General features: G+C 38.3%; 2 protein-coding genes across 6 annotated transcripts; both read left to right on the plus strand.

The window, feature by feature from the left end:
- Nucleotides 1–22,925: 22,925 nt before the first annotated feature.
- Nucleotides 22,926–119,604, plus strand: ACSL4 (acyl-CoA synthetase long chain family member 4). 5 transcript variants are annotated; one of them, XM_028523301.2, is made up of 16 exons: nucleotides 22,930–23,118; nucleotides 63,730–63,782; nucleotides 81,292–81,531; nucleotides 81,786–81,963; nucleotides 84,071–84,180; nucleotides 84,302–84,440; nucleotides 90,172–90,322; nucleotides 90,482–90,605; nucleotides 93,781–93,852; nucleotides 97,600–97,739; nucleotides 98,534–98,706; nucleotides 101,070–101,144; nucleotides 102,690–102,881; nucleotides 104,375–104,489; nucleotides 108,710–108,867; nucleotides 116,750–118,974. In XM_028523301.2, exons 3-16 carry the CDS (start codon nucleotides 81,304–81,306, stop codon nucleotides 116,905–116,907), a joined length of 2,013 nt encoding a protein of 670 aa, XP_028379102.1. In that variant the 5' UTR covers nucleotides 22,930–23,118; nucleotides 63,730–63,782; nucleotides 81,292–81,303; the 3' UTR covers nucleotides 116,908–118,974. The 5 variants fall into 5 exon arrangements, with proteins under 5 accessions (XP_028379100.1, XP_028379102.1, XP_028379099.1 ...); XM_028523298.1 differs by having other exon boundaries at nucleotides 22,952–23,118; nucleotides 81,001–81,531; nucleotides 116,750–119,604; XM_036016537.1 differs by having other exon boundaries at nucleotides 22,992–23,118; nucleotides 81,295–81,531; nucleotides 116,750–118,893.
- Nucleotides 119,605–131,357: 11,753 nt separating this feature from the next.
- Nucleotides 131,358–131,916, plus strand: KCNE5 (potassium voltage-gated channel subfamily E regulatory subunit 5). The gene has a single exon (XM_028523406.2). It carries the CDS (start codon nucleotides 131,436–131,438, stop codon nucleotides 131,754–131,756), a length of 321 nt encoding a protein of 106 aa, XP_028379207.2. The 5' UTR covers nucleotides 131,358–131,435; the 3' UTR covers nucleotides 131,757–131,916.
- The last annotated feature ends 12,263 nt before the right edge of the window (nucleotides 131,917–144,179 follow it).

Below are 144,179 nucleotides of genomic sequence, written 5' to 3' on the forward strand. Positions count from 1 at the left end.
AGTTGCCATGGCCCCATTCTATTGATGGCATTTAGGGCTTCCATATTCCAAAATACCATGTGTGATCTTAATGTTCCTCCCCACATTTTTGCAAAATCACCCAATGATCATGCCCAATGGAAACATCTTGTTGCTTAATATTTCACTCTAATTCCTTGAATTCATGGTTGTGAGGTAGTGTATTAGGAAGAATTTTGCCAGCCAGAGGAGCAATAGGAATATGCTCTTTCATTCTTCCATTCAACAGCTATTTATTGTGTGCCTCTTATGTGCCAGGCTATGTTCTATGTGCTAAGGATACAGCAGTGCAACAAAACATACCAGAATCCCCTGTTCTCAGGGAGTTTACATTCTTGCTGGGAAGGAAATGGACAAATACAGGATGTCAAGTGGTTATAACTGCTGTGAAGAATAATGAAGTTAAGAGGAGGGATGGAGGAGGGGGAGAGAGAGAGAGAATGAATAAATGTTAAGGGTATGTACTACTTTAGGTAAAGTAGTTAAATAGGGTAGTTAGGGAAGACTTCTGTATCCACCCAGGGCTGAATGAAGTGAGGGATGTAAGAGAGAGTTGCATTCTGAGTAGCAGGAATGCATGGCCTTGGGGCAAGATAGTGCTTGGGTTAGTTATTCTGGGGACAGCAAGGAGGCTTTTGCTAAAAGGCTTAAAGGAAAGTGAGGGAAAAGGGGGAGTGGTATAAGCTAAAGTCAAAGAGATAGAAAGTAGATAATGTTAGAGCTCATATGATGATAAAAAATTGACCTTGGTTTTGCATTTGTTCTAGAGTTTCTTTTTGTAAACTGGACAATTGATTAATATAGTAATGCTTTACTTAGATATTTTGATATTTAGTCACAGTAGTAGAAGGAGCCATACCTAAGTATCTCAGAAGCCTTTATTTCCAAAGGAAACATAACTTGGAAAAAAGACAACATTAATATAGTGTAACAGCACTGTGTCTTACACAAGGCAGACTAGTTCTCAGTGGATGGCTTACTTTTTGGAATGATAATGTCTTACATTTTGAAAATGCTTTCAGATCTATGATCTCTGTTGGGAATAAGGAAATTAAGAACTAAATTTCCTCTAATAGACAAGAACCGCATTGTAGCTAAAAGGAAATGATAAGGGAAACACAGGGCAGTTAAGCAAACATCCTGTGTCTAGCAGACGCTCTCCCCTGAGTAGGCTAGATAAGCAGTGCTTTGTAGTTTTTAATGAGAAAATAGAAAACTAGCTAGCTAGAGCCAGGAGATTACTAGGTTAATGAACAAACAGCCTGCCTTCCCGCCTTATGCAAAAATGCTTGGTTTGAAATTCCCGCGCGCGCGGTCTCTGTAAGCGAATTGCTAACTGCCACGTCTGCCTCTGTATAACACTTGCTTGCCCGTCCCTATATAAGAAAGTAGTTGTACGTGCTTGCACACAGCTCTTGTTTGCAGCTCCTTGTGGGCACTGTGTCGCTGGACACTTTGAGAGTTCGCCCCTGCACAGGTTAAACTTGGCCAATAAAATAACATCTTTGAACCCCTGAAAGTCTCCGATATTGGTTCTCGCATGTGCTGGATGCTACAATCTCATCAGACTCTCATAACAACCCTGAGACAGGGAGGATGGCTGGTATTTACTGATATAGAAATAAAGGCAGTTGATATGGTTTACACCAAGAATATCCAACATGAGTCAGTACCAGAAATGGAAACTCCTAACTCTGAACATATCACCCCCTCATGCCTGCAAAAGTATAATTAAGTAATCTTCAGACTCAGAGGTCAAAACATTGAATCAACTGAATTACTAGCTTCTTCCCTTCCAGCTCTCAAGGACATAAAAATATGCACTACGAAATTGAGTAATGGAGTGGGAAAACACCTCTCTCTCTCCCCCCCCCCCCATACCAGGGTCATTTACCAGAAGCCTATGTACTTTGGAAGCATAGCTGTACTTTCACAGAATGGCTGAGCATGTAGAACCCCACTTCTCTGAACATCACAACAGTACAGGGACCATGCTTTTCCTGCCCTGACAGGAACCAATCTGGAAGAGTATAGAAGTTCTCTCTGGGTCCCATGTGTCTACAAATAAGGCTCAATATTTTACCAAGGTAAAATTCTGCCACCATGTACTCAATTTAACAGTATATTTACTAGCATATTACTAATAATGTTTGGTAAAAAAGTTAAAGTACAGCCTCATAAAAATGGCACAATCCCCTTCAACAAATGGAATATTGATTTGAAAAGGGGGGATTTAGTTTTTGAACATTATCAAGTAATTGAGTGGCAAAGCAAAAGAAGAATTTAGGATTTCTGAATTCCAGAAGTAGAGAGATAATCCATGTACTGTCACAGCTACTTTTCATTGCAAATATTCACTTTTTCTGAAGCCCAGTTGTCTCCAATCTCACTCCTAGACAAGCTCGCACACATTCACAGCTCAATTACCACTTGCATGCAGATAAGTTTCCCAGTTTATATTTCCAATTCAGACCTCTGATTGGACCTTCAGATCAGTACATGTATTTATTCATTTTATTTTATTTTTAAAAAGATTTTATTTATTTATCCTTAGACAGAGGGGAAGGGAGGGAGAAAGAGGAGAGAAACATCAATGTGTGGCCTCCTCTCATACCCCCACCACTAGGGACCTGGCTGGCAACCCAGGCATGTGCCCCGACTAGGAATTGAACTGGTGACCCTGTGGTTCACTGGCCAGCACTCAATCTACTAAGCCACACCAGCCAGGGCCAGATCAGTAGATTTAAATGCCTCCTGGACCTCTCCTCAAGAATATCCCAAAGGCCTCTCAAACTCAACGTTGCTACTGAAATTTGGTCCTCTCCTCACCTTCCCTATCTCTAGATTGTCCTACCATTTTATCCAATTATACTTAGGGAACATTTGATGACTCCCCATGCCCCCCCACACTTTGAACTCTGGTTTTTGTGGGGTTTTATGATATAATTTTGCTTATTTTAGTTCCTAAAAATATCTCCAAAATCTATCCACTTCTTTCCACCACCACTGCCACCATCCTACCATGGCTTCTTTCCTGGACTACTGCAATAACTCCTAATCTACTCACATTCACTCTAGATCCCCTTTAATCTGTTCCCTTGATTGCAGCCAGAATGATCTTTGAATAAGAAACTCCACATTATCCTCATGCTTAAAAGCTTTATGGTTTCCCATCACTCTTACAATAAAAACAAAATTCCTTAACATACCCTACAAGGACCTGCATGATCTGGCACATCATTTTTTCTCTAGACTCATTTCAACTCCTCTGTACTACAACCACGTTTGTCTTTAAGGCCTTCATCTTACCAGGCTCCCTCCCACTACGGGGCCTTGGCATATTTCGATTTCTTTGTTTGATTCATTTGTTGTTCATTTTTTGTCTCTTAACCATCCTTCAGATCTCATTTTGAGTAACAACCTCAAGGTGGCTTTCCTTAACCCCCTGAGTAGGTCAACTCCAACTGTTACAAGGTGTCATAGCACTGTGTACTATCCTCTGCAGCACTTATCAGTTTCTTTTGAAATTTGATAATGTGATTACTTCATTATTGTTTGTCTCCCCACTAGGTTGTTAGTTCCTTGAGAGCAAGAATTTAGCATGTCTAAATGTGTCTGGCGCCTAGTAGACACTTAATACATACTTGCTGAATGAATGAGTACTTTGGGTCTTCAAGTACTTTGGGTCAGTGACTCTTTCCCTGGACAAAATAAATTAAAAAAATAATAAATACTAGATCTTTTTGATTTTTTACATTCCTTAAGCTACTAAATGGATTCCACAGCCATGCCCAAGTTCAAATAGTTGCCTATGTTTTATAATAGTACATTCAAGGATGGTAAAAATAGACCTAGTTACGCCTCCCCTAAATTTAAATACCAGTGAAGTGAAAGGAATAGAGTTCTGCAACTGGAATTTCTGGTGTAACCATTGAAGAGAATACCACCTCATTAGTACCTTTAGAACAATTTAATTTTTAAATGATTTATCCATTGAAGTTTTTCCCCCTTTTAAATACACTTATTTTTAAAGTAATTTTAGGTTCATAGCAAAACTGAGCAGAAAATACCTGAGAGTTCTCATATACTCCATGACCCAACATACCTGCTACACCTCCCACTATCAACATCTTGAGCCAAAGTGGTACATTTGTTACAATTGATGAAACTACATTGACATATCATAATCACCCAAAGTCCATAGTTTACATTAGGTTCACTCTTGGTGTTGTACATTCTATGGGTTTTGACAAATGTATAATGATATGCATTCACCATTACAGTATCTTACAAAGTATTTTCACTGCCCTAAAAATACTCTGTGCGTCATTTATTCATCCCTCCTTCCCCCCTGCCCTTGGAAACCACTGACCTTTCAACTATGTCCACAGTTTTACTTTTCCCAGAATATAGTTGGAATCATATAGTAAGTAGCCTTTTCATTGGCTTCTTTCACTTGGTAATATGCATTTGAGATTCTTCCATATTGTCTAATACCTTGAGAGCTCATTTCTTTTTATTATTGAATAAACTCTATTGTGTGGGTGTGCCACCATTTTTGATTTTGTTTTTAGATTTTATTTATTTATTTTTAGAGAGGGGAAGGGAAGGAGAAAGAGTAGGAGAGGTACATCAATGTGTGGTTGCCTCTTGCATTCCCCCAACCAGGGAACCTGGCCCACAACCCAGGTATGTGCCCTGACTGGGAATCAAACCAGTGACCTTTTGGTCAGTCCACAGGCCAGTGCTCAATCCACTGAACCACAGCAGCTGGGCATATTTTGTTTGTAATATTAGTAATTCGTGTTATCTCTCTTTATTTCTTAGTTAGCCTAGCAAGAGGCTTATCAATTTTATCAATCTTTTCAAAGAAACAACTTTTAGTTTAGAGATTTTTCTCTATTGATTTCTGTTCTAATTTGTATTGTTTTCTTCTTTATGTTTGCTTTGGGTTTATTTTACTAGTTAGTTGTGGAATATTCTATTGACATATCCTCAAGCTCAGTGATTATTTTCTTATCTATGTGCAGTCTACCACTGAGTCAATCAAAGGCATTTTTCATTTCTGTTACAATGCTTGTGATATCTGCCATCTCTTTTTTTATTCCTTTTTAGAATTTCCATGTCTCTGCTTACATTATCTATCTGTTCTTGCATGTTTACTTTTCATCAGAGCCTTAGCATATTAATCATAGTCGTTTTACATTAATTGGTCATAATTCCAACATCCCTGTCATATGTGTCTCATTCTGATGCTTATTCTGTCTCTTCAAACTATATATTTTTTGCAATTTAGTACGCCTCAATTTTTGTTGTTGTTGAAAGCCAGACAAGATGTACTAAATGGAAATATCTCTAATAAATAGGTCTTTCATGATGTGCTAATAAGGTGTAAGGGAAGGAAAAGTGTTTTATAGTCTTATGATTAGGTCTCAGTCTTTTAATGAGCAGGTGCCCCTAGGCTACAAACGTCAGCAGTGTTTCTCAGTTCTCCTCCCCCCACCTTAGGTAGGACAGGATAGCTGGAGGGGGCTGGAGTTGGGTATTTCCCTTCCCCCATGTGGAAGACTAGAGGGAATGGAAGTTGGGGTTTTCCCTTCCCCCAGAATTGCACAAAGCAAGCTGAAATTGAGAATTTTCCTTCCACTAGGTGAGGCCCTGGTAAAATAGGTTCTTTTGAAGGCAGTTCCTGTGAAGAAAAATGTTTTTTCCCCCTTCTCCTGCCAGAAGCCTGAAGGGATTTTCCATTTTTCTTCATCTTAAGGATCTGGTAGAGATCCAGGAGGTAAAACTCATACAAGTAAGTGCAGGTTACCTGCTGGAGTTTTAACTCACAGATTTATTTACACTGAGCCTCCAATAATTCATCATTTACAATTCAGTTTTCCTACCCCAGTATTGGCTTCTGTGGAAATTTCTACTTTGGGTTTCTGCTTGTGGCTCTCTGAATCTGCCTCTCTATCTCTTCAATTGTGAGAGCAGCATTTCGCTCTGTGACCTCACTCCTTTGTGAATCTAAGAAGAGTTGATGATTTTTCATTGTATCAGCTTTTCACTTTTGTTAAGAATGGAGTGACAACTTCCAAGCTCCTTACAGGCTGGATAGGAAACCAGATATACTGAAAATACTATCTCTGCTTAGATTAAAAAGTTAAAAACAAAAGAAAGTAATGTGATCTGTGTTAAAGAGTAAATTGCTGCCTTGGCCGGAGTGGCTCAGTTGGTTGGGCATCATCCCCCACAAATCAAAAGGTGGCAGGTTTGATTCCCAGTGAGGGAATATGCCCAGTTTGTGGGTTCAGTCCCTAGTTGGGGTGCATGCAGGAGGCAACCAATCAATGTTTCTTTCTCACATTGATTTTTATTTCCCAATCTTTGTCCTTTTTTCCCCTCTCTATGGAATCAATAAAAAGACAGAAATTTAAAAAGTTAAATTGCTTACTCAAGTATTGACAGGCTAGAAAGGTAGGCTCTTTATTGTATATTAACTCTACAATTAATCCAATAGTTATTATTCTACCTAGGCAAAGGTTAAGTTTTACATAAGAAAAGGTCTTCAACCTCAATGCATGAAGAATTAATGGTTCACTTTCAGAAGACAAGTACTATACCTCAAGCCATTGTTTCTTATGTTTACTTTTCTCCATATCTACATCATCATACCTCCTCTTGTACTATTAAAAGATGACATTGTTGGTAGAGTCCTTGTCTTCCATGTATGGAAGAATGACCGAAGAGTCTCATAAATGATGCAGTCCTCTCGACACTTATGTGTGTAAGAACATCCAGCTGCCATTTCTGTGGTCTTTCAAGGTTTATATCTTAAAAGGTCTATCTCAATTGGCATTCTGTCTTTTCCCAACTTCCTTCCAATTTTCCTCAGTATGACTGTTCTGTTCTCATCAGACCAGTCTCCAGATACTCTCTGCCATCCCATGTTCATTGTCAGTTTTGGACCTCACTCATATTTGTTTCTTCTTCCAATGAAACATTCTTCTGTCCTTCCTACTCTCCTTCAGTGTCCAGCCAACTCAAATCTCTGTGAAACTCTCTACTTCCCTGGCATTTTTGGACTTCTTTTGACACTTCCAGTTACCACCAAAGCATTTTGCTCATCTTTTTTTGTTTTATAGTTTTCTTTGATTTATGTGCTAAAATCTTGTCTGTAAAATAAAATTTCTATCTTATGTCTCTCCCTGACCAGTGCGGCTCAGTTGGTTGGAGTGTCATCCCATAAACTGAAAGTTTGCAGGTTTGATTCCTGGTCAGGCCATATAGAGGAGGCAGCTGATCAATGTTTCTCTCTCACATTGATGATTCCTTCCCTCTCTATCTCCCTTCCTTCCCCTCTAAAACCAACAAGCATGCCCTCAGGTGAGGATTACAAAAATTATATCTTATGTCTCTTTCACATCCCCCACAGCACCTAGTACAGTGGAAGATGCATTGCAGCTTCTGTGTGTTCATGACTTGCTTGATTGCTCCCATGTTGGTGTCTTTATTGCTATGAATATCTAAAATTCTATAGTAATGGGAACACCCTCAGACCTTTGATTTACTTAGATTTTATGGCATTTTTCTTGGGGAGAGGGACTACATGTCTATAGTTACCCAACTTTCATTTGCTATGTGGAAACTGTTGGTGTGTGCACCATATCTAGTATAATTCTAGTTACCTTCATTCTAAAATATCTATTTTTGTTATCTAGGGTTTTCATTTGATTTTATAGATGATGGTATAGTTATTAAAAAAAACAAAACCATAGACCCAACTCTGAACATCTTTAGATTTATCTAAAGATTGATTTGCTTTAACACTCTTTCTATTTACTTAATCTCCTGAGACATTGATTTTATAATTTTGGCATTCTGCTTTGTCTAGATAGGATTTGTCAGTAGTTTTTAGTTGTCTATCTCCATAAATATCTTGGCATGTCATGTAATATTTCTATGATACAATTTAGTATATGACCTTAGTGGTATTTGTATGTATTGTCTTGATCCTTTACATGTCATCTTGAAAATATTTTCCCTGGTACACACTGAAGGGGCACTTGGATCTTCTGTGAGTTACATGTTAATTGTGTGCCCCAAAGACTACTTTTCAAGTTCCTTGTTGGGTCATTAGTCCCAGCTGCCAGAGATACAAATGAACCTATCTTCTTTTATATCCTTAGTGATAGAGAATTATCAGGATGCTAATATCAATTATATAACTCACTGTTTTATTATGAAATCTTAAATGGATCTCATATGAATTTTATCAATAAGACATGTGGAAAAGGTCCAGGAAAAACTGTGCTAAATCTTTTCTTAGTTGATAATATAGTCTAGAAATCTTGGTGTTCACTAATGTTTTTTGTATCTGTCACAATGCAAAGAGCATGAATGCCTATTACTTCATGTTGACTAAATGGTTCAAAGAAAATGAGACAAAGAATAAAATAATGTTATATTTATCCAAGAGTTACAACAGTCTGGATTTTCAGCCAAGCAATGGTTTAAAGAGACTAACTTTCATAAAAGGATCATTGGTCATTGAAAAAAGCGAGTAGCTCCCAGTGGAAAGTGTTTGTAAAAGGATATTTAGATGTTACCAAGGGGGATGAAAGATAAAGCTAAATGAGTCTTCTGATGTCCTTGCTGACTTAAGCGACTATCTGAGGAAGACTAGTCCTAGGGAATTTACAGAGGATGAGAGGTGTGGCCTGTTACTATGATGTTAGATAAAATAGCTCCAAGGACTCTCATGGAAACTGCAATAGAATTCCTTTAGATTTAGGAGGGAAATGATGGCTTAGGCTTAGAGCAGTATTCTTGTACAATGGAAGTTAGTTTAAGAAATTCAAGTTCTTATTAGAACTGAGGCCTAGACAGCAAGAATTATGTGACACAAATATCCTGGACTTTTGTGGATGGTGAAATGAGACCTCATGAACACTGTTATCCAAATTTCATCAGCCCCAAGGCCCTACCTGCTCACAGAAGAATGTCACCCTTTCCAAAGACTCTCCAGGGACTCCTCAGCAAGGGGAATATGCTTGGAACAAGCTCATTCATGTGTTTATAATCCAGACTACTAGTCCAGGCACCTCATTACTGTCTCTGTTGCTGATTCCCTTTGTGCAAATAGCACTGAGCTTCTAGTTTTTAAGGTACTGAGAACTGGACCCCTCACTCAACTGTATTTTAATTTTGCTACTTGGGCCCTAAACAGCATTGTTTGTGCCCATAATCATAGAAGACCCTTCATGAAAATGGTTCCTTCAGCTTTTGGCTCTCTGTTCCTCAATCTACCTTGAATCCAAAGGGCTAGCCAGAGCACCAACACTCTACTTTCCCCTTCACTCTTTCCAGCATTCTTTCTCTTCTTTTGTGTGCTCTAGCAAAAAATAACAAACAAAAACCCAATGCATCACTCCTTCTTCCACCCAAAGGCTGCACTCATAGAGACTTATGCTAATAGGTCAAGGAAGGAATTGAAGAAAGCATCACCTGATTTCTTTCAGACACAAGTTCTAGCACATGCTTTGGACCAGCCAAGATACTGTTACGCATATAACAAAAACATAGGCTATATTTCTATTAGGGCCTGGATGGGAATAGGAATAGCATATCAGAGGAAGGAAACTGGTTTAAAAGGAACCAGCACTTTAAAAAGAGAATTGAACCTTGAAAGTCAATGATTCCCTTTTTTTGTTCTTTCTTGCTGTTATGCTCCATTTTTTTCAGTTTTAATTTCAACATTGAGTCAAGCTGTTTTGTTTCTTAATTTTTACATCAAGAATATGACAGAAATTAATTAGTATGCATGGTTGAACAACCACTAGTTAAGACAATTTATGATGTTGAGTTTGGCAGGCCTTTTTGCCTTATATCAATTCTATTTTATATCCAAGCTGAAGCTTGCTGTTCTATAAGTCAGTGCAGTATCTTTCCAGGCAAAGCAGTTTTAATATGAAGACAATATCACTCTCAAACTATAGTTACTTCAACAGTGAAGAAATACAGGTAACCATTTTTAATTAGTCATCTCACTATGAAGATTTTCAAACTATAAAAAAGAAACAAATAATTGCACTATTGTCCCATGTCTTGAAGGAGAAGAATTTAGGACTTCATTTGTTAGATATTGTTACCTATGAGAAAAATGACAATAAACCCCACTTCAACTGGTATGCTGTGAATTTCCAGACAAAAGTGAAGAGGAGGAAAGTTCTGGAAGCTGTGTGTGAAGACTCAGGAGATCTTAACAACATAAGAAAAATTCTTATGTATCAAGAATTGTTGACCACATAGAGAAGAACTTGGAGTAGCTAAAATATTATAAAGGTTGTGAAGTGCTACGAGGGAGGCAAATGGTTAGATTGACCTAGAGGAGTGGTTTTCCATCAAGGGAGATTTTGCCCCCTAGGGGATGTCTGGTAATGTCTACAGTTATTATTTTAAAAAATAAACTTTTAAATTTTCATATAGTTTTAGAGTAACAGAAAAGTTGCAGACATGGTACAGAGACTTCTGAATATCTCTACTTAGTTTCTCCTATTATTAATATCCCACAGTAATATGATACATTGTTACAACTAAAGAAACAATTTGATACTTTATTATTAACTGAAGTTCATGTTTTATTTAGATTTCTTTACTTCTTACCTAACATCTTTTTTTTTATTGTTTCAGGACCCCATCAATGAAACCATATTGCATGTAGTTGTCACATCTCCTTACGCTTGAATGTGATAGTTTCTCAGACTTTCCTTGCTTTTTAAAGCTTTAAAAAATGTATTTATTTTATGAGAAAGGGGATGGGAGGGAGAATGGGAGGAAGAGAAACATAGATGTAAGAGAGAAACATCAATGGGTTGTCTCTCATATGCATCCTGACCAGGGACTGAACAGGCAACCCCAGCATGTGTCCTGACCAGGAATTGAACTGGTAACCCTTCACCTTGCAGGATGACGTCCAACCAACTGAGCCACACTGGTCAGGGCTTTTTGCTTTTTATGACCTTGACAATGTTGAGGAATACAGGTCAGGTATTTTATAGAATGTCCCTCAATTGAGATTCATCTGATGTTATTCCCATAATTAGACTGGGGTTCTGTGTTTTGTTTTCTTTTTTAAGATTTTATTTATTTATTTTTAGAGAGGGAAGGGAGGGAGAAAGAGAGACAGAGAGAAACATCAATGTGCGGTTGCTGGGGGCCATGGCCTGCAACCCAGGCATGGGCCCTGACTGGGAATCAAACCTGCAACACTTTGGTTCTCAGCCCGCGCTCAATCCACTGAGCTACGCCAGCCAGGGTGGGATTCTGTGTTTTTAAGGGGAAGGACAATAGTGATGAAATGCCATTCTTATCATATCTAGGGCTATCAACATGAGTTATCATTGACAGTGTTAATCTTGACCACCTGTCCAAGATAGAGTTTGTGAAGATTTTTCCACTGTAAAGCTATTCCCCTCCCCCAACACATTCAACACTCTAATCTTTGGAAGCAAGTCACTATGTGCAGCCCTCACTTGCATGGTGACTAGCTCATCACCCCCTCCATCTCCTTGGGGCGGGGGCAGTGTCTATAGAAAATTACTGGAATTCTGTATGGGAGATTTGTCTCTTCTCCCACATTTATTTATTCATCATTTATTTATATTCAAATGGACTCCAGGATACTTATTGCAGACATTTTACATTTTGTAAGGGATCTGGGTTAGGCACTTATGACATTTAGTGGCAAAGACCAGGGATGCTTGGCCTGTAATGCACAGGGCAGATTCTCACAACAGAAGTTATCTGGCCCCAAATGTCAATAGCACCAAAGCTGAGAAAACCTGCTCTAGAGCCTTTGATGTTCTATTCTGTTAGGGGCTGCATATGGAAATGCAGCTCTAATTTTTATAATTGAAGTCAGTAAATAAAAGTTGTGTTTTCAGATAAGTTTGTTGGAATGCATAAAATGAATAATTGTTTTGGTTTTATCTAGACATAAAATAAGATGTTTAGTCTCTCTAAGGATCTGTATAGACAAAATGAGCTGGGAAGTTGGGGCAGTCTGACTATACTCAGACTATTCAAATCCAGTGATATTCTTCACCTACCTCTCTGACATTAAAGAAAAGAAATGGTTCAACATGTACACATTTGTACTCTGCATTGAATACATTTACTGAATATTTACTTAGCACCAGTGTATGAGTTTCAGGAATCAAGCTTTGAAATGAGCTTGGAGGTGTGAAAGATGAGATTTTACAAAAATGCCATTTCCATCAAAGTTGGCCTCCTCTATATGGCACCTTTTCACTTCCTTGCCTTGAACTAAAACAGTGGCACTGAACCAAAGTCAATTTTGTATTCCCCCCAGGACACTTGACAATATCGGAAGCTGTTTGGTGATAGGCGTCACAACCTTGGGAGAGGAGTGTTACCGGTATCTAGTGGGTAGAGACCAGGGTTGCTGTCAAACATGCTACAATTCACAAGACAGCTCCCCAAATAAAATAATTATCCAGCCACAAATGCCAACAGTGATGAGTTTGAGAAACTGTGAACTAAAAGAAAAGAGAATAATCTTCCAGGTTGATCAAATTAATTTCTCACAACCACAGAGAGTTATAGTTGTCTTCCTATGTCCCCATTTAAATAGCATGCACGTGCACACATGTGTGTTAGTGTATGTGATTAACCCCCTTTTGACCACATTATTGTTGGGGTTGAAAGATATTCAAGAGCATAAGTATACTTGAGTAAAATCAGACTCCTTAACCTAGCCTATAAAATCCTGAAAACCAGGGTCTCCCCCACTTTCTGTCTTCTTTCCAGTCCCCTCTGCCCTTGGCTGTATTGATTCATCCAGCTGTACAAGGCCCAAGCTCTGACTGGCTTTGTGACCTTTGCACTTGGTGATCCTTCTGCCTGGGCCACTGTTCTCATCTCAGCTCAAATATCAACTCTTCAGCAAAACATTTCCTAACACCCTATTTAAAGCACATATTCATATAAAACATACTCTTGATCTCATAGTTTTCTGTTGTCCATGGCACTTACCACTTTCTGAAGTTATCTTATGTGATTGTCTTCTACGTTAGAATACATGCTCCTTAGGAGCAAGGACCATGTCTCTCTAGTTCAGTTTCTACCTGTGTGCCATACACCCAGTCTAGCACAGAACCACAGTTAAATAAATATTTGTTGAATGTCTGAATGGATGGATGAATGACTTCAGAGTAAAGCTTTAATTTTTTTTTAATTTAGAATTTGGTAATTCTAAATTTTCAGGAATTTCTTTGTGCTTTATAAGCCTAAGAAAAAATAAAGTAACATTTTAAAATATGAAATACTTCAAAAGAATCATTTATAGCTTGAATGCTTCATCACTTAGTAACACACTACATGGTATATACATTTTGTTAGATCATAAATTGGTTATATGTGTTACATTGCATGTAAATAAAAAATTTATTCACATAATTATACATTTATATTGAATTTTAAAATGTTGCAATTTTATTTCTAGATTTTTCCCATTTAATAGAAGCAGAGAACCCCTTGGGGACAGATAAAAAAAACATCAATACTGAAGCTGAAGGTTTTAGGAGTTAAGGTCTTATGCAGATGTAGAAAACATTCACTCCTAGAAAATAAGTCATGGGTCTTCCTGGGCCCAACCCTTGAGAATCTCACATTTTCTCCAACACTGGAAAGTTGCTTTCTGATACTTTCGTGCAGACCTTGAATATTTGCCGATATAGTTAAATGAAATAACAGGAATATCATAAAAGTGCAAATAGGAAATAAGGAAGGCAGTGGCAGATGGGGCAAGGTGACGCTGAACTCTGTGTATTCACTGGGTAAGAAGGAGGCTGCAACCTGGAGTGGACTTTTGTAGAGTAGATCGAGCATGTGAAGATAATCGACAAATGTATTGGAAAAGTTTGCTTTTTCTCTCAAATTAAATAAAAAGAAGAAATCATTGTTCCTCTCAAAGTTTCTACTTGCCTTCTTAAACATGTTCCAAATAAAATGAACAGACCATATTTTCCTGTTTTCCTTAGATATTCCTGAATTTTTTTCCTAGAAATTTAGAGTACTTTAATAAGCATGGTTATGGTAATTTTACTTATGATTAAATCGCCAAACCTCTGGGAAATTGATATGATATAGGCAATGTGACAAAGTAGGATGAGTTTTGAGCTGAGGGCCAGGAGATCTGCGTTCCAGTCACCAGTTCTGAAATAACAAGTTTCGTAACCTTGGGTAAATTCCCTAACTTGGAGCCCCTGTTTACTCATTTGTAAGTAAATGAATGATTGGATTCTAGATTAACTTTAAAATCCTTTACAGCTTTAAATTTCTAGTTGAGAAATTCATGTGTTATATACTTTAAATTTCAAAGGCCAGTAAACTCTTTCTTTGTTTGCATGTATAGAAATTAAAACTGTTGCCTCAGTTTAAACCTGTGACAACAGAATAAGTTAAAAAGGGGAAAAAATGGGCCAGGGACACTGGCTTCCAAGTTCTGAGGCTATGTTCCTCTTTGTGCACTGGCCAAGTGCCTAGGTACACTTGTATGTGTGATATCTGCCCTCTGCCCTGAGGTTTTTTAATCTACATTTTGCAATGTGTGTCCTATATGTTTGTTTATCAAATGGAGTACAACTAGCTCATTCATACAGGACACAGCATGATACCCCAGTCAGTTGCTAAAATGCTTCTCATCTCCTGAACATTTCCAGTCTTAAATTTTACAACTCCTCTGATTCCAAATGAGGACACTTTGGCTTTCACTTAATAATGAATTTTATTTTCTTAAGGAGGATACTGGGTTTTGAAAACCTCCCCATTCACTTGTAGGAAAACTTGTAATAAATGGTAAAGTAATTCTGCTTTGCCCCCATGGGGGTTTCCCTCCAGGCCTTCTAACACAGGACCCAGGGAGCTCTCATTGCCAAAAGACTACAGTTGGCAACTACAGTCCCTGGTGAAGAGTTAAGAGCTTAAGATCTATTGTATCTGAGAAAGATGTTACATTTAGGTACAGCATAGCGTGAGTTTGTTGATGATTTTGGAATTAAAATACAAAGCCTCAGATGAAAGTAGCTGACACAGTCTTTGCGTTGGAATTTATTCCCAATTTTGGAGGTTTTTCAAAAGTTTAAAAACTGTAGCAGATAAAGGTTATGTCAAAATTTATTATTACAGAAGTTTATTACAGAACTGGTCTGATATGCATCATTTAAAGATCTGTTTTTCATATTTTTGTATAACCTTGGCTTTCCCTGAGAGGTTCACTTTGCATCAGTGCTTTCCTTGGGTTTCCATATTTAGTCGTTCTCTCAGCCTTAGGTCAGCTTGTTTATTTTTAAAAAATCAGCAGCTTCTGCAAAATGCTGGGAAACAAGGTAGAGTAGGGGTGTGGGAGAGGGAGGTGATTGCAGCTGAAGGAATTTTTAAGGTAGTGTGTTCTGTTCAATTAAACTCTCTCCAGATTTTTTTTCCCCAGTAGAATGTTAAAATATTGTACTCCTGTTACAAAATTACCCAAACTCAAATCTTAAACAAAAGAAACAACTTAGCTACCCTGAATTAAACATGATTTTGTGTTGGTGACTTACTTCAAGAATTGTTTACTTTAAAATAAACTTTGTGATTCTACAGCAGAGGAGTACATGCACTTGCTTTCTTATTGGGGCCAATTTATCAATGGGCCAATTTATCAATTACCACAGATTAATTGTTGGCAATTTCTTTTGAAAGTCAGAGGAAAAAGTGTTTTGGTGATATGAGTCAATTACCTTCTAATGTATCATTTGATTCACCAAGTCTACATGTAAGAGTTATTTTAAGAAACTAATTTGAGAGAAACACAAATTTCTAATCAAGAATGTTTATAACAGCATCATTTATAGTATGGTATAAATTTCAGAACTATCCTAAATGTCCCACAAACAATAGGAGACTGGTTAATAAATTATGTGGCACCTATATACTAGAATATTATACATCCCAAAACACATTTTTTGAAGAATTTTAATGGAGGAGAGCTCATGTTAAATATCAAGGGGAAAAAACACATGATAATATATATATATATATATATATATATATATATATATATATATAAAATGGTTCCAATTTTGGGAAACATATGCATAAGAAGAAACTAGTAAAAATACATCAAAATATTAATAGTGGCTCTCCAAGGGCAGCAGATGTGGATTTTAAAAGAATTCTTTGGTAGTTTTGGTGTTTTCCATATTTTTATGTAATAGTTATTACTTTTAGAAAAAGATATTAAAGTTCTCAAAGACTTTAATAAAATAAATTAAACAATGAGACAGAATTTTTTGTCTATTGGGTTGGCAAGATTTTTAAAGATTATTAATCTTTAATGTTTTCAAGAATATGAGGAAAATGGCACTAATACTCTAAGTAGGAATGTAAATTAGTTTGGCCCTTTTAAAAGACAATTTGACTATATTTTTAAAAATGTAAAATGTACATATTCTTTAAAAAAAGATTTTATTTATTTACTTTTAGAGGGAGGAGGAGGGAGAAGAAGAGGGAGAGAAACATTGATCTGCTGCCTCTCTCACATTCCCAACTAGGGACCTGGCCTACAACCCAGGCACGTGCCCTGACTGAGGATCGAAGCACTGACCTTTCGGTTCACAGGCCAGCACTCACTCCACTGAACCACACCAGTCAGGGCAAAATGCACATATTCTTTGATCCAGCATCATTTCTACTTGTAGGGGTCCTCTATATAACTGTTTGAGCAAATTCACCTATGCATAGGGATACTAGTGGGAATATTTTGAAAAATTAGGGAAAAATCCTGAATGTTCATCAGTAAGGATATGACTAATATATATGGTATATCCATACTATGAATACTGTGTAACAGTAAAAAGAAGTATGAAATACAATTTTTTAGATATCTACATATGAACATAATTACATGAAATGATGTTTCTGATATATTGAGTAAAAGCAATTTATAGAGCAATATGTATAATATATTCTCTTTTTGTGAATAAAATAAGTATATGTGCCTGTATACATGCATGACAATTGGAAAGATTGTTCACAGTTATCTCTGTGGAATGGGATCAGAGATTCTTTTACTTTATGTATTTACAATTCAACAAAGGAAGCAAACATGTACTTCTTTTGTAATAAAAATTAATAAAGAGATAATCAGCTCTGACTGGTGTGGCTCAGTGGTTGATTGCCGGCCTGCAAATCAAAGGGTCACAAGTTCGATTCCTGGTCTAGAACACATGCCTGGGTTGTGGGCCAGGTCCCCAGTAGGGAGGCAGTAAGAGGGAACCACACATTGATGTTTCTCTCCTTCTCTTTCTCCCTCCCTTCCCCTCTCTGAAAATAAATAAATAAAATCTCTTAAAAAAGAGACAATCAGTGGAAAAGTAAGACTTACTATGTGAAAAATAGCTTTGTGAATAGCCTTTAAGGAATATATTAGTCCATGTACAGTGATGAACAGTTATAAAGAGTTTAGAGACCTTCACATAGAGCCTACTTTGCACCATGGCTCCATAAAGAGAGAGAATAGTTACAGGGAGGAAGTTATTCATAAGCTGATCTAGATTGTCACACCTAAATTTTGCCCAGTGACAACAAAATCATAAGTTTATGACTTCATAAACACCGTTGAAAATAAGTTGCAGAAAGTTGACGTTAGCCACCAGTCCTGAAAGCTACCTGTATAGATGATATGGATTACATACATATCATAGCCAAGAGTGATTTTCCAAATCTATGAGTTTACCTTCAAGGTATTTGCTTTAAATGTCTTTTCATAGGAGGGTTCCCCCTGCATATATAGAAGTAGGATGTTCCCAAATGAGACTTTGCTTCTCTTCTAGATGGATTTATATGATGAGGTGGACATCTGAAACATCACTTACTCAGCTCTGAAATAATAGCATCTACATATAGGGTTATTGTAAGGGTAAAATGAAGTAATATATGTAAAGTGTTTGGGACAATGCCTGGTGCATAGTAAGTACTCAACCACTGGTAGCCATTATTATTCGAACACATCACTAAAGATTTGCCATTTGAATAACAATAACTTGGCCTGCACTAGGTGCCATAGATGGTCTAAGTGAAGGAGACAGATTACAGCATTTAGTCTGAAGAAGGATTGCTTTGAATAAATGTTCAAAGGTTAATGCACAGTGAATATCTAGGTATAATGATGGGGTTTGTCCATTTCATTGAAGGCATTATCAAAGAGTGTATTTAAAGGATTGAAGATAATGGAGATTAGCTTGGAGATCACAGAGTGATTCAATAAATGCAAATGAAGGTGGTGGTTGTAGACCACTCCTTTAGGAATTTAGCCCTTAGCTTTAAAGAATGGCATTCAATAAACAGGAGAATTTGGAGAGAGACTTGTATGGTATAGTAGAATTTTGGTTCTAGCTTCCCTTTTTTCTCATCTGTAAAATGAGAAGACTGGACTTGGTAATCAGCAGCCACTATTTACTACACACTTGCCATAAGACAGGCATTTTATGAGCATGATTTAATTTAATCCTCCTTCAGAAGAGCCTTATGTATGAGGTAACATCATTATCCCCAATTTACAGATGACGAAGCTGAGGCTCTGAAGAAGTTATGTGATGTGGTCTAGGGTGGTCCAAGTTCAAAGCCCATATGGTTCCTATCCTGCTACTCTGCCCCTACATGGCTTCCCAACTCTAACAGTTAATGATTCAGAATAAGGGACATTTTTGAATTTTGTTATTTTTTGACTTGCTTTTAAATAATGGGAGATAAAATAGAATCTTCTTATATGTGAAACAGAAAGAAAAATAAAAAGAAATTTAAGGTGAGTTACCATATTGATGAGCTTTCCCCCTAACCTAGGCTAGAATAACTACAGAAAGTGGGTGAAAATATACCAAAGGTGACTTTCTTGAAGACTTGACTGCCACAGCCCAGACTTTCTTTTGCCTCTGGCCTTATGGATAATGTCTATATTTTGTGCTTTTTTTATTTTGGGAAGGTTGGTAAAACACTTTGCAAGGTTACTGCAGAGGATTTTATTTAGAGAGGATGGGAGTTTGATTTTTTGAAAAATTGAATTCATTAGGATGACATTGGTGAATAAAACTCAATAACACATCATCTGCACCCTGCATTGTGTGCTCACTGTCCAAAGTCAAGTCTCTTTCACTTTTACAAAGACAAAGAGCAAGTTAGTGAGAGACACTGAAATTAAGGTCCATTAAAACCCTGCTAGGATTTTGAGTTGAACTGCATTGACTTTATAGATTAATTTCAGAAGAACTGACTCTTTCTTAAAAATTTTTAAAAGATTCTATTTATTTATTTTTAGAGAGGGAAGGGAGGGAGCTAGAGAGAGAGAAACATCAATGTGCAGTTGCTGGGGGTTATGGCCTTCAACCCAGGCATGTACCCTGGCTGGGAATTGAACCTGCAACACTTTGGTTCACAGCCTGCGCTCAATCCACTGAGCCCATAGTGGGCTGGCTAGTCCAGCCAGGACTAGAAGAACTGACTCTTTACAATACTCTGTCTTCCCATCCAGAAGTATTAGATGTTTTTCCATTTGTTTTGGTTTTCTGATTAATTAAAAAAACTGCAAAATGTACTGGAATAAAAGGAAATGGTTATTTGAAAACATGAAAGAATCATTTCTTAAAAAAAGAACATTTAGAACTAGTATGCTTTTGAGCACTTTTTAAAGGAGTAGCTTGGGTTATTATTTATGCTCACAGTGAGATCATCTTCTGTCTAGGTTTCTGATTTCATCAGTTGTTTCAGACATGCCATGGAAGACAATATTTGGTCTGGTTATTGGGTCTGAAAAAAATAAAGTCTTATTAATGACAAAACATAACTGTACTGTGCAGATATTATTATAAAGTTCTGCTGCTTATAAATTCCGCCACAGGAGGAAATTATTATTTTACAAACCTGTGAAATATGTTTAACTTGCAAAAGTTTGTTCCCCAGTCAATGAAGAACTGTTGTTTTCTGCCCTTCCATAAATAACTAATGCCAGGCTATCTATTTCAGCTTCTTATTACAGGAGAGTAAAATGGGCAAGTCCTAAATATCAGTACCTGCTAACAGAGCTGTTCAGTTCAATTCTGCTTGGCTTCAAACAGTTTAATTTTCATGTGTTCAATGCTTTTTATGTTGTATTTTGAATCTGTCAATTGTACTGTAGAATTTCCTAACTCTTTTCAATTTCCATGTTTTTCTCTTCTGTTTCTAATTGTATTGGTGATTCTGGGAAGGACTTGTTATACAAGAAGCATGATGTAGTGGCAAGCACCCTGGTCTAGGAGTAATCAGAACTGTGGTTCGAAATCCAAGCTCTACTACTAGTTAGTTGTGTGACTAGCCAAGTCATTTGAACTGCATCTGGTTCTCCATCTGTAAAATAAGGATAATAATCCTGTCTTCCTAACTAGTAAACAATGGTGCAAATGTTCTCTCTAAAATGTCAGACAGCTGGCAGGGGGAATGTTTTGCTCTTGGGTAGTAGTTCTGGAGGATTTCTGATGATAAGAAATTAAACAGGGTTTGTTTTGATCCCCCAAAAAATGAAAAAGGAAAAGCCAGAAATAGTGTGGATACACTGTAGAGGAAAAGGTGACCCATGGTAGGCAATAAAAAGGCAGAACTGTCAGTATTAATGAATAGCTTAAGACTCCGGGGTGTCAAACTCATTTTCAACAGGGGCCACATCAGCCTCGCAGTTGCCTTCAAAGGGCCGAATGTAATTTCCACTCCTTAACTGTTAAGGAGTAGTTACATTTATACAGTCCTAAAATTATGTCAGCCCTTTGAAGGCAACCATGAGGCTGATGTGGCCCCCGGTGAAAATGAGTTTGACACCCCTGGCTTAATGATAAAATCTTGAAAATTTGAGTAGTTTCTTGGTCTGATAATTATATCTATATTTTACACACGTGCATGTACATAGGTATGCACAAATACATACAAACAAAAATTGAGACAGTATTCAGAGGAAATTACACGATTGAAAAAGTGTGGGCTAAGTGACTGATAGTAAGGAAAATTGAGAAAAGTACTCTTTCATTACAAGTTCTTTTTCATCTTGGTCCAACAAATTGATGTGTTACACTGGGTCTGTAATGTGTCTGTGTTTTAATGCCACAATTGGGCACTAAGTGTGTTGAGGGCAAGGATCATTTCTTTGATTTCACTTGTATTAACCTGACTATAGATGACAGTGCTCTCTGTACAGTGCCTTCACTCAACTTCATCAGTAATAGGCTCTGCAAGTGTAAGCAAAAATGAGGTATAAAGGCTAATTGATATAAACAAGACTTAAGTTCCCATGCACCTCACCATTATAATGAAATGACATTGAATGAACCACATTATTCCAGAACCGAGGTACATTATAGGTACTCAGTGAATTACATAGCTGACAAATTATTACTTATTTTTGGTATTACAGCAAGATCTTATAAAATCAACATGAAATTAAAATTGCTTGAATTCCTGAACTTTCTAGGTCAATGGAAAAATGGAGTTAGAGGACTGCCATAACAATAATTATAGGCATGCTATATATAAGTGGGTGGGCCTGTTGGAAAACAGATGAGTTATCCCACTTCAGAGTAGTAATACAAAAGCTGTAAGTCTATGTTCTCTAATTGTGAGCCTCCAACCACCTGTAGTGTTACCTGGAATGCTTATTAAAAATTAAAATTTCTCAGCTCCACTCAGATCTGAATTACAATACTTGGAGGTTGTTGCTCCAGGCACCCATATTTTAACCAGCACCCCAAATGATTCAGATGCAAACTAAAGTTTTAGAAGGGCTCTAACCTGTAATCTGAGGCGGCGAGACACACACGCACATCGTTACCTCGTAATATGAAACCGAAAAATAGCAAGTGAAATGAAATGTCCATTACTAGCAGGAAGAGGAAGCTAGTCCTCCATATGCATCAGGGCTCCGTAATACTGGCGCTTTATTGTTATTATTGTTGTTTTATTATTATTGATATATTCTTGGCAATTTGTCATGGCTCATTTGCAATTATGGCCTGTCCGTTTGGCAGTTTGGAGACAGTTTGCCGGAATTTTATTTGTAATAGCCATTTCTTTAATCTCTTGGGAACAGCATTTGTAGGACTAACTCATAAGCAACGATCTGGTCCAGTGAGATGTTACAGCTCTACGGTGGCTTTTCCTTATCAGTTGTGCATTGTCTTGCCATTACACCATCGTGTATATGGAAGGCATAAAGTAAAGACCCTACATCCTTGTGGTATCTCATTAGCGGGAGGGAGTGGGGGTCTTAATGAAGTCAGAGGTGAGGTAAAGGAAGATAGGGACATTTAGCTCAGGCTTGGAGGCGAAAGGTGTTTTTAATCAGATCGGTAATATCTGTCTCCAAAGGACCGGGATGAAAGTCAAAAAAGAATTAATCTTTAAATGGCAGCTGGAAGATGACCGGAGGGGAACTTTAACCCTGGGAAGCCAACACAGGTGTGGGAGTGGGCGGATTTCGCACCTCGCTGAAATCCGATAGGCGTAGACTTTAAAAACACACTGGATTAGGTGGCCAGCCAGCCCAGCAAAAGCCGCTCAGAAGCCGGAGCTAGACCTTGGGATTTAGTCGGGAAGGCGCCCTTAGCCTACGCGGCCCCGCCGCACCACCCCTTCCTCAGTGCTTCAGCGGGCTGGGCCCCGCCTTTTCGGCTGACGTCCTAGGCGAGCGCAGGCGTGAGCGTGGGTGGGCCGAGCCGCAGGCCGCAGGCGATTCGGCAGGCCCAGCCACACCACCTAACGTCTACATTCTGCCCGCCCTCCGGGCGCATCTTTTCCGGCCTCGCGCCGCGCCGTTCCTAACCCCGCCTCCGCAGGTCCCTCGAGTGCGCGTGCTGCTGCGGGGTTTTTTTTTTTTTTTTTCCTCTCTCTCTCTCTCTCTTTTTCCTTTTTTTTTTTTTTTTGGTCTCTGGCTTCTCCAGCGTGCCCGTACTCGCCCCAGCGCTAGCGGACACGCGGCTCCCTTCCACCAGCTTTCTGAGGGCCAGACGCTGGCCGGCTACAACGCCTCGGGTGAGTAACCCTCGCTGGTGAGGCTGCGGCACCGGCGCCCCTGTCCTGTCGCATTCCGGGTCCCAGCTCCAGCGGCGCCACTGTTCCACACCTGAGTCCAGAGGTGTTTCGGAGAACGTTCCCGTTCCCGGAATTGGCTCCCTTTCTTCTCGAGCCCAATCTATCCGCCCTCCTCCTCCGGCGCCGGGGAGATCCCCGAGATCTCTGTATCTTCCCCTTTACTCAAGTCTGGGGTTCTCGAGACCCTGGCCTGTCTCTTCTGCCACTTACCACCCCTAGAGAGCCAGAATCATCTTTCCGATCAGGGTACTACTACCTTTTGCAGTGACCGTTTCCAAAAGAGCATATCAAGAGCCTGTCCGGCTTCCCAATGACCTTTAGGGCGACCCTACACCTCAGCTCCATTTTGTGCGCTCTGGCTTGCTCAGTATCCGAGGGTAAGCAGGTCCCTTACTCTAGAAGCATCCGCCCTTCGAATGTGAGGGATGCCCTGACTTTCGATATCCTCTCAGCTTCCGTATCTTTACGTATGTTAGAAAACAACTGAATTTTAACAGAATCATGGTCTTATTTTTTCCTATTCTATCGCTATCCCTGTCTCGGTGGGTGCTATATATTTAGCATTACCTTTATTCACTTCCTCTTCCTCTCATTTCAGTCCCTTACAGAAAACTGTCGCTGATGTCTATAGCCATTAGAAAAAATCGAGGAGAATATGATTCATTCCCTAAACCCCATTAAGGGGTTACATATTTTAAATAAAACGTCATTTCTCCTCCTCACTCCAGCATCTCCTTCAAAGGCATGTTTTTCACCCTCTTGTAATGAATTTGCTCTTTCACCTTAAAACAGTCGTCACTGCGGTGAGATGCAGAATAAGGGCAAAATGGCAATTAAATTAACCCCTTTGAGAAAGTAAGCAGTCTCCTTTATCGTTTAATCAACCATTTTCCAGTAGTTTCTGTCACTTGACTGTTTCTTTTGCCTCAGATAGTTTTAAGTGTTCTTGATGCATAAACCTTCATGCAACTGGAGATTCAATTACAGTACTGTGGATGAGCATTTCGAGGTTTTAATAGTGAAGGCCTCCTCCCTGAATTGTAAAATAGCTCATGTTTTGCTTTGAAGTTGCTCAAGTGTAAGATATGACTCCTGTAAGAATTAACATGCTATCTGCCATTTAGGTGGAGGATGAAACATTAAACTGTTAGTATACTTGCACTATAGAATAAAGTACTTTATTGTTCTGGTGTGAGAAGTAATTTGACACCTAAAAGTCCACAGAAGATGTAATGCAACAGTGAAAAGGTTGAGCAAATTCAGGTTTTTCTTCCCCTAAAAATCCCTTTAAAAAAAGTAGTCATTTATATTAAGATGTTTGTTTTCGGTAGGAGTGGGATGGGTGAAGAAAGGGAAGTGTTGCCCAATTCAGTGAGAAATGAATTGGGACGCTGGAGACGCTCAGGTTCATTTCTAGCTCTAGATAATTGTATAATCTTCAACAAATCATTTTAGCTCTCTTTTTGCATCTGTAAAAGCGTCTTGATGGTTGGCAGGATGATCCATAAGTCCCCCAGTTTGAAATCAATCTACTGATGCAGTTCGCATAAAAGCTGTGCCGTATATAATTAGCTATACCAGTTGTTTAGAGTGTTTTTTTTCAAAGATCTCTATATACTAGTTCCAACTTATATATACACAATTCTTTTTTAAAAAGACTTTTATTTACTTATTTTTAGACAGAGGTGATAGGAGGGAGAAAAACATCAATGTGTGGGTGCCTCTAGCGCGCCCCCTACTGGGGACCTGGTCTGCTACCCAGGCATGTGCCCAGACTCAAATCCAACCGGTGACCCTTGGGTTCACAGGCTGGCACTCAGTCCACCGAGCCACACCAGCCAGGGCTATATACATAATTCTTAATTCATCCTTATGAAATGATTATATTCTATGTGCAAATCTTTAAATTAGGAAGCATTTTACAAAATTCAAGTATTGCTATTTCTGTTTGCAAGTTAAATGTGTGCATACCATAATTTTAAAAATGTTCACAGGCCCTGGCTGGTGTGGCTCAGTGGATTGAGTGCCAGCCTGTGACCCAAAAGGTCACCAGTTCAATTCCCAGTCAGGGCACATGCCTGGGTTGCCGGCCAGGACCCCAGTGGGAGAGGCAACCACACATTGATATTTCTCTCCCTCTCTTTCTCCCTTCCCCCTCTCTAAAAATAAGTAAATAAATTAAAAAAAAAATGTTCATGGCTTTTAGGCATTTGTAAGGGAATGTATACGTACTGCCTTGTAACTGTAATTGACGAAGATCTATAAAAGAATATGCAGGCATCTCATTAATTTATTTATTCATTCAATTAATTTATCTTGTTCCTTCATTTGTCAATTTTTTTTGGCCAGGCCACCAGGATATGATGGGTAAGACAAGCCCCACTGTATGTTTTAGCCTGGTATGTTACTGATAGTGGCGGGAGTTGTAGAGGGATAGATGCATGGACAGTTTATTTTTACTAACAACAACAACTGTCAAATCATGGACATAAAGTCCTGACAGTATTGAACTCTACAGGGTAGGAGGTGAGTGACTATTTTAATTGTACTCTCTGCCTGGCATTCCTTTTTTGTTGTTGTTCCTTACCTTTGAATTGCTGAGACTTTAGCAAAAATAAAACATTTTTTCCCACTCCTAACTCTTAGTCTTATATACTCTTTTTCTTTTTCTTTTTTAGAAGTAATTTATTTTTTATTTTATTTATTCATTTACTTATTTTATTTAAAAGATTTTATTTACTTATTTTTAGAGAGAGGAAAAGGGAAGGAGAAAGAGAGGGAATGAAACATCAATGTGTGGTTGCCTCTGGTGACCCCCTACTGGGGTCCTGGCCTGCAACCCAGGCATGTGCCCTGACTGGGAATTGAACCCATGACCTCTTGGGTCACAGGCTGGCACTCAGTCCACTGAGCCACACCAGCCAGAGCATTATTTATTTATTTATTTATTTATTTATTTATTTATTTATTGTTTAAGCTGTTACAGTTGTTCCCATTTTTCTCCCCTTCCCCTCCATCTATACTCTTTTTCTTTGTCTTTTAACTCTTTATTTTCAGATAGTTGTAGATCCTTAAACAGTTGTCAAGAAATCATATACTTTATCTAATTTTCCCCAAATGTAGCATCTTGCATAACTGTGGAATTGTAATGTTATATATCCACCTGATTCAGAGATCATCAGTTTTACATACACTAATTTGTATGTGTGTGTGTGTTTAGTTGTATGCATTGTTATCACATGGTTAAATTCATGTAACCACTACCACAGTCAAGATACAGAATTGTTCCATCACCATTTTGTAGCTGCAGCCATCTCCCTTCCTCACTCCTTTCCTGACCCTTGGTAACCACTAATCTGTTTTCCATGCCTATACTTTTGCCAGTTCAAGAATGCTATATAAATGGCATCATATAGTATGCAACTTTTTGAGGTTGGCTTTTTTTTTTTTCACTCAGCGTAATTCCCCGAAGATTCATGCAGGGAATGTATCTTGTATTGATAGTTCCTTTTTATTGTTGAGTCACAGTCCACGGTGTGGATGCACTAGTTTTTTTTAAACATTCACCCTTTGAAGGACATCTGGCTATTTCCTGTTTTTGTTTTTAAATCTATTATAAATAAAGCTCCTGTGAACAGTCCTGTACTTTTTATTATGTGAACATACATTTCCGTTTCTTTGGGATAGATGCCCAAGTACAAATGCTTAGTTGTATGTTACTTGCATGTTTAGTTTTATGAAGAACTGCCAAACTGTTTGCCAGAGTAGCTTACCATTTTACATTCCCACCAGCAACATCTGAATTATGAATGCTCCTTATCCTGGCCAGCATTTGGCAGCATTACTGTTCTTTATTTTAGCTATTCTGATTGGTGTCTAGTGATATCTTGTTGTAGTTTTAATTTGCATTTCCCCGATGGCTAATGATGTTGAACATCTTTTCACATGCTCATTTGCCATCTCTGTATCCTCTTTAATAAAAATGTATGATCATATCTTTTGTACATTTTCTAGTTGGATTTTTCTTTTACTGTTGAGTTCTGAGAGGTCTTTATATATTCTAAATACTAGTCCTTTGTTGGATGTGTGGTTTGCAACTATATTCTCCCAGTCTGTAGCTGGTCTTTTCATCCTCCCTCTTCACAGTGATTTTCACAGAACAAAAGTCTTTAATTTTGATAAGTCCCAGTTTATTAATTTTTTTTCTTTATCTATCAGTCTTTGGTGCCAAGGGGTTTTATGTACCTTTGTTATTTAGTTTATTCCTTGCTGTTCTGTAATCCAGTATTTCTGTAAGCAATGTGGACGGACATTTTTTTCTTTCGCAGTTCTGGAGTTCAAATGTATCCTGTGAACAAGTGGTCTTGATGGCTTAGAGTGTGAATACATGCTCACACATGCTTTTGCTATATTAAAATGCCTGCTATCCTTTTGTGTCTTCCAAACATAATTTCTCCCTTACTAGGCTGTCAAGTAAAATGTTAAAATTAATATTTTAAAATTAAATAGGCACATGATGTGCCAAGGGATTTTGGTTTCACTTTCTAAATTAAAAATATTTTGGCAAAACTGTATAGGTTTTTTTAATCAAAGTTTCTGGTAAATAATCTGAAGAAAAATTTTGTGTTCTCGCTTAAATGTACGTTGGAAGCTTACTTCTGCATTTGAGTAGTGAAGTTGTGAATAATGACCATGTACTTAGTTGGCTTTTTATACTCACTATCCATTATCAGAATAATGAGTAAAAGACTGTTGAATTTGTATGTCTAGATTGTATATTTTCCTTTTATAGTAGCTACTTAATGTTCATTTTAGGTATCCTTAAAATAAACATTAGCTTTAAGGGGAATTGCAACTTTATATTTTGCAAAATGTATGTGCTCATAATTATGAGAACAAAAGGTTAGTGATTAACTTTGAGAATATTTGTTTCTATAATGTGGTACTGACATGACTACTTGTCCCTTCAGAATAACCATATTTGCTTAAAATAAGTGTACAGCTAAGGTGGTAGATTGCTGTTTGAAAAAGATCAATCATTGGTTTAATGCAAGGACCAGCAAAATTCTGCCCACTGCCTGCTTTTTTTTTTAAACCACTTTCCGTTGCAACACATCCACAGAATTTCACTTATTCATTTATGCATTGTCTGGCTGCATCCAAAATACAATGTCAGAATTCAAACAGAGAACTTATGGCCCTAAAAGCTTATTTAATCCCTGGTCCACTACAGAAAAAGTTTGCCTAGGGACAAATCAGCCTTATAAATCATTGAGCCTTTATGTTATAAAGGAAATTTAATGAAGTGTACTGCAACTTTTAGTACATTTCAGTTATATTTCCATGGAAAATAGTTGTTGGGAAGAGTGTATTCATTTTCTTTACTAAGTCCACAAGGCACTGTTGTCTAGGAGCAGCATTAAGGAATGAGTGGAGAGGGTTGAGTTCACTGTTTCACTGGGAAAGTAAATTTACAGGCATGACAACTAGTGAGACTCAGAAAGAGGTGTATGTGGCCCTGATGTCCTTTGGTGATTCTGTTGTTGCCAGAGTAGTAAAGAGAAGCCCAAGAATAGCAGTGCTGTTATACCTGCCCCCAAAACCGCTCTGTGATTTTTAAGTACATAGTAGTTTAAGCCTATCAAGCTGGGCTTAGACTGTTGGTTTGTTATATTTTTATGCAGCTTTCCTTTGTAAGTTCAAAGTTGACACTTTAGTAGTTCTTTTAAATGCCTATGTATGATGTTGAAAATGGAAATTGAGTTAGGACATTTGGCTATACGTTTGGAAAGAAATTGATTCCCACCTCACATCATACAAAACATAAATTGAGGATATATTTTTAAAAACATCTGGAAAGCATAAGACAACTATAACAAAATTTAAAAGGTAAATAACAGACTGGGGGAAATAGCTTCTACATATGCAGTGGAATATTTAATTGACTTCCACTTAACTGACTCACCACATTAAATGATGCTTTTTATTTCCTTTGTAAAATAAACTGTGCAGTGAACACTTGCTGTTTAGTAAGCTGGTTTATGCCAGTATGCTTGTGTACCCATCAGCAGAACAGATGTTTTTATCACTGAACATATATATGCGGTTCTTTTTGTTTTTGTAAGTATGTAATTTATTTTCATATTTTGTAACATGATAAAATATAAGTGGAGGAATTGAAGTTCTTACTGAAAATTTACGGATTGAATGATGAGATGTCTGGGATTTGCTTTAAATGATATGAGAGATGGTGGAGATGTGGAGTATGTAGAGATATAAAAAAATCAAATGCAGCACATGTAGACAATTTTTGAAGCTGGGTGATAGTTATATTAGGTTCATGTTTTAATACAAAACAAATTGAGTGTATTGGAATGGGTTTGTGAAAGCAAGTTATTAATGCCCAATTGGAGTAAGATAATAAAAGATTCATATAAAATAAATATAAAAATCTAAAAGGGTTCTTCACTCACTTCCTTCGAAGTGTCTTAAGTTCTTTGAAGTTCTGTATTGTCTAAGAATCCTGTTTAAATTTCTTTACACTCAGTGGGTCTGGAGTAAAGAAAAAGGTTTTGGCCTCTTGGCCCTATATCAGGCATTTGATGAATGAGTGTTCATTTTACTACTGATAAAAATGAAATGTTTGTCATACACATTTTTTATGATTATTCACCTTAATTGACCTTTTCAATTAACTAGTCAACTGTTCCAAATAACATTAGATTAAAAGTCTTCTACTTTATATTCATGATATATAAAGAGCCCCTACAAATTAATCAATAAGAGAAAAGGTACTCATTAGGAAAAAAATTAAAATGATGAATAAAAAAGAAATGATGCTCAAATTCACTCTAGTAATTAGAGAAAGTAAAACCATTGTTAAAGAGCAAAATTCAACCCAGTGAATTTGAGGCTCTGAAGGACTTTATCAAGCAATTTATGAATCAGGCAGCATCCCTTCTAGCAACTAGCATGGTATTCCGAGAGGTTGCACAATATAGAAGGTATTTATAAGAAGAAGGGTGTGGCAGGAGTGTTATTAATAAAATAAAATAGACGATTATTTTTAGGCCAGATCATGTTCTTTTTTGGGGACAGAAGGGAATGACAGATTTTATCATACAGATTACCTCACTGGTATTAATCAGGAAATTTCAGACTGATTGGTTTGAATTTCCACTCCTGTAGTGATGGTTAGATTACTTAGGTTAGTTTTCAAGTTTTGGTTTGGTGATGGGACTAAGCAAAAGTGACTCCATTTTGGCTCCTGTTTCCTTTTTTAAACCCCATTTTCACCAAATATGTTGGCAAAAACTATAATATCCACTTTTAGAAAGAACTGGGCAGTGTCATAAATTGTTAATGAGACTGCAGATTGTTTGTGATAAAGAATACAAAATCCTCTTTTTTAAGTGTACATGTATTTTGACCAGCAATTTTGTTAGGAACCTATTCTAGGGAAATATCTGCACATGTGTATAAAGGTATATGGAAGAAGGCTTCTGGTCAAGATGGTGATGTAGGCAGACATGGCTCACCTTTTTGCACAACCACATCAAAATTACAACTAAAATATAGAACATCCATCACTCAGGAATGTCAGAAATCGAGGTGGATGGAAGTCTGACAACTACAGAATGAAAGAAAACACATCCATCTGGACTGGTAGGAAGGGCACAGATGTGGAATGGACTGGTCCAACACCCACAGGGTTAAAAATTCAGGTGGGATATCTTGTCAGCGAGGAGTCCCAAACCCACATAAGGCCCCCTGGCCCAGGATTCCTTCCCAGGAAGATAAGTTCCCACAACTTGTGGCTGCAAAAACCAGGCAGAGTTTGAGTCAGTAGAAGAAACTGCTGGAAACCCAGGAAGTTGCTGGTAAAGAATCCACACACGGACTCGCCTACTCAGACTCCCTCCCTTTGAGCTCCAGCAATGGGTAGCAGCTTGAAAGGAACCAGTGGCATATAGGGAGAAATTGCAGTGTCTGGCATCAAGTTGAGCAGAGGCCATTGTCCCTTTGTTAAACCCTCCCCTCACAGAGCCAGCAGGCTGGTGCCATGTCTGAGACTCCCATCAACCTGGCTAACACTGTTTGACCCACCTCGGAGATCCCCAGAGACTGTCCCACCAAACTTATGGTCCACCCAAGCTGCTTTTCCATAAGAATGGCTGGTCTTGGCTCCTAAATCCTATCAAACAACAGCTGGCTTCAGTGAGCCCTAGTGGCAGCCTGATTAGATTCACAGCTTGGCTTTGCCTGGGAGTTTCTAAGCCAGGGGTGTCAAACTCATTTTCACCTGGGGGGGGGAACCACATCAGCCTTGCAGTTACCTTCAAAAGACTGAATGTAATTTCAATCCCTTAACAGTTAAGGAGTAGTTATGTTTATATAGTCTTAAAATTATTTCAGCCTTTTGAAGGCAACCGTGAGGCTGATGTGGTGCCCCCAGTGAAAATGAGTTTTGACACCCTTTCTCTAAGCCCAGCTCAAGTAGCAGCTATCTCAGATTGCTTTATAGTTCAGGCAAGGTGGCCCCTGGCAGAACACAGGTGCGGGCTGATCTTGGCCTGCACCACCTGAGAAACCCCAGGGCCAGTGCATCCAGTGGACATCTATAGACCATGTTAGAACACCACTGCCCTGCCCCTGCACAGCTGATCCTCCCCAGAGGGCTGAGGTTGGTGGTCAGTGGTAATAGCCAATCCTTGCAGCTGACTAGCCTAGGTAAATTTCTCCCCTTGATTTGCCAACAGCAACTAAGGCTCAACTACAAGGGCAGGGTATGTTCAGTCTACATGAAGGGCTCACCTCGAGTACCCACCTTGTGTGATAGGGGAGGCTGTGCCACTGGACCCTACAGGACACCTACTACATTAGGCCACAGTACCAAGACATGGAGTCAGAGAAGCTTTACCTAATACAAAGAAACATGCCCAAATGAAAGAACAGATCAAAACTCCAGAAAAGGAACTAGAAAAATGGAGATAAGCCATCTATCAGATGCAGAGTTCAAAATACTGGTTATAAGGATGCTCAGGAACTTAGTGAGAACCTCAGCAGCATACACAAGATCCAGCCAGAAACTGAGGACACACTAATTGAAATAAAGAACAATGTACAGGGAAACAACAGTACAGTGGATGAAGCCATGAACCAAATCCATGATTGGAACATAAGGAATCAAAACAACAGCCAACCAGAACAACAAGAAGAAAAAAGAGTCCCCCCAAATGAGGGTAGTGTAAACAGCCTCTGGGGCAACTTCAAGCTTTACAACATTGGCATCAGAGGGGTGCCAGAAGGAGAAGAGAAAGAGCAAGAAATTGGAAATCTATGTGAAAAAATAGTGAAAGAAAACTTCCCTAATTTGGTGAAGGAAACAGACATGCAAGTCTAGGAAGTAGAGAGAGTCCCAAACAAGAGCAATGGCAAGAGGCCACTCTAAGACATCAACAATTAAAATGTCAAAGGTTAAAGATAAAGAGAGACTCTTAAAAGCAGCAAGAGAAAAGCAGTTAGTTACTAGATAGTTGCCAGATGGGAGGTGGGAGGGGGAGAATGGGTGAAGAGGTGAGGGGATGTAGAAGTACAAATAGGTAGTTACAGAATAGCTATGGGGATGTCAGAAATGGAGTAGCAAAAAAACTTATGTCAATGACCCATGGACATGAACAATGGTGGGGGATTGCCTGAGGGAGTAGAGGGTGCTGGGTGGAAGGGGACAAGGGGGAAAAATCAGGACAACTGTAATAGCATAATCAATAAAATATAATTAAAAATAAAATAAACCAAAGTGTAAAAAAATGTATGATTTTACTACAGTGAAAACTTGGAAGTAACCTAAATGTCCATTAATAGGGGAATGATTTCACTAAAAATATGCTGTTGTATGTACTACCATAAAGCTTTTAGAAGAAAAACACCCCTTGAACCTATATAAACTGGCATAGGAGTGCCTAAGCATTGTTAAAGGGGTAAGGGATAGAGGAGGGAGTTATAGAACAGTTCATATACCATTATTCCACTTACCTAAAAAAAAAAAAAAGACCTTACCACGTGTATGGATAAAACAAGAAGGTCTATGGGTGTCCAACCTGTGGTCCAGGATGGCTATGAATGTGGCCCATCACAAAATTGTAAATTTACTTGAAACCTTTTGTTTTGCTGATCACTTTTTGTTAGTGTTTGTATGTTTAATCTGAGGGCCAAGACAACTCTTCTTCCAGTGTGGCCCACACACCAAAATGTTGGACACCTCTGGGATCCATACCACAAGTAGTTATCTCTGGAGGAAAAGGGAAGGGAGTGGTGGTAGAGGAAGGCAGTTTAGAGATACTTTTTATTTTTTACTTTTACTTTATATTTACTTTTTATTTTTTTACTCACTTTTCATTTTATTTTTTTATTGCTGTTCAATTACAGTTGCGTGGATACTTTTACTTTTTATCCTATATAAGTCTACAGTGCATTTCTAAATTTACAAGTACTTTTTAAAAAAAGAGTTTATTATTTTATTTTTAGAGAGGGGAAAAGGAGGGAGAAAGAGAGAGGGAGAAACATCAATGTGTGGTTGCCTCTTGTGTGCCCCCTACTGGGGACCTGGCCTGCAACCCAGGCATGTGCCCTGACTGGGAATCAAACCAGTGAGCCTTTTGTTCCCAGGCCAGCACTCAATCCACTGCGCCACACCAGCCAGGGCTACATGTACTATTTTGATAGTAACTATAGATATTAATAATATAAAACATTTACACACTGGAAGACACTTGCAATGGGATTGCTTCATTGTATATTATACAATGACACTGCGCTACAAGTTAGTGCCTTGTACTTAATGAGGACTCAGGTATTTTTTTTTAAAGATTTTATTTATTTATTTTTAGAGAGGGAAGGGAGGGAGATAGAGAGAGAGAGACATCAATGTGCGGTTGCTGGGGGTCACAGCCTGCAACCCAGGCATGTACCCCGGCTGGGAATCGAACCTGCGACACTTTGGTTTGCAGCCCGCGCTCAATCCACTGAGCTACACCAGCTAGGGCAGGTAATTTTTTAAAAATACTTTTCTCCCTTTGTTAAAATGCTATATGTATTTTCTGCATTGAAAATATAAGTATAAAAAAAGAAAAACACCTAACTCCATACCCAGAGATCCATGATCAACTTTGAGTATATATGCTTTGCACATATTTTTGCACAGATGTTTGTGTACATCCATTTATGGACATTTGTATGCCCATGTATACATATGGGCTTGCTCACGTGCAAACATGTATCTTACTACAAAATGGGTTCTTACTACATAGAATGACTTATAGCTTGCCTCCTTTTAACATGACACTATATTGTGAGCATCTTTTATGATCAATAACTCTAAGTGAAAAAGACATCTTGGTGAGAAAAGAATCATATGGTACCATGCGAATATAGCATTCTATTCTAATTAAAATAACTGGTTTCTTGAACAAACTATATATTCTTTCAAAAAAAGTCACAGTCAGCAAAAGTAAATAACTAAGGAATTTTTAAATTCTTCAATGTTAAACCAGTTCAGTTCTGATTTGAATTTAACTATGAACATGTTATTTAAATTGTAGTTATTAATAATATGAATAAGTGCAACATTAAAATTCATTAGGAATATCTTTTGGGTGGAGGTTGGTTTTAATGAAGTTTTAAAACTTCACTTGAACAATTTTTTGGTTCAAGGAAAAACAACTGCTCTAATTTTTGGTAAAGGTGTGTGCTTAGTTGTATTATTTTACAGTTTATGAAAGTAAAAGAAAATGTAGGTATCTATAGCACCATGAATTTTGTTCTGTAGTACATCAGTGTATAGTATATAAAATTGAATATTAAGAGAACTGTGTTGGAGAACCAGGTTTGAATTGGGGAAGTATATATGTATTCTGCTCTCTCATGTCATCTAGAAATATTTATTGAGCATATCTGCTGAAGACTCAGTATAAAATCTTCAGATTTATACTGTGGGTCTTAAGGGTGAAATACCTTACTTTATACTGAAGACTTTTTGATATTTTAATCATTTTCCATGGATTCAGTAAAGTCTTTTATAAAAAAGGAGTCTACCATGTAAACAGTGGTGTTACTGTGAAGGCCAGTATAGCTGTTCATGTTTTTGTTCTGGCAATTGAAACAGTATCCCTGATCTCCAAGGATGTGCTTCTTGGCCTTTTTGGAATTGATTTCACAGCGTGAGGATTTTTCAAAGTACTGTCAAATTACTAGATTTTAAAGGATAGTTAGGGTAGAGGTTCCATATTTCTCACTTGATTAATAAGAGGGGCATGTGAGATTGGACTGTTAGATGTTGTGAACATTAATGGTGGATTCCAGTGGTTATAAAGTTAATGCAGTGGAAGGAATGGTGAAATACCTGTTTTCTCTTAGGTATTCTGTTTATTACCTATGAGTTTAAAGTATTTTTATATTATAAAAAATAATGATAGGGTTTTGAAGGAGCACTCCCCTGGAGGTACCTGAGTGATGATAAGTCATCAAAGAAAACCTAAAGAAAAGGGCAGAGCTGGCATCACTGAAATAGTTGTTAGTTATTATATTCAGAATATAGGTTTCCCTCCCTATCCAAAAGTAGAACATTCTTATGAAACCTTTCCTAAGCTGAAATGGTGTAAAGTGAAGAAGCAATTACCTTAGGACACATCTTGCTAGCAGATGCACAGAATAAATTGAGATAAAGCACAGATGCTCATACATTTCAAAGTTTTGGGGGCTTGATGCTGAGATACTGAGTGTAGTTCCTAGGAAGCAACTGGGCTGCGTCGCTTTTGCTTTTGGGGATGCACACTGCCTCTGTAAGGGCTCACTGTAAAATAAACACATACTATTTTTGTACTTTGCCCTTTTTTGTAAAAGCAAAATCTTTTTTTTTTATTTCTGTTAGCAAAACAGTTACTAATGTAGCCCTTTTGTAAAAGTGAATTGGCATAAAGTGAACTTTTTTAAAGTGGAGGACACCTGCATGTTAGCTATTTCTGCTTCTCAAATGAACCAAAAGGTTGAAAAGCTTGAAAATATCAGTCTCTATTTACAGTATATTTTATTGATTATGCTATTACAGTTTTCCCAAATTTCCCCCTTTATCCCCCCCTCTGCCCTGTACCCCCAACCCTCCAGCCTTCCCTTCCTTAGTTCATGTCCATGGTTTGTACTTATAAGTTCTTTGAGTTCTCTGTTTCCTATACCATTTTTATCTCTCCACATCTATTTTATGCCTACTAATGCTGCTGCTTCTTACCTGTGCCTCCCCCCCCCCGCTATTCCTCCCTTCCCCCTCCCCACTGAAAACCCTGTATGTGATGTCCATTTCTCTGATTGTGTTCCTGTTCTGGTTTGCTTAGTTTTTGTTTTCATTGTTTTTCTTTTCTTTTAGTTTCATTTGTTGATATTTGTGAGTTCATTGTCATTTCACTGTTCATATTTTTTTATCTTTTTCTTGGATAATTCCCTTTAACATTTTGTATAATAAGGGCTTGGTGATGATGAACTCCTTTAACTTGACCTTATCTGGGAAGCACTTTACCTGCCCTTCCATTCTTCTGAGATCAGACAAGATCCGGTGTGTTCAGGGTGGTTATGGTGGTAGACTGCCCTTCCATTCTAAATGAAAGCTTTGCTGGATAGAGTAATCTTGGATGTAGGTCATTGCCTTTCATGACTTCAAATATTTCTTTCTAGCCCCTTTTTGCCTGCAAGGTTCTTTTGAGAAATCATCTGGTAGTCTAATGGGAACTCCTTTGCAGGTAACTGTCCTTTTCTCTGGCTTCTTTTAGGATTCTCTCCTTATCTTTAATCTTGGGTAACTTAATGATGATGTGCCTTGGTGTGTTCTTCTCTGGCTATAACTTCTTTGGGACTCTCTGGGCTTCCTGGAAGTCTGTTCCCTTTGCTAGAATGGGGAAGTTCTCCTTCATTATTTGTTCAAATCAGTTTTCAATTTCTTGCTGTTGTTCTTCTCCTCTGGCACCCCTATGATTCGGATATTGTAACGTTTCAAGTTGTCCCAGAGGTTCCTAAGCCTCTCTTCATTTTTTTTGAATTCTTGTTTCTTCTGGATGGATGTTTATTTCTTCCTTTTGTTCCAACTCATTGTTTTGAGTCCTGGTTTCCTTCCTGTCACTGTTGGTTCTCTGAATTTTTTGCTTTATTTCACTTTGGGTATCCTTCCTTTGTTTTCAACCATTTTTCGACCAAGCTCAGTCAGATCTGTGAGCATTTTGATTGCCAGGACTTTAAATTCTCCATCAGATAGGTTGGCCATCTCCTCCTTGCTTAGTTCTCTTTCTGAAGTTATGCTCTGTTCTTTTATTTGGGCCATATTTCTTTGTCTTGGTGCTCCTGATAAGTTGTAAGGGGGTGGGGCCTTAGGTATTCACCCTGGCTGGGCAACCCTCTTTGCTGCGGGTGCCGCTCTGCCTGTGGGGGAGGGGTCAGAGAGGGAACACTGCAGCTGGCCTGCTCTTCTCTAGCCTCGTGTGAGACTGGGAGTATCATCCACTGTGGCAACCCCAGCCATAGCCCACAGTCAGCTGTGAGTCTCAGTTTTCCCCTTAAGTCAGCCCTGGCTGCACAGCCTGCCCAGCTAGGCAGCCAGCCCCGACACCAAGGCTGCTTCTTTGCCAAGGTTTTTCTGAGTTGGCCAGTGGTCCCCCGCCTTGCTGGTCTGGTTTTTCTGGTTGTGTTTTTCTTTAATTCCTTGGTTGTTGGAGTTCCATGGAGTTTGATTTTCTGGCGATGTTGGTTGTTTATTGATTTTAGATTGGTTGTTATCCTCCTTTTGGTTGTGCGAGGGAGTGAAGGGTTTCTACCTACGCCTCTATCTTGGCCAGAACTCCTTTTTTATTTGTGTTGAAATGGAGTTTCCACAGCACTTTTACAGCATTTCTTTTGTTATTGAGTGGGTAGAACTGAATGAGGGATGATTCATGACCCCAGGAGTACCAAGTATTCAGTGGAGATATAAAGACACTGACACCAGCCCTGCTAGCTGTCTTGAGCCCTATCTCCATGGGGGTCACCCTGGAGCTGCTGTAGGCATAAGTACTCTATAAGACTGGCACCTCTGGCCCTTGGCAGAACATTCCAGTGCTCACATAGCCCCACAATCTCTGTCTTACCTCCATGGTGCCCTACATTTAGGCCATTGTTTTTTTGGTTACATGACATGTTGGAGTAGAGTAATTGGCTTATGGTCGCAATCATAACCTTTGGTAAAATGGGACATTTGTTCCTAACACAATTTTCATACAGCTGGTCTTTTTCTCAAAGAACCCTTAACCCTAAAGATTGTATTTTATTTTCAAAACTCTTTATGGAGAAAGTTCTTGCTTACAATCTTGTTTTTAATTCACCTCAACTAATGAGGACCCTTGAGTAGCTCCTCCCTGCCTTTGTTTGAAGGTACATGTTGCTTAGGGTACTTATGTCAGGGAAGAGGAGGTGGATGCTATACTAGAGCATTACCAAAGGAGGAGTGGGTGGCAGTGAATTTATGGTCTATAGCCAGAGTGGACCGTGAGTTTTGAAAACCGGGAATCTCAACTCTAGTTTGTACTTTAGAGACATATTTTAAAAACAAGTTATAGTCTATGGGGTTCCTTAAGTTAAGTGTATAGTAGGTCCTCAAGTCGTGTCATTTAATTCAGTGTTGTTTCATTACTATGTTGTGAGTTGCTGTTAGAACTTAACTCTTATCAATCAGCCTATGATAACAGTGGCTTTGCTTATATATGGTTTTGCTTAAAGTTGTAGAACGTATTAAGGATGTTAAGTGAGGATTTACTGTATACATAGTGAGAAGCCCTGCAGTGTTTAAAAGCAGCCTCCACTGGAAATCTGCACCTATTGAGTCAAGATGCTACTTGTAGTTCTCAAAGGTGGGATTGTTGTTATAAACATATATGTGTTACTTTAATGACCTACTGAGATGTGAGCTACTCATTTTGAAGCAGCTAATTTTGGTTGAAAGAATTAGTTTTCAACCTTGTTGATTTCTCTAATTTTGTATCATTCTTAGCTAATGTAACACTGAGGTCAATTTTTTTTCCACTCACTTTTCGAGGTCATAACATTTTTCTCATGAGATTATTCCTTTTGCATTGGGAAGAGTGATCAGGAGTTTGTTTAGGATGGAGTTTGGTACTTCGCCAGATCTGAGGCCATGTCCTACTATTGCTAGACCCTTTTTAAAAACAAACAAACTTTTTATTATTTTTAGCAGCACCACCCCATTGCTGTTGGAAGGCCAGGATGTTGCCTGAACTTGGTACCAGGCACTGAACCTCAATGCCTTTCCCCTCTAATTTCAGGCATACCAGCCCAGTAAACCATAAAAGGGGGTGTTGGAAGCATTTTGATAATACCTTAAGACAGCGATTTTCAACTGGTGTGCCTCAAGAGTTTTTAAAATATGCAATACCTGACTATTTAATCAGGGGCACTGACCTCTTTTCCCTTAGATTGTGAAATAAAAAATGACAGCAGTCACCCTGGCTGGTGTGGCTCAGTTGGTTGGAGCATTGTTCCATAAACTGAAAGGTCACAGGTTCGATTCCCAGTCAGGGTATGTGCCTGGGTTGTGGGTTCAGTCCCAGGTTGGGCGCATATGAGAGGCAACTGATCAATGCTTCTCTCTCATCAGTGTTTCTCTCCCTCTCTCTCTCCTTTCCTCTAAAATCACTGAGCATGTCTTTGGTTGAGGATCTTTAAAAAAATGACAAGTCAATACAACAGTAGCCATTCAGTATGAATGAATCAAAATTACACCTATTTTTTGTCAGATTAGCAACACATATAATAAACAGAATTTTAGTAATTAGTTTATGTGTGCCATGAGATGAAAAAGGTTGAAGATCACTGCCTTAAAACACTGTCACATAACCACCAGACCTTGAGATGGATAGCAAGAGAACACTTTTGCTTTGAAAACTTCCTTTGTGTTGACCTTAGTTTTGCTTTTGAAGAATAAACAGCAGATTGCCCCATAGACATGAGACAGCAAACCACCTTCTTAGCTGTTACTGCTGCTCACATTGGTTGCAGATACTGTGAGGATTGAATTATAATCTAAAGGTGATGTTTTAGATTAAATATTTGCAGAAATAGCTGCAGAGAAATATCTTAAAAGCAAAATTGCATTGCAGATGCAGAAGTTAAATGCTTTAGGGATAAATGGGCAATGTCTACTAGTAGGAAAAAGCTATACTGTTGAAACTGTAGCTGGTGTCTTGGCTGACCTTTGTACAGGATAGTAACCCCTTCCTTAAACAATATTTCACTGAGATGGGGAAAGGCTCCTGCTCTGCTGGGCAATTTTTAGTACTCTGGTGCTTCTCTTAAATATGTTCTTGAAATTCTTATTTTGGATCTCATCCTATGCAAAAGTGCTTCATTGAGGCATTTTAAATATTTAAGTAGTGAAACCTCCAAGTAATGAGACCTCCTCCATTGGGTGTGTTCCACAGTGGAATTAACCTATTCCAAATTTTGCACTTGGAGTAGTATTATAATCAGTAGGTAGTGTTGTTTATAACAGCTTCCAGTAGTCCACAAATGAAATTGATCAAGTTGGTTTAGATGGCTGACTGTATTTTATAGCTCTGTGTATTTCTTTCCCTAATATTTGAAGGATGATTTTTTTAAAAATTTGTGTTTAGGCAAGCCAGCTGATACATAAACAGTAACAGGTATGCCTGCTTATACCTGTTGCTGGATAACCCCAGAGGGTGGCTATTATTATTAGTTTTATAAAAATATATAATGTCTGTTGGGCATATTATTATAGGGTTGAGGGGTTGCCTCAGGGGTGACTCTCCTTTCCTATTCTACCTATATGTCTGCTCTCTGTGTTAGCCTAATGTTCACTTAAGGTATTATCTATTGAATAGTAAGCTCTACGAAGACAGGTCATAATGTATGTTCAGTGAATATTTCTTAGACAAATGCATGTGCCTGCACCTCTCACTGTCCAGGATTTGGGAAATGTTATTTTGATAATCTTCAGCAATGATGTTTTAAAAATCAAAGAAAACAGAGACTTAACCTCTTCTGCATCAGTGAGTCTGTGCCCAATATGGTGACATCACTTTCATATTTTGGAGAGGCCATATTCTAGAATAGTCTTTATACAGCTTTCTATTGTCATGCTAGAAAGTCTAGTGACTTATTACCAGAGAAGTTTTATTCTAACATATTGTTTATATGTAGGTATCTCTTAAGCAAATTGATTCTTCTAGATTATTAAAATGTGATCTTAACACATGGCTTATTTTTTAAAAAATTAAATATGTCATTATGGAATAATTTTAGATTTACAGCAAATTTGTAAAGATAGTCCAGAGGTCTTATATATCTTTACCCAGTACCCCTTAATGTTAACATTTTACATAGTATAACATTGGTGCAGTGCTTTAAATTAAACTATAGAATTTATTTGGATTTCCCTAGTTTGTCCACCAAAGTCTTTTTTTCTGATCCAGGGTCTAAAATTCTTATGCGTGTTTATTTTAGAAAACATATATATGAAAAGATAAAAGAAAGTCCAATTCTCCTACCCAGAGACAACTACTGAAATTTTTAGTTTATATCCTTCAAAATTTTTTTCTGTAGAGAATATGAATCCATTTCCACCCCCCAAATTATTTGGATTTTCCTAAAAGACAGGTTAGAAATGTGTTTTATATACTTTTTTGTAATTTACTTTTTTATCGCTTAAATGGCATTCACATTTTTTGTGACTATCTCTCCATGTTTGCTGTTTTAAATGTAGTTATAATTTAATCTATTCTCTATCCTTATGTGTTTTGTTTCCATTTCTTTGCTTATTTAATTCTTCATTAGTTAAGGTCAAACTATGCAGGTATTCTCAACCTTTTCCCCCTAACAAGCCTGAAAACATGACACTCTTGTTAGTAAAAGTAGCTTATTCAGTCAGTGATTCTAAATATGTGTGCATTTGGCTGAACCCTTTGAAATTGCTGGGTTTTTTTTTTTTTGTATGTTACAGATTTGTGACTATTGGCAGTTTTATATGGGCCAGTGTAATAGTTTGGAAAATCTTTCTAGGTTGTTCTGATCTCTTTTGCCTTCTCACTCCACTGAAAATCCCTGGCCTCTCACTCTACTGAGAATTTCTGCATTTTAGAATGCTAAGCCAATTCTGAAACACAAGCACCTTCTAAGTGGCTCTGAAAACCACATCCTTAAGACCTATGCCCATGCCAATGACATATGCAGAGAACTAGAACCCTAGTGAATTGCATCTGCCTATCAGTGTATTGAAAATAGATTTCTGAGCTTTCAACCAAAGCTCTGCAAGGCTGTCTCCTTGTTCCATATCTGTATTGGCTCACCGGGGCACTGGTGCCACCCAGTGGTACCGTAATAGATGAATTGCTGATGTTGCTGTACTACTCTCCAACCTTTCAAATACTTTCACTTCCTTTCTTTTGCATTCATGGTCTTGTCTTCCCTTCCCCATTTATGCCAGTGGCACTTATGGGTTTCATTTAGCCTAGCTGATAATATTTAGGAAGCAACCAGCCATATGATTTTGCTGTGATATCTTTATTTAAATAAAGGCTATGGAATATGAGGCATGAAATGTTTAAACACACTAAATCAGCTGTTATTTCTCTGCTATGAAGCCATGATTCCGATGCAAAATCAGTGTAAATTTTTTACTCTGTTAGAATATGGGACTTCTCATGTTTAATTTCAAGCTTCTTAATATATGAGAAGTACTCCTATACATCTCAGATGTGAAGAAGCATAAACTTCTACCTAAAGTGAAATATTTAACTCAGAACACATCTTTGGTTTCCTTTCTCCTGTGTATGACTTGTTATTTCATCCCATGTTTATTTATAAGAACTGTTTAGTAAGCACCTACTGTGTTCCTTTACTGTGCTAGGTTCTGAAGATTATAGTGGTAATCCAGAGAGACTTGACTTCTGCCTTTAATAGGCTGACAGCCCAGCAGGGGAACAAAAACCAGAACAAGCTGAAGTGCTATACTATCTGGGTGCTTGGAGAGCAAATGGCAGAGGCACCTGACATAGAATGGGAAGGTCAAGGAAATCTTTTTAGAAGTGTCATTTAAGCTAAGACCTAAAGGAAGCCAGAAAAATGGAAGAGAATATTCTTGGCAGAGGAAAAAGTATATGCCAGATGAGAGATTAAACTTGGTGCTTTTGAGAAAGTTATGGCTGGAGCGATGACATCAATCACTGAAGCCTCACAACAGTCTGTAAGTAGTAGTAGTGTTCTTTCCCTTTTAGAGTTGTGGTAAATGAGGCAAAGAGGTTAACTAATTTTCTCAAGGTCATCACACTCTAAGAAGTGCCACAGCCAGGAACTGGACCCAGGCCATCAGGCTCTAGGATGTTGGCCCCTAACTTCCACAGTAGACTGCCTCTTGGCAGGACATTCAGTTATGTTGCAGATTCATTGGCCACCCCTTTATTATTTTTTAGTATTTTGTGTATTTTTAGAGAGAAGGGAAGGGAGGGAGAAAGAGAGCAAGAGAAACATCCATCTAATGCCTCTTTCACAGCCCCAGCTGGGCACCTGGCCCACAACCCAGGCATGTGCCCTGACCTCGATTTGAACTGGTGACCTTTCTGTTCACAGAATGACACTCAACCCACTGACCCACACCTGTCATGGCATTGGCCACCTGTTTAGACTTCCATGAAGCATAGCATCTTGTCCTGTTAACTTCTGATCTTTTTTTTTCTGTTGGGCCTAGGTAAATAAAATCTTTCTTAGTAAACTGTACTAGTCACAGACTATTCCAAGAGCTACAACGTACGAGTATGTGAAAAATCCCTTAACCTTATAGTTAGTATGTGGGTTAGCCCAGAAAGTCTCTGGTTTACTTTCATCTTTTATCACTGATTGGAAGTCAAATACCTCATTTGATAACAACCCTTAAGTTTACTAACTGGTATTTTCCAGAAAAATCATAGATGGGAAGTTATAATTGGTTATTTTTGTTTGTTTGTTTGCAAAAATAAATGAATATAAAATATAGACTCCCTGGAAGATTAGAATTTTTCTTTGGAATGGTCAAGTTAACTTGTCCATATCCTTTTCTCTGATTTTTAGTGTTAAAGTATAAACACAACTTCTTAAATAGGGCTATGGTCTTTAAAAGTCATATAAATTAAAAATCTATACATGGAGATATTTTCTTACGATGGATCTTATGGTGGATTTATCCTTTATGTACCTAAAATACAAATGTGTGTTTTGTAAGATGAGGAATTGACTTCAGTTTTAAGTTATCAGTTAAGGTTTTACCCTAGATTTTATTTTTTAAAAGATTTTATTTATCTTTAGAGAGTGGAAGGAAGGGAGAAAGAGAGGGAGAGAAACATCTATGTGTGGTTGCCTCTCACGCACCCCCTACTGGGGACCTGGCCCACAACCCAGGCATATTCCCTGACTGGGAATCGAACGGCAACCCTTTGGTTCACAGGGTGGCATTCAGTCCTCTGAGCCACACCATCCAGAGCTACACTAGATTTTAGAAGTTGGATGTTCAGGTGTACATAAACTATTTAAGCTTGTCATGATTTGATATTGGAAGCAGAAACATGGAATAGAGATTTGTGTGTGAGTGTGTGTGTGTGTGTGTGCATGCACACGTGTGTAAAATGGCACAAAGCTGGTGCTTTCATTTACTTGCCCATTTGCATATGACTGTGGATTCAATCAGGAACTAGTACTTGGAAATGTGTTTTCCAGTAGCGAAGTTTGGCTTCTGCTGATGTAGCCATACATTCTCACCTTGTTCTCTGTGGGACCAGAATTAGGGTTATTACTGGGGTCATCACTAGGGATGAGGAGCTCTGATAATAATTACCCTGAAACAGTAGCTGTAAACCAGGGGACAGACCTTGGCAAGGTGGGAAATGTGATCACTTTTAAACAATTCATACAGGGATCAAATTTGTGAACTTAGCTTCAGAAGCATTGTCTCAACCAGTGGAGGTAACCAGCAGCCACAGATAGAGTTCTCTTTACTTTGGAGCAAAGCCACTAAATTTCAAGTATTATTGTATATTACAGTGAAATTGTATGTGTAGCAGCTGTATTCTTTTTACATTTTTTTGCATTGTGAAGTCCATGCTGTGAAGCCCTGTCGGGGTTATTAAAGGACACATTCAGAACTGTTGTCCTTACAGGAAGTGAGATTACTTAATGATACCTTACTGTTGCCCAAAACATTTTGAAATGAAAACTTTGAGCAAAAGAAATGATTCAGCCTTTTCTGAATCTACTTTTAGATGTTAGCTTAGCTTGTACATATTTGTAATATGATGTTACATTTGATTGTAATGTCTGAAGCAAGACAGTCTTTGGTAACATGATATTCACTGAAGTTTGAGTAGTTGCTCCCAGAGGTCAGGTTGTAAACAGGGTATGGATGGAAAACTAACTTCTGAAATCCCCTCCTTTCATAATCCCTGTCATTACCTGAGTGGAAAGCAAAGAAGTGATACTCACTTGGTACCTTTTGGCTTGTAATACCTTTCTGGTAGCAGGTCTCACCATAAGGGGGCTGATCCTGGTCAGCTGAGAAACATGTCCCTTTTGGAGCAGAAAAGTGCAAGTAAGCTTATTAAATTTTATGCAGATATCATCTGGCCTTGGCATTTGAGTTCCCATTTGTTTCAGTAAGAAAAGTGAGTGGAACTCTGAGCTTTAAAAAAAATTATATGTACAACTGCTCAGGATTATCTGGCTGTTTGATATTGTTTCTTCACTTGCTAGTAGTAGTCAAATTTTGTTAGTCACATTTTGACATAGGTGACCATAAGGAAACAGTTAGCATTTTAGTTACAGTAAGAAAAAAATAAGCTTAATTATATTTAGCTTCATAGATTATAGTACATGTGCAAAATAAGTTTATTTTCCTTTGAGTTTAAAAACATAGGTGTCCAATCTTTTTCTGTAGCAGTTAAAGTCAACTTGTGGCTCCTTTTACAGTGTCACTTTGCCACTTGAGTAGGCCACACAGCCACATTCATTGTCACTTATCAACATATGCAGACACACACTACAATTAGTTGAAAGACTGGTGCTATATTTTCTATTTATTTATTAAATGGTAAAAGTACTACATTCACTGTAGGAGTGTTAGAAAATTTAAGGAAAACATAAGGATAAAATTAAAAATCAGCTGTAATTCTGCAACCCACAGATAAAGTTTGTCTTGTAGTCTGTGTATATTTAAAGAAGGTAATACTGTACTTTGTTTCATGTTAAACCAATTTCACTACATATATTTTCTCATGTCCTTTAATATTCTTTGAGAATGTTGCATTTGATGACTGCCATATTTAATCATGTGGATACATGATTACTTTACCAATCGCCTTTTGGGCATTTGAAATTATTTCTATTTTTTTCTGTTATTTATGTTACAATGAAGACTACTGCCTACATTTTTGTGCATGCATCTCTGGTTAGCTCCTTAGGATATTCCTAGAAGTAGAAAGTGAAATAAATGACTAGGCTATGAAGTGTAACTTAGGGCCTCTTGATGCATACTGCCAAATTGCTTTCTGTAAAGCTCGTACCAATTTATACTTCTGTCAACAGTATATAAAGTACATTTTATATATGTATTTGGCAGCACTGAGTAACTTCTTTATTCTTAGTCAACACAACTTTTTTAAAGTATATTTTATTGATTATGCTATTACAGTTGTCCCAGTTTTTACCTCTGCCTGGTACACCCCTTCCCTCCAGCAACTCCTCCCCCCCTTAGTTCATATCCATGGGTAGTGCGTATAAGTTCTTTGGCTTGTCCATTTCCTATACAATTCTTAACTTCCCCCTGTCTATTTTGTGCCTACCAATTATGTTTCTTAATTCCTGTACCCTTCCCCCCCATTCTCCCCCTTTCCTCTCACAGCTGATAACCCTCCAAATGATCTCCATATTCGTGATTCTGTTCCTCTTCTGGTTGTTTGTGTAGTTTGTTTTTTAGATTCAGTTGTTGATAATTGTGAATTTATTGCCATTATAATGTTCATAGTTTTCATCATCTTTTTCTTATATTGTTCCTTTTCACATTTTGTATAATAATGGCTTGGTGATGATGAACTCCTTTAATTTGACCTTATCTTGGAAACACTTTATCTGCCCTTCCATTCTAAATGATAGCTTTGCTGGATAGAGTAATCTTGGATGTAGGTCCTTGCCTTTCACGACTTTGAATGCTTCTTGCCATTCCCTTCTTGCCTGCAAAGTTTGATAAATCAGCTGAGAGTCTTATGGGAACTCCTTTGTAGGTAACACTCTGCTTTTCTCTTACTACTTTGAAGATTCTGTTTATATTTAACTTGTAGAATTTTAGTTATGGTGTGTTTTGGTGTGATCCTCTTTGGGTCCAACTTGTTTGGGACTCTCTGTGCTACATGGACTTGTATGTCTATTTCCTTCACCAAATTAGGGAAGTTTTCTTCCATTATTTTTTCAAATAAGTTTCCAATGACTTGATCTTCCTCTTCTCCTTCTGGCACCTCCAGGATTCAGATGTTTGTATGTTTGGAGATGTCGCAGAGGCTCCTTAGCCTTTCCTTGTTTTTATTTTTTTTTAATTCTTTTTTTCTTGCCGTTCTGAGTAAATGTTTTTTTCTTCCTTATGTTCCAAATCATTGATTTGATTCTCCGCTTCATTCCTTCCACTGTTGGTTCCCTGTAGATTTTTCTTTATTTCCCTTAATACAGCCTTCATTTCTGCCTGCATCTTTTTTTGTGCTGTTGCAAATGAGTTCTTTGAGCGTCCTGATAACCAGTGTTTTGAACTCTGCATCTGATAGGTTGCTTATCTCCATTTGTTTAGTTCTTTTTCTGGAGTTTTGTTCTGTTCTCATTTTGGCAGCCTCCCTGTTTTTGCTTCTGTGTTTTAGGTAGAGCTGCTTTGACTCCCTGTCTCAATAGTGTGACCTATTACAGAAAAGTGCACCTGTCAATTGTGCGGGACAGAGCCTTAGGTAATCACCAAGGCAGTGTAACCCCCTTCACTGCTTTGTGGCTGTGTGTGGGGGAGGGCTCAGAGAAGGATAGTGCTGGTGCCTGGCTTCTGGAGATTTGCAGGGGAGGAAGCTGTCCCCTAGCACTTGCTCTGTTGCCAGTACTTCACTTTCTCCCCATATGCCACTGTGCCCTTTCATCTGTTGCCCTGTTGCTGAATCCCAGGTTGGGGAGTGTGCATAAGTCCTGAGACCTTTGCGGTCCCTTTAAGAGGAGTGTCCTGAGAATCTTGTGGTTTCTTTCGCCACCCCAACCCCCACTGATTTTTACAGCCAGAAGTTATGGGGGTTTATCTTCTGGTATTGGAACCCTGGGCTGGGTAGTCTAATCTGGGGCTGGGACCCCTCACTCCTGAGGTATCTCTCCCAATTTCTATCCACCACATATAAGTGTGGGACTGCCCACTTTGCCTCTTCTCTGTACCACTCTGTCATCTCTGTGCCTCTCTACCCATCCTACCCATCTGGATGAATGTGGCTTCTTTAAATCCTTGGTTGTCTGACTTCCATACAACTCGGTTTTCTGATGAATCTGGGTGGTTTGTTTTGTAGTCTAGTTGTAATTTTTGCTATAGGTGAGTGAGAAGGTGAAATGTATTTACCTATGCCTCAGTCTTGACTGGAAGTTGATACTTTTATATTTATACACACAATTTATGTATATTAGGTCTGCCTGGAAAAAGTCCAGACATTGTTAATATAAGGAGAATGGTTTGCAGGACATTGTTGTAACCTAGCAGTCGAGGAGAGTGGACTGGAATGCACATGTGTGAACAATGATGACTTCATTATACTAGTCAGTGGGGGCACTAGATGCCATTGAGTGAGCATGTGTACTGTGTGACCACCACATTCAAAATGACTGATCAAGTAGAAGAACACATCTGCATCAAATTTTTGAGTTAAGCTTGAGCATTCCTCCCCAGAAGCTACTGGGATGATTCAGAAGGCCACAGCTATAGGCAACTGGTGATGGGCAGCTTCATCATGACAACACACCTGCTCATGCATCACATTTCATACAGGGTTTTTTGGTGAAACATCAAATCACCCAGGTGACTCAGCCCCCCTACAGCCCTGTGACTTCTGGCTTTTCCCAACACTAAAACCACCTTTGAAAGGAAAGAGATTTCAGACTGTCGATGAGATTCAGGAAAATACAACAGGGTAGCTGATGATGATTGAGAGAACAGTGTGAGGTCCCAAGTTGCCTACTTTGAAGGGGACTGAGGCATCATTGTCCTGTGTACAATGTTACTTGTATCTTGTATCTTCTTCAATAAATATCTCTGTTTTTCATATTATGTGGCTGGATACCTTCTGGACAGACCTCATATATATGTGTGTGTGTGTATCTATTTACAGTTTACCACACTAATGGTAAAACTTATCAACAGAAGGTCACTGCTACTAATCTAATGCCAATTGGAGTCTCCAGTCTGGGATGGGGGAAGCAGAGAAACTTTATTCAGATAAAAGAGTGTGCAAAATTGGGGAAAGGCAGCTTCTGGGGGAAATGGAAAGTGCTCTCCACCAAGATAAATCAGAGGCTACTTTTCAAAGAGAATTTCCTACCCTGGGGTCCTGATTAGTCCATTTTTATGCAAATGATGAATCAAAATTTGCAGTGTGATTTGTCCACATAGAACTTTCCTGATTGGTCAGCTTTGCACATCCTGATTGGTTGTTAGGGAGCTGCTCCTATTCGTCAGTATAGATGCAAATTAGGATATAGCTGTGCAGTTGTGATTGCATGATCAGGTCTCAGACCTGTTAGTCTAAAAATGATGCCAGGAGTTTCCTTATAAGGTCTGATTGAGGCAGGAACACAGTGCAGGAGGCTGGCAGTTTAATCTGGCTTTCCCCTGAAATGCAGAGTGCATGAGGTGCTTCTGTGGCAATGGCTGCTAGACTCTAGTTATGAACTTTGGACACAGCCACGAGGAGTCCTTTCTGGAAGATATATTACTTCTTGAGGTTTATAGACAGAGAGAGAGAGAGAGAGAGAGAGAGAGAGAGAGAGAATGAGAATAAGATAAAATTTACCATGCTAATTTTTAAGGGGAGGAGTTATATAACAAAATGGGTGGAAACAATTCTTAGCTAGAGTTGGAGCATTTCTCTTGGTATTCAAACTAACTCTGTCTTTGAGGTTGGGTAAAGGTAATGGGTGTAGTATTAATTACCCCAGAATACTGCAGTTTGAACTATGCCAGGAAATATCCATAGTTGTCATACAATTTGTATGTTTTAGCACTGAAAATTAGCTTTGAGTTATGAGCAGAACCAAGGATTTTATGTTGGGCTACAATTGATTATTATTGTTCTAAAATATAATGACAGCTTTTTGTTTTAAGTGCTTTCCCAAAATGTCTCCTGAAGGTGATTTAAAAAAAAAAAAAATCTGGCGGGGCAATTTGGTGGTACGTTGGAGCAGCTTCTTTCTTTTGCTTTGTGAATGCTACTTTTTGAGAGGCAGAAGTAGTGTTGCAGTCCATGAAGTGGCTTCTGTCTTCAGCATTGCGTGAAAGAGAATGGCTGGAACCAAGCAGGGTGCTCGCAAATTCATAGGTGGAAAAACTTCTTCCAAACAGCTGGCCACCAAAACCGTCAGGGAAAGTGCACTGTCTACTGCAGGGTTTAAAAATCTCATCACTACAGGCCAGAACCCTTGTGTTTCAAGAAATCCGTCATTACAAGAAATCGACCAAGCTTCTGATCTGGAAGTTTCTTTTCCAGGGGTTGATGAGGAAGATCACCTAGGATTTCAAAACTGAGGTTTCAGAGTGCTGCCATCAGTGCACTGCAGGAGGCTAGCAAAGTGTACCTGGTGGGTTTATTTAAAGATATTAATCTGTGTGCCATCCTTGCTGAGAGTCACCATCATGCCCAGAGACATCCAATTGGCTTGCTGGATACAGGGAGAGAGCTTAAGTGAAGGCAGTTTTTATGGTGTAGTAAATTCTGTAAAATACTTTGGTTTAATTTGTGACTTTTTTATAAGATTATTTATAATGTGTTGCATTGTACTTAAGTCATTCCATCTTTTGCTCAGGATGAACAGAAAAAGTGATTGTTCACAGACCTCAGTGATGTGAACATTGTTGGTTGGGAGTGACAACTTGCTGATATGCAGAAGGGATGGGTGATACTTCTACCTTCTCCTGTTTCTGTATGTTAATGATTTGTTGGGTAGTTGTTAAGGTACCAGAATTGATAAATTTGTACACGGGCCTTTTGTAATAGAACTGGTTATGACTTGATCCAAGTGTTTTAACAATTGGGGGTATATATCTGACCATACATCACTGTGATAGAATGTGGGCTTTTTCAGTGGTGAAGATACAAGTCTTAACCACTGTGTAACTTAACAGTTTCCTTTAAAAAAAAGTAACATGGCAGCTATAGAATACACTATGTGCGTTTTAATGGCTATTTTATATATAGTACTGTTAACATTGTTAAATGTTTTATATTCACGTGTAGGGGTTCTTGTCATTAAGGTGTGTGTAATTTAGAGTACAGTTAGTTTTCTCCAAAGTAGACTGCACTTGTTTTCATAGTAGTAATATACTGTGCAAATTATACCTTGCATAACTCCTCATTCTACCACATGTTAACCAACCCTCTTGCTGATAATGCAAACAGTTAATGGGGAATTTTATAAGGGCTCTAGAATACAATACAGGTTATTCACACCAACATCATCTGTTGATAATATTCTGAACAGTTATTACAGCTTTTCTTTGTGTTGTGGTTGGTCTCATAACTAGGTAGAGTTTTTCTCTCCAAGAGGAAACAATACCACAGTTTTTTTTTTCCTTGTGGAGTTTATATTATAATAACCCGTAGAGTAAACTTGCTGTGGGAGGGGGGCATATAGCTTCTGCTTATTGAACCTCTGCTAGTAAAGATGGCATCCAGTTAGGTTACATCTGGTATATGGTCCTGGGAAGATCACTTTATAGCAGTGATTTTCAACCAGTGTGCTGCAAGAATGTTTAAAACATGTAACAACTGACTATTTAGCCAGGGACACTGACCTCTTCACTTTTCCCTTAGATTGTCAAATAAAAAACTGACAACAGCTGGTGACAACAATAGCTGTCCAGTATGTTTGAATCAAAATTATACCCATTTTTAGCCCTGGCTGGCATAGCTCAGTGGATTGAGCGCGGGCTGGGAACCAAAGTGTCCCAGGTTCGATTCCCAGCCAGGGTACATTCCTGGGTTGCAGGCCAGAACCCCCAGCAACCGCACATTGATGTTTCTCTCTCTCTCTCTCTCTCTCTCTCTCTCTCTCTCTCTCTCTCTCTCTCTCTCTTTCTCTCCCCCCTCCCTTCCCTCTCTAAAAATAAATAATAAAAAAAGAAAATCTTTAAAAAATATATACCAAGTTTTAAAAAAAAATTATACCCATTTTTTGTTAAATCAGCAAAAAGTTTAATATATATTTTTTGGTGTGCCACGGAATTTTAGTGACTAGTTTGTGTGCCATGAGATGAAAAAGGTTCAAAACCTCTGCTTTATAGAGATGGTCTTCCGAGGGTTGTTTTTTTTTTTAATTTACTTATTTATTTTTAGAGAGGGAAGGGAGGGAGATAGAGAGAGAAAGAGAAACATCAATGTGCGGTTGCTGGGGGTCATGGCCTGCAACCCAGGTATGTACTCTGACTGGGAATCGAACCTGCGACACTTGGGTTCGTAGTCCGTGCTCAATCCACTGAGCTATGCCAGCCAAGGCCCGAGGGTTTTTTTAATTTATCCTTCTATTGAAATTTTTAGGTCAGTTATGTATGTTGACTAAATTTAACTTGTTTATTCAAAAAATGTAGCTTGAAAATTATTACAAAGAAATGAAGCAAAGGCTGATAGTAAATAGAAAAAAAAATTACAAACTAGCCGTATTCTCTAATAAGTGTTATTTATCTTACCCATTCCAACAAATACTTGATGCTATTTCTAAGTTAAAGTCGGATCCAGAGATAATAAGACACACTGCTTGCCTCAAATGTGTTTACAGTTTAGATAAATGATTAAGATAAATTAAAAACAATACAAAGTAATTAAATTTTAGAGCTATTAGGCAGGAGATTTATAGAAGTTCAAAAGAAGGTTAGACATTTTTGCTTGATATTGTTGAAGGTATCCCAGAAAAGGTGACTTTTAAGCAAAATTCTAGGTAGAAAGAAGAAATGAATAAAGTTTCTGAAGCAAGAGAACCTCAGAAAATGTGAATGACAGTTTTTGAAGATAAGTGGTTTATTTCGGGTGCAATACAGGTAGGAAGGTAAATACTTTTCCTATTAAATTAATAGTTATTTCATGGTAAAGTATTTAATGCTGATAGGAGTATAAATAAATGCAGCCATTGTAGAAAGTATTTTTGTAGTGTATATTAAGAGCTTCCTGTTTTAGCCCCACCCTCCTACATAACCCTCCAAAAACATTTATCGTGGACCTAGTAATCACACTTTTAGGAAATATGAGGGAATACTTTTTATAATATTGAAGTGGAAAAATGACTCAGAAGCTACAAAGGAGACTATTGATAGTATTTTATGACTTATAACTTAGAAATCAATATTTGCTTTCCAGTTATTATGCTAAGTGAAATAAGCCAGGCGGTGAAAGAGAAATACCATATGATCTTACCTATGAGTGAAACCTAATCAACAAAACAAGCAAACAAAATAGAACCAGAGACATGGAAATAACAAACTGACCGTGACCAGAAGGGCAGGGGAGAGGAATAATGGGGGGAAACAGGGGAAGGGCCATCAGGGAACATGTATAAAGGACACATGGACAAAGCCAAAGAGGGTAGGTTCGAGGGTGGGAGGTGGGGATGGGTCTGGTGGGGGGAATGTGATAGGGGAAAAATGGAGACAACTGTGCTTGAACAACAACAACAACAACAACAACAACAAAGAAATGAATATTTGGTCCAAAGCATCTCCCCCCAAAAGAAGCTCTGTTGGGAAAAGTATTTGTAATACATCAGACAAAGGCTCCTTTCCGTAGTAGACAAAGGGCTTTTATGAATCAATAAGGAGAAATGAATAACCAAGTGGAAAATGGGCAAGGGACTTAAACAAGTCACTTATGTAAGATATTCAGATATACTTAAATATTTTTGTGTGTTCATTGAAAATTAAACCACTGTTTTTGGTACTTGTCAAAGTTCAGTGTAGTATTGAAGGGGATGTGAGGAAATGAACACTCCTAGCAGGAACATGAAATGGTATATTCTTTTTTAGATGGCATTAAGTTTCTCTTTTGGAAATAAATTTCAGACTTTTACAGAAGAGTTGCCAAAACAATACACCATTTGCATGGGTCTTTTTTTAAAATTTTTAAAAATATATTTTATTGATTATGCTATTACAGTTGTCCCATTTCCACCTTCCCTCCCCTCCACCCTGTACCCTCTCTCCCACCCATGTTTCCCCCCTTTAGTTCATGTCCATGTGTCATACTTACAAGTTCTTTAGCTTCTACATTTCCTGTACTATTCTTGCCCTCCCCCTATTTTCAACCTACATTCTATGCTACTTATTCTCTATACCTTTTCCCCCTCTCTCCTCCTCCTACCCCCCTGCTGCTAACCCTCCATGTGCCCTCCATTTCTCTGGTTCTGTTTCTGTTCTAGTTGTTTGCTTCATTTCTTTTGGTTTTGCTTTAAGTGTGGTTGTTAATAATTGTGAGTTTGCTGTCCTTTTACTATACATGTCTTTTCTTTATCTTCTTTTCTTAGATAAGTCCCTTTAGCATTTCATAAAATAAGGGCTTGGTGATGATGAACTCCTTTAACTTGGCCTTATCTGAGAAGCACTTTATCTGCCCTTCCATTCTAAATGAGAGCTTTGCTGGATAGAGCAATCTGGGATGTAGGTCCTTGTCTTTCATGACTTGGAATATTTCTTTCCAGCCCCTTCTTGCCTGTAAGGTCTCTTTGGAGAAACAGCTGACAGTCTGATGGGAACTCCTTTGTAGGTTACTGTCCCCTTATCTCTTGCTGCTTCTAGGATTCTCTCCTTCGTTTTTACCTTGGCTAATGTAATTACGATGTGCCTTGGTGTGTTTCTTCTTGGGTCCAACTTCTTTGGGGCTCTCTGAGCTTCTTGGATTTCTTGGAAGACTGTTCCCTTTGCCAGAATGGGGAAGTTCTCCTTTATTATTTGTTCAAATACGTGCTCAACTTGTTGCTTTTCCCCTTCCCATCCTGGTACCCCTATAATTCAGATGTTGGAACATTTAAAGGTACCCTGGATGCTCTTAAGCTTTTCCTTGATTTTTTTGAATTCTTATTTCATCATGCTTTCCTGCTTGGTTGATTCTATCTTCCTTCTGGTCCACTGTATTGTTTTGAGACTCAGATTCCTTCCTTTCACTATTGGCTCTCCTCCGTGTATCTTCCTGCATCTCTTTTATGGTAACCTGTACCCTTTCATCTAAATTGCGCCTAAAATCAATCAATTCCATGAGCTTTCTGATCACCAGTGTTTTGAACTGTGCATTTGATAGATTGGCTATTTCTTGGTCGCTCAAAAGGATGAGTCCTGGGGGACTGATCTGTTCTGTTGGAAAAATGTCTCTCCCTGTCTCTCCTTTTTTTTTCCGGTCTGGTCACTCTTGTTATGGTGGGGGGTGGAGCCTTAGGTGTTCACCGGGGCTGGGCACCCCAGTCACTAGATTGTGACGTTATATGTGGGGGCAGGGGTGGGAGCGGGGACGGGAGGGAACAATGGCGGTAGTTCCGTTCTCCTGGGCTCAGACCCTTCTCTGGGATCCTGGGCTGCGAGCTCTGCCCTGGTCCACAATTGCTGCCTCACTGGGTCTGCCAGCTGCAGCTTGTGTACTCAGGGATCACCGCTGCGTTCTTGCACCCCGGATGGCTGTCGCGCCGATTTCGCGCCAAATTTTCCCTGACCTCCGCACGCCGCCAACCCACACCAGCCCCGTGCCCGCCTGGCTCATCTTCTCCTACCAGTCTGGATATATGGGTCTATATATTCAACAACTTGGCTGTCCAACTTCCACTCAGATAAATCCTCTGTCAGTTCTGGGTGTTATTCTGTCTGTAAATTGTTGTTCTAATCTTGGTTGTGCGAGGAGGCACAGTGCATCTACCTATTCCTCTATCTTGCCGGAAGTCCTCACCATTTGCATGGATCTTTCATGTTGCTCCCCCTAATGTTAACATTTTGTACTATAACATAATTATGTAAGATGTTAACAAAACTAACACATTAACATTGGTACAGCACTATTAATTAAACTATAGACTTTATTCAAATTTCATTATTGTTTTAAATAACATCTTTTTCTGTCCTGGATCCAACCCAGGATCCCACATTATATTTAGTTGTCATGTCTCCCTAGTCTTCTCTAATCCATGACAGTTCCTCAGCCTTTGCCTTTCATGATCTTGACAACTTTGAAGATTAACTGGTTGGTTACTTTGTAGAATGTCCCTAATTTGGGTATATATAATGTTTTTTTCATGGTTAGATTGAGATTGTGCAATTTGGGTAAGAATACAACAGAAGCAAAGCTGTGTCATTTTTCAGTGTCAAGTATACATTAGTAATCTTGATCACCTGGTTAAAGTGATGTCAACTGTGTTTTACTACATTGAAGTTACAAATTTTTTTCTTTGCAATTAATAAATAATAGCAATTATACTATGTTGTATTAATACATATTTGGAGGAGATGCTTTGAGAACATGAATCTATCCAGTTCAACTTCAAGCTTTTAGTCACCACTGTTTGCATCTATTGATGGATTTTGCCTGCAGCAGTTATAACTGTGGTGTATTAATGGAGATTTTCTATTTGTTTTATTCCCTCCATCTGTGATGGAGGATGTTTTCATTAGAATTCTCTGTAAGGACCATTGGTCCCTTCTCCCTTAATTATTTGTTTCTTCAGTCAATCATTTATTTGTATTAGTATTGGCTCATGGATATTTATTTTATTCTTTGGGATATAATCTAATACTGTCATTTATTTTGCTCAAGTTGTTCCAGCTTTTGACCATTAGGAGCTCCTTTCGGTTGGCCCCTGTGTTCTTCTGACATGTCCCCACTTTTTAAAAAAGCATTTTCTTTCTTTCTGGCACCAGAAGATACTAGGTTCAACTTGCATTTTTCCTGCCCTGGCTCTGGAATCAGCTAGTTCTCCAAAGAACCTTTTTGTTTGCTTTAATTGAAGAATGGTAATTGGAAACCCAAGATCTGGGTGCTGGGTATGATCATTGAAACTAGGGTATTACCCTGGCTGGTGTGGTCCAGTGGATTGAGCCAGTGGATTGAACTGAAAGGTTACCAGTTTGATTCCTGGTTATGGTACATGCCTGGGTTGTGGGCCAGACCCCTTGTTGGGGGTGTGCAAGAGACAATTAATCCATGTATCTCTTGCACATTGATGTTTGTCTCCCTCTCTTTCTCCCTTTCTTCCCCTCTCTGTAAAAGTGAATAAATAAAAATGCCTTTTTAAAAAAAAAAGAAAGAAAAGAAACTTGGGCAGGGGTATCAAACTCATTTTCACTGGTGGCCACCTCAGCCTTATGGTTGCCTTCAAAGGGCTGAATATAATTTTAGGACTGTATAAATGTAACTATTTCTTAATAGTTAAGCAAGAGCTTGGTGCTGACACTGCCAGCACCAGGTAGGAACAAGGTGGAGGGCCGGATTCAGCCCTCAGACCTTGTGTTTGCCACCTGTGAACCTAGAGTATCTCTGATTCTCTACCTGGAGGGCAATTTTAATAAACTAAAATCTAAAATGGTCATACCCTTCCGACTCAGCAATTCTGTTAGAAATGTATCCTATAGAAGCACTGGCACAATTATATTACTAAGAATGTTCATTGCTGTATTTGTAATGAGAAATTAGAAAAATCCAATATGTCCATCAATAGGGAAGATTGGTTATAATTAATTTCACTATGATCATACAGTGGAGTACCATAGAACTGTTAAAAATTATTAGGTAGATCTATGTGTTTGGACGTGGAAAGATATGTAAGACAGGCATTGTTTTAGAAAGTTGTACATCTGTGTCTATGTAGTAAAATCTGCCTTTAAAAGTCCCTAAGAATATTCCATCAAACTACCAAAAGCTGTTATTTGAAGATGATTGAATTAAAAAGATACTTTCACTTTGAATTTTTTATTTTGTAATGTTTCAACTTTTTAAACAGTTTTGTTGAGATATCATGCATGTTTTAAGAACACTTTTTGTTTTAGGTTACCTAACTTTTCCATTCTAGCAACATAGACTAGAAGCAACATTCTAGTCTATGACAATCTGGAATTATCTCTATACTCTTTACCCTGTACACAATAGATGTTGGGTTGTTTTACTTAGGTTATAACATTTCTTTAATACATTTTAATGTTTATGAATCAGGTGACTCACAATCTTATGACCATTTAAGGCTTCTGGACCACTTATACTCAAGTAGGTTCTTAGGGGAAAAATAAAGGATTCTGGTCTATCATAAATTTGGAGCAGCAACCTCCAGTAGGTACTCTGACTGGCTTATGAAAGTCATGTAGGTCTGTTTGAAATGTCATTTTCTTGTTCCTTTGTGACTTTTAGATCAAATTTTAAGTAAACAATTTTTATTTATGGAAAATTTGGAAGATACTAAATCAGCACAAAGAATACAAAATAGAAAAACATACCTGTAATACTACTACACAGAAATAACTAGCATTAATATTTGGTGGATATCTTGCTAATTTTTCTCTGAATATGTACCTACTCAAGTATATGTATATATAATGGAGTCACACATACTGTTTTGTACCTTAGTTATTTCTTGATTGTAACATTTCTAATCCTTGAGCTATATAACAGAATGGCAGTTTTCATCTACTACCTGCTACCATATGACATATATTTATGTAAAAGAAGACATATAGGGGTGGGAAACACACACCTACATTATACAGCTGATGTGTTGTGGAACTGTGCACCTGAAGCCTTTATAATTTTGTTTACCGGTGTCACCCCAGTAAATTAAGAAGATCTATAAAAGAACATTGCTTAGGGAAATGTTTTGTAAGGGATTCACCAAAATTTTCTTTTAGATTTGAACACTAACTGATTAGGGCTTTGTCATTATTTTCTACTCTTTTCTGAAACATTTGTTTTTAAATTTACTAAGATTGATCCTTGACATTAAGTACAGGAGGAGAATGCATCATGCTTGAAATATGTCCAACAGATGCTATTAGAAGTTTATTAGTATTTACTTCAGAAGAATGTTTTCAAAAATACTGGTTAACAGACTAACTTATGTGAAGAGAGGGTAAAACCTAAGCACATTAATAATGGTTTGTCTTTAACTTTGTCTCAAAGTATGAGGGTTGTCTGAAGTTGAGCAACACCACCTTGGATTTTTATCACTTTTTCCTTAATCACTCTGTTAGCTGCATGGATGCAGTTCTGTTCCTCAGGACTCATTCAGTGAGCAAAGCTTTCTCAGTGCTGCCTCTTTCCCTAATTGAAAGATGATAAACTCTAGATGTTGTGGTGTCTCTTTTTTCATACCACCAGGTGATTGTTAAGTAGAAACGCCCATATTATATGCTTCAGTCTGTTAAAAATTTGCTATGCTAGAGATTTCAAACTTTCTTATATTACAAAAACTTGTATATCTGTGAAAGTAAAAAGTATGACTAAAATTTGCACTATAATTTTAGCAAGATTATCCCTCTTCCCCACAAACTGTAAGTAGAACCTGCATGGTGATAATCTGCTCAGTTCTTATATTAAGTTATTTCTTTAGTTTATTTGAGTAGGTTGATTAAAAGGTGGGTGCAATTTTGTAGGGGAAGGCTAGGAGAGAGGCAAGTGTATGGTCAGATTTTCTCTTATGTAGAAAAACTTAATTAGGCTAGGGTAGAAAATGTGTTTTGTTTCCCTTTTATCTACTTGGCAGCCAATGCTTCCTTTCTCTCTTTTTTTACGATGAAAGAAATGTCCTTTAAGGTTATAGGCACTGAGAAAAATTGTGTCTTTCTTTTGTATTAAAGAACCTCTGAGTTGCTTCATTCTTCCCAATTGAGGAGAGCTGTGAGACTGGAAATGAGGTTGAAATGGGGACTCTCATCCAGCTGAGAGAATTCCCTGACACTTGATTATCCTCTTAAATTTCTGCATAGTACCAGTTACCAAGTGTTAACTATCCTTTGCAAATATTCACTAATGAAATTATTTTCCAAATTAAGCAAACTAGTGGATAGTTTTGTAGCCCTACTCCCACACCCTGCTTTACCACCTATACGTCTTTGAATGATTTTATAGAAAGTTTGCTTTTGGTGTTTATCAGTTACCTGAATTAATCTCTGAGGTGGGGGAAATATATACATTTGTATGTAGAAATAATAAGTTTTCTTCCCAACATTTTCATGTGCTGCTTAATTGCTCTTAGGCTACAAGTCTGTGCAGTATGTTACTGTAAAAAAACAACATGAAATTAAATCAAGCATAAGAGAAAATAATGCAATCAAAAAATAATGCAATCAAGTAATGCATAATCATGAGATACATGAGGTTGCTGCCTACGTGACACAGCATACAGCTTTACAGCAAACTTTAAGTAGAAAGAGTACACTCTAAAATAATGATTAAATGTATAGTGTACTACATACATAGACCAGTGACATGGTCATTTATTATCATTATCAAGTATTACTGTACACAATTGCATGTGCTGTACTTTTGTACAACTGGAAGTGTAGTAGGTTTGTTTACACCAGCATCACCACAAACATGAGAGTAATGTACTGTCCTATGATGTCACGATGTTTATCACTAGGTAACAGGAATTTTTCAGCTCTACTGTGTTTTATTATAATTATTATGTTTTTACAAATCTATAATTTTTAAAAAGATTTTACTTATTTATTTTTAGAGAGAAGGGAAGGGAGGGAGAAAGAGAGGGAGAGAAACATCAATGTGTGGTTGCCTTTCATGTGGTCCCCACTGGGGACCTGGCATGCAACCCAGGCATGTGCCCTGACTAGGAATCGAGCCAGTAACCCTTTGGTTTGCAGCCCATGCTCAGCCCACTGAGCTACACCAGCCAGGGTAGCTCTACTATAATCTTATAGGACTACCATTGTATATGTGGTCCATTGTTGATCAAGAATGTCGTTAAATGTAGCACACGACTGTATATGAAGTTACCTCTTCTTTGTGTTAATAATAAATGTTAGCCCTCTGGGAGAAAAAAATAAAGTGTTAAATAGCATGCTTTCTGTTTATAAATAGTCTAAAGCATTTGTATTCACACATGTACTGATACTGTCACCAGCACCCACCCACCTCCAAAAGTAGGCTGTGGATAGTAACCTGGTGTTGGAAAGTAGTTCTTTTAAAGAAAAATAAAAGGCATACTCTGTTAGTAATAGACCTGGGTATAAATCATCCTTTCCTTCACCCTTCTAATGGTAGCAAAGGAGAAAATTAACTGTCTTATTTACTACCAGCTATGACTTCCATTGGACTGTATAGATTTTTAAAAATGGAAAGGTTATTCTCATAATCATATGAAAGTAGTACTGAGTACTACTGAGGGAAAATAAAAGCTTAGTTTTTCAGAATCATTTTATCATGCCCAGAACACCCCAGGGGGGTTGAAATATATAAGTAAGCAATATCAAATTACCACAGGGCCTTATTTTACTGTTCTGAATATTCAGGTGGTATTATAGTTTTCTCCTGCATATTCCAAAACATGGTAATGCCTTAACTGTAAACTGACCCCTAAACCCTAGTGTATATATTTGGAAGAACATCACAAACCTGATTTGTATATTCCTTGAGGGGGAATGAAAATATCTCATCTTTTAAAAGATTTTATTTATTCATTTTTGGAGAGGGGTAGGAAGGGAGAAGGAGAGTGAGGAGAAACATCAATGTGTAGTTGCCTCTTGTGCACCCCCTACTGGGGACCCAGCCTAGAAGCCAGGCATGTGCCCTGACTGGGAATCAAACTGGAGACCTTTTGGTTCACAGGCTTAATCCACTGAACCACACCAGCCAAGGCTCATTTTTCATTTTGTTTGTTTCATTTTGTTTCATAGGCACCTGCAGGCATTTGTGGGTGGGAATGTCGGATTAGTTTCCTGTGGTCAGCCTTCCTCTCTGTCTCTAAAGTTGGCTCCTGTCCTAACTGTGGAGGACTAAGAGGTACAAATTTGTTAAGAACATGACTACAGCTTCTTGCATTTTCTTTCTAATTTTTATTGAGGTATAATTGACATAAAACATTGTGTATACACTGTGTTACTCTGTTACATTTGTATGTTGTAATATGATTACCACCATCCATAACATTATCTAACACCTTCATCATGTCACGTAACTATCATTTTTTTTTTTTGTGGTGAGGACATTTAAGATCTAGTCTCATAGCAGTTTTGAAGAATAGAACATAGTATTGTTGACTATAATTACTATGCTGTATATTAGATCTCCATAACTTATTTTCTAGTTGAAAATTTGTACCCTTTAACAAGATGTCCACATTTCCCCTTATTCTCCAACCCCTAGTTATCATCATTTAACTGTTTCCATGCCTTCAGCTTTTTAAGATTTCACAAATAAGTGATATTTATTTGTGAAATAAATATTTGTCTTTCTCTGTCCGGCTTATGTCACTAAGTATAATGCCCTCAGCATCCATCTATGTTGTCGCAGACCCCAGGATTTCCGTCTTTCTTATTTCTGAACAATATATTCCACTGCATATGTATACTACATCTTCTTTATCTATTCATCTGTTGGCACACACTTAGGTTGTTTTGCTTTCTTAGCTATTTGTGAATCAATGCTGCAATGAGCATGGGGGTACAGACATCTTTTTGATACTCTGTTTTCATTTCCCTTGGATATATACCCAGAAGTGGGGTTGCTGAATCATATGGTAGATCTGTTTTTAGTATTTTGAGAAACCACCATTCTCTTTTTCATAGCTGCTGCACCAATTCACATTCCCACCAACAGTACGCAGTGATTCCCATTTCTCCACATCCTGGCCAACCCTTATTATCTCTTGTCTCTTTGCTAATAGTTATTAGAACAAGGGTGAGGTACTATCTTATTGTGGTTTTGATTTGCATTTCCCTGATGATTAATGATGTTGAGCATCCTTTTCATCTGTATGTCCTCTTGGGAAAATGTCTATTAGTTCCTCTGCTTATTTTTTTAATTTGGCCATTTGTCCATAGAATTTGAACTGCTGTTTCTTAGAGTCAGGCTTAGTTATGTTTACTTTTCTGAGATTCTAGTAGCACTACTACTTATTAACCACTCATCTCTAGTTGTTTTTTGTTTTTCCTTTGGTACATGGCTCATCATGATCTATGGTTCACAAATAGCACTTGAGAGGTTCTTTCTTTCTTGTCATTGTACCCATAAATGTTGTCTCTTATTGCAGATTGAAATCGTGAAAGATATATGTGTTCTTCTTAAGAGAAAAAGAGGAAATCTGTAAGTATTTGTCCTTTAAAAATTCTAAACTTCTATTTTTATCAGCTTTTGGAGAAAATTAACTGCTCATAACAACAGGCATCTTGACTCTTCTTATAGTGGAAAAATCCTGCCAGTATTTATGTTTGTGTTTAAAAAGGTAGTATTTTGTAAAGTAATAGGAAAAACTTTCCCTGTGCAACTGCTAAGATTTAAACCATCTGTCACTCATTTATAAAGGGAGAAGTGATCATTAAAATGTAAATAAAATATTTTTCTTTGCAAAATAAAAAAATGGAGTAACAGATTGGAGTTTTAATCTGCGTGTGTCTTGGCAAGATATTTAGCTTCCCTTTGTCTCAATTTCCTCATCTGTAAAATAGGCTTAATAGTAAGTGTTCAGTGAATGGTTCATTATTATTGATGAAGTTAAATCTCTAGTAGTGTACACTTTCCCGCATTAAATTCAAGTTTATTGTAGTTACTGTTTTTCTTAAACTGTTTTAAATATATTTCTGATCTTCAAAAATTTAAGTGTTTGCACTATAGTTCACTGAGGCACCTTTTGTAGACAATAACAAAGAATAAAAGAAATATTTACAATAGAACACCTAAAATCAGAATCATAGTGTTTGAGTCTCAGACCTTGAAACTAACCTAGTCTAGTATTTCCCAAACATTTATTTTTAGACCAATGCTGGTCAGTGAATAGTTTTTTTACTGGTCCATGGTAAAGTGTGGAAAATAAGGACAATGGGCCATGAATGTTTCAAAGCTAAGTTTTTTCCCATTTACAGGATTGCTTCTTATTATAAGATATATACTTCTAATTTTGGGGCATTAAACATGTTCTGTATTTTATGAAATGATTGTGATGGTAAGTGGTAGAGCTTTTTTTTGGGGGTGTGTGTGTGTGTGTGTGTTCCTACCTGCCAAAAAGTCAACAGTTATATTATTCCCCTCACCTTCCTTCTTTCTTTATAAACTTTTTACTGGTCTGTGATATCTTAAAATCTGAATCCAACTTTCTCATTTTACAGATGAGGAAACAGACTAGGAGTTATTTAATTTGTTTCAGTCAGGTCTTATAGGTCAGTAAGCTGCTGAACCAGGATCAAAACCCTTTAACAAATGGTGTCTCTCTTGTATTTCTGGTCTTCTGAGAATTGCTTTCATTATAATAGATTATGAAGTTGAAACAGAAAATCCAATAGTTTGAATGCGCTCATAATAAATTTTGAATTCCAAGTATAAAAAAATCCAAAAGACTTAATGTTCTTGTATTGCTAAGTGCTAAATTCTACTGATTAGCCTTTATTAGAAAAATCTTAAAAGTTGCCGAAGATTTTTATCAGCAGGCCAGAATTAACTCTTTCTGAATTCAGCTCTTTCAGCAGCATGCTACCTCATGATTGACAAAGGAGGTACAATACCAATAAAGTTAGTGTTCCCTTTGGGAAAGAGAAGATGGTGCCTTTATGAAGGCCATAGTATTCAGGCTTCTAAAGCTAACTTATTTACCTACAGAGAATCTTCTTACTTCCTTGTGTGTGTTGTCTCTCTCTCTCTCCCTATCTCCCCCCCCCCACACAAACACATATTCTACACAGATAGATAAACATCTATAACAGTCGGCCTGAAGCCCATCTACATGTATAAGAAAAAAAAACTACCAAGGTAAAGAGTAAGAGTTAGTAGAAGCATTAGCAGAAACACCTAGCCAGTGTTTTCAGGAGTTTATAGCCGCTTTGGAGTGTCTGTGACACTTTAGAGACTCTATTGGTATGGCTTTGCCTTGGCTATCCCAAAATACACTTCAAGACAGAAACAACTAATTCTTTTATCTCCCTTACCTTTGTGAAGCACACCTAGGCCAGGTAAACAAATAAACATGAAAAAAGAGAAGAGAATAGAAAATATCTCCTCATCCTTAACATGGAGACCTTACCTGTACGAGTCCTTTTTCTTGGCCATTTACTGTATATTTGGCTTCATGTGGCTTCCTTTTTTGGTTAAGAATTCTCTTGCCCCAATAAATTTAATTTAAAAAATTATTTAACTTCTGAAATATCAAACATATCCATAGTGAAATATTAAGAATAAAAATACATTTTGAGTTATTTTCAGCCTTTGCAATATCTGTTCTTCTTTACTAGTGGTAATATTTGAGAATTGACTTAATGGCCGTAAGATTTGGATCTTCAACAGATTTATCAGTCTTTGTATTATTTTATTAGTCTCATTTATAAGGTGTATTTAATAGTGAAGAACAGAGTGAATTTTTTTTAAATCACGATACAGTTTCACATTCTGGTGGCCAAGTAGCTGACTTTTTCATTTTAGTGACTTACTACATCATTTTGTAGGAAATGGTTTAAGAATATGTGGTTGTATGGTTTTTAACAGTATAAAAGACCAGGCAACAACATTAACAAAAAGCTAACCTAGAAGTTAGGTCATGTGACACAAAGATATAGTTGCATAAATTCTTCTTGTAACACAAAGATATTCCCTGTGGTATTACTCCCAGTGAGAGATTTTTTTGAACTTGTACTCATGGTTGGCAGCCCATAGTTATATTGCTGTTTTATAATAAATCGGTAAGATGACAGGAGATAGGTATAGTCTGCAGACTAGTCCTACCTCATCCATGGGGGATATATTCTAAGACCCCCACTGGATGTCTGAAACTGCAGATAGAACCAAACCCTATAAATACTATTTTTACTGTATATCCATAGCATTGATAAAGTTTAATTTATCAGTTAGACACAGTAAAAGATTAACAACAATACCTAGTAATAAAATAGAACAATTATAACAATAAAGTAAGTGTTACTTGAACACAAGCACTGATACTACGATAGTAGTTTTGATGACCGAAATGGATACTATGTGACGAATGGGTGGGGAAGGTATACAGCTTAATATTCTGGACAAAGGGATGATTGACATCCTGGCTGGGATGGGGCAAGAAGGTGAGAGATTTTGTCACACTATTTAGAATGGTGCACAGTTTAGAACTTATATACTGTTTATTTCTAGAATTCTCTATTTAATATTTTCAGACTATAGTTGACCATGGGTAACTGAAACTGCAGAAGGTGAGACCACAGATAAGGGAGGACTACTATATATTCTTCACTGGGACAAAACACATTTATTATAACAGTGAGTTAATTTAAAAGTCAAGTTCTGTAACAATTCTTTTTTTTATTTTGTTTAGTTTTAAAGAGTCGGGGAGGGAAGGCGAAAGAGAGGGACAGAAACATCAATGTGTGGTTGCCTCTCATGCGCCCTCTACTGGGGACCAGGCCTGCAACCCAGGCATTTGCCCTGACTGAGAATTGGACCAGCAACCTTTGGTTTGCAGGCCCGGGCTTAATTCACTGAGGTACACCAGCCAGGGCCTATAACAGTTATTTTTGATTAGCATGTTAAAATCATTAACTGTGTTCCCCTAGAGACAAAGACCTAGTAAATGGAAGAGTTTACAAACAAAATTAAAATCTACACCATGGCACAATTTAATTTAATTTGGCAGCAAGATTTAGTCTACAGGGACTTTTAGCAGTTACTCCTTAGTAGCAGCTGTTGAACATTGCAATTGTCATTGTGCTGTCTGCCTCCCTTCTATAGCATTGAATCCTTTATATTTCTCTCCAAACATACAAACCCCAAAACTTAGTTTTCCCTCTTTTCATGATGTCTAATAAACTCGGAGTGTAATATTAGGCTTTGTCAGTAGGTATCACTTCTAGCGTGATTTGTCCATAAGATTCCTTAAATATAAGCTTTAGATTAAATTATGTACAATTAACTCCTGCCTTTAGATAGTTGCATATTTAAAAATCATGTGTGATCGCTGAAATAAAGAAATAGATATACACAATGTACATCAAGTGTATAGGCAGCAACACTGTCTCCTACATATCCTGATTTCAACACAAACAGATAGTGTTACAACTGTACCATTCTATGACCTAGAAAAAACATTATCTGATGCATGCTGGGGATGTTCTTAAAGGCATTATGGAAGGGAACTTGTGCTAGAGCATGAAAGAGCATCTTCAACATGGCAGCAGAGGTTCTTGCTTTGCTGGGAAAAACTGGGAAGAAACTGGCAAAATGGTAACTTCAGCAGTTAATTACCTCTTCAGGTGATGAAGTAAACAGGTTTGGCTAATCTTGTTAGTGAGAAGCAGCCAAATATCAGTCATACTCGTGAGACACTTCTAGTGAAAATAGCTAGGCACAGGAGCAATGTGTTGGTATAGGGCATCTATTATTTACCCTAGGTTTTTGTTTTGTTTTCAGTTTTCAAGTCTATTTATTATAATTATTATAACATAATAAATATACTTACTATGATTTTCAAATTTCTTTATTGTATTTACTGAGTTTATAGATTTATTGTACAAGCTATTTCATATTGATTAGATCAGTCTGCCAATTTGAGTCAGATGAGACTTAGAAGGGTCAGACTGAAGTGTATTTCACAGGATTATTCAGTCTTGTAGACTGATAGGAAAATGTCTTACTAGCTACCCTCAGTGTTTTTTTTTCTTAAAATGTTAAGTTTTTAAGTTTTAATATTACTATAAAGTTAATTACATTGTAATATAGCTCCTGTAAGTTTGATTTTATTAACAAAATACAGCCATTCTTTTTTTAACATAGTATTTGAGCTTTATCCTGTATGTTTTAAAATCATTTGGAACTTTTTAATAATGTGTGAAAGAAAACAGGATTTTTAAAAAAGCACTCCACCCATTAAAAAGTCTTGGTGGTGCAACGTGTTTGTAGACATATGGTCTTTTAAAGTGCGACAGGTATGGTTATCTGTTTAATCTCTTGAAACTTTTATAATTGTTTTCTGATTTAATATTTAGTAGATACAGCTCATCTTTTTCAGAAGGCAAATTATCTCTTTATCATTCATTCTTAAATGATGTGTGACTTGAAAAATGTATGTCTTAAAGTAGCACTTAAACAGCTAATCATTGATTTTCAAATTGATAAATTTTTTACATTTTTATAAGATTTTAGGTCAAGGGCAGCTTAGTTGAATTTGTCCTTAATGCATGTTTTAACTTGGCAGATGCATGGAACCTTGCTTGGTTTAGTCCATTTTCTAAAACTTCTGAAGAAATTGTTTTGGTCTTATATGACTTCAGTTTATTAGTTTCTCTCTTTTGTACTTAAATTGATGATGCATCTGTCACATTCTTCTGGGGATGATGATTTCTTCTTTTAAATTTGGATGTTAATCAGTATATAGTATTTGTTTCCTTTGTATATACTAGAGCTTAATGTATCACTAATGCTTTTTATGTTTAGCCTAACTATGTCATAGTGTTTGAAGTAACTGGAATGAAATACTTATCATTAAACTTGGCCCCAAAACAGAAAAATAAAATAAAATTGCATCTGATTTTTCACTGAAACTCCTAGGTCTTATTTTCCCCTATAAAAGTGCATTTGTATGTAGGGTGCATCAGTGCTCAAAATTGTTTCCAGGATTTCTTTATATACAAAGTTTGTCACTCTCACCAGTTTAGGCTAAACCAGTATGACTAGCATCATAGACAATGCTGCTGAAAGCATGGACTTTAAAATCAGATAGACCTGGGTCAGAAATCCCTACTTAGCTATGTTATGTTGGGCAAATTATTTAATCTCTCTGGGACTATTACATCAGCAGTAAAATGAGAATGCTACCTTAGAGGGGTTTTCTGAAGGATTAAATGAAATAATGTATCTAAAGGATTGAACATAGTGCCTATCCCATAGTAAATGCTCAACAAGTGATTATTAGTATGCTTTTCATATGGAATGGTAAACATTAACATGAACAGTCATCTTTTCCGTGACGGAAGATGATGCCTGTCATTTTCCAGCTGATACAGAAATAAATGTATTTCAAGGAAGCACAACTCAGAGCTCATGGACTACCGATGGTGGGACAGTAATGTCACTCTTCTTATGTGGAAGGAACAGCGTACCTTTGTGAAAGGCATCTGTAAAACACATATTACAAACTATAGCCCTTGTGCTTCTATTACACCATTCTTTTCTCTCTGTGCAACACTTTGTTTAGTTTTATGTTTTCATTAAGCAACTATAAACATGTTCAAATTTATTTTAAGTTCCAGGGATTTTAAGAGTACATTTCATGGACAAGTGATTTCTTTTTTAAGATGACTAGGGTTGGTTATCTTTAGGCATACATTGTATCTTCCATACATTTTTACTTTATAGTTTCAGAGCAATTCCATGTATATTCTTATTTCAGTCAACAAATTTATTGAACAGCTAACACGTGGAGGTACTTTGGTAGTTGCTGAAGATTCAGTAGCAGACAATAAACTCTACCTCAAGGAGCTTGTGTCCTCATGGGTACATTGATAGTGAACATGAAAAATGAAGCACATGATGTATTAGTGCTAAGTGCTAAGGAGAAAAATAAAACAAGAAAGTGATTGGAATGCCACGGTGCAATTTTAGAGTGAGTGGCTAGGAAAAGCCTCTCTGAGAACATGATATTTGACTAAAGACAAAAAGGAGGTGAAAAAATACACTGTACAGGTATTTTGGAAGAATATTCCAGTTAGAATAGCATGTACAAAAGCCCTGAGTCAGGATGGTATGTTCCAGAAATAGCTAGGAATAAGTGACTCTAGCAGAGTGAACTAGGGGAAGGTACAGTAGGAGTTGAAGTCAGATACTTAAGAGCTAGAGGAATGATTTATAGTGTCATAGTTCATGGTAAAGACTTGTTTTTCTTCTTAAGTGAGCCATATGAGGATTCTTTGAAAGGTTTTGAGCAGAGGAATGACTTAATTTAACTTACACATTAACTGGGGCACTCTGGCTGCTGTGTTTAGAATTTATTATAAAGATGGGGGTGGGGAGATTGGATTGGCTATTGTATCTATCCAGGTAAGAGATGGTAGTGATGGTAGTTGCTTGAACCATGATAGTAACAATGGAGGTGGTAAGAAGTAGTCAAATTTGATACCTGTTTTGTAAGCAGAGCCAGGAACATTTGCTGATGAATTTGGTATGGAATTTATAGAAACATAGAGGAGTGAAAGAGCAAATCTAAGGGTTCGTTGCTGTTGTTGTTTTTGTTTTGTTTTGTTTTGTTTTGTTTTTGTCAAAGCCACTGTAATTTCCAGCAATGGGAAAGACTGGGTGGAAAAGGTTTGTAAAGGATGACCAGTGGCTCAGTTTTGAACATATTAAGTTGGAGGTACTTAACTGATAGCTAAATGGATTTGTTGAGGATACAGTTGGATATACAAATCTGGTGTTTCAGACAAACCTCTGGATTAGGAAGAGAATGGAAGTCATCACCACCATAAACCTGCTATGAGACTGAATGAGATCACCATGGCAGTGAGTGTAGATAAAAAAGAGAAAAGCCACAAGACCTGAGCATTGTAGCTGTTAGGGGTCAAGGACATGGGGGAGAGGCAACAAAAAAGATTGAAAAGGAAATGCCAGTGAATTAGGAAGAAAACCTGAAGAATATGGTTTCTCAGAAGCCAAGTAAAGAAGTTTTAAGCAGGAAGAGGGGTCAGTCATGTTAAAGGATTCCGGTCGGCCAAGGGAGATGAGGACTGAACTTTAATTGACATTGGATTCTGACAAGATGGGAGTCATTGGTGACTTTGATCTCAGCAATGTTATGGAGTGTGGGTGGCAAAAGCCTGAGTGTAGTGGGTTCAAGAGAAAATAGGAGGAGAGACCTAGAAGACAGCACAGACAAATCTTTTAAGGAGTCCTAAAGAGAAGGAAAAGAGGTGCGGCAAGAGAAGGAATTGTGACATTTTTTTTGTTTTTGTTTTCATGTATTTTTTTGGAGGGGTGCTCCCAGACTGATCTTTATAAAACAAACTTGATAATGTTACTCCTTTCATTGCAGAATTCAGTGGTTTACCATCTACTCCCTATCAGGGCATATTGGCTTGCTTCTTTTCTTCTCAGTTTGGCCTCTATCAGCTTTCAGGGAATGGTTTTTAAGATGAAAAAAATAACAGCCATTTTTTATTATGGCCTTATAGTATAATTTGTTGTTAGATAGCATGATTCCTCCAACTTTGTTCTTTCTCAGTATTGCTGTGGCTATGTGGGGCTTTTTGTGGTTACATATAAATTTTTGAAATATTCTAGTTCTGTGAAATATGTCATTGCAATCTTGATAGGAATTGCATCGAATCTATGCATTGCTTTGTGTAGTATGGACATTTAAATGATGTTAATCCTTCCTATCTATGAGCACGTTATGTGCTTCCACTTACTTGTATCATCCCCAATTTCTTTCTTCAGTGTCTTATAATTTTCTGAGTATAGGTCTTTTACATCCTTGGTTGAGTTTATTCCTAGGTATTTTATTCTTTTTGAAGAAATTGTGGATGGGATTGTTTTGTTGATTTCCCTTTCCATCAGTTCATTGTTGACATATAAAAATGCAGATGGTATTAATTTTGTATCCTGCTGCCTTGCTGAATTCATTGATCAGTTCTATTAGTTTCTTGGTGGAATCTTTGGGGTTCTCTATGTACACTATCATGTCATCTGCAAATAAAGAGAGTTTTACTACTTCCTTTCCAATTTGGATGCCTTTTATTTCTTCTTCTTGTCTGACTGCTGTGGTTAGGACTTCCAGTACTATGTTGAATAGGAGAGATGAAAGAAGATGTCCCTGTCTTGTTCCCAATCTTAAGGGGAACACTTGTAGTTTTTGAGTATGATGCTGGCAGTGAGTTTGTCATATATGGCCTTTATTATGTTTAGATATGTTACCTCTAATTCTGCTTTGTTGTGAATTTTTATCATAATTGGGTGCTAGATTTTATGAAAAGATTTTCTGCATCTATTGATATGACTATATGGTTTTCATCCTTCATTTTGTTTTATTTGGTGAATTACATTTGTTGATTTATGAATGTTGTCCCAACCTTGTATTCATTTTGTTAATATTTTGTCGAGGATTTTAGCATCTATGTTTATCAGTGATATTGGCCTATAATTTTCTTTCTTTGTAGTGTCTTTATCTGGTTTTGGAATTAGAATAATGTTGGCCTCATAAAAAGAGTTTGGGAGCCTCCTCCCCTCCTCTTGAATTTTATGAAATAGTTTGAGAAGGACAGGTATTAGTTCCTCTCAGAATGTTTGGTAAAATTTACCTGTGAAGCCATCTGGTCCAGGGCTTTTGTTTATTAGGTGTTTTTTGATTACTGCTTCAGTTTCACTAGGTGTAATCTGTCTATTCGGACTCTCTGATTCTTATTTTTGGAAGATTGTATGTTTCTAAGAATTTATCCATTTTGTCCAGGTTGTTCATAGCTGTTCATAATATTTTCTTACAATCCTTTGTATTTCTTTGGTGTCAGTTGTTATTTCTCCTGTGTCATTTCTGATTTTATTTATCTAGGTTCGTTCTCTTTTTGCTTGATGATTTTGGTTAAAGGGTTGTTTAGCTTTTCAAAGAACCAGCTCTTGGATTCATTGATCTTTTATATAATTTTTTAGACTCTATTTCACTTATTTCTGCTTTGATCTTAATTATTTCCTTCCTTCTATTCACATTGGGCTTTGTTGTTCCTTTTCAAATTTATTTAAGTGTGAACTTATATTATTCATTTGAGATTTTTCTTGTTTTTTTTGAGATAGGCTTGTAATGCTATGAATTTCCCTCTTAGGATTGCTTTCCCAGTGTCCCACAGATTTTGGATTGTTGCATCCTCATTTTCATTTGTTTCAAGGTAGCTTTTGGTTTCTTTCTTGATCTCAGTGTTGACCCATTCATTGTTTAATAACATGCTATTTAGCTTCTATTCTTTGCATGTTTTTCAGTGTTCTTCTTGTGATTGATTTCTAGTTTCATAGCATTGTGGTCACAGAAGGTGCTTGATATGATTTCAGTCTTAAATTTATCAAGACTTGTTTTGTGTCCTAATATGTGGTCTATTCTCAAAAATGTTCAATGTGCACTTGAAAAATATGTATATTCTGCCACTTTGAGGTCAAGTGCTCTGAAGATATCAATTAAGTCCATTTGATCTAGTGTGAATTTAAGGTTGCTGTCTCCTTGCTGATTTTCTGCCTTTAAGATCTATCTATTAAAGTTAATGGGATGTTAAAGTCTCCCGCTATGACTGTACTTCTTTCTGTCTCTGTCTTCATGTCCATCAGGATTTTCTTTACATAGTTAGGTGCTCCTATGTTGAGTGCATAAATGTTTACCAGTGTTATATCTTCTTGTTGGATTGTTCCCTTTATCATTATGTAGTGTCTTTGTCTCCTACTATAGCCTTGGTTTTAAACTGTTTTGTCAGATATAAGTACTACTACTGCAGCTTTTTTTTCCTTTCCCATTTGCGTGAAATATCCTTTTCCATCCCTTCATTTTTAGTCTGTTTAAATCTTTCAATCTGAGATGGGTCTCTTGGAGGAAGCATATACAGCATGGTACTGGCATAAAAACAGACACATAGTTCAATGGAACAGAATAGAGAGCCCAGAAATAAACCTACACCTTAATATTTAGTTAATTTTCAACAGAGGAAGCCAGCACATACAATGGGCTAAAGATAGTTTATTCATAATGATGGGAAAAATTGGACAGATACGTGCAGAAAAATGAAACTAGACTACCTTCTTACACCACGCATAAGAATAAATTCAAAATGGATCAAAGACTTAAATGTTAGACCCCAAAACATAAAAATCCTAGAAGAAAACATAGGCAGCAAAATCTTGGATGTTGTTTATAGCATTTTCTTAAGAGGTATGTCTCCCTAGGCAAGGGAAACCAAAGAAAAAATAAATGGGGTTATCTCAAACTAAAAAGATTTGCATAGCAAAGGAAATCATCAACAAAATAAAGAGACAATCCACAGAATGGGAGAACATACTCACCAAAACATCTGATAAGAGGTTAATGTCCAAAATTTGTAAAGTACTTACAAACTCAACACCAAAAAAACAAACAACCCAATTAAAAAGTGGGCAAAGGACCTGAATATTCACTTTTCCAAAGAAGTCACACAGATGGCCAATAGACGTATGAAAAGATGCTCAGTGTCACTAGTCATCAGAGAAATGCAAATTAAAACCACAATGGGATCCCATTTCACACTTGTGAGAATGGCTCTTACCAATAAATCAAAAAACAAGTGCTGGCGTGGATGTGGAGAAAGGGGAACCCTTTTGCACTGTTGGTGGAATTCAGATTGGTGCAGCCACTGTGGAAAGCGGTATAGAGATACCTCAAAAAATTAAAAATGGAAATGCCTTTTGACCCAGTGATCTCACTTCTGAGAATATATCTGAAGAAACCCAAAACACTAACTTGAAAGAACATAAGCACCCTTATGTTCATTGCAGTGTTATTTACAATAGCCAAGATATTGAAGCAGCCCAAGTGTCCATCAATACATGAGTGGATCAAACAACTGTGGGGCATTGACACAATGGAATATTACTGGGCCTTAAAAAAGAAGAAAATTTTACTCTTTGCGACAGTATGGATGGACCTGGAGAACGTAATGCTATGTGAAATAAGCCAGTCAGAAAAAGACTAGTACCATATGATTTCCCTCATGTGTGTTCATTTCCCTCATAATGAACAAACTGAAGTAACAAGGAAAATGGGGACAGACTGGTAGATGGAGAGCAGGATCATAGCTAGTAGGGAGGGGGAGGTTGGGGTGGAGAGATTCAGGTAAAAGGACTCATGGACGTGGACAACAGTGTGGTGATTGCTGGGTGGAGGGGGTCATAAAGGGACTAATTGGTATGGAAACAATACAATGAAAAAGAATATGCAAAACTAAAAAAGAGAATGTGCAAAACTATACATTAATGAATGGTAAAGAAAAAGTAGCCCATTATAATGGTGATTATAATGGAATGATTTAATAGAGCAGGAAACATTAATGAGGCAGGAGAGTGAAGAAAGAGTAAGTGGAGCAGCACCTCTTGGATTTTATTGTATAGACAAGGTGGCCTGCATGAGTGAAGGGGTTGGCCTTACCTGGGAGTATCACTTCATAATCACAGGAGTGAAAAGTGCGTGTGACCACTTATGTTAGTAAATGGGTAGGTGCAGTGGCAGGTGGTGGGATTTTGTGGAATTACTCTTCAGAATTTTTCAGTTTTCTCAGCAGTATTTTGTAAGTCAGGTTAGCAGTTAAGAATGCAGATGGAAGGGGAATATTGGTGGTCTGGGCAGAGAGAAGACATGAAACCCTTAAAAGTAGGCCAGTGCATGGACTAGTGTAGTGCACTATGGCCTACTTGAGGGTGGAATCACAGATTTAAAGGGGGGTAGTCAGGTTTTTCTCCAGCCAAATTTGGCTGTGTGAATACAAGTGGTGATTTGTTGGGGAACTGAGCTTAACCAAGTTGTAATTTAACCAAGGGAGTACAACAAAGTGAGAGAGAGACAAAAGTGTTGAGAGTACGAGGCCTGTCCAGAAAAAGTCCAGCCATTGTTAATATAATGAGAGTGGTTTGTGAGACATCAGTGTAACCTGGCAACCAAGGAGAGTGGACTGGAATGCACATGTGTGTACTAGTCAGTGGGGTTGGTAGACACCATTGAATGAGTATGTATACTGTGTGGCTGTTGTGTTCAAAATGACTGAGCAACTAGAACAACAAATCTGCATCACATTTTGCATTAAGCTTGAAGATTCCTTCCTGGAAACTACTCGGATGATTCAGAAGGCCACAGCTATGGGCAACTGGTGATTGGCAGCTTCATCATGACAACACTCGCAGTCATGCATCATGTCTTGTGCAGAGTTTTTTGGCAAAACATCAAATCACCCAGGTGACTCAGCCCCCCTACAGCTCAGATTTGGTGACTTGTGACTTCTGGATTTTCCAAAAACTAAAATCACATTTAAAAGAAAAGAGATTTCAGACTGTCAATAAGATTCAGGAAAATACGGTGGGGTAGCTGATGGCAATTGGGAGAACTGTGTGAGGTCCCAATATGCCTGTTTGAAGTGGGCTGAGGCGTTGTTGTCCTATGTACAATGTTTCTTGGATCTTGTATCTTCTTCAGTAAATGTCTCTTTTTCATATCATGTGGCTGTATACCTTCTGGACAGACCTCATGTTCCAGGGACTGATTATTATTTCTCATGGAATTTAACCTGGATAAAATAAAGGATTCCGCCAACAATACCACGTAGTAGCTACCACAGGCAGTATTCCTGTTTTACATAAGGTGCCACTTACATGCAGAGCTTTTCAGTGAGAGATCATGTAAATCTTTGAAAGCCATATTTCATAGTAGACACTGAGGTTAGAACCCTGATCTCCTAACTTAGTTTAGCCCATTTACCACCCAGGATGATATCCGATGTTCTCTCTTTAGAGAAGAATTCATTTTCCCTTAATACAATAGTAGGCTGTTTAATCTTAAGTCACGAACTTGTCTTATGCATGCATGTCTCAAAGTATAGCTGTAATCTAATAAAGTTGACTCTGAAACAATTCAGTTTTCCCCTTACTTTGCATCATCAAAGCGGAGCAGCACTTTACACAGCATTAAAGCAGCTGCTACACTAATTGCTGCTTTTTGGATACATCCTGCATTGTTTTGCCACATTCAGTTGCTCATCCATTTGTTCTCTCTAATAGGATTGTCCCCATTTCCTAATCTTTGCCCTCTTCTGTTGAAAATAGGCATCCTTCACAGCCACCTCAAATGCTGTTTTTTTGTGTGTGAAATCTTTCTAGATGGCTATTTCCTCCCTCATCTCTTTTCCCCACAAACTGGATGCAGTCACCCCTCTTTTGAATACCTTTAGCATTTTGTTCTGGTTTCTCTTATGGGATTTATCACATTCTATGTCACATATTTGTGCACTGATGTCCCTGCTCACTCCCATATATGTGGACCCATGTATATGCATACATGTAAACAAATAATGCAGGGCATGTTTTACTCATCTTTGTATTAAGTGCTCAAAATACACATAGTAGGTGTTCAAATCTCACTTTCAAATGAAATGCCATGATCAATAAATATGATGATAGGTAACAGTGGGCAGAGGCTAGCTGTTGGGCTTAAAACAGCACCAGACTTGGAGATGGGCCTCAGTTACAATTTGTACTATCCCTTATTTGCTTCTCTGTTATATAAGGGATCAGACAATATCAGTGGTTAAAATACACAGCTGAACTGGAGTTTCCAAGGAGTCACTTTAGGAGTTGTCACAGCCACCCCCACCAAAGCAGCTCTGCTTTTTGCTTTTATCTCTACATGTACTTTGTTTATCCTCATCCAAGGACATGTTTATTGATTTTTAGAGAGAGGAGAAGGGAGGGAGAGAAACATTTATGTGAGAGTGAAACATCAATTGGTTGACTCTTGTACGCACCCTGACTGGAGACCAAACCCGCATCCTAGGCATGTGCCCTGACTGGGAATAGAACCCACGACCTTTTGGTTTATGGGAAGATGCTGCAGCCAGCTGAGTCACACCGTCCAGGGCTATACTTGTATTTTATGTCCACATAAAATTGTATTCAAATGGGTGGCCCTCACCACCACCCGAAAGAATTTGAAAACCTCTGGAGTAAATGGTCTCTCTCATCTCTCTTCACCTGAATGTGCTTTGTGTGTGTGCCTGTGTGTGTCTGTGTGGATACATGTATGTGTCTCTGTACTATGAGAATTAAGTAGAATATATTTCCCTACCTCCAAGACTTAAGGCAAACATGTATAAAAGATTAAGTGTATATAACAACATGTATGACTAAAATCATACAGTACAGTTTAAATCCAGCTAGATTGTAAAACCCTTCACAAGCAGTCATCTTTATATGCCTTCAGGCCCAAGTGTGACAGTTTCTCAAATGAGGATGAAGTTAGTTACTCACCTCTTAGGGGCACTTCATCTATTGAAGACTTTTGTTTGTTTTCTAGTATTGTCCCTGAGAATTTATATATTGAAATAAGTATTATTTACTTTGAATTAATTGCTTGTTGATACTCCTTTATAATACCAGTGAGGAATTTTTAAATTATGTGTGTAGGTAGGTTATCATCTGTAACTGTCATTTAAGGTTTATAAAGGAGTGTTATAAAATGGTATAAGAAAGAGATGTTGGGTTTGATCGAGTTGAGAACTACTGATCTGTGCTCTATGCTCAGGTGATGCAGGAAATTAGAGAACAGAAAGATTTGTGGATTTGGGTAGTCATGAAATCTTTGATGGAAGAGGGGATTGTTAGAGGGACTCTTGCATATTGAGGACCAGGCACTGTGATAGACACTTGACATACCTTATCTGAAGAAATGAATGGCCAGACTTGCCAGACTGAGAAAACAATCTTTAGGTAGGGTAAATCATAGAAATCATCTAGGCCAGAAATTATCAGTTCAGGGTTGGCATCACCCTTTGGGGTTTATGGATGCATTTCAGAGAACTCATGAATCTCCTGAAATTCAGTAATATTTTGCCTATCTTTCTTAGGGGAATTGGGTTCATAGTTCTTTCTCACTGGATTCTCAAAGGGACCCATTACCACTAAGTAAGGGCTACTGATCTAGTCTGATCTTAAGCTCAAACACATGGCTTTACTCAAGGTTACACAGCCAGTTAGTGAACAAGGTGGGGACAAAATCTGGGTCCCCACTTGTAGTTTCTTCTTCATTTCACCACACTCAGTTGAAGGACATGAACAAAAGCAGAGGCAGAATTAAGCTATCATTTTATAGTAATTGGTGTAAAAAACAAAGGACTATCCTGGGGTGAGAAGTCTGCCTATCTGTTTCCACAAGAATCGTGGAAGGGTGGGCTTGAATTTGTCTCCTCCAAGTGAACTAACATTTTAATTTTTATGGTTAAAATACAGTGCTGCTCACCAAACCAGCTTTCTCAGCTTAAGGCACACTCCCTAAGAGATAGTATCTGGGAGGCTGTTTGTACATTTCCTTTCTAATTGGCACTGTTCTTCTGACCTGCAGTGGCCTCCAGTTTTCTGCCTAATTGAATCAAAACTGCTTTGCTTAATTTGTCAGATTCTGTACTATTGTAGCCTATTTAGCCAATGAATACTTTATGCCTCAGTCAGGTTAGTGCCCTTATTATTTGTGCTATTCTAAAGTCCTTTCATTCCTACCGCTTTATCTTCATGTTCTCCTATCTGAAATGCTGTCTATTTTTTTCCTTCATTACCAGATCCCCAACATAAGATCCAGCTTAACTCTAATTTCCACATATCCTCCACTAGTTACTCTTAGCCATTTTGTACTTCCTCTGCATTTATTGCATTTATTGCTTTTCCCGCACATCATAACTTTTGTGTATTTCTGCAGGGCTTTTCATTGGAAATGCTTCAGTGGTCACCTTTGGGAGTGGTATTTAGGAAGTTCAGGGTGGGACTCTGGATACTCCCAATTTGCTTCAGCCAGAGCAATTCCACTTTAGTTTTATATAAGGGCAGTCAGCAGGGGCTTTTACCTCAAGAAGTGGTTAACTGCCCCCCTCCCCCACCAAAAGAATTTGAAAAATGCTGGATCTATCTGGTCTGCTGATTGCCTCCTAACTTTTAACTTGTGATGGGCAAGGGCCAGGACTTACTTTACTTCAGACTTACTACTACTCCCAGGCAACTGATGCAGTTTTGAGCACAAAGTAGACACTTAGGAAATGATTGTATGATTGTATTGCTCTAATTTTTGGCATATGAGATCATGAATAGCATTACCTCACTGAAGAATTCAGAATAAGATTTCTGGGTTGATCTTTGAGAAATCAACCTAAAATGGTGGGTTGGTTTTCCCTTTTGGATACAGAACCAAATCTGATTTAAAGTTGTCTGGTTTACATAAGACATGTTTAAAAAAAAAGAGAGAAACTAATTATTGGCATCCCTACTTTTACAAAGCTTCCAAACTTAAATATCATATTCATGCATTCATGTAAGTATTAAAGTAGTGTTACTAAACTGACTTGCAGAATGATGTGCGGAATACCTAAAAACCCAGAAGAGATTAAATTCAGAAGTTTGTCAATAGTGATTAAAATGGGAAATGCCAGTCTTTCAGACCAGTTATTTCAGCTTTCTGTAGCAAATCAATTATATAAACTAATAAAGACCTGAGTATTTAAATCAATGGTTCTGTCAACTTGTTAATACTCTTTTGTTTTTGTTTTTGTCTTTTTTTCCTGCTTTCTGCCTGGCTCATTGTCTTCACCTGCAGGTGTACTTTATTGTTGGCTTCCAAAGATTACTAACTTTTATTTGTATCATTAAAATTGAACTTCCTTGGCTGTATTGCTACTCTTACTGCTGCTTCCATTATTACCTTCTTCAGCAAAATAAGGCTTTCCAAAGCCACAGAATAACAAGAAATAAACAGCATTTTAGAAGCCTTGCCACTATGAAACTTAGGCTAAATGTGCCCACCATTATTTTGCTGCCTGTCCACTTGTTAATAACAATATACAGTGCCCTTGTATTTATTCCATGGTATTTTCTTACCAATGCCAAGAAGAAAAACACTATGGCAAAGAGAATAAAAGCTAAGCCCACTTCAGACAAACCTGGAAGTCCATATCGCTCTGTCACGCACTTCGACTCACTAGCTGTCATAGACATCCCTGGAGCAGACACTCTTGATAAACTATTTGATCATGCTGTATCCAAGTTTGGAAAGAAGGACAGCCTTGGGACCAGGGAAATCCTAAGTGAAGAAAATGAAATGCAGCCAAATGGAAAGGTTTTTAAGAAGGTAAAACATGTTTGTGCTTTTTATTTTTTTAAAGGGGGAGGGTACATTTTACTTTATCATAAATCAAAAGCATTTTAAATATCCTTGCATTCCATTATGGTGCTGTGTAATTAATTCTCAGAAGGTACCCAAAACTTCTGTATATTCACTTAAGGGCAATTTTAGAGTTTCTCACTTTGAATAGTTTTTTTTTTTTTTTTAAATTGCTTGTTTGAATAAATGTACTAATATTAGAGAATATCTCACATTAACAGTTAATTCTTGGGAATTATAAATGGATGAACTACCTTGAAGTGAACCACAGAGTGAATAACTTTGGTAGTGGACTCACGGCATTGGGATTAAAACCGAAGAGTACTATTGCCATTTTCTGTGAGACCAGGGCCGAATGGATGATTGCGGCACAGACCTGCTTTAAGTACAACTTTCCTCGTAAGTGCCTTGTGTTTTTGGAGAGGGAGAGGGCTTTGCTTACTTATGAAATTGTCCTGATATCTTCCAGTTTTTAAATTAGATGTTCTTTAGACATTTATTTGTATAAATTATGTTCATAAAACAGTATATAATGTAGTTAAAAGATATCTGATAACTCCTGTTAAAGATAATAACTTCTAAGAGCTAATGTGGCATTTGGCAGATCAATGGATAGAATTTACAATTTTAGTTTTTAATTGCACATGCATTGTAATAGAAAGATTGGGGGCTTGGGGCATTTTTTAGGAAATGACCCATAAAATAATCATTAAAAATGATTGCTTAAGATAATTCTAGTTCATTGCTTCATATGTGTGTGTGTGTGTGTGTGTGTGTGTGTGTGTATCCTCTTATTTTACTTTATCCATTTTACAGGTGAAATAAGCATGCGACAGCTTGAAATGGCATTAGATAAGTTAGCCAGAAAGTAAGATTGGGTATATTTCTTTAGCCATTGTGCAAGAAATGATTTTTAAAAACTAATAATTCAGAGCAATCCCTGTTACCTAGTAATAAGCACTTGGTTATTTGTTGAATGAAATAGAACCCTATAGGTGTGATGTAGGAATCAAGGGTTTACATTTCTAACAAACAAAAGTAGATAATCAGAAAATAATCCCCTATGTATGCATCACCCAACTTTAACAATCAACGGCTCATGAAAAGTAAGTAGCTGTCCTTAACCATGTTGCTGTTTTGGTTACCAGCCTAGAGCTGGATTTCCAAGCCTGTCTAAGTTTAGCAGATGTCCTCTGATTCTAACTGATCTCGGTTTCAGTTTATGTTTTCTTTGTCTAGTAAATCCTAAAGAGTAGATCTCCTTGTCCACTCCAGTTTAGGCTTGGAGGTCACCAATCAGCATGGACATGAGACACACTAAAAAAGCTTCTTAAAAAAAGTGAGAACATGATTGATGTCTGTCTTCTGACTTGAGATCCCCAAAATGTGAGGATTCTCAAAGATATCCATTCTTTTATGCTATGCCCAACAGAAGTGTGTGTCTCACAGGGCAACCTTTGCTGGGATAGCTCTGACCTGCATTAAGAGTTCAGCCAGACCATAAAAAAAGAACGTAATCTTACCATTTGTGATAGCATGGATAGAACTGGAGAATATTATGCTAAGTGAAATAAGCCAGGCAGAGAAAGACAAATACCATATGATCTCACCTATAAGTGGAATCTAAAGAACAATATGAACAAACAAAACAGAAACAGACTCATATATACAGAGAACAGATTGATGGTTACTAGAGGAGAGTGGGATATGGGGACTGGGCAAAAAAGGTGAAGGGATTGAGAAGTACACATTGGTAGTTACAGAAGAGTCAGAAGGATATAAATTACAGCATCGGGAATATAGTTAGTAATATTATAATAACTATATGGTGCCAGTTGGTTACGGGACATAGGGGGAATTCTTTGTAAAGTATATGATTGTCTAACCATGCCACTGCATACCTGAAACTGATACAAAATAATATTGAATATAAACTAATTCAATATATTTTTAAGATTTTATTTATTTATTTTTAGAGAAGGAATGGAGGGAGAAAGAGAGAGAGAGAGATAAAAATATCAATGTGCGGTTGCTGGGGTCTGTGGCCTGCAACCCAGGCATGTGCCCTGACTGGGAATCGAACCTCCGATGCTTTGGTTTGTAGCCCGCGCTCAATCCACTGAGCTATGCCAGCCAGGGCTAAACTAATTCGATATTGTTTAAAATTTAAAAATAATAAAAGTTAAAAAAACACAACAACTTCAGCCAGAACCTATTGGCCTTGACAGTCTTAATGGACTCGTGTTTGATCAGTTGTGGCACTTCTGTATTTCTGGGTTTCTTCAGGTTTAATAACTTAGAGTCCTGAGAATCTGTGAGGAAAATTTTGGACTACCAGGAAATTTGAGGTAAGGTTGAAGGGTAATATAGCAGAGACTGTGAAATCAAATTAAATTATAAAATGTCTTTGCATCTGTGAATATACCTATCATTAAAGGCTGATTTAAATAATATACTGAATGAATGTTTATCATTTAATTTTTGTCTTTATTTTTGTATTATGTAGTTGTGACTTTGTATGCCACACTTGGCAAAGACGCAGTTGTTCATGGGTTAAATGAATCTGAAGCTGCCTATCTGATTACTAGTGTTGAACTTCTGGAAAGTAAACTTAAGGTGAGTATGAAATTTTCTTTTTAATTCATGGTAGTGTTATCTGATGGGATGGAAAAATGTTCAATAATTGAGCTTACTGTAGGCTCCTATTTAATAACTGGGTTTTCTTTCTGCTCAACAGACTGCATTGTTAGATATTAATTGTGTTAAACATATTATTTATGTGGACAATAAAGCTATCAATAAAACAGAATACCCTGAAGGATTTGAGATTCACAGCATGCAATCAGTAGAAGAGTTGGGATCTAAGCCAGAAAACTGTAAGTAAACCAGTTAAAACAAATAAACTCATCTATTCAAGGTTATTTCAGTAGGTTAGGAAAAGAAGTGATGTGAGTGAAAAGTGTAAAATTCTTTGATTAAATAAGTTTTAAAATGTTTAAAAACTGTCAAAGACCATATATAATTAGAGTTTTCCCTTCCTTTTTCCTCTAAAAGATAACTATGGTTTTGAAATTTACCGAGAAGTAGAGATGTATGCAATGGATGAAACTTTTTGATGGTTGCTGCCTAAATTTTCTTTTTTCAAATAACCTACTATAATCTTCCAATTTGGACCTCACGTAAGGAAATGGTCTCAGGGCTTCCATTTAGTAAATTTTTTTTTAAAAACTGCTAATTCTAGTGATCCTAATGATGTTTTTAGGTGGTGGAAAGCTATTTGCTAATATCTGTGCTTGGATTTATTCCTTTTATTTTATTTTTATTTTACTTTTTTCTTTTTTTCAATTACAGTTGACACACATCATTATATTAGTTTCAGGTATACACCTTCGTGGTTAGATTATAATGATATGACTTACTAAATGATCATTCCAATAAATCTCACAATCATCTGACACCATACATAGTTATTAGAATAATACTGACTATATTCCCTATGTTGTACTTTATATCCCTATGACTATTCTGTAACAACCAGTTTGTACTTCTTAATGCCTTCACCTTTTTCACCCATCCCCTCAACAACCCTCCCATTGGGCAATCATCAAAATGTACTTTGTATCTATGAATCTGTTTCTGTTCTGCTTATTTGTTTATTTTGGTTTTTAGATACAGTTGTTGATAGTTATGATGTATTTATTGCCATTTTATTGCTCATATTTTTAATCTTTCCTCTCTTCTTCTTCTTCCTCTTCTTCTTCTTCCTCCTCTTCTTCTTCTTCCTCTTCCTCTTCTTTTTTTTAATATCACCCATTAACATTTCATTTAGCCCTGACTGTTGTAGCTCAGTGGATTGAACACAGGCCTGTAGAGCAAATGGTCACCGGTTTGATTCCCAGTCAGAGCACATGCCTGGGTTGTGGGCCAGGTCTCCTCTGGGGGACATGTAGGAGGCAACCACACATTGATGTTTCTCTCCTTCTTTTCCTTTCTTCCTTTCTTTCTCTCTCCCTTACCCTCTCTCTGAAAGTAAACAAATTAATTAAAAAAACATTTCATTTAATACTGGTCTGGTAGTGAAGAACTCCTTTAGCTTTTTCTTGTCTGTGAAGGTTTTTTTACCTGTCCTTCAATTCTAAGTGGTAGCTTTTCTGGTTAGAGTAATCTTGGTTGTAGGTCCTTGCTTTTTATCACTTTGAATAGTTCTTGCCAATCTCTTTTGGCCTGAAAAGTTTCTGTTGAGAAGTCAGTTGACAGTCTTATGAAGGCCCTTGTAGGTAACTAACTGCTTTTCTCTTTGCTGCTTTAAAGATTCTCTCTTTGTCTTTATAACCTTTTGCATTTTAATTATGATGTATCTTAGTGTGGGCCTCTTTGGACTTCTCTTGTTTAGGACTCTCTGTGCTTCCTGGGCTTGCATGTCTATTACCTCCACCAATTTTTCTGTTACTTTTTTTCAAATAGATTTCAATTTCTTGCTCTCTGTATCTTCTTCCAGCACCCCCATGAAGCAAATGTTGGTAACTTGAAGTTCTCCTAGAGGCTCCTTACACTATCTTCATGTCTTTTGGGAGGGATTCTTTTTTCTTTTTGCTCTTCTGATTGGGTGTTTTTTGCTTTCTTATATTCTAAATTGCTTATTTGATTCTTAGCTTCATCTATTCTACTGTTGATTTCCCGTTTATTCTTTTTTAAAGATTTTATTTATTTATTTTTAGAGAGTGAAAAGGAAAGGGAGGGAGAAAGTGAGGGAGAGAAACATCGATGTGGGACAGAAACAGTGATTGGTTGCCTCTTGAATGCACCCTGACCAGGAACCATACCTGCATCCCAGGCATGTGCCCTGACTGGGAATTGAATCAGTGACCTTTTGCTTTGCAGGACAATGCCCAACCATTTGAGCCTTAACTGAAATGGATTATAATTCATTTCAATTAATGCATCCTTCATTTCTGACTGGTCTGTTTTTATGCTGTTGAGGTTCTCACTAAGTTCATTGAGTGTCATTATAACCAGTGTTTTAAACTCAGCATCTAGTAGATTGCTTGTCTCCATTCTGCTTAGTTCTTTTTCTGAAGTGTTGTTCTGTTCTTTCATTTGGGACATGTTTCTTTGTCTTCTCATTTTGGCAGCTGCTCTTGTGTTTGTTTCTGTGTATTAGGTAGAGCTGATTTGACTTCCTGGCTTGGTAGAGTTTTCTGTAGTATGTAGTATATGTTCTGTTGGGGTCTGTGGGGCACAGCCTTCTTGGTCATCCACACTGGGCACTTGAGGTGCATTGCCTGTGTGGTCTGTGTAAATCTTCTTGTTGTAGATGATCTGTGATTGCTGTTGACATGTCAGTGGAAGTAATTTGCTCCCAGGCTGATCAGCTGCAAGGATTGGCTGCAACCACTGACCTCCAATCATTGTGTAGACTCAGCTGTACAGGGGGCCCACCCCACAGAGCAGGACTCAGTTCATTAGGGTTCTGGTGCTTGTTGAGTCCACCTCTTGTGTGTATCACTTGTGGAGGTGGTTGGGTGGTGGTGCTTTGACATGGTCTGAAGCTGTCCACTGAATGCAGTGGCTCTCGGCCTCCCAGGAGGTGCAGGCCGAGGTCAGCTGCCCCCTGTGTTCTGTCTGGGGCCACCCATCATGAGCTACAAAGTGATCTGAAGATGGCTGCTACTTGTGCTGGGCTTAGAGGTGCCCAGGCAAGGCCTAGCTTCAAACCAAGGCTGGCTGCTAGTGTCAGGGCTGGAACCACTTAGCAAGAGGTATGGGGTGCATTGAGGCTAGATCTTCTTTGAGAGATTTTTAGGAAACCCTGAAACATGTGCCAAGATAGGTCATTCATGTGGAAAAGCCACTGGAAACCTCTTGGGTGGGCCCAAAAGTTGGGTGAAACGTGGCCTCAGGGAATCACTACAGTGGGGCACACAGTATGAGCCAGGTTGATGAAGACTGAGTTATGGTGCCCACCATCTGGTTCTGTGACTCTGTGAGGGGAGGGCTCAGAAAAGGAACAATGACCTCTGCCAGCATTTCTGTCTTAGAGAGACCTGCCATACCAGTTCTTACCCTGATGCCAGACACTTCAGTTCCCCCATACATGTCTGTTTTGCCTTTCAAGCTGCTGCTCTGTGCTGGAGCTCAGAGGCAGTGAGTTCATCAGCAAGTAAATTCATGTGTGGGCCCTTTCCAAGAGGAACACCTGGGGCTTCAGAAGCTCTACAGCTCACTCAGCCATAATCCCTGCTGGTTGTTACTGATAGAAGTTATGGGGACTTCTCTTTGTGGCCCTTGAAGCCTGAGATTAGGGGCCTAGTATGGGGCTAGGAACCCTTGCTTTTGGGGGGTGACTTCTGCAGCTGATATATCTCTCCCAATTTTTTATCTGCCACATGTTAGTATGGGACCAGCCTGTTCTATCTCTGCCCCTCCTACCAGTCTCAATGTGGTTTCTTTAATCCCTTAGTTGTAGGACTTCCATTCAGCCAGATTTCAGGCAGTTACGAATGATGGTTGCTTTGTAGTTTAGATGTAATATTTATGTGGTTGTGGGAGTAGGTGAGTACCATGGCTACTTATGTCACCATCTTGCCCAGAAATTCCATGCTCGGATGTATTCTACCACTGAGGTAGTAGTTGGTATTTCATTTGAAACAAGTGAATCTGCCTTGTAGCAAAATATTAGTTGGTCATCAGAACAGGGGGTTAAGAGAATTAAACACTCCATTTAAGTAGTTTTTCTGTCATGTTTAATGTAAAGGTCATAATACTCTACTATGTGAGGAAAGCATTCATTTTGGCAGAAGAAAATGTTTGTTGAATCTCTTTTTAGCTTATAAATATTATATTTCACCATTAGAAACAGAACACAGGTTTGCAATAACAGGTATCAAGTATAACACTCTACTACTTAGGGAGCATGACATAGGGGCTGACATTTTACCAAACTTTGCAAGCAAACAAATGAGCTTGCCACAGCTTCTTAGAAATACAAGAGTTGCATCATAGATGAAGGACAGTTTTTAAAATCACAGCAAATAGCAGTACCCAGAGTATCAGCATTTATGGTGCTTCCTTGCACCCCAGTTTCCACAGGGCAATGTGAAGAGGGTTAGATAATACCTGCACATGTAGTGGGTTGTGTTATAGGAGAGACACCCTAACTTAGGGAACCCAAATCTTACAATGGGCAGTAAGTATGCCTGTCCTGTGTGCTGGAGAGAGAGATTATCTCTATTATCCTGGACAGTAAGCAAGCCAGCTCTTTGCTTTAGATGGAGACATTCTCTCTGTCTTTCTAGGCTGTTCACTGTCCAGACTTTCCTGGAAAGATAGTTCAGAATAAAGTCAGTGCTTCTACTCACAAGCTGTGTAGAAACTCAAGAGACAGCTGGAGAATTGTCTCTCAACACAATGTTGACCCTGCAAGACAGGGGAAACTTGACTGGTTCTTCAAAAGCTGTTGGCAAAAATCTATGGGAGTGAGTCCTCATAACAATAACTTGGTAGACCACATATCCCACCTAGTTCCACTCATGTCTACACTAGATAAGACACATTTTTTATGATGCTTTATCTGAGTAGATAGTTGTTATGATGACAGGAAGTGAGATGTCACATTGTGTGCTTAGATTAAGAGCTTAACATATGGGGTGTGGCAGAATGAGGTGTACATTTGTGAGCATGCAGAACACACAGTTTATTTTTGTATTATTTATTAATTATTGTATTTTCCTTACTGACCACTGTAAGCCTACTTTGGCCCCACCCTGTGTGTACTGCTGCTGCATCCATTAGTCATTAAATGAAAGATCCAGTTCCAATTTTTTGATTTATAAACTCTTAACAGTAGATATCTTTAAGGATTATTAGCATTAAACAATTTAAGTATAACTTTATCTTTGGTTATTTCAGTGGTAAAATCACACTGTTTAAAATTTTTATTTTAATTGGTACATGAAATGTAGCTCATTTTCTTAAACTAACTGTTAAAAAATAGTTTATTTTGTAGAACAGAGACTCATAGCAAAATTGACAGGAAAGTACAGAGAGTTCACATATACCCCCTACCCTTACATACACACTGCCTCTCCCACTGTCAACTTTTCCCAGAAGAGGGTACATTCATTACAATCGATGAGCCTACATTGACACATCAGAATGACCCAAAGTCCATAGTTTACAGTGGGGATCACTCCTAGTGGTGTATATTCTATGGATTTGGACAAAAGTATAATGACATGTATCCACTATTATAGTATCATAAAGAGTATAAACTGATTTTTTAAAATCCAAGAATCTTATTAAACTTTCACTGAATTCTGATAATATATCTTTGTCTTCTTGGACATTTTGGTATATTCTGGGGTGGAAAGGAAGTTACTAGGTTAGCTTTGTACTACGTTGAAGTTGAGATTCAATGTGCTATTTAAAACTTAGCATGTTAGAATTTTAAAGTTGAAGTCACCTTAAAGATCAATTAAGAACAATAACAACAGAACCCAAGGAAACTCAGGAAGGTGAGGGTATGTCTATTCCCCTGATGGTGGTGATAGTATCACAGGTATTTTTGTATGTTCAAATCATTAATGTGGTGCTTTTTCATTCATTTAGCAAGCGTTCCTCCAAATAGACCAGCTCCTTCAGACATGGCTATTGTCATGTATACCAGTGGTTCTACTGGCCGACCTAAGGGAGTGATGATGCATCATAGCAATTTGATAGCTGGAATGGCAGGCCAATGTGAGAGAATTCCTGGCCTGGGGTAAGAGAAGCATTTGACCTTTTTTTTTCTTTCTTTTTTTAGAAATCAGAGCTCATGTTGGCATTCTCTAATTTATATTAAAATGATAAGGTTATTGAGATTTATAATTTATAATGCCTTTTTAAGATTGGCTAAAATGTTTCTCTTATTTTGTTTTAGACCAAAGGACACATATATTGGCTACCTGCCTTTGGCACATGTCCTAGAATTAACAGCAGAAATATCTTGCTTTACCTATGGCTGTAGGATTGGATATTCTTCTCCACTTACACTCTCTGACCAGGTGACAAAGTTTTTCAGTATATTGGCCTGATCATTATCAAGTTCCATTGTTTGGCTGAGAACATATTACTCAAACATGAGATATTTTAATTCAGCTAAAACTTTTTTCATAACTTTGAAAGAAATTCCCATGAACTGTAGCTATTTTAAATGAAATTGTTTTTCTGTTGCTTTTCTACATATCTTTAAATTATTTTGAAACTAATTGTTCCTTTCATCGTATCTTATTAGGTTTTTATTTCAGAGAGCTGAGATAGAGAATATAAATACACTGAGCCTTTCTTGACATATTACTCATGAATATTGGTGAGATTTGGGAGAGAGGTGGTGATATGGTTTTGGCCCAATTTTGCTCTTAGTTTTCTCTAGAGTAGTGCCGTCCAATATAGTAGTCACTAGCTATATATTGAAATACAGAGTAATTAAAATTAAATCTGAAAAATTCAGTTTTTCAGTTTCTCTAGCCACATTTCAAGTTCTCAGTAGCTACATGTGACTTGTGGTTGCCATATGTATCGCACAGATAGTGAACAATTCATCATTATGGAAGTTCTATTGGACAGCATTGCAGCATGTCCAAAGGCAGCCCCTAGATTTCTACCGAGTCTGGCTCCTCCCTTCTTCCTGTTGTTCATAGCAGGAAAATCCAACAATGGGTAGGGCTGATTCATGTATTTTAAGCCCATTTGAAAAAGCTTCAACCAGACATTGGTGGAAAACAGAGCTTTAAAGGGAGCTGTGGCGTTGCAAATGCTGAAAGGTAAACTGAGTATAGGTAGGACTGACTTGATTCTCTGTGTGGCTTCTGCCACTTTCATCACTGGACGCCCAGCTGTCATATTTCAGAACCCTAGGCAGTGCTGCCTTTTATTTGGGAGTCTTAATGAAGCATGCATTGATGAGAAGATGTGCCCTTGTAGTTCACAGTTAGAAGTTGTAATGCTTTCAACTTTTTTTTGTTACAAATACCATTTTAGGTAGAGATTAAGGTAGGTTGTGTAATATTAAGACAAAAAGTTAAATCAATGTTTTTGATATTTCAGGTTGCAACCATCTTTTTCTGTTTGTGGGGGCTTGATTTTAGATATAAACTTAAGGTGAAAAAATCTTAAGGGAACTATTGATTAAATTTAATATACACATACATATGTAGGCTTCTGTGATGATCACCATCTAGATCATGGGAGGAAAAAAAGAACATTTCTAGATCCCAGAATGTCCCTTGTGTCCCTTTATGGTCATTACTACTACCTTACCCCTAAAGATAATCCAACCATCTTTTCAGTGGCTTTACCTTGCGAAAATGTTCTGTGTTCCAAATAATTGCCTACTTTGTACTTTAAGGACCATAACTTCTTTGTAAGATAGAGAACTTGCTGTATTTCACCAAACCACTAAGCTGAAAATTCACATTTACAATCTGCTAGAATAGTAACGAATGAAATAAGTAAACTAAACTATCAAGTAAACTGATAAACAGGACTTGATTGAGTGAAGTCATAATAGACCTATTAATGAGACTGGGGCTTATGCTTTTTAAAAACTTAAAAATCTGTGATGATTACATTGGATGCATTGTAGTGAGTTTTTCTTACGTCTGGAGATGTTTTCAAAATGTAAAAATCATTTCATTAAGCTTTGAGTATGATTTCCCTCTGAGCAGGGGAGTGCAGAAAGCCCTTGCTTTCACTGCCTTTCTGAAAGCAGTAGCCTCAGTGTGGGAAAGGGGGGCAGTTGGAGTGTATTGCTGGTCTGACTTCATTCTTGCTGTCTCTCAGGCCAAGTAGTACATTAGAAGCCTGTTAGAGAACTGTCAAGAGCATTCACACCTACCTTTTCAATAAACTTTGTTCTACAGAGTCTTGATCTGATCAGGAATATAAAATCCAAGAGTCTCCCTTACATAGGAAATCAGAAAAAGGTCAGAGACCAGAGGGACCACCTTGGAACCCTGCAGATGATAGCAATGTCAAAACAGGGGTTACTGGAATCATAATAAAAACAGGAACTGAAATGTTACTAAGAATAATAAAGCCAGGAACGACTCCTTGTGGCTACTGCTATCCTGGGACTGCTCTCAGAAACAGAGAGACTCGTCAACGACACATGGAGATCAGCTTGGACTTGAAGGACACAAGAACCCATCTCTCTCTCCACGGAGCAGCCCTCTATGTGTGGTGTGCATATGCAGGTGTAGGTTTCCACTCACAAATGTGCACACATTTGCCCACTTCTTGTGAGACACAAGAAGTTATTTTATTTCCTCTATTTGTCTCATGAAGAAAAGTAGTATAAAAACTAATGAATTCTATCAGCAGAACCTTCTGTGTGGCAGAGTTGGTCATACCAGAGGATCCCATTGCATCTTAAGAGCTGATTTCCTTCTTGCTTGTGTTGGCCATGGCTAACACATGATATAGCTAAACTTCTAGACCCACTGCATTACCACAGATTCTTATTTTTATCTACCTCATTCAGTGGATGACTGTCAGCTTTTCTACCTACTGCTCTGATATCTGAAATCCCAGATCATATTTATGTGTATAAGAAAGAAGAGAAAAGAACTGAAAAGAAAAACATACATGCATTTACAAATGTATGTGCATATCACCACATGGTCACGGGAAGTGTCTTCAGTATTCTCTTAACCAAAATGTTATCAAATTAGTTTTGTATGTTACTTGATGATCATAGTGGTGAGTTTGAGTTGCTGGTTTTGCCTTTTGGCTAATTAAAGAAAGTTAAAATGATCTTCAACCTTTGTTTTAGTGTTTGATCTACCTTAGTTGAGGGGTTTTGTTTTGTTGAAAATGGATAATCAGTGCTATATTTGATGGTGATGTTATTAATAAGAATGCTTGACTTACCAAAATATCCCTTTATTTTTTTCTTCTGCATCTTAGTTTATCCTCTAAGGAAGGCTGAAATGTGCTAGAAGAAATAAAGCACTAAAGCACTTACACTTCAGACTTAGTTTATAAGGATGTCAGGATGGCCAAGTGGTCTAAGGTGACAGACTTATAGGTTATGATAGTTCTAACCAATAATTCATTGAGCAGTAGAAGATAAAATTCCATGTATAAATTTCTGCCTTTGTTATTGTTAACCCTTGAATTATAACATTTTTTTTTGCTAAGATTAGTACCCTAATCCTATTTACTTTGTCTTTAATGTAGTCCAGCAAAATTAAAAAAGGAAGTAAAGGAGACTGTACTGTGCTGAGGCCTACCCTCATGGCAGCTGTTCCAGTAAGTGCAGAGTATAAATGTCATTTATTGCTTGCACTTGAACTTTTAAAAAGTAATATTAGGCATATATATGTATATGTATATGTGTGTGTGTATATACACACACACACACAACTTTGTGCATATTATGGCAAATGTGTTACTTAAAATCTCAGGTGAGTATTGGGAAAGATGCAGTGGCAAACTTCTGAAATGTGTAGCTGCTAGTGTTTGCTGATACTTGAAAATTAGGTGATGAAAATGGCTAAGTTCAAATTACCCAGAGTGAAGATTGATTGTAATACTTTAAAGGTAGAATATACTGTAAATATCATTTTGTATAGTCACTTAGTTTAAAACATGGGGAAACCTGGGCCATGGTGGAGAACTGAGGTAGCATATCCAAGGTTATGGAGCTGGTTAGTGACAAAGGTAAGTCTAGAACCCAATCCTCTGGACCCTTACGGTGACTGAGAAAGCTATCAATTGAGACCTCACAAAGAAGAAAAAAATTATTCATCTTACTCAAAATCTTTTTGTGAAATACCACCTTTTATAAAAATAAGATGTTACATTTTGCGCTGGCTGGCGTAGCTCAGTGGATTGAGCGCAGGCTGCGAACCAAAGCATTGCAGGTTCGATTCCCAGCTAGGGCACATGCCTGGGTTGCAGGCCACGGCCTCCAGCAACTGCACATTGATGTTTCTCTCCCTCCCTCCCTCCCTCCCTCTCTCTCTCTCCCTCTCTCTCTCTCTCTCTCTCTCTCTCTCTCTCTGTCTCTCTCCCTCTCTCTCTCTCTCTCTCTCTCTCTCTTTCTCTCTCTCCCCCTCCCTCCCTTCCATCTTTAAAAAGAAATAAATAAATCTTAAAAAAATAAGATGTTACATTTTATAGCCTTATAATGACGAATTCTAAAATATTTAATGCAGTGTTTCAAATTTGTGTACTCAAACAAACTCCTGCTTTTAGGCTTTGGAAACTGCAGTGGAACTGGGTATCAGTACAGCTTGTATTAAGATCAGACTTTAAATCTTATCCCAGTATCTTTCACAGAATTGTTTTTGCACATGGAAAGTCTGAGATTAGATAATGAATTGTTCAATGTAAGTTTTTCTAAGAATAAGAGATGGAAGATACTTTTTTTTTATCTTCTAATTACAAAATTACTAAATAACTAAAGAATTAGAATACGTCAGAGTGGCATTTGCCTTTTTCTTTAGAGGTGCTATAGAATTCACCAAGCTTACAAATTAAAATGTGGCTGATAATAGGTAGGGTAGTACTTCTGTGTTCCAGGTACTGTGCTAAGTGCTTTATTTAGGCAGCTTATCTCACTTCTCCCCGAGACTTTGCTAGGTGGGTCTTGTTACCCACATTTTATAAAGAAAAATACTTGCTTAATACAGCCATAGGTTGTAGAGTTAAAGTCTGAACTCTACCAGTCTGATTCTAGAGTCTTCTTAACCACTAAGACTGTCCTTTTAGGATTGTTTTTGTTGTTTTGTTTTGAGAAATATTATGTTAGCTTCATTATCCAAAGAACAGGAGTCCCTAGTAAACTGTATCACACAGCATAGTTAGGGAGTAGGAATGGCTGAGAAATTTAGGAAGCAATGTCTGAATTGAGGCTTGAAGGATAAACAAGAGTTAGCTGATATTCTGTGTCTTTTCCAGTTGCCCATTGTCCATTCTTCTTTACTTTGTGTCTCGAGAAGCTAACTTTTGTGAATGAATTATCAGGGCATGCCTGCCTTCTGCTTTCTGGTTGAGTTCATCCCATTGTTGGCACTCATGAGTGATCAGAGGGTAGGAGGAGTGAGAGAGAGATCTGCATACTTACTGTCTTTGCTTTTTCTCTGCTAGGCTGCAATTTTGTGGAGTTGTAAGGCATACATACATTGGTTACAGCCTCTTTCCCATTGGCTATAACCAGGTCTTTCCCATGGCTGCAGTGCTCCTTCAGGTTTCAGCAACACTTCTCTCCTTGTACTTCTTGAAGCCTAGGGATAGTAAATGATCTTCCATGTTGCTAGTCCATTGATGTTTCAGCAAACCTGTTGTTTACCCTAGCTCCGTACATTCCTTCATAAATAGGCTTTTACAATATTTTTATTGAGAATTATTTTTGGTGGCTTCTGTTTTCTGGGTTTGTTCTTTTCCTGAATCAGAATAAATGATCTTTTAAGTATTGTAATATTCACATTCTGAGAATTCAGAATAAATACAACTTCTTATAAGCAGTGACTCAATTGAGCATTATGTAATTAGATTAAGGTAAACCGGTGCCTTATTGTGCTAACAATAAATCCTGCCAGTTTGTTGCAGCTATGTGTGTTCTTTACTCATGGTATCTTTCTGTGCCTGTGGTTGGTGTTGAAAGGAGCAGTGGAAGTGGTTTTCACACATCTCTGTCCTCCCACGTGTTTTTTTAACCTCTACATCCCATACACTTTTTTAAGAGGGATAATTATAGGATGTTAAAACCCTTTTAGGGAACTTTTGGGATTTCTCAGCCACAGATCTACACAAATATTTTAATTATATAATAGTTATTCCTTTTGTGGAAGTGGAGAAAACAACATTGTACCATGCTTGAATGCCACAGTAGCTCCTAGCTTCATTAAGATGTAATCATCATATAACATTGTATGAGTTTAACAGGCACAACATGATGATTTAATATATGTATGTAGTGAAGTAAATACAACAATAAAATTAGTTAACATATTGATCACCTCTCATAGTTAACCATTTGTGTGTGTGTATTTTGTATGTGTTGTGAGAACATTTTAAGATTTATTGTCAGCAACTGTCAAGTATATAATACAGTCTTGTTAACTATAGTCAGCATGCTATACATTACACCTCCAGAAGTTATTCATCTTCTAACTGAAAGGTTGTGCCCTTTGATCAGCATCTTCCCAGTTTCCCCAACCCCTAGCTCCTGGCAATTACCAATATGTTCGCTGTTGCTGTAACTTTGGCCTTTTTAGATCCCACATATAAGTGAGATCATGCAATATTTGTCTATCTCCTCTGACTTACTTCACTTAGCATAATGCCAAGGGACAGTTCTGTTGTCCGCATTTGTGAACAGCATTTTTTGTCCCTCCTTTTATTAAGAGCCATTCATAAAGTTATTCATTGTACCACAACTGAATTTACACTAATTGCTACTTTCAATATTTAAAACTAGGTATTTATAAATAGGTATGCTTTATATGATACTTCTGTTAATCTGTGCTAAGTAATTTTAAGAAAACATCATTTGGTGATAGTCCAGGATTTTTGTTTGTTTTATTTTTTTATTTTGTATGTCATAGCATGGTAGTCAATATATGACAAACCTCGTCCTACTTCTAATTTTCCAAGGACCTGTGACCAAGAGACCTGTTCCTTTGTTGTTATCTGAGCTTCTATTAAAATGTCCAAATTATAGGGACATAAGAATTTTAAGAAACTGTAAATCTCTCTGCCATGCTGTAAGAGTTGCTAGGTAGTAATAAAGAGAAAAACATCAGGATTAGAGTCACTTTTAAAAATTCCGGTAAATTTAGTGTATAGAATTGAAAACACCCTTATCCTTGTCCTTAGTCTTTTTGAAGTAGTAGACAGTCAGTGAAATTAATTATATAATGAAGTAAATATACTTATTATGCTAAAGGCATTTACATAAGATTTGGTAAATAAGGTATCTTCAACTAAAGACTGTCTCAGTATTGGTGTAGCTCTTTTGTCTGATTATTGGATATTTTGCCTACCTTATAGGAGATCATGGATCGAATTTATAAGAATGTTACGAGCAAAGTCCAAGAAATGAATTATATTCAGAAAACTCTGTTCAAGATAGGGTATGATTACAAATTGGAACAGATCAAAAAAGGATATGATGCTCCACTTTGCAATCTGTAAGTATATTTTATAGACTGTATTTTGAGTCTTTAGATCTTTTTGTGTTTTTACATCTGGAATATAAATAAGTAAATGGCAACTTAATTTGAGCATTACCACCATGATCTTAAGGTTGACATTTTCTTTTATTTAATTTTAAGTCTCATTGCTGATATAGCAAGCAGAGGACCCTGAACTCTGATCTTGGCAATTTAATAAACTTTAATAATTGAGTATAAATATTTAAGATTTAATTATAGAATTTGGTCTCATGAAGAAAAACTAGAATAGAATTTTAAATCAAGACATTTGAAGTTAAGTGTGACATTTCTAACTTTTAAATAGTGATTTTCAAGATTTATTCTGCATGTAGGTGTTTCTGATTTGTTGTTTTCATAAAATAGCATAGTGAGTATGTGAATACAACAGTTGTTTTAAATGTAGGGCTGTGGCTTGGAGATGGGGAGGTGTTTTTCATTGGAAGGGAGGTAAGATAGATGACTGAATGTACCAAGGATAACTTGAAATAGTTTTCCTTTGACATCATCATTATTTTCTTTTATTTACTGCATATTAATGCAATTTCCTGACACAGCACTTTTAACAGTATGTGGCATTCATAAAGAGCCATTCATAAAGTGTTCAAAGTGTTACTATTTCTTGTTCTGTTAACCTCTCATTATAGCCATGGTTTTGAAATTTAAATGTCTCAACCAAAGTTGAGAAATCTTCCCCAGAGTTTATAAATTAGTATGTTTTCAAGAATAATATAATACATGTGCTGTAATAATTTATCCCTCCTTTCATTAAGGATACTATTTAAAAAAGTGAAGGCTTTGCTAGGAGGAAATGTTCGCATGATGCTGTCTGGTGGAGCACCGTTGTCACCTCAGACACATCGATTCATGAATGTCTGCTTCTGTTGCCCAGTTGGTCAGGGTTATGGATTGACGGAATCATGTGGTGCTGGGACAGTTACTGAAGGTAAGCACATCAGTTGCTACTCATAAAGCCTATTTGCATTACTTTAGGGAACTATGGTTGTATTATACCTCTGTTTTTTTTAAGATTTTATTTATTTATTTTATTTTTGGAGAGAGGAGAAGGGAGAAAGAAATGGAGAGAAACATTAAGGTATGGTTGCCTCTGGCACGCCTACTATTGGGGACCTGGCCCACAACCCAGGCATGTGGTCTGACTGGGAATCGAACTGGTGACCCTTTCTTTGGTTTGCAAGCTGACACCCAATCTATTGAGCCACACCAGCCAGGGACATGTTATACCTCTTAATATCGGGATTCAATGCAAACTTACATAGTTTTAGTTTTAGAAACTTTTAGTTCAGTATCATATGAACCCTTATTTTGAAGCTTTGTAAATACAGGGGTGGGCAAAGTAGTTTTACAGTTATGAGTACATGAAACACAGAGTATATTCTTATAATGTTATTTATTAATTATTATATTATTTTCCATATGAGCAACTGTAAACCTCCTTTTGCCTGCCCCCGTATTTTGCCCCATTGTCAGCCCTCAAAATTCTGTCACCCGCTGCTATAACCTTTTATCTCTAAATGATCTCTTATTTGGAGAACTGCACTCTTGAAATAAAGTATCACTTTTTTTGCTCCTCCTCAAATCTATGCTACTGCCATGACTTGTTTGTTTTTTCTAATTTCGGCAGCCTATAGCAGGTTTCCCAACTTATGTACTATTGAAATTTTGAACCAGATAATTCTTTCTTGCTGGGGGTTCTCCTGTGAATTGCAGGATGTTTAATGGATAGATAGTAGTAGTAACCTGCTGCCCCAAGTTGGGTCAATGAAGTACGTACAAACATTGCCAAATATCTTCTAAGGGGCAAAATCACCCCAGGTTGTGAAACAATGAGTGTAGTAGCTTTTGTGGATTATCCCACTTTCACTTGAAATGTATTGTGTCCAAAATTGGACGCAGTGTCCAAATGCCATTATGCTAACCTGTCTCTACATTACCAAATTGTTTGTGACAGTGGTGTTACCGTCCTTCAAGCCTTTCAGGGTATTAGCTTTGAAGTCCTTTGATTATTTTTAGTATCTTTAAATTTTATCAGCTCTTCCCATTTCACCATTGGATCATGCCCTTCCCTACATGCCACCTTTGGCATCCAACCTTTTATTACTTCATAGTGTTCTGAGGTAACAGCCTTTCAATGGCTGTCTTTCAACATCTGTGTCTGCCTCTAATATATAAATTCTGGTATTCCTGCATACTTCTGTCAGACACATCCACCTCAAGCACTGCTTTCACACCTGGTGAGCCTAGCTTTCATCATATCTTTAGTCTGATACCATTGTACCTAGCCATTATTATATTCCATTTTTTCCCCATGTGCATACATACTTGGCTTTTCTCTCCCGACAGGATAACCTTCTCACCATTTCTCATATAGGCATTCTTGTTCCCCCCTCTCTGTATTTTCTACTCTCTTTTCTTGGACTGCCCTTTTTCTTAACCAGTCACAGCCATCTTCTAATGTGCAACTCTTCAATTAAGTCTTTCCCAACTATTTTATTTTACATAGCTCTTTCTAGTCTCTAGGATACTATTGTAATTACCACTAGTACTATGCACTTTAGTATTTAAATGTGCTCTAAATTGTTTCATATGTATTTCTTCCCAGGTAGTTTGTTTGTAAGCTCATTGAGGGTAGGGTCTTCTCATTCTTAACGTTGTCCTCACAATATTTAATATAATGCTACTTATTTAATAGACTGTCAATAAATACTTGATATTGCTAGTAATAATCCCAATTTACAGAAGGATCATATCAACATCTTTGATGACAGCAGCTAACATTTATTGAACTAGTTATTTTTGCCAGAAAGTGTTAAGCACGGCCCACATATCATCTAATTTAATTTTCACAGCATGTTTCTATATGAAATAGGTTCTGTTACTATCCCAATTTAATAGATGAGGAAATGGGTCTTAGGGAGGTTAAATAACTTGCCTAAGTTACATAGCTCATCAGCGAGTGTTAGGGAATTCCAATCAAAATCTGTCTTGTTAGAATCCACATAGATAGTAGTGGAGCCAGCTGTCCTTCTTTAACAACTTTTTGTACTTATTTATCTGAAATAATATAGCCATGAGATAGGAAGATGATGTAACAATTTTGGAATAGATTGTACTGTTGAAATGAAGTTGACATAGGGAAAAATGATCACACTTGGTACTCCTCTCTATATGTTCTCTCCTTTTGCCATCTTTCAGAATCTGGTTCTAGCTCCAATATTCCTGTTATCACTTTGGTGCAAGTCTGGAATGTGGTATTCTAATGTCATTGTTGCTTTCCCCCCCTCATAGTTACTGACTATACTACTGGCAGAGTTGGAGCCCCTCTCATTTGCTGTGAAATTAAGCTAAAAGACTGGCAGGAAGGTAAGAATTTTATGACAAGTGCTAGTGATTCGAGTTATGCTGAAAACCACTGTAAGCCTCATGACTTCTATTTCTTTCAAGTGTTAGGTTGTCTGTTATTGCTTGTTCCCTGTGCATTCTCTTTCCGCAGTAGCATCTGTAGGTTGCCAAGGGGAAAAGAAAATCTCTCAAAGCTAGGCATAATGATTCTGATTTGGGGAATACTTGATGGCAAAGGGGAAAAATTATTAGTGGGGCAGTCCCGGGTTAGGGGGAAGGATGTGTTATCATTTTCAGGGGGGTTGTGTGACTAGTCTCTCTCACACACAAACACACAGAGCTTTATAAATCTTGACCCCAGCAAACATTATCATAGTTGAGACTTAACTGTCCAGCTGTTTGTATAGTTGAAAATTTTAAAATATTTTATTTATTTATTTTTAGAGAGGGGGGAAGGGGGGAGAAAGAGAGGGAGATAAACATTGATGTGTGGGTGCTTCTTGCTTGCCCCCAGCTGGGGACATGGCCCACAACCCAGGCATGTGCCCTGACTGGGAATCAACCCTTTGGTTTGCAGGCTGGAACTCAATCCACTGAGTCACCCCCGTCAGGGCAGTTTTCAATTTAAAGAGCATCTCACAGCTGAAGGGAATAGTGCTTACAATCCTTTTTATGATGTAAAATCTAATCAGTGTATAAGTTTATAAATTCAGAGTTTTATATATTTTTCTTAAAGTAAGCTTCATTTATTCAGTAATGAACACATAATGAATAGTGATTAAATATTTTAATAGTTGCCCTGGCTGGTGTGGCTCAGTGGATTGAGCACTGGCCTGTGAAACAAAAGGTCACTGGTTTGATTCCTGGTCAGGGCACATGCCTGGGTTGTGGGCCAGGTCCCCAGTTGGGGGACATGTGAGAGGTAGCCAATCGATGTTTCTCTCCCTCTCTTTCTTCGTCCCTTCCCCTCTCTTTAAAAATAAATAAATAAAATCTTTAAAAAATAAATATTTCAATAGTTATTATTAGTTAATTTGATGTTTTAATTTTTAAAGTCATGACTGGCCATAGGCAAAATGAAGAAAATAAAATTTTCTTCCTGTTTTCCATAGCCTCCCTTTCTTATTTAATGGTGTTGCCTTTGGTGTAGGTACTTACTCTGTGTTCCCTTTGATTAAAACCTGCTTAGAAAAAATCTGAAATGCATTGCTATCAACCTATTATTAATTTACTTATAATAGCTTCCAGTGTTACCGTTCTTGGGAGCTATTTACCTTAACTGGGCTCTATGAACCTAAAACTTTAATGATACTCTAAGTGTGAAATTTTATGGTCATGGGAAGGTTTGGGGTGTGTAGTGGTTAGTGATTATCATTGAGCCTGGTACTCTTAAAATCACAGTCACCCACTATCATTACGTAAATCTGAGTAAATACAAACTAATGTTCTACTATAAAATGATGTTCAATTTGGCCAACAGGAAAGTATTTGCAGAGGAGCTTTAAGCATTAATGTGACTACCATCTCATTTAATTTGCTCAACTAATTTGCTCTAATGACTTCCAGGTGGTTATACAATTCACGATAAGCCAAACCCCAGAGGTGAAATCGTAATTGGTGGACAGAATATCTCTATGGGGTATTTTAAAAATGAAGAGAAAACAGCAGAGGATTATTCTGTGGATGAAAATGGCCAAAGGTGGTTTTGCACTGGTGACATTGGAGAATTCCATCCTGATGGGTGTTTACAGATTATCGGTCAGTACATTTCCTTTTTTGAGGTTTTCTTTACTTTTGCAAGTTCAACGTATATGAAAGGTAATATTGGTTAAGTCATTACTAGTGTTGATGGTTCCATTACTTTAAACTTTGGGCAAGTTATTTAACTTATGTCTATGCTTCTTCATCTGTAAAATAAGGACACGAACACTGACCTGGTATGGCTTTTGTTAGCATTAAATGAGATGATACATGGAAAATGTTTAGAGCAGGACACTGCTTGCATCTAAGTAAGTGGTAGCAGCGTCAGCATGAAGCATGGGGAGAATGAACAGGAAAATAGCAGATGGGTAATAAGAAAACAAAAAGTGCTCAGAAGAAGGTTTTTTTGGTCAACTGCATATGGTTCTGTATAACCATTTACTGTAACATTCCCTATTATAGTCCTTCCTCACCCTCTACCTCCCCACCCAAGAGGCAGTGTGGATGTATTTTCCCTAGTGGCCATTTATATGGCTCTAATTAGCTCTGAACCTTAGAAAATTATAATATCAATCCTCAACATTAATCTGCTCTTCTGAGAATATCATTTTATTTGGCACTGTCCTTTTTGAGCCTACTCAAATAGACTTGTGAGTTCAAAAAGGCACTCTAAATGGCCCTTATGCTATTCATTTTAATCAGGCAAAAGTTAAAAAGGTGACCAGCTGATAAGGACCACCCTGTAGGGTCCTTGTCAGGTCCTTTTAAAGCCATAAAATTTCCTCAGTCATATTTCTGCTGATCCATTTAAGTCTGTCTGTGAAACCATATCTGACCGGAATATAGTTAAAGATTTCTGGAGAAGTTTCCAGAAAACATGGTTCAATGTAGAAACAATGACTCCACCCTCTTTTTTGACCCTTAATTGCACTGGAATCAAAATTTTTTCTGTTGGCATGTAGAGTTGGGTTCCCAGGCTATGGATAGGCAAGTCAACACTCACACAAAGGTCATAAAGCAACCTGGTATTTATGCCATGCCATCCTGTGCCTTCACATTCTTAGAGCACTGTCATTTTAACAAGATAATGTCACATATGGAAAATGGGGAGCTACCATTCATTGACCATGTTCTCTATGCCAGACATTGTACTACATGCTTGTATAAGGTAGGCTTCATTACCTCTGGTAAAATTGAGGGTTGCAGAGGTCCCTCCACTGATATGCCTAGGATCACATAACTGGTAGAGCTACCATTGAAGTCTAATGCTACAAAGTTCTGTTCCTTCTATTAACTTCATTATAATGTTTAAGATGATAAGATACTAAAGCTTTTGGTACAATATGTAACATTTTAGCTAATACTTCTTCATTTTAACTAGGCAATTTCTTAACTGATATGTATGGGCAAGCGTTAAGTATTATAATATTTTAGAAGAAGTATCTTTGTAAATAAGGATGAAGGCAATGAGATTGAAAGAAAATCAGAATTGTACAGACCTTAATACAATGGACTAAGGATAACTTAGCATCATTCTTCATGACTTACAGATCGTAAGAAGGATCTGGTGAAGTTACAAGCAGGGGAATATGTGTCTCTTGGGAAAGTAGAAGCTGCATTGAAGAACTGTCCACTTATTGACAATATCTGTGCTTTTGCCAAAAGGTAATTTTAAAAGTTATATATGTTTTTTATATACTTGAAGTAAAAGGATAATTGGGAAATTTTTTTTAGATTTTTTATTTATTTATTTTTAGAGAGGGAAGGGAGGGAGATAGAGAGAGAGAAACATCAATGTGCTGTTGCTGGGGGTTATGGCCTGCAACCAAGGCATGTACCCTGGCTGGGAATCGAACCTGTGACACTTGGTTCCCAGCCCGCGCTCAATCCACTGAGCTATGCCAGCCAGGGCTGATAATTGGGAAATTTTTGATTATGTATAATCATAAGGGAAACATCAAATTTTCATCAGAGTTGTGAAATGTTATACATTTCTGAAAAGTTTTTGGATTCAACAGCTTGAAGATTATTTGAGATAATCCAGACATTTTAACTTGTTAGATCCATACTATGTGGTGTTAAAAACATAGTTATGCCACAAAACTTATTTCATTTAATTTTCATAACAACTGAGACTTAGCACGTAAGTAATTTTTCCAAGAAGGTACACAGCTAGTACAAGTTTTCTAAATAAAAAACCTGATAGATTAAACCATTTTTTTGTAGTTTAATATAGTTTATTTTTATGGGCTTGATTACTTCCTTTAAAAATTTAATTCTAGGCCCTTGTTTAGAATGTTGTCCCTTTGTGCCAAGGTTGTAGATTCGATCCCTAGTCAGAGCACATACAAGAATCAACCAATGAATGCATAACTAAGTGGACCAACAAAATCAATGTTTTTCTCTCTCTCCCCTACCTTTCTTCTCTCTCTCTCTAAAAATAAGTGAAAATAAAAATTAATAAAAGTACCATTGATATATATTTAAAAAATTAATTCTAAAAAAACACAAGGCAAAATTTAGCATCTAAACCATTACTAAGTGTACAGTTCAGTGTACAGTGTAATGTTAAGTATATTCACACTGTTCTGCAACTTATCTACAGAACTTTTCATCTTCAAAAACTAAAACTCTGTATCCATTAAACAATCCTCATTTTCCTTTCTGCACAGCTCCTGGCCATTCTACTTTCTGTTTCTATGAATTGGACTGTTCTAGATACCACATATAAATAGAATCATACAGTATTTATCTTTTTGTGACTGGCATATTTCACTGAGCATAATGTCCTCAGATTCATCTATATTGTAGCATGTGTCAGAATTTCATTTCCTTTTAAGGCTTAATTATATTGCACTGTATGTATGGGGACGAAATTTTGTTTAGTCATCACCCATCAATGGACAACTTGGGTTGCTTCCACCTCTTTGACTATTGTAAATATACTGTTGTGAACATGGATATGCGAATATCTCTTCAAGATCCTACTCAGTTGTTTCAGATATACGAGGTCTGTCCAGAAAAAAGTCCAGCCATTGTTAATATAACAACAATGGTTCGCAGGACATTGATGTAACCTGGCAGCCAAGGAGAGTGGACTGGAATGCACATGTGTGAACAATGATGACTTCACTGTACTAGTCAGTGGGGGCGGTAGACGCCATTGAGTTAGAATGTGTACTGTGTGGCTACCACATTCAAAATGAGTGACTAGAGCAATTAATCTGCATAAAATTTTGCATTGAGCTTGCACATTCCTCCATCAAAACTGTTCAGATGGTTCAGAAGTCCATAGCTATGGGAAGCTGGTGAGTGGCTGCTGCATCATGACAATGCACCTGCTCATGCATCATGTTTCGTGCACAGTGTTATCACCCAGGTGACTCAGCCCCCCTATAGCCCAGATTTGGCACCCTGTAACTTCTGACTTTTCCCCAAACTAAAATCACCTTTGAAAGGGAAGAGATTTCAGACCATCAATGAGATTCAGGAAAATATGGTGGGGCAGGTAGTGGCATTGGGAGAACTCTGTGAGGTCCTGATGTGCCTACTTTGAAGGGGACTGAGGCATCACAGTCCTATGTACAATGTTTCTTGTATCTTGTATCTTCTTCAATAAATGTCTCTATTTTTTGTATTCTGTGGGTGGATACCCTCTGGACAGACCTTGTATACCCAGATGTGGGATTGCTGAATCATACAGTAGTTCTGCTTCCATATTTTGAGGCACTCCCATAGTGCTTCTTTCATAATAGCAGCACCATTTTTACCTTCCCACCAGGAATATACAATTATTCTTATTTCTCCATATCCTCACCAACACTTGTATCTATTTTTTATAGTACTCATCATAATGAGTGTGAGAGGATATCTCTCTCCCTTAATGATTAGTTAATTGAGCACTGTTTTCTATGCTTGTTGGCCATTTGTATATCACCTCTGGAGAAGTGTCTAATCATATCCTTTGTCCATTAATTTTTTTCTTATTTTCAGTTATACAATATGATGTTATCAACTGTAGTCATCATGTTTCACATTAGATCCTCAAACCCATTCATCTTATAGTTGAAAGATTGTATCCTTTTACCAACTTCTCCCTATTTTCTCCACACCCAGTCCCTGGCAACATATTTTCTACTGTCTTTTTTTGAGTTTGTTTTTTTTTTTTAAAAAAAAAAAAAGATCCACACTTCAGTGTTACCATGCAACATTTGTCTTTGCCTGGTTTATGTCACTTAGCATATACCCTCATGGTATATCCATGTTGTTTCAAATGGCACCATTTCCTTCTTTCTCATGGCAAGTAATACTCCGGTATGTGTTTATCACATCTTTATCTGGTATGTGCTTATCACATCTTTATATATTCTTCTGTTGATGGATACTTAGGTTATTTCTATATTTTGGCTGTAGAGATTAATGCTCCAATGAACATGAGAGTACAGATATCTCTTCAGTACCCTGTTTTCATTTCCTTTGGATATATACAGAGGAGTCAGATTTCTGGATGATATGATAGCCCTGTTTAAATTTTTTGAGGAACCTCCATACTGTTTCCCATAGTGATTAAACCAATCTATGTCCCCACCAACAGGTTATGAGGGTTCCCTTTTCTCCACACCCTAGTCAGCATTTGTTATCTTCTGGGTTTTTTTTTTTCTTCAATTTATCTCTTCTCTTTTTGATAATAGCTATTCTAGCAGGTGTGAGGTATCTCCTTGTGGTTTTGATTTGCATTTCTTTCCCCGATGATTAGCCGTGTTAAGCAATTTTTCATATGCCTATTGATCGTTTGTATATCTTCTTGGGAAAAAGGTTTACATATATTTAAATATATAATCTCTATTATATTTTTCCATTACCATTTTAGTCCCCTTTTGACCTCCTCCCCAACCCCAGCAACCACCCATTTTAAAATCAGATCATATTTTGTTTTGTTTCTGCCATTGAGTTTTATGAGTTCTTTATATATTTTGGGTATGAACCCCTATTCAGATAGATATGTGACTTTCAAATATTTTTGCCCATTCTATAGGTTGCTTTTTCATTTTGTTGAAGGTTTCCTTTGCTATGCAGAGGTTTTTAGTTAGATATAGACCCACTTCTTTATTTTCGCTTTTTTGCCTTTGCTTTTTACATCAAATCCAAAATTATTTTCCAGCACCCGTATCAAGTACCTTATCCTCTGTTTTATTCTAGGAGTTTTATTTCAGGTTTTGTCCACTTTATAATTGGGTTATTTTGTTGTCATTGAGTTATAGGCATTTTTACATATTCTACCCCCTTCTCAGATACATGATTCACAAATATTCAATGCCATAGATTGACTTTTCACTCTCCGTTGACTGTGTTGACACACAAAATTTTTTAAAAAATTGTTGTATTCTCATTTATCTATGTTTTTGTTGTTATTGCCTATGCTTTGGTGTCATAGCCAAGAAAGCATTGTCAAATCCAATGTCATGAATCTATTCCCTTGTGTTTTCTTCTAGGCATTTTATAATTTTAACTCTTAAAAGTTTAGGTCTTTGATTAATTTTCATTTGTGATATAAAGTAAAGGTCCAACTTTATTCCTTTTCATGTGGATATCTAGTTCTCTCAACACCATTTGTTGAAGAGACTGTCTTTTCCCCATTGAGTGGTTGTTGCACCCTTGTTGAAGATCATTTGACAATATATACAAGGGATTTTCTCTGGGCTCTCTATTCTGTTTCACTGGTCTATATTATCTGTCTTTATGTCAGTACTATGGACTGTTTTACTTAATGAAACTATAACATGTATATTTGGAGTTATTTTGTAATTTACTATTTCATTGGATTTTAGGAATACTTGTTCTCAGTGTTTTAATTTCTATTTTGTTTCATTTTATAATTTTTTTAGTGACCAGTCCTATGTGATTAGTTTTGTGGTTCCTAATCAGAAAAGGTTGACACTTTTGGCACAACAGAAAGGGGTGGAAGGAACTTGGGTTGATATCTGCAATAACCCTGCCATGGAAGCTGAAATACTGAAAGAAATTAGAGAAGCTGCTAATGCTAGTAAGTAAGAAATTGCTTGACTTTTAGTACCTTAAAATCATTTAATGGTGTTTTGTGCACTGGGTTTTTCAAGATGTCTATTTATTTGTTTTGTTTTAATAATAAAATACATGGTTGGAAAACCTGTTTCTTAAATATGTATAATGAATTTCCATATTGGAGGGATTCTTACATGTTATATAGTAGAATAACCTATCTAGTTATTTATTGAATGTAACAACATCCCTGCTAAGTGGTCATCTAGCCTGTATTTGGAATGGTCCATCTTTGTTCTGATAGTTTATAATGATGTGTCCTTGTGTGGATCTTTTATTGTTTATGTTTATCATATATAAACATTCCACATCACATCACTTGGTGTGGAGTCCTTCAATCTAGCAGTCTCTGCCCTTCAGTTCTAGGAAATATCTGTGTATCCTTTTTTGTTTGTTTGCTCTTCTTTCAGTTTTCCTCTCCAAATTCTGTATTTGTGTTTTTATGTGGGACTATTTTTATCTGGATGTAGGACCTCTAGCTTTAGTCCTCTAATTTTATGGGGTTTTTTATGTTTTTTTTTTTCTTTTGTTTTCTACATCATTCTTTTTGTTTGTACTCTGGCAGTGCCCTCATCTTTATCATCTCTGTCTTTTGAATTTATAATGTCAGAATTTTATTTTCCAGAGCTCTTTCCTATTTTCTCAGTGTTCTTTCAATAACATTCTCTTATTCTTTCATGGATGCAGTCAATATGTCATCTCTTACTCCTCTGAGGATTTTAAAGGGATTCGTCCTATGCTATTTTCTTTTGTTATTGACTGTTTCCTCCAAGTTCCACTGTCTGCTTGCTTTGGTCATGGCCTCTCATGTATGCTGATCCTTGTATGTCCATTCACATTTGACAATGAGGTATTGAAAACTTGTTTGTAAATTTTATTGGGCTTCACAGGAAAGATACTCAAATGTTAGTGTCTTGGGTCATTCCATTTCTCCAAAGATGGATTATTAGCCTGACTACCAGTATTCTGGTAGCCAAATAGATGAAATTGGAAAGGGCTGTGAGTGGAGTAAATGAGTCTTAATCTCACTGAATCCTTCTGTTGCCACCTTTAGCCCCTCCCTCTACTGTACCTATGTCCTTGGGTCCAGAGTCCCTAGTTCAGTTTTACCAAAAAGGAAATGTGTCTCCAGCCTGGTTGGGGAAGAGCAGGGTAAAGAACAACTGTCTTCTGAGCAGTATGCTGCTCATCTCTGCCTGTATTCAGAGATATAATCTCAGGAGCTAGGTTTAATCCTTGTTGCCAGTTGGCTATTAGTTCCCTTGGTTCCTAATCAGTGACTGCTAGTTCGTTTGCTTTTGGTCTTCTAAAATTTTGTTGAACTCGCTCACCCAGTGTCCTCTTTCTTTTGTTTCAGTTTGTTTTCCTTGTGGTTAATGCATTTTTAATTTTTTAAATTATTTTAAAGCTTTTAAGTTATTTTCCAGGGGAGCAGAAAGAACTTTGTCACCTTCATGTCTAATTGGAAGCTGTTAGCCTAGTTTTAACGTGTAGCTTTCCCTCCTAAAAAGTAATAGTATCTTTGGTCAAAATGGAGGTGTAGGTAAACATGGCTCACCTGCTGACACAACCACATCAAAATTACAACTAAACTACAGAACAGCCATCCATCAGAACTGTCAGAAATCGAGTTGAATGGAACTCTGGCAACTACAGAATTTAAGAAACCACATCCATCCAGACTTGTAGGAGGGGTGGAGATGCAGAAAGGGTCCCACATTTAGGTGTTGTAGATAAAAGTTAGGGAGGGATATCGCTGGAGCAAGGAGACGCAGCCCCACACCAGGGCCCTCAGCTGAGGGATCCAGTGTCAAGAAGATAAGCCCCGATATCTTCTGGCTGTAAAAACCAGTGGGATTTGAGTGGGTGAAAAGAACTACTAGATTCTAAGAAGTGCCTATAAGGGCTTACACTCTGATTTATTCAAACTCACTCCCTTTGAGCTCCAGCACCAGGGGGTCAGCTTGAAAGGCACCAGCAGCATGCAGGGAGGAACTGAAGTGTCTGGCATCGGGGCGAGAACTGGGAGTCAGTTTTCTCCCAGACAGAAATGTTGGCAGAGGCCATTGTTCCTTTTCTGAGCCCTTGCCCCACAGAGCACCAGGCACCATATCTGAGTTTCCATCAACCTGGCTGACAGAGTTTGCTGTGCTCTAGGGAATCCCTGAGGCTCCAAACCATCCAATTTACAGCTCACCCAAGCTGTTAACAATGGTTTTTCCATATGAATAGCTGGTCTGTACTCAGGCTTCACATTCTCCTAAACCCTTTGAAACAAGCAACAACCAGACTCCTCAAGTCCCTAAGCCCCATACAATTGGCTAAGCAACCCTAGGCCTAGCACTAGCAGCAGCCAGCTTTGGAACACAGTTTGGCTCCAACACAAGTAACAGCCATCTGCAGATTGCTTTGTAGCTCATTCTGGGTGGCCCCGGGTTAAACTCATGTTGGGGCTGACCTTGGCCTGCACCACCCAGGAAACTCCAGAGCCCACACACCTAGTGGACAGCTACAGACTACATAAGAGCACCATCACGCCACCCCTGCACAGGTGATCCTCCATGGAGGGCAGATATTGCTCGTCAGTAGTCAACAGCCAGTTCTTGCAGCTGATTGTCCTGGATAAATCCTTCTAGTTGACCTGCCAACAGCAATCAGAGTTTAACCAGAAGAGGAGGGTGTACTCAGCCCACACAGAGGATGCATGTTGAGTACCCAGCTTGGGTAATAGGGGAGGCTGTGCCAATGGGCCCTACAGGACACCTACTACATTAGGACATGTTACCAAGACAGGGAATCATAGCAGCTCTACCTAATACACAAAGGGAGGTTGCCAAAACAAGGAGATAAAGAAACATGGCCCAAATGAAAGAACAGGTCAAAACTCCAATAAAAGAACTAAACAAAATGGAGATAAGCAATCAATCTATCAGATGCACAGTCAAAACACTGGTTATAAGGATGCTCAAGGAATTTAGTGAGAACCTCAGTAGCATAAAAAAAAAGATCCAGTCAGAAATGAAGGATACACTAATGGAAATAGAGAACAATTTACAGGGAATCAACAGCAGAGTGGATGAAGCCGAGAATCAAATCAATGATATGGAACATAATGAAACAAAAAGACAATCAGAGCACCAAGAAGAAAAAAGAATCTAAAAAAGGGCACAGTGTAAAGAGCCTCTGGGACAACTTCAGGTATATCCAACATTCACGTCATAGGGGTGCCAGAAGGAGAGAAAGAGCAAGAAATTAGAAATCTATTTGAAAAAATAATGGAAGAAAACTTCCCTAATTTGGTGAAGGAAATAGACATGCAAGTCCAGGAAGTACAGAGAGTCCAAAACAAGGTGGATGCAAAGAGGCTCACTCCAAGACACATCATAATTAAAATGCCAAAGGTTAAAGGTAAAGAGAGAATCTTAAAAGCAGCAAGTGAAAAGCAATTAGTTAACTTCAGGGGCGTTCCATAAGACTGTCAGCTGATTTTTCAAAAGAAACTTTGCAGGCAAGAAGGGATTGGCAAGAAATATTCAAAATGAAGAAAAACATGGACCTACAGCCAAGATTGCTCTACTCAGCAAAGCTATGATTTAGAATCAAAGGGCAGATAAAGTGCTTCCCAAACAAGGTAAAGCTAAATTTAGGAGTCATCATCACCAAACCATTATTACACGAAATGTTGAAGGAACTTATTTAAGAAAAAGATCAAAAGTATGAATAATAAAATGGCAGTAAACACATACCTGTCAACAAATGAGTCTAAAAGCAAACTAAGCAGACAAGAAGAACACAGATAGAATCATAGATACGGAGAGCGTTTTGATAGTTGCCATATGGGAAAGGGTGTGGGGAGAATGGGTGAAGAGGTAAGGGGATTAAGAAGTACAGATTGGACCTCAGTTGGTTCTGGCCAAGGTGGAGGCATAGGTGGAAACGCTTCACTTCCTTGCATAATTAAAAGAAGGATAACAACCAATTTAAAAACAATAAAACAACCAGAACTGCTAGGATATCAAACTGCATTGAAGTCCAACAACCAAGGAATTAAAAATAGTATAAAAAATGGAGAAGCCAAAGACCTTATATGTACACCCCATGGACATGAACTAAGGTGGGGAGAATGCCAGGAGAGTGGGGGAGAAAAAAACAAAAACAAAGCAAAGAAGTACAAATTGGTGGTCATAGAATATCCATGGGGATGTAAAGTCCAGTATAGAAAATGGAGTAGCCAAAGAACTTACATATATGACCCATGGACATGGACAATGGTGTGGGGACTGCCTGAGGGAAGTGGGGGTGATGGGTGGAACAGACAAAGGGGGGAAAATTGGGACAACTGTAACAGTATAATCAGTAAAATATGTAAAAGAAAAAAATATAACAAAAGTATAGTATAATAAATACATAAAAATAAAAGTATCACTTTTCCGATTGTCAGTTACCAATATTTACTATAAATATTGGACAATATAGAAGATTATAAAGGGGTAATTAAAAATCACTTGGCAGTCATTATGTTTGGGTGGTGGCATTACTTTCTGGTGTATATACTTTACCTATCAACCTCACTGATATCGGTCTAAGCCAGTAGATACAGATTGCATTATAATTTTTAGTAACTAAATAGTATTCCAGTATAAGCATATCCACTTGAGTTCCTGTTTTTGGATGACTTTAACTTTTTCCCTGACTGTAAACAAATAATGACACATATCTTGTATCCTCAGATATTTTCTTATGTAATAATTTTTTTAGTATGAGCCTCTAAAAAATGGAATTTCTGAGACAAAGAAAATGTATATTTTCAAGGCTTTTCCTATGTTGCCAAATCCTATTTCCCCAGAAAAACTGGACTAGTTTATACTCCTATCATAAATGCACAAGCACATCTATTTTCCTAACCAGGCTATGATCATTAATTTTTTAAATTAACTGCTTAGGTTCCATTTTGCTTTCAAAATAGAAGTAGTAATGTTACTTAAAAATTGATTTTGAAAAACTATTTTTCCTCAAGAACATTCTTATAGTCAAATCTGAATACTGTAAAGTTATTTAAATAACAGTTGCCTATTAGAACTGTAAAGACAGTGACTTAATGGTTTTTCTCTTAATGGTAGTTTCTTAATTATGGTATTACTAATATAGCATGCCTTTGATATTAATATCATCAGGCTACCAGGATTTTATTGATACACATCCTGATTTTTTCCTTTAAATGTATTTCAAAAAATATTTCAGCCAGTAGGCTGCTGTTCTTAGTAATTCTCAATGTATTAGTGAAATAGAATTTTATTATTTTAAATTTTTTAAAAATTATTTATTTTTAGAGAGATGGGGAAGGAGGAAGAAAGAGAGGGAGAGAAGCATCAATGTGTGGTTGCCTCTCACGTGGCCCCCCCACTGGGGACCTGGCCCACAACCCAGGCATGTGCCCTGACTGGGAATTGAACCATCAACCCTTTGGTTCACAATCTGTGCTCAATCCACTGAACTATACCAGCCAGGGCTATTTTTTTTTAAGATTTTATTTCTTAGAGAGAGGGGAATAAAGGGAGAAAAAGGGAGATAAACATTGATGTGAGAGAGAAACATGGATCACTTGCCTCTGACCTACCCCAAGTGAGGACCTGGCCCACAACCCAAGCATGTACCCTGACTGGTATTTGAACTGGTGACTTTTTGGTTCTCAGGATGGTGCTCAACCCACTGAGCCACACAAGTCAGGGTTGGAGGAGAATTTGATTTCAATAGTTTATCATTGCGTATGAACTAAATGGCAATACTGTGTAAAGTCAAGCTGTATCACAATCAGGTGGAAAATAGAATCAAGTTCCAGGACCCGCTTGGCTCCCATAACTTTGCTGAAATGAGGAATGAAATTGAACAACTCATAAGTAAGATAATGAACTAAATGTAATAATCATAAGCTTTTCTGTCACAAAGATTTCTCTTGCCAGCCTTTTGCTTGAAATTATAATTTTAGGACTTATGCCAAAAAGTATAAAATAGTCGATTGTATTCAACCATATCTGTCTGAGTTTATACGTATTTCATAGCAGTCTTTTTCATGTTTTAAATATAAGTGTGAGGTATATGTAGTATAAGAATGCAAAGTATGGCATTGTTTGGGGGGGGCTAGAAAAATTGCCCTTTGCTTCCCCCTGCTGGTCACATTTCATAGTGTTCTAGATAATTCATATAAAAATGCCACGTGTAAGATCATTTTTGGTTTTTCTTTCCAGTAGTCTTTGCTACTTGTTGACAATTAATTCTGTTTATAGGAACTGTGTGATTGCTCTTTGCTCTCTATAGGCTGTGGTGCTAGATAATATTTAGGAAACCTCTAATGTAGCCTTTTTTTTTCTTTTGGCTTGAACAGAAATTTAGTTAACAAAGATTAAATATAGGAACTTTTATAAAGGTGCTGAATTTACTTGTGTGCAACTGCAGTAATGTGCCTGCCTTGTCCCAATTTTGTCAGTGTTTGTGGAATAGAACCTGTGTTAAGTAGGGACAGTAATATGACATAAAAGGTTTTGGAACCAAATCTGTAGTTGAGAATTGTACTCTTTCCTTGAGATTCAGATGTGACCTTGGGAGCAGATTGGCTTATTTCAGGCACCCTTCATAACTGAGCTGTAATATATAAACAAAGTAGACCTGGTTAATTTGATCAAGTTTTTGTTCTTTTACTACCTCTTTAGACATTACTTTTAGGAAGTTGGTTCTAAGTAATTTGGAAGATTATTTTTCACACACAACTTTACATTCTCTCGTTTTAATGAGAAACTCACTAATTCAAACAAGCTTTCATAAAACTCAGACTAGTATTTGAATAAAAACTCCCATGAATTTGAGTTCTTTTGTACTTGTCACTGAAACGAAGTTGTTCCTAGAGTCACCTAGGCTATTAGCAGTAGTTTTTAAACATGCAGATGCTTGCTTCTTCAAAATTGCTGTTTTAAATAAGTGGATATAAGATAAAGCTCATCTGTAGATACTTATTACTGTTAATGGGCCTTAAGAATTTTAAGGATGAGCTTGTATGAATAATAAGTAACTTAAATGTCATTTGTTGAATTAAAAACTATTGAATATTGTATCGATTGCTTCTATGTCCTTATTATATTTCAATATGTTGAGTAGTCTATTTCAAATAATATGTGCTGCATCATATACCATTTAAAAATATGAAATTCACAACCCTCTTTTTGATTCTGATTTCGACATATAATAGAGGTAATGAAAAAGTTGTCTAGAGGCTTAATTTTCTGTAGAATGAATTAGTAAATCTGTATACATTTATTGGAGGCTCTCAGTGTAGCCCTGTGGATGGCAGTAAACAAAGCAAAAACCCTGCTTTCATGGAGCTTACATTCTAACAGCCAAGACAAATATATGATACATTGGGTGGTATTTTTTTTTGAAGAAAATATAGTAGAAGAAGATATAGAGAGACAAAGGGACTTGGGTTTTGCTATGAGTGATCAGGGAAGTCCGCTTTGAGGAGGCAGCATTTGAGTGGACACCTGGATGAAGTAAGAAAGCAAGGCGTGCATTCCACACAGAAGGAATGACAAGTAGAAAGACTTTGAAGAGAGAGGGTGTCTACACGTATATTAGAATAAAAGCTACATAGACCAAAACTATCCAACTGAAGCAATTTGTATATGCTTTGAGAAATATAAAATGAAATTGTAAGATAGTGGTATCATTAATTAACTAACATACAATTAAGTTTACCTCATCACCTGCACCATCTGGTTAAATCCTGAAGAATTAATCTTTCTTGTTGTTTCTCTCCCACCCTCCCCACTCCTCCCCCACCTTCCTCCTCTTTTCAGTGAAGCTGGAACGTTTTGAAATTCCAATCAAGGTTTGCTTAAGCCCGGAGCCATGGACCCCTGAAACTGGTTTGGTCACTGATGCTTTCAAACTGAAAAGGAAGGAACTGAAGAACCATTACCTCAAAGACATTGAGCGAATGTATGGGGGCAAATAAAATGCTGCTTCCTCTCTTGACAGTTGTGCAGAAGGGGGCCTCACGGTTTTCAGTTCTAAAATTTTAAGCCTTGTTGAGCTGTTACAATGTAAAGTATATCTTTCTAAAGATATGGAAATAAAAAACCAAAAGTGATTAAAATAATTGTTGAGTCAAATTTAACTTAGTTTTGCATAGTTCTAGTGAAGCTGAAATTGAAAAGTTATTTCCCTTTAGCTGTGTTGTTCTTAATTTTAGAGTAAAAATTCTGTTTTTAAAAATTAGCCTAAGATACTTGTTTTTATTGGAAAAATATTTAATGTAGAACAAAATAAATTGGAATTAGAATAGAATGTAGTTTGAAGGAACTTTGCAGCTTCGGATGTCTGTTGTCTTTCTAGTTCAGAAGAAGTTTAAAAATAATAAGCATGACAAGAATATATATTAACACTACTCAATGCAGAAGTGCTACAGGCCTTTAAAATTCTCTTCCAACCATTTATCCTGAAGGGAAAATTCAGTCATAATAAGAGAATCAACACCTTGGGAACCATTTTAGGATTCATAATTGTTGCATAGATTAGACATAGAATTATTGTTTATTGTGAATCATTACAGTGCCTGAAGAAAGAATAAAATGACACAGACACACCAAAAATATCTAGTAATATATTTGAAGGGAAATCGAACTGCTTTTTTTGAAACTTGGAAGTCTAAAATCAGTAACTGTAATTATTTGAATGACTTAAGAGTACTTAAGTACATTTGAAAAAATGTTGAAAATTGTCTTTCTCTGTTCAAAATGTAAGGCTGAGACCAAGAGTAAAATGACAGAAAGTGAATCAAATTTTAATAGGAAACATTTTTTCTCTGTTAGAAAAGGTGAGGCAATCGTATTTAAAATTATGACCCTTGCACAGCACTGAACCTGGGAAAGAATTTGGACTCTGAATTTGTCTTTGATAACAGGGACTGATTTTAAAATGTGCTTATATTAAACTATACTTGTAAGTTAGGATCTGTTTGCAGTTGCTGATTGGATTCTTGAACAATAGCTCGGATTTCAGAAAGCCTTTCATTTTGCTTTAATTTTAGCAAAACAGGTTATGATGAATGACTTCCCCAATATCTTGTTTGAACCTATGAATGATTAAATAATGTGGATGAGCTTGGGGAAGTTAAAGGGACAAACACACTTTTACACTTTTTTCCTGTTTGTGAAAAGACTTTAGAAACTGGACAATGAGAAAGGAAATTACTCAATAAGGACTCATATTTGTGCAGTAACTCAGTGTGTGGGCTTCTTTTTGAATCTTTAATTAAAATCGGGGATTATATATCCCTGATAAATATTCACACTTGAACCATAGTTACTGTAAACAGCAAACATTCTTAATACTGTTACTCTTTGCACTTTTTTTCTTAATCATTTTATATACATACATACATACATACAGATATGTATGTATATATGTTGCTTATATTGCTTTGTACAGATGTGGGCCACCACTGCAACAAAATACATTCTTTTTGCTCTAAGATATTTTAAGGAAAATATTTAAATGTTATGTATATGGTGGTAAAAAAGGAAAATTCATCTGGTTTTATTATAAGCAAGAATGAAGGTTTTTGTAGAGATTGCTGTTCAATGTTCTGCCATGTAAAATTTGAGGCAAGTTCTCCATGCACTTATGTACATGTGAGTGTTCTCATTCTTCCCAACTTGCCTTTGAGGAGTGACAAACTGTTATTATCAGGTAGACTGCTATTCAGCTTCTTCTATTCTTGGCCCACTGTTAATCCTTTAAGAATGATTGCTTTAGACTTTTTCAATATGTGACATATTCCCATATTTGGAATGGTGATTTTAAATGTGCAAGTGCACACATATTCAGATATTTGCACCCCACCCACTTCCATCTCTCGAAAGCTAGAACACTGCCAACTAATCTGTTGTATAGGTCCTTTAGAAACACGTTATTAACACTTAAGGTTGGGTGCTGCTAATTCTTTGCGAAAATCCAGATACTGTCAAGGGACCAGGGAGATGCTAATGTCCCTGATTTTTCATTAGGAAATACACATATTTATGTGGACAGATCTTTCCATATTCATAGTGACTTTTTGAAAAATTAAGCCTAAAGATTTTGATCCTACATTTTTATACATGTTTAAATCACTCACTGTTGTTACTAAATGTCAGCCATTGAAATGAAGTATGCTTTAAAAATTTACTAGTTATGTACATTTCTAAGTTGATCACTTGTGACCTTTGCTTTAATTACATTGAAGTATCTTGCCTCCTTGATATTTGTATTGATTTTTTTTTCTAGAATGGAGGTATAATTGTATGGCTTTTCAGAACTGAGATACAGGTGAATGACTGAAAAAGTCAGAAGTTAAGGGAAGTCGTACTTCTTTGGTCACAAAGGCTGATGAATAATCCTCACCTATATTTTCTTGGTAGCGTAGGACAGATGTTTCTGAGGTAAAATGAAAACAGGTTAAAGACTGTGTGGTATTTGGGATTTGGAAATAAATATTTTAATTTTCAAATGTAGTTACAAAATAGAACGTATTCATATTTGTACTTTATGTTTAAGTGCATGATTACAGGATTGTTACTTTGATTTCTATGTTTATTGATGAAAAGCTGTTCTTGTTTTTAAGTTTACACTTGTATCTTAAGAAATAAATTCACCCATGTTATCAAGCTAATTTGTGCTTATTTATGCATTGAGATAAAATCTGCAAGTTTGAAGAATATTAGCCAAACTTTAAATACATATATTTTAAAGCACTCATATTTAAGTTTACAGAATTGCATTAAGCAGTTAACTTGGATTTTGTAAGATCCATCCACATTCCAATTTGTAGTGTTTGAACCCAAAGCTGTTACTTTGATGCAGTTAATAGGGTAGAACCCCTTTAACACTGATAACATGGGACAAAACGTAGCCATGTTGTGTGGATTATTAGTAGCTGCTAATAAATGATGACTTTTGCATTTCATCTATTTTTTTTTAGATTGTATTTATTTATTTTTAGAGGGAAAGGGAGTGAGAAAGAGGGAGATAAACATCAATCATGGCATGTACCCTGACTGAGAATCGAACCACTGGTGACTTTCCACTTTATAGGACAGCACCTGACCAACTGAGCTACACTGGTCAGGGCTTGCCTGATTAAAATTTATGGAAAAATTCATTTATCTGAGTTATATGAGGGTATATATAAAATAATGTTAGAGCTCTATAAACAGACTGCCTCAATCTGTTTCCTGGCTTTGCCATTTAGTAGCTTTGTGACTTTACATCCCTCAGCAGCATTTCTCCATCTGGAAAAGTGGGGTTGACTGATAATAGGACCTAGCTCATGCGATGGTTATGAGGTAACATGAGTCAATCCACAGAAAGTGTTTAAAACAGCAAGCTTATGTTAGCTATCATCATTGTTGTATCCAGACAGCATTCATCACTCAGGTTGTTCAATGTATTGACTAGCACACTCAGGACCTTAAAGGATTGATTGGCTGTCACTGAAGACTGTAGTAAGAGTTCTGGTTTTAGAGGTGAGCAAACCGGGACTCATTCCACCACTAGTTTTGTAGCCACAGACAAATCTTGTAACACTGTTTCACCCTCTTAAGTTTAGTTTCTTCCCTTTTATTAAGAAAGACTGGACTTTAAGAAAATATGTCCTTTGCAAAAAGGGGAAGGTGAATGGCAGAAGACATAAGGTCCATCACCACCAGGTTTCATGTTGTAATTTTGCTGTCCCAAGGTGTTTTGTTTTTGTTTTAAATGATGTTCTGTGTTCCAAGTTTTCTGGGGAGGGAGTTGTTTCTGTATTCATCATGCATGAAGCAGTTTTTTCTGCTTCAATCTTTTGCTGGGGTGAGGTGGGTGGTGTGAGTGAGGGAGGTAGTGGATCTGTGTGTGTGTGTGTGTTTTAAACTGTTGCCTGTCTTTGTAAATGATTACAATACACATTGTTGGTTTCCTGTACATTTTCCTTTATTTCACTTAGCATAGCTTTCATTTTTTCATCTAATTTGCGACCAAATTCAACCAATTCTATGAGCATCCTGATTACCAGTGTTTTGAACTGTGCATCTGATAGGTTGGCTATCTCTTCGTCGCTTAGTTGTATTTTTTTCTGGAGTTTTGATCTGTTCTTTTCATTTGGGCCATTTTTCTTTTTCTCAGGGCACCTGTTACGTAGTAAGGGGCAGAGCCTTAGGTGTTCACCAGGGCAGGGTAACCCAGTCACTGCATTGTGACACTGTATGTGGGGAAGGGGTCTGAGGGAACAATGGCACTTGCTCTGCTCTCTGCTGGCTTTCAGTCACTTATCCCACTACCCACAAGAAAATTGGGCCCTTCTGGTGCTGATTCCTGGGTGGGTGGGCTTGTATACATTCTATGACCCTGTGGGTCTCTAGACCCACGAACTCTCCTGTGAGTCTGGGAGTTTCTCCCGCTGCCACCTTGACCCCCACAGGTGTTTTAATCAGTGGTTTGAGGCTTTATTTCCCCATTCTGGGACTCCAGGTTGTAAGGTCTGTCTCGCTCCCTATTTGTTCCTCCCGGTTTATCTGCCTGTGTATGTGGGACCGCCAGCTCCACCAGCTGCTGCCATAGCCTTGTCGGCCAGGTGCAGCCTTGTGTCCCCTGCTCCACAATCCAGTGCTGGGTCCACCAGCCACCACCTTGCTGAGAGTCCTCTCCCTGTGCCCATCACCGCCCCTCCTACTGGTCTAGATGAATGTGTCTTCTTTAACTCCTTGGTTGTCGGACTTCCATACAGTTTGATTTTCTGTCAGTTCTGGTTGTTTTTTTTTTTATTTATTTATAAATTGTGTGTTTTTTTGGTTGTGTGAGGAGGCACAGTGCGTCTACCCATGCCTCCATCTTGGCCAGAAGTCTACCCATATGTTCTTGATGTAGCTTTCCACGTGGAGAAAGGGTCCAAAATGTTTATTTACAAAATACCTTAAGTATCATATCCTTAGGGACAGCTGGTCTGAGCTCTCTAAAATTGAGTTAAGTGCCCCCCTCTGGGACCCATAGCACTGCCTGCTTATTGATAGTGATAAAATAACCACACCTGACAGAGCATTTAATATGTTCAAGGCATTATGCTAGGTGCTTTACAAGCATTATCTTATTCAATCCTTGCCACAGAAATCTTATAAGCATTTATTATTATCTCTGTTTCACAGAAGAAGGAACTGGGGCACAGAGAAGTTGAGTTTCTTTACTCAAGGTAACACAGCTGGTAGGTGGCCAAGGCAGAACTAAAATGCAAGTTTGTTTAAGGCTGGAGCTGCTGCTCATAAGCACTATGTTCTATGTGCCTCTAATAGGACCTTTATCACATGGTGGTGTAATGGTATGGGTAGGCCCGGCACCCTAGAATGTTCACTCCATCACGGCCTAGGAAAGTCTAATGTGTATCCCCAACCTAGAAAAACATTATGAATGAAGAAAAACAAAAGCCCAAGATTTCCACCAGATGGCGCTGTGGGAGTCCAAGGGAAAAGTGCCCTCAGGAATTTTTCGTTCCTATTCCTTTCCCACAGAACACCCCAAGTGTCATGTTGTTTTCTTTCCCTCTCCAGAGAAGGCTGAGTTGGTGAGAGAAATGGTTTCAAGATAATGCTCAGCCATGAATTGACACAAATTTTACAATTTAATTTATGACTTTATGTTTTGGCTCCAAACCCTTTTATTTTTATTTTTCTTTATTTTTATGGTTGACACTATTATGAGTGTCCCCATTCCACCCCATCACCCCTCCATCACCTCCCATGCCTGCCTCCACCCAGTCCCTGCTCTCTATTTCCTCTGGTTTTACCACATTGTTGTCTGTGTCTGTGGGCGGCCGCAAACCCTTTTAGATTCATGCACTTCTTTCAAAGATCTCAAAGTGATTCTCAGATTCTTGTCACCATTTGCAAGCTAAAATTAAAATTTGAACTGCCCAAAGCATTGAAGGAGGATGTGCAGTGACATGGAAAGGTTTCCTGACTGGGAGTCAGGAGACTTGGATTTTGATGGCTTTGCTATTAACTAATGGGGGACTTCAGGTCCTTCTCTTTACTGGACTTCCATATTCTCAGCTGGAAAATAAGGGGGTCAGGTGAGTCATACAACAGAGATGCTGTTTGTTTGTTATTTTTATGCCGGAATCTATACAAAGGATGTCATACAGAAAGATTATAGAGTGGTGGTAATAAAGATTATGGACCCATTTCAAGTCTCAGCTTAGGCACCTACAAGCTACATGACTTTGGGCAACTTACCTAACCTCTCTGGGCCTCAGTTTCCTCATCTGTGTAGTATGAATCATATTGTACCTACCTCACAGCATTCTTATAAGGACTGAGAAAATGCATATGAAGTGCTAACACAGTGCTTGGTGCACGTAAGCTTTCAGTAAAAGCTATTATAAAGATGATGATCACATTTTAACAACTTTATCTAGAATTAAGGTATACATTTAATAGTACCTTAGGAAGGAGGCTTTACGTAATAAACCTCAGTCAGGGCTTCCTGTTTTATAAGTATTAGGGTAAATATTTCATGGGTACACAATAAGGATAAGTATGCAATGAAGAGAGAGCTGCAAAAGTAACTACAAATAACTGGAATCCTCAGACATTGTTGGTAGAAGTACAAAAGAATGCAGTAACTTTGGAAAAAGGTTTGGCATCTTATAAAACTAAACTACATCTTCCCAGTGACCCTGCATTCCCACTCCTAAGTATTTATATAGGAAAAAGGAAAACATATATTCCCCAAAGGATCTGTATGAGAAAATTCATATCAGCTTTATTTTCAATAACCAGAAACCAAGTGTCTATCAGCAGGAAAATGGATAATATAGTAAATGATCAGACTGGTATCGTCTTACAATGAAGTACTACTCAGCAATTAAAAGCAACAAACTACTGATACTTGCAATGATGGATGATTCTTAAAGATGTTAGACTGAGTAAAAGAATTCTTATACAAAACAGTTCATACTGTACAATTCCATTTATGTGAATTTCTATGACAGGCAAAACTAATCAAGGATGAAAAAATTTAGAACACTGGTAGTCTCTAAGGGTGAAGGGAGAAGATTACCTGGGAAGGGAAAAGAGGAGACTTTCTTGAGTGGTGGTAGTGTTTTATATCTTAGTAGGTGTTTAAGTTACACAGTTGTATTTGTCAACAGTCAGCAAATATACAACTTATATTTGTATATTTCATGGTACATATATTTTACATCAAAAGGAATAAAGAATAAAAAGCAAATACTGAGCTCTAGTTAAGGATAGGTGTATGGAACGTGCTTAGGAGTGAAATGTATTGATGTCTGCATATTTAAAAAGAAAAAAGACAATGGATAGATAAATGGATGGAGACGTGGATAGGTGAGAGATGGATAAAGCCAGCATAGGAAAACCTTAATGGTAGAATCTAGCTAGTAAGTAACAAGATGTTCACTATAAAAATCTTTCAATTTTATGTTTGATGTTTTATATAATAAATATTTTGGAGAAAATGTAACCACAGAGTTCCACATCTTGCACAGAACAAGTAATTTTCTAAGTTGAAAGGCTTCATTGAAGCAAGGCAGACCTCAGACCTCAGTAAATATTGTCTGAGAACCTACTATAAGCCAGGTACTGTGCCAAGCTGGGTTAAGGATATAAAGATGAAGAACACAACACTTGCCCTCAAATAGATTATATAGATTATAATCTATAATCTATATTATATATAATCTATATATTATATAGATTATAAGGACCATCTGAGAAGCACACCTCTGTCACTGTTATGTTGTGGGGTTGCTAAGGAAAGTGAAATTTCATCCAGTTGAAAGTATCTTAATTATCCTAACTAAAAAAGAAATATGTGACAAAATAGAGGTGTTAGCTAATGCTATGATGATAATTATATTGCCATATAAAATGTATCAAATCAACATATACATCTCAAACTTACACAGTGTTATATGTCAATTATATCTCAATAAAAATAATTTGTAAAGAAAAGTGTCTGGCATTGAAGGCACGCTGTGTAGTTATTGCTGCAAATATTACCAGCAGGCATCTTCAAGTAAGAGCAGGGTGTCTTGAAGGCCACACTAAGGTGATAATTTGGCCTACCTATTCAAGAATTTTGAACCAGTAAGTGACATCCTTAATAAAGTGCTGGGAGAAAGGGGTGGCTGCAATACATATTATTGCTTTAGAGGGATTGCCAGGCAAAGGGAACTTCTCACTTAACTGCAATGAGCATAGGGAGCAGGTGGAAGCATCTATAGGGAGGAGGGAAGTTCCAAATGACCCAGGGAAGCTCAGAAGCTTAAGGAGACAAGAGCTTGAGTTCATTGTCTGGGAAATAGGAAGCTATTTAGTCTGTGACACTCTCCTACTTTACCCCAATGCTGTGACTCCATAAGGCTATATGGGTTGTTTACAGCCAGTATTTATTCTGATTGCTCCATACCCAAGACATACTGATGTTAAATATTTTTATATCAACTTTACCTACCTCATAGGGTTGTCATAAAGTTAACTACTATAATGTACATAATATGTCTAACACATACTAAGTATTTGATAAAGGAGATCAGAGACCATACTTGATGTTTCAGTATGTGGTCTAGGTATAGGGGGGACTTCATCATAAGTTCACCAAGAACTCCAAGAAGTCTTTAAGGTAGGTACTTGAGGCCCCTGAAGTCCATTACAACTCACAAATATTGTGATCTTTATCAAACCACAGTCTCCTGAAAATACTGCACATATTCCTGTGGAACAAACGGGAAGCCCCAGTTGGACCCAGGAACTGTCCAACTTACTCTTTTCTCTCTTTTGAGAATGGGATTGCTGTGGTGGCTTGTGGCAGCCCACACCCTCAAGGTGTTGCTGTTAAGAGCAGGTAGGGTGGGTTGCAACAACAACGAACTCAGACTACTTGGGATCATCCTTTTTTTAAACAAGGCTTTGGACTCTATTGTTTAAAGCTTAAGTCCAGAGTCGAAATTCTCTCCAAACCAGAATTCTAGTTGGCCTCTATGTCCACTGCTCATCTGGAAAATTGTGGCACTTCCTACTTTTCCCCAGTTCACAAAGAACTGACTGTGAGAGTTATATAGGCACAGACAGTTCACCAATGGAACTTGTTCACCAATGTGTCTCTAGGACTCAGCATAGTGCTTTGCACAGTGTAACATGCAATAAATATTTGTTAAATGAATAAATGAATGACTCTTTCTCAGTCTGTAGTTAATGCTTCATGAGGCTTCTTTCCACCTCTCTCTCAGAGCCCATTGTGGCTTTGGCAGTGTCCTGGACTCCAACAGTGCTTACCATATGTGACCGTCCTTTGGCAACCAGCCCAACTCAATTCAATTCAACCAACTTCCATGGAGTTGCACTATTGGCAGGAAGCACTCAGTCTCAAGGAATGGTGAAAGCATTTCATAGCTTGTGGCATCTCAGTTATACTTTGAAGATAACCTTGGCATGGAACAGACTTTTTCCAAGGCATTTTCAAAGTCTAAATACATTATTGTAAATTACTTCCCTTTGTTAACACACTTGATTACCATTCAGGAAATGAGTTCTGAAGATGGTTAAACAGATAATTATTTGATAGCAATGGGGTAGGTGTAGAAAGGGGATGGATGGGTAAGGATACAAGTCCTTGTCTGATGGATTTGCAGTGACATTAAGTATGATGAAGATAAGGGGATCTCCAGCCATTGGCATCTCAGCCATTCAGTTGTGGCCTGGGACTGGGATTTGAAGGGACACTTAGTAGCCCCTTGCATGAAAAAAAAAGCTACAATACTCACACTCACACAGTTGTTTTTTCTTGAGGATTGGGTCTTTTTAAATGTTATAACTATTCTCCATTCCTGTTTCCACTCCCTTCTCTACATCTCCCATTTCCCATGTCAATCTTCTGTAAATTAGTAATGTGCTTTCTCTCTGGTATTACTTCTTTTATTGGAATAAGAGTTAGCTTTGTACATATTCATTAAAACATTATTTTTAATAGCAAGATCACAGAAATAACCAAAATCTTACAATAAGAGGTAATTTAAATACATAATGGTAGATCCATAGTCTGGCATACTGTGTAGACAATAAAATTATATTATAAAAATAGTAATTGACATAGAATAAAATTTACATTAAGTGAAAAAAGACTATGAAATTATGTGTGAGATGTGTGTGTCTCTGTGTTTGTGTATATGCATGCAGCAGATGTGTGCAGTACTGGCAATTTTTTCTTGATGTTTTTCTGTTTTTCCAAATTTTCCACATTGAATGCTACAGGCACAGTTGGGTACTACCAACAGGGGTGAAACTCAGAGAACACAAAAAAAGTTTAAATCACGGCTTCCTTTAGTCAGTAAATTCTGAAGAAGGCAAAAGGCACAGAGTATTGGAAAGAAACTCTTGGAATATGTTGTTTTTCAAGTGCAAAGGGGAGGAGATGGTGTCTATTGGTGGTGAGGACTTAAGGCCCATCAAAGAAGATGGGATTCCATTAAAGAAGCAATGCGGAGAGTCTCTTTGTTTCTGAACAACAGGCAAATTGATGGAAGTGGTGTTGGAGGAGAATTATTCTAGCCATAGGAGGATAGCTTGGGTTGTAGGCAGGGAGAGCTGCCAGGAGACTCTCTGTTTGCATATTTGACCTCAGGTAATGAGAACTTGCATTAAGCTTCCAGCAATAAAACCAGAAAGGAAGAAGCGGATAGATCTGAGAGATGTTACCAAGGAAGAATCAGAGCTAGAGATTTAAATTTGCCTAAATATATGCCAGGTGGTAGTGGAAACCATGTAAGGTGACACTTTCCAAGGAAATGGATTTTAAGAGAGAATAGCTGAGGACTGACTGAGTCCTCAGGAATTCCAACAGTTAATGGGATGAGGAAAGAAAAGGAGCCAGCGAAGGAGACAGAGAATGATGGGTTAGAGAAATAAAAGGACAAAACTAAGAATGCAATGCCATGAGAGCCAATGGCAGGACAGTTACAGGAAGAGGTAGGTGGTTGATGGTATCAAATTCATCTTTGAGGTCAAAGATGCAAACAGAGCAGAGACCCTTGAATTTAGCCCAGAGGTTTGTTATTGAGCTTACTTACAGAGAATGGTTTTGGCAGAAAGTTCTGGACTCTAGAATGTTCCAGAGAAGAGGTGGGGAAATATAAGAAGCTCAGAGTGATATGTTAGGACTAAGAAGGACAAGGTCAAACTTTATCATTCTAGGCCTGCTACTTAACCACTTGAACTTGTCTCCTCTTCTGAAAATGGGAATAATTGCACTAGCTCACAAGCCATTGAAACTACAAGTTTAAGTGATTATTTTGATGTTACAGTGAAGGGGTTTCTTTATCCACATGCCCTCCCCCCAAAATCTGTGGGCATGTTTTAACACATGGAGAGCAGTCTTTTAGCTTAACAGTCCTATTCCTAGGTTGGCAGTGCTTTGAGAATTTCCTGTCTGTGTCCTCTGGCATTTGTAATGCCAAGTCATTTTAACAATCCTTTCTTGAGCCCCTCCTGTGTGAGGACATCAAAGCAAGGTGATTAGGAGGGAGCCAGTGGTCAGGGTCATGTGGAATGTTTCTGAGACCTGTGTAAAAGCTATTAAGTAAGAAAGGCTCTGTTTGAGACCATGGATAGTTTGTGCCAACCAAACACCCCAACAAGATAAGGCTGTAGCCCCCAAGAGCATGGTAGGTGGAGGCACCAGAAAACTTCCTTTTTAAACCATGGCACCTGCAGATTGAATGACCCTTGGACTTCATGGTCTGCAACAGTCAGCTTGATTTTCAAGGTGTGCACAATGGTGGATATTTTTCTTTTCTTTTTAAAAAAGATTATTTATTGAAACATCAATGTGTGTTGCCTCACATGTGTCCCCCCACCAGGGACCTGGCCTACAACCCAGGTATGTGCCCTTGTTAATGAATGAGCCCATGGGGGGCCAAGGTACTGTTACTGAAACAAGCCCCCTCCCCTGGTGTCTTTCTGTTCTAGGTTCGTCTTGCCTGCCACCAGGTAGGAACTGTGGTTCTCAATGCCAGAGTTTGGTAAAGGAATTGTTTATTCAAAAGTTATACAGGTTTAGAATGGCAGAATGTAACTGTTAAAGTCCCAAAGTCCCCTAAAACACCCACAAATGCACATAGCCCTGCCTTCCCCTCTTTGCCCAACCAGGCCAGTTGGGGGTACCATATCTCAGGAAAAAGAAATAGAAGTCTGTAGCTCTGCTAGGCTCCTGGTTCCTCCCAGAAATCCGTGCTCAGCTGGGTGGGTCTCCCTTAGTCCTCAGCAGCATCAGCTGTTATGCCGCTGCATTCTCCAGTTCTTAATGCAAAACCACATGGCATCTCCTCATGGCCCACCAGTGAGAGTCCTTTCATCCTTCTTCTTCCCGCATGGTCTCACATTGTCCTCCCACATAGTTCTGCATTGTCCTGCATTCTTTCAAACTACTGAGAGAGCTCTGCATGGCTGCTATATCCTGATTTCCTGCTTCCTAAGCCTCATAGTCAAGGGAACCCCTTCTCCATTCCCAAAACTGTGTGGTTAGCCACCTCAAGGCTGCTGAGCCTAGGTTTAAATCCTGGCAGAGATCTTTCTCTGTAATCCCATTTCTGACTCCTCCCACAATTGGCTACACCTGCCAGCACTCCCGCAGTTTCTGCCTTTCTTGGCTGCCATAGTTAGTTTGGGCAAGTGCATGGCCCCAGGATGTGGAGTGAACCATTTCCAAGCTCTCATACAAGCACTGTAAAGGGACCTGCCTCCCAGCTACATCACTGGTCCAAGTCACTTTCATCTCCTTAGCTAGACTTGTTAATATGCAAAATAACCATTTTTACATACAGATATAAAGATTAGTCTGCTGTTATTGATATGCGAAGTAACTTTCAGTGGCCCTGCTCCATGTGTCCCATCCCACAGCCAGACTTGTGGGTGTGGGGATATTCCATATTTCCCAACACCTCAAGTTCTGGACCCCATTACAAATCCCCCATTTGGGGGGCCCTGGCTGTACCTTGTTACATCCTGCCTGGGAATCGAACCAGTGACCCTTTGGTTCACAGGCCACAATACACTGAGCCACACCAGCCAGGGCTATTTTTCTTTCATTCTTTCTATTCTCACTTGGCAACCACTTACAACCAGATCTAACCAGAACCACCTCATTTTTTTTTTCTTACTTACTGGCTATAAGTCAATGCTTTGAGGACTTTTCCCTGGCCAAATCTGTTTCCAGTTTGATATACTGTGGATTGACCTTTGTCTTACTGCCTTATTTCCCCTTAAAAGAAGATTCCCTCTGAGGAAAAAATGGCTGCCATACAAGCCAGCAGGGCCTACACCCATCACCAAGTCCTGGAGATGCACAGACCTGGGTGCTGGCCTAACTGGATGGGAGTGTGGGGCTGAGTATATTTTCTAGAATTGGCTCTTTTCAGACCCTAAGACATGTAGCAAGTGTAGTCAAAGGGCCCTTTTAGTGTCCCTGCTTTTTTTTAATGGAAGAACTTGGTTTCCTTTCTGGAAAGATGGCTTACCTTGGAAAAATGGGGTCAATCATGGATGGTGCACTCACAAGTTAAGATATATGGGCAGCTCCAAAAATGTGACAGGAGATAAGAGCAGGGGTACTTCCAAGGAGGTTGGTACATTATCGGAAACCTGTTTGGAAGACCTTGGAGTCCTATTCTGCTTTCCTCTTCTTGCAAATGCCTGACCATTTGGTCACAGAATTTGGTCTGAGTATCTTCTCAATAAGATGCTCTGCTCTGCTGAGGGAAGGATTGGGAGCTAAACAATTAGGCTAGGGTCCTTGTCTATGAAAGTAATTGCCATAAGATGAGGACAAGCGGTCCCAGCTAATGCTTTACTGAAGAGCAGAACTAATCCCTACACAGGGCCTGCCTTGAGGGGGCAGATGCTGTATCTGGGCCAGTAGGGCCTGCTAGGACAGTGGCCCCAGCTTGGAAAGAATTCTCTTCTGAAGCCCAAGGTCCAAGCTTGGCCGTAGCTAGCTACTCTGACAGCCTCTGCTGCCTGGGGCCTCTTGCAAGCCCCCACCTCCTCCCCCTCTCTCCTGGATTCACCTTCTCCCTATCCCCTTCTCCTCCCCCCACCAGCTGTCCCTTTTCCCCTGAGCGGGGAGACAGCAGGAGCCAGGGAAGAGTCAGCCTGTGGAAGGAGGGGGCGTAGTGGGGAAAGGAAGGAGGGGCAGGGGTACGTGGATAATGAGGCCTGTGCGGTTGGTGGCCCCAGCCACTGCATAGCCAGCGGGAGAGCTGGGTGAGGTCGCCATCTCTTACTTCCTTCTCCTCGCCTAGGGGGAAAGGTTAGCAGTGTCCTGGGCCCGCCTTGTCACTCCCCGACAACCAGGAACTACAGTGAGAGCCTGCGACTGTGAACCCTCCTGAGTCGCTTGCTGCTGGAACTGTATCATCGGGGCAATACCAGTAGCCTGGGCGCCGGCACCTGACACAACATGGGGTTGGGGGTCATTCCTAACCCCTCCCTGGGCCATGAGATGACCCATGTCAAGGGTGTCAACGACTATGTCTACATTCTGCTCATCATGATCTTCTACTCCTGTCTGGCTGGAGGCCTCATCTTGGCCTACACCTGCTCTCACAAGCTTGTGGAGGCCAAGGATGAGCCATCCCAACCCTTCCCCCAACACCAGTGGGCTTCGGGAGGCACCCTGGCCCTAGCTGCTGAGACGGCTACCAAACCGCCGGCTGAAGGCCACTGCCAGCTCGCAATCAGGAGGCTGCCCACCCTTGCCCAGGGCACCCCGGGGGTCTAGAACCACAGCAGCAGCTTGCTGGCGCCTTCATTACCTCACTTATCCCTGGGTATGGTCCCTGCCTTTTCCTTTCCTCCCCTTCCAGGGTTCTCCTCACCTGAGACCCAGACAGTGATAAGAGGCCAGGAGACCTTGTCTGGAAGGAGCACCACCTTACCCACTCCCAACCAGTTTCTCCCTCTTCTCCCTCCTCTTCCCCATGCCTTCGCCTCCTCCCCCCCCCCACACACAACTGCAATAAACTGCTTCTGCTCTCTAGTCTTCAGATAGCCCACACTCCAGCCCTCTGGGGACTGAATCCAACACATCCAACAGTTGGCAATGTAATGGAGCAGTGAAGTCTATCAGAACTTTGGGCTGTCTTACTGCAGCTGCTCCAAGGGCTCACTCTGCCGAGCCAATGGACTTACCATCACTGCCAGGATGGCTGCTCAGCTCCAGCTTTCTGTTACCTTAGGAATAGAGACAAAGAAAATGAAGGGACCATATACATGATTTCCCTCCCTCCCTCCCTCTTTCAGCAGGGAGCTACCAGAACACTAGGACCAGCCTATGGGAAAAAAATGGACATAATGAGGACTGAAGGAAGAGAGGGGCACAACATGGAAGGGAAGACCTATGACCTGACTGTATTGTTTTCTTGCACCCAGTTGTTACCCCAACGGTAACTTGCTTGATTTTTAGTAGCTTTGCCCCTGTCCTCTGCCATGAGCAATCATTGGTGGGTGCATCACCCTAATACTTCTAAATGCTTCTCATCTATTGATTCAGTTGTTATGGCAGCTGTCTGGTTAATCTATAGAATACAAAGCTCAGATGTCTCCTGCTCTGTAACCTGGGAAATGTCAGAGGCAGATAATAAAAGTTGTTTAAACAATAACCTAAGACTTCTCTCAAAGATCCCAGACTTGAGACTCAGTAATATTTAGAGAAGAATTTTTAAATTTGTTTTGGAAATGATGTTTAGATTTGGGGGTTGGATTTTGGTGATATTTCTATCTACATAGTCAGTTCCAATAGAATAGATCTGATTGTAGGTGAAGAAGAGGTTTATATGGCCAAGTTGGTTATTTTTAAAAGTGTTTAAAAAGTTACAATGATTTTATTACTTCTTTTTCCTTAATTCTGAGGCACTTTCAGATTTCACAATGCTAACTAAGGATTTCCCAGTTTCCTTTTTCTGTTTTTCAGGATACACTTGAAAAAAAAAAAAGTTCTCATGCCTATCATAGATATTATCAAAGTTAATTTTTAGAGCACTTTTGTAACTCTCTCAAAAAAGTAGCTTATTAAAAGACAAAAAGCCACCAAATAGTATAAATCTTAAGTCAGAGGGATGATTCTTGAACTAAGCAATCTTTACCAATGATTAGTAAAGTTAGAGATGTATGTATATTGATTTACTATCTTTGTCTCAAGGTCATCAGAAACTTGCCTGCTTAGGGCTTAAATGCTTGTACCTGATGATTGCTCTTTGGGCTTCATGAAACACACAAAATCACCTCATAGCACTAAGCCAGCTTGCTTAAATACTGCTAATTTCTCAGTAACAGCAGGGCAAAGATATTATGGGTCACTTTAATGCATTGATAATATACAAACCTCATCCAAGGCATTGATTTTGACTTTGTAGCACATCTGGTATTTTACTGGAGCTATTACTAAGTTAAATGAACTCACTTTCATTCCCAGGGTCGACTCCTTGAAGATATACTAGCTTTGCTCCATTGGCTCCTCTCCAGTTCTAGTTTCAGCCTTCAGATAGTCCCCTGTCTTTGCAGGTGGGGACCAAAGATTGGACAGTAGTCCCAGACAATGATGGGAAGAGAGGGGATGCTGTCAAACCATCTCCAGAAAGTCATGGAGGCCTGAGTAAGATGTGGAGGGAGGGCATAGATATTTAGCTATACTGGGTGCATTGTGGGGGGCCATTCTCCAGCAATGTATTTCAAGCACAACAGTGTCCCTCATTTATCTGGCATAATGGGAGACAGATAATTACAGCAGTGTTGTATTTCAGGTACAGCTATGTTCCTCGTTTATCTGTCATAATTGGAGACACAAGATTGTTTTATTAATGAAGTACAATTTTTTCAAAGACATTTAAAAATGTATTGAAGGAAGGGAGGAGGAAGAAAGGAAGAAAGGGAGGAAGAGAGGAAGGAAGGAAAGAAGGAAGCATGCTAGTAGCAGTTGGGACAATGCCATAAAAAACACTAATGTGCCAGCTGTGGAAAACAAATATCCCAGCTGTGCAATAAAAAGTATTCCTGTTTTTAAAAATACTTTAGGGTTTTTATGATGATTAGATTACTCATTAAGAACATGTAGCAAGAGCCCTGGCTGTTGTGGCTCAGTGGATTGAATGACAGCCTGTGAACCAAAGGGTCACTGGTTCAATTCCCAGTCTAGGGCACATGCTTGGGTTGCAGCCCAGGTCCCCAGTAGGTGGCATGCAAGAGGCAACCACACATTGATGTTTCTCTCCCTCTCTTTCTCCCTTCTCCTTTCTCTAACAATATACAAATAGAGTATGTTTTTTTTTTTTTTTTTTTTTAAAGAACATGTAGCAAGAATAGCTGCAGAATTCTCCCAGGAAAAAGAGTAAAACTAGCCTGGAAAGAATGATTTTCTTTATTGCCAGTTGCTTTCTTCACACACATTCAGGGTTTGTAGCTGTGATGAAGTTTCCCAGAAGTCTGGACACTACCACCTAGTGTGGATGTCAGCAGCATTGAAGTGATCATATTGTGATCAGCAAAAGATAATGAGAAGAAAGAAAAACTAGGTGTTTGGCCAACCCCTAGTTTTGATAATGTATTCCTGTACAAATTGGGAAAATGTTGGCCTTCTCCTTAATGTGATTCTAATAAATTAAGAGTGATTCTTTTTTTTTTCAACCCATGAAGCAGCGTATTTCTCCTTTCTATGTAAGCAGATCCTGTTTCATTTTAGGTTCAGATCTTTGCTCCATAATGTTAATGAAGAAGAAGACCCACACTTCTTTTCTTGTAACCTGAGGGTTTCAACAAAGCAGAACTAGAAGATGTTTTGAGTTCAAATGTCTGGAAGTACTCATAGACAGTGGGAAAAAAAGGAAAGCTTTTCTTCCATCACAGATATAATTCTGCGTTGTTGATTAACTTTTCTAGAGGGACATAAATGGGGTCTTTTCATTTGTTTATATTTACCATCTTTGTTCCAAATTGCCAACTCTTTTAGAAACCAAAGATCTGCACGTGATTTGTATCAACAAACAAATGTTTTCCAAACAATCTTGCCTAAAGGCTAAAGCAAATGTGCCATGCTGTTGGAGAAAGCATAAGACTAGAAGTAGGACAACAGGGGTCCAGCACTAGCTTTGCTAATTAATGAACTTTGTTCTCAGAGTTAACTGCTTAACCTCTCTGGGCTCATCTCCACAGTGGTGTGGATTTGAGGATCAAGTGAGATAACATACGAGAAAGGGGTAGTGGAAGTAAAGCAGCTATAAAAGCATAAGGTGTTCAGTTTATATTTCCATTTTCCTTCTTTGGGGGAGTGTCCTTGGGCCATTGTGTGGGAGAAGAGGGAAAGAGAAAATTACTCACTATGTAAAGTTTACTTTCATTGCTGAAGGAAGAGGATTGCAGAGATTTAGCCACTAGCTCCCAAATTTCTGAGTCTATTTCCCTTATTGTCAGAATTTTGGATGATTAGGAATCTGTGCATAACTGTCTCACCATTCTATTCTACTTCCCTTTACCTATATGCCCACAGTGCCTTGAACAAATTATGACAATAGTACTGTATTTTCAGGGCTCCACTAGGACTGAAGTTTCAACTTTGAAGACACAGGTCAGTGACTGAGAGAGGACATAAGAGAAGAGAATGAATGGAAAGAATAGCAGGCTGTGGGCGTTAGCAGGGAGGTAGGGGGTAGAGCAATGTAGAATGTTCTGTGAAGGTCAAGGAGCATGATTGAGGACCACCAAGGGTGAATAGGTTAGATTGGTCAATAGTCAACCTTAGGTGAACTTGAACTACCCACCAAAATGGCTTTAAGAGAAGAGGTTGGATGAGAAGTCACTTTTCAACCCTTTTTGTTACTTGGCACAACATACAGCCTGTCCAAAAAGACAAATAATGTGATTAATGCAACTCCTGTTTCTGTATAAGATCTCAGAACATGGGACCAGGTTAGCCCATCAGTACCCCATCAGCTGTAATTTGAAGGAGGACAGGGTCTTGGTAGCCTTGGCTTCTTCTTCTGAAAAGAGTGCAGACAGAGAGATATCTCAGATATATAAACATGTAAGTATATAAGTATATATTTAAATTTGGTAAATATACACAATATAAAATTTACCATCTTAGCCATTTTTAAAAGTATATAGTTTAGTGGTGTTAAGTACATTCAGGTTGTGGTGTCACAGTGCCCTTTTCAGTCACAGAAAAAGGCAAGCATTAAATTACTTTATATAGAATCAGCAGGGCTTCAGATGAATCTGAATCATTGCTTCAGATGACTCCCCCTCTGGGGTTTTTATATTTATACTGCATCACTCAGGACAATCTAAAGGTGAAATCCAAGAAAGGAAGCTCTAGTTGTAGATTTCATGGTATCTGGAAGGAGAGATATCTTGAAATGTTTATGTGTTGGAGTATACTGTACTTCTCACAGCTTCTCAAATCACCTCCTACTCTTATTTCCAACTGCTCTTAGAACTCTGGGGAGGACTACAGTGGCCATGAATGACTGCATTTCAGTAGGAATCTGCTAAATTATCATATATTTGACCCAAAAGGTGTCCATTCATGGAAATACCTCAAGTCTCTAGAAAAACAAGGGTCCTTCTTCCCTTGGCTCTTTATAGGATCTATCAATAGATGTGATCTGGTAGGGGTTGCAGCTCCAGCAGGCTTGGAAAAAAAAAGAATGGAGACAATGGGCATGTTAATTTTGCTCTTCTGGTGGGACTACTCCTCTGGAGGCACTGTGATCAGGACCAGACCTTGGTCAAACTATGAGATTGGTATTTATCTCATTTCCTCTCTCTATTGTTTCAAGCTTCCCCCTGCCATTCCCAGTCCTCCAAAACTGTTCCTTCCTCATTGTCAGAGTCTAATGATCTTATTCCTTTGCATTTGATCTGCTATTCATTCTAGAGATGATCCAAGAAATTCATCTTTTTTTAACTTATTTTTATTGTTGTTCAAGTACAGTTGTCTCCATTTCCCCCCTACCAATCCCCCTTACCCCAGATATCCCCACTTCCCACTCTTGATCCCACCACCCTTGGTTTTGTCCATGTGTCCTTTATAGATGTTCCTGAAAGCCTTTCCTTCCATTATCTCTTCCCATCTCCCCTCTGGTTACTGTCAGTTTGTTCTTAATTTCAGTGTCTCTGGTTCTATTCTGCTTGCTTCTCTGTTTTGTTGATTAGGTTCCACTTCTAGGTGAGATCATATGGTATTTGTCTTTCAATGCCTGGTTTGTTTCACTTAGCATAAAACTCTCCAGTTCCATCCATGCTGTCACAAATGGTAGGAGATCTTTCTTTCTGCTGCATAGTATTCCATCATGTAAATGTAACATAGTTTTTGATCAGTTCATTTACTGATGGGCACTTAGGTTACTTCCAGCACTTGGATATTATTAATTGTGCTGCTATGAACATTGGGGTGTATAGATTCTTTTGAATTGGTGTTTCAGGGTTCTTGGGATATAATCATAGCAGTGGAATTGCCGGGTCAGAAAGCAGATCCATTTTTAGTTTTCTGAGGAAATTCTCGCTCCCCAGTTTTGCCTGGTTTATCTGCATGTGAATGTGGGACCACCTGGTCAGCCAGCTGCCTTGTGCGCCGTGCTTCGCTTCACAATCACCACCTTGCTGGGTCTGCCTGTTGCCACCCCATGCCCAGGGTCTGCCAGCCACCATCTGCACACCTGATGCCACTGGTTTTTGTGTGATGACCCCTTTCCACCTGGCTGCTAAACTCTGCCCCACCTATCGATCTGGTTGAATGTGTCTATTTTAACTCCTTGGTTGTTGGACTTCCATGCAGTTCAATTTTCTGTCAGTTCTGGTTGTTATTTTGGTTCTAAATTGTTGTTGTCTTTATTTTGGTTGTGCAAGGAGGCACAGTGTGTCTACTATGCCTCCATCTTGGCCGGAACAGGAAATTCCATACTGTTTTCCACAGTGGCTGCACTGGTCTGCCAAGGAATGCATCTCTAATGGTGCATCTTTTCTTCTCATCAGTAACATCTCAGTTCAAATGCCACTTCCCCAGAGGCCTTCCTTGACCATCTTAGTTACTCCTTTCTGTCTTCCCCCATCCTATTCTCAATCTCATTACCTTATTTTAACTTCAAAGCATAAGTTAAAAGTGTCCAAAAATATTGTGTTTGTTTACTTACTGGTTTATTGTCAGTCTTTCCTATCTAGGCTGTAAGTTCCATAAAGGCAGAATTTCTTAGGTCAATTAAAAAATTTCATAATTTATTTTTATAATTTTTTGAGTTATACTTAATGTAAGAAAGTGCACACAAATGACTTCTGGCCAAGATGGAGGTGTAGGTAGATACATCTTGCCTCCTCCCACAACCAAAGGAAGGACAACAATAAGTTTAAAAACAAAAAATAGCCAGAGCTGCCAGAAAATTGAACTGTATGGAAGGCCAACAACCAAGGTGCTCAAGAAGAAACATTCATCCAGACTGGTAGGAAGGGCAGAGACAGGCAGCCGAGGTGGACAGGACTTGCAGCAAGCCACCAGCTAGAGGACCGGGGTGGGCGAGGCAGCAACTGGCGGACCAGGTGAGGTGGCAACTGCCATACCAGGCAGTCCCACATTTGTGTGCAGATAAATCAGGAGGAACAACTGGGGAGTGAGACAGAAGGCACAACTCAATGTTCCAGCACAGGGAAATAAAGCCTCAAAACCTCTGACTGTAAACACCTGTGGGGGTTGCAGCCCCAGCCTCACAGGAGAATTCTTTGGAGACACCCACAGTGTCCTAGAACATATACAAAACCACCCACCTGGGCATCAGCCCCAGAAGGGCCCAATTGCCTTGTCGGTAGCGGAGTAAGTGACTGAAAGCCAGCCAAGAGCCAAGCAAACAACATTGTTTCCTCTCTGATCCCTTCCCCACATTCAGTACCACAATACAGCCAAATGGGTTGCCTGGCTATGGCGAATACATAAGGCTCCACCCCTTATTGTATAATGGGGAGTGCCAAGACAAAAAAAAAAGTCCCAAATGATAAAGCAGATCAGTTCCGACCAAGATGGAGGTTAGGTGGAAATGCTCTGCTTCCTTGTATGATCAAAAGAAGGATAAAAACCAGTATAAAAACAATAAACAACCAGAAGTGCCAGAAAAATCAAACTGCACAGAACTCTGACAACCAAGGAGTTAAAGAAACATTCACCCAGACTGGTAGGATGGCAGGGGAGTTAGGCAGCTGAACAGAGAGGACACGGGGCATGGCAGTGGACTGCCCGGGTGAGGAAAGGCTGGTTGAACGGGAAAATAAAGACTCAAAGCTAGTTGTAAACTACTGCAGGAGTTGCCACAACAGGAGAAACTCCCAGTCTCACATGAGAGATTTTGTTGGAAAGTGGGGCTATAGCAGAGCAAGTGAACCACATTGTTCCCTCTCTGACCCCTCCCCGACAGACAGCACCACAATGCAGCAAAGAGGGTTGCCCCACCTGAGTGAATACCTAAGGTCTCACCCTTTTACAATATAACAGCTGCACTGATGTTACAGTACAAAAGGGGGGGGGCCTGAGACAATATACTATTACCTGAAAAGAACCCCCCAGTTTCGTTATGTCTGCTGCCAGAGGAAAGACATCTCTCAATGCCCGAGATTCATGAAAAAAAAAAGCAATTTATTATTCATTTGAAATAACACAAACTAAAGTTCCCCACAAATGCACACAGTCCTCCCAGCACCCTCCACGTGGCAAAAGGGAGCACCTCCAAAGCCTCATGGTCCTGACTCTCACCGAGCCTCATGGTCCCAACCAAGACACCAAAGCCAAGTGGTCCTAAACAGATGCGTGGTCCCAAAAAGAGAGACACCTAATGGCTGCTGTGCCTCTGTTTAAATCCCAGCACTAACCTTCCTCTGCAGCCCCAGTTCTGGCTCCTCTCACAATTGGCCACAGCTGCCAGCATTCTGGGCAGGTGTGGCCCTGTGGTGTGGAGCCAATTATCTGCAAGCTCTTCTGGACATTATTACAAATCCCCATTTGGGGCTCCCCTCTTCACTGCACCCTGTTATACTGAGACAAAGAAATATGGCCATAATGGAAGAACATATCAAAACTCCAGAAAGAGAGCTAAGCAACAAGGAGATAGCCAACCTATCTGATGCAGAGTTCAAAACACTGGTAATTGGGATGCTCACAGAACGGATTGAGTACAGTCTCAAAATGAAGTAAGAAATGAAGGCTACCCAAAGTGAAATAAAGCAAAATATACAGGGAAGCAAGAGTGAAGGGAAGAAAACCAGGACTCAAATCAACAGTTTGGAACAAAGGGAAGAAATAAACACTCAACTGGAACAGAATGAGTTCCAGGGATGTACTACATTTGTTTGTCCATTCGCCTGTTGAAGGACAGATATCTGGGTTGTTTCCAGTGTTTCACAATGATAAACAAAGTTTCTATGAACACTTGTCTGCAAGTCCTTGTGGGGATATATGCTGAATGCAGGGGCTTTTTTGTGTCTGGTTCTTTCAAGCACCTCGCATGCCCAGGCAGGTGTCTGATATTTATACAGTATTTGGTGGTTTACTATCTGTTGAATGAATAAATGGACCTTTATTTTAGCCTAGGCCTATGGATATTGCCACTGTTTTTGTGCTCACCTTAGAATCCTTCACCACCCTAACTTTTGTCTTCTTCTTGCGTTTCCAATCTGCAGACCTGGGTGACCCCTTGAAGGTGACTGTTTCCATTCTTGGCTTCTGGGGAAACCCCGCTCATCAGGTTCACTGCCAATGCATTCCATACCCTAAGCTGTCCCCTCCAGCTGTTTAGCAATCTATTCATTCCTTGCTTGTTGACTCCCTATAACATTCCCCACAGCAGCTGCCCCAAACTTCTTACCTTCTCATCAAGCCCTCAACCCCGTCCCTCCCTCTCATTCTCAGGAGATGACTTCATGACTTCACCTCCTTTACTGGAGGAGGGGTGGGGGGGTGCAGAGTGGGGTGCGGGTGTAGGATTAAGAACCTACTCCTCAGTTCATGCCCAGTTATCATTCTTGGCTCAAACATAAAGCAACTGTAAGAAAAAAGTAAGATAAAGAGGAAGAGAGACACTAGGGGAAGACAGGAAAGATCTTGCGAGACTGAGGAGTTTGGAGGTCAGAGAAAAGGGAACCCTAGTGCACTGTTGGTGGGAACGCAGACTGGTGCAGCCACTATGGAAACCAGTAGGGAGTTTCCTCAAAAAATCAAGCTGCCTTTTGACCAAGCAATTCCTCTGCTGGGATTATACCCTAAGAATACTGAAACACCAATTCAAAAGAATCTATGCGCCTATGTTCACAGCAGCATTATTTACAATAGCCAAGTGCTGGAAACAGCCTGAGTGCCCATCAGTAAATGAGTGGATCAAAAAACTGTGGTACATTTACACAATGGAATACCATGCAGCAGAAAGAAAGAAGGAGCTCCTACCCTTTGCGACAGCATGGATAGAACTGGAGAGTAATATGCTAAGTGAAATAAGCCAGGCAGTGAAAGACAAATACCACATGATCTCACCTGTAAGAGGAACCTAATGAACAAAAACAAACAAATGAGCAAAATAGAACCAGAGGCATGGAAACAAGGAACAGACTGACAGGGACCAGAGGGGGGTGTGGATAAAGCAAGCAAGAAGGGGAAGGGCCTAGTTAAGGAACAAGTATGAATGACCCATGGAAATGGACAACAGGGTGGGGGTTGATTATAGGAGGGGGGGCTGGGAGGGGCAGGGGAGAGCAACAGGGGAAAATTGGGACAACTGTAATAGAACAACAATAAAAAAGAAAGAAAAAATTATATAGGGTTCAAATGTACAATTCTACTGAGAGTATTATGCTAAGTGAAATACATGAGTATACCATATGATTTTACTTATGTATAGAATCTAGTGAACAAACAGACAAAATAGAAACAGACCCATAGATACAGAAAACAGGCCAACAGCTGTCAGAAGGGAGGGAGGTGGGGTGAACAAGTTAAAGGGATCAAGCAAAAGCAAAACGCTCGTAGACGCAGACAACAGTATGGTGATTACCAGAGGGAAAGGGGGATGGGAGAAGGTAGAAGAGGGTAAAGGAGGGATAAATGGTGATGGAAAGAGACTTGACTTTGGGTGGTGAACACACAATACAATATACAGATGATGCAATTTCAGAACATTTTTATCATCCAGATTGAAGAATTTGAAACAGTAGACCTGGCAGGTTTATGAAACTGGTAGACTATCCATCGTGAGTGAGAGGGGTGGGTCAAGCTCATTAGGTTTGGATGGCATGCTGATCAGGATAATAGTGATCTCTAACAGATGAGTAAATAAAAAGTGTGATCTTGCACAGGTAGAAATGAAGGAGACATGAAGGCAATTATGGACATGTTGAGTTTCTTAGAGATTCAGGGGCAGATATGAAGCAACCAGTTGGAGTGGATCTGGAGTGCAGATGAAAGTTAGGGCCTGAGGGCCAAGACTATATAATAGCAAACACTTGCAAGAGGCTCACTACTTGTCAGACACTGGTCCAAGTGCTCTATGTACATGATCTCAACGAATCCTCATGTTATAAATGAGCAAACAGAAGTGTAAAACAACTCACCAAAGTTACTAGCATGTGACAGAAAGGGGATTGGAACTCTGGCAGACTGACTTTAGGGTCAGTGCTCACAGCCGTTATGCTGTGCTGCCTCTCACAAAGGCCATTTCATCTGCACAGGGATAACACTGAATCTAGGGGAGTAGAGGCAAGGCTGAGGGTAGAGCCTAAAGAGAATCTCAAGGTCTTTGAAATCGGTGATGACCAGACTGGAGTCACCAGTTGCTGCCAATAAGAACATCCTCTTGGACTTGCCTCAGACTTAAGTCATGGAGGTTAAACTGAAATGACAGCAGCTTAAGACTGATGATCTTTCAACTCATTACCTGAACAATGAAATATGTACAGCCTATGTGAGCTCTGTATGTGAGTGACTAAATAGAAAACCAGAGCTTTAAAAAAAGAAATGACTTCTCACAGACCATTCCCTACCCTGGTTTCTCTAAACACCTAAGGAAATAAATAAACCCCAGCGCTTCTTGGTATTAGGTATTTAGGGAGGTTTGCCCACTTACAATTTGGAAAATTCTCTCTTGTTTGAAAGCCTCCACAAACTTCCATTCAAATACTGTCTTTTAAACAATGAGAACCCAATAGACTGCTCAGAATGCCTCACGAACTCTCCTAAAAGTTACTGGATTATTCTTTCAGGATTCTGAATGCATTTAAAAATCTTGCAAGAGCTCAGAGGTATACTGCTGTTGTTCAGGTCCGTGTCTCTACAAGCTATAGAAAAATTTCCAGAATCTGCATTGAACTCAAGTCATTTATTTTTTTAAAGTACGTAATAATTAATGGATTGAAATTTTTAAGATTTTATTTATTTATTTTTTAGAGAGGGGGGGGAGGAAGGGAGAAAGAGAGGGAGAGAAACACTGATGTGAGAGAGATACATCGAGATACATCAATTGGTTGACTGCGGCATGCCCCCAGTTGGGGATCCGGCCCACAAACCAGGCATGTGCCCTTCACTGGGAATTGAACCAGCGACCCTCTGGTTCGCAGGCTGGCGCTCAGTTCACTGAGCCCCACCAGCCAGAGCTCGAGGCATGTATTGAATGCTGGTTTTATTTTTACAAAATATTTCTCCCGATATCTTCTTCTCCTCAAACTTGCTTGCGTAATCACCCAAAGACAGACTTGTGGTTATTTGAGATCTCCAAGTCCAAGAGCAACAGGAGTTTATCAGAGACGTTTCTTTTCCCCTGGAAAAGTTCTGCTCAAGGCATACAATGGCACTTATGAAGCCCACCTTCTTGAGCTGGCACCTAATTACAGTGCCCACTTTATACAACTATAGAGAACAAGTGCTAACCAAGTGCTCTCTGAGCAACATGTAGGCCCTGGCTCCTAGGAGCTTCCATCCAAAAGCAACTAACATGGAAAAGGATGTTATGGTTCTCTGCATTTTTCCTCTACAAAACCCCACTTTCTTTATCTCCCTTGTCTTTGTTCTTCTGCTCCTTTTCATTAAGTCTTTGGAGTGACCACCCACAATTACAACCCTTCTTGCTGTCTTACCTAGGTTTGTCTCAGAGATGTTTGCCAGTTGGAAATACCCTTTTCCATGGCTGAAGTT

The sequence above is a fragment of the Phyllostomus discolor genome, chromosome X (assembly GCF_004126475.2).
Source record: "Phyllostomus discolor isolate MPI-MPIP mPhyDis1 chromosome X, mPhyDis1.pri.v3, whole genome shotgun sequence".
Taxonomy (NCBI): domain Eukaryota; kingdom Metazoa; phylum Chordata; class Mammalia; order Chiroptera; family Phyllostomidae; genus Phyllostomus; species Phyllostomus discolor.

Coding starts and splice junctions, on each gene's coding strand:
- ACSL4 (XM_028523299.2), top strand. CDS start 81,181: ATGAAACTTAGGCTAAATGTGCCCACCATTATTTTGCTGCCTGTCCAC. Junction 84,181..84,301: donor TTCTGGAAAGTAAACTTAAG/GTGAGTATGAAA, acceptor TCTGCTCAACAG/ACTGCATTGTTAGATATTAA. Junction 108,868..116,749: donor TAGAGAAGCTGCTAATGCTA/GTAAGTAAGAAA, acceptor TCCTCTTTTCAG/TGAAGCTGGAACGTTTTGAA.
- KCNE5 (XM_028523406.2), top strand. CDS start 131,436: ATGGGGTTGGGGGTCATTCCTAACCCCTCCCTGGGCCATGAGATGACC.